General features: G+C 40.3%; 4 protein-coding genes, 2 long non-coding RNA genes and 1 pseudogene across 25 annotated transcripts in view; 4 read left to right on the top strand and 3 right to left on the bottom strand.

Moving 5' to 3' along the window:
* Window positions 1-17747: 17747 nt before the first annotated feature.
* LOC106877325 (uncharacterized) lies at window positions 17748-20941 on the bottom strand. The gene has a single exon (XM_014926200.3). The coding sequence runs from the start codon at window positions 19670-19672 to the stop codon at window positions 18431-18433; it is 1242 nt and encodes a 413-aa protein (XP_014781686.1). The 5' UTR covers window positions 19673-20941; the 3' UTR covers window positions 17748-18430.
* Window positions 20942-28064: 7123 nt separating this feature from the next.
* LOC106877323 (uncharacterized) lies at window positions 28065-36024 on the bottom strand. 3 transcript variants are annotated; one of them, XM_089365541.1, is made up of 3 exons: window positions 35436-36024; window positions 33830-33959; window positions 28065-31299 (listed from the first exon to the last, which is right to left on the bottom strand). In XM_089365541.1, exon 3 carries the CDS (start codon window positions 30995-30997, stop codon window positions 29405-29407), a length of 1593 nt encoding a protein of 530 aa, XP_089221667.1. In that variant the 5' UTR covers window positions 30998-31299; window positions 33830-33959; window positions 35436-36024; the 3' UTR covers window positions 28065-29404. The 3 variants fall into 3 exon arrangements, with proteins under 3 accessions (XP_089221667.1, XP_052829990.2, XP_052829993.2); XM_052974030.2 differs by lacking the exon at window positions 35436-36024 and having other exon boundaries at window positions 33830-35404; XM_052974033.2 differs by lacking the exons at window positions 33830-33959; window positions 35436-36024 and adding an exon at window positions 32587-33788.
* A 2288-nt stretch (window positions 36025-38312) lies between these two features.
* LOC106877327 (uncharacterized) lies at window positions 38313-54950 on the top strand. Its single transcript, XM_052974042.2, has 2 exons — window positions 38313-39551; window positions 54815-54950. Exons 1-2 carry the CDS (start codon window positions 38446-38448, stop codon window positions 54843-54845), a joined length of 1137 nt encoding a protein of 378 aa, XP_052830002.2. The 5' UTR covers window positions 38313-38445; the 3' UTR covers window positions 54846-54950.
* A 1695-nt stretch (window positions 54951-56645) lies between these two features.
* On the top strand, window positions 56646-58186 carry LOC149137943 (uncharacterized). The gene has a single exon (XM_052974062.2). It carries the CDS (start codon window positions 56646-56648, stop codon window positions 57843-57845), a length of 1200 nt encoding a protein of 399 aa, XP_052830022.1. The 3' UTR covers window positions 57846-58186.
* A 10340-nt stretch (window positions 58187-68526) lies between these two features.
* Window positions 68527-96302, top strand: LOC106877326 (beta-1,3-galactosyltransferase 1-like; annotated as a pseudogene). Its single transcript, XR_016244866.1, has 4 exons — window positions 68527-69522; window positions 90916-90978; window positions 94161-94271; window positions 95010-96302. The product of XR_016244866.1 is annotated as a beta-1,3-galactosyltransferase 1-like (transcript).
* An 18483-nt stretch (window positions 96303-114785) lies between these two features.
* LOC149137942 (uncharacterized) overlaps window positions 114786-144179 on the top strand; it is a 45346-nt gene continuing 15952 nt past the window's right edge. Inside the window, exons 1-3 of one of the 15 annotated variants that reach the window (XR_016244830.1) lie at window positions 114788-115133; window positions 118359-118464; window positions 124190-130393. This is a non-coding gene — a long non-coding RNA (uncharacterized LOC149137942). Of the gene's footprint in view, window positions 115134-115540; window positions 115684-115823; window positions 115923-116054; window positions 116305-116345; window positions 117057-117129; window positions 117224-118358; window positions 118465-124189; window positions 130394-144179 lie in introns of those variants that run through there. The other 14 variants (XR_016244855.1, XR_016244854.1, XR_016244852.1 and 11 more) reach the window with 14 other exon arrangements.
* LOC149137941 (uncharacterized) overlaps window positions 143121-144179 on the bottom strand; it is a 23052-nt gene continuing 21993 nt past the window's right edge. For all 3 annotated transcript variants that reach the window (XR_016244857.1, XR_016244856.1, XR_016244858.1), the window contains exon 3: window positions 143121-143468. This is a non-coding gene — a long non-coding RNA (uncharacterized LOC149137941). The remainder of the gene's footprint in view (window positions 143469-144179) is intronic.

Genomic DNA, 144179 nt, shown 5'->3' with positions numbered 1-144179 from the left:
TCATCATCATCATCGTCATTGTTTAATGTCCTCCACCCATGCTGGCCTGCCTCCTGCAATGGAAATCATCATCATCATCATCGTCATTGTTTAATGTCCTCCACCCATGCTGGCCTGCCTCCTGCAATGGAAATCATCATCATCATCATCGTCATTGTTTAATGTCCTCCACCCATGCTGGCCTGCCTCCTGCAATGGAAATCATCATCATCATCATCGTCATTGTTTAATGTCCTCCACCCATGCTGGCCTGCCTCCTGCAATGGAAATCATCATCATCATCATCGTCATTTTTTAATGTCCTCCACCCATGCTGGCCTGCCTCCTGCAATGGAAATCATCATCATCATCATCGTCATTGTTTAATGTCATCCACCCATGCTGGCCTGCCTCTTGCAATGGAAATCATCATCATCATCATCGTCATTGTTTAATGTCCTCCACCCATGCTGGCCTGCCTCCTGCAATGGAAATCATCATCATCATCATCGTCATTGTTTAATGTCCTCACCCATGCTGGCCTGCCTCCTGCAATGGAAATCATCATCATCATCATCGTCATTGTTTAATGTCCTCCACCCATGCTGGCCTGCCTCCTGCAATGGAAATCATCATCATCATCATCGTCATTGTTTAATGTCCTCCACCCATGCTGGCCTGCCTCCTGCAATGGAAATCATCATCATCATCATCGTCATTGTTTAATGTCCTCCACCCATGCTGGCCTGCCTCCTGCAATGGAAATCATCATCATCATCATCGTCATTGTTTAATGTCCTCCACCCATGCTGGCCTGCCTCCTGCAATGGAAATCATCATCATCATCATCGTCATTTTTTAATGTCCTCCACCCATGCTGGCCTGCCTCCTGCAATGGAAATCATCATCATCATCATCGTCATTGTTTAATGTCATCCACCCATGCTGGCCTGCCTCTTGCAATGGAAATCATCATCATCATCATCGTCATTGTTTAATGTCCTCCACCCATGCTGGCCTGCCTCCTGCAATGGAAATCATCATCATCATCATCGTCATTGTTTAATGTCCTCCACCCATGCTGGCCTGCCTCCTGACAATGGAAATCATCATCATCATCATCGTCATTGTTTAATGTCCTCCACCCATGCTGGCCTGCCTCCTGCAATGGAAATCATCATCATCAGTCATCGTCATTGTTTAATGTCCTCCACCCATGCTGGCCTGCCTCCTGCAATGGAAATCATCATCATCGTCATTGTTTAATGTCCTCCACCCATGCTGGCCTGCCTCCTGCAATGGAAATCATCATCATCATCATCGTCATTGTTTAATGTCCTCCACCCATGCTGGCCTGCCTCCTGCAATGGAAATCATCATCATCGTCATCGTCATTGTTTAATGTCCTCCACCCATGCTGGCCTGCCTCCTGCAATGGAAATCATCATCATCGTCATCGTCATTGTTTAATGTCCTCCACCCATGCTGGCCTGCCTCTTGCAATGGAAATCATCATCATCATCATCGTCATTGTTTAATGTCCTCCACCCATGCTGGCCTGCCTCCTGCAATGGAAATCATCATCATCGTCATCGTCATTGTTTAATGTCCTCCACCCATGCTGGCCTGCCTCCTGCAATGGAAATCATCATCATCGTCATCGTCATTGTTTAATGTCCTCCACCCATGCTGGCCTGCCTCCTGCAATGGAAATCATCATCATCGTCATCGTCATTGTTTAATGTCCTCCACCCATGCTGGCCTGCCTCCTGCAATGGAAATCATCATCATCGTCATCGTCATTGTTTAATGTCCTCCACCCATGCTGGCCTGCCTCCTGCAATGGAAATCATCATCATCGTCATCGTCATTGTTTAATGTCCTCCACCCATGCTGGCCTGCCTCTTGCAATGGAAATCATCATCATCATCATCGTCATTGTTTAATGTCCTCCACCCATGCTGGCCTGCCTCCTGCAATGGAAATCATCATCATCATCATCCGTCATCTGTTTAATGTCCTCCACCCATGCTGGCCTGCCTCCTGCAATGGAAATCATCATCATCGTCATCGTCATTGTTTAATGTCCTCCACCCATGCTGGCCTGCCTCCTGCAATGGAAATCATCATCATCGTCATCGTCATTGTTTAATGTCCTCCACCCATGCTGGCCTGCCTCCTGCAATGGAAATCATCATCATCATCATTTTTTAATGTCCTCCACCCATGCTGGCCTGCCTCCTGCAATGGAAATCATCATCATCGTCATCGTCATTGTTTAATGTCCTCCACCCATGCTGGCCTGCCTCCTGCAATGGAAATCATCATCATCATCATCGTCATCGTTTAATGTCCTCCACCCATGCTGGCCTGCCTCCTGCAATGGAAATCATCATCATCGTCATCGTCATTGTTTAATGTCCTCCACCCATGCTGGCCTGCCTCCTGCAATGGAAATCATCATCATCGTCATCGTCATTGTTTAATGTCCTCCACCCATGCTGGCCTGCCTCCTGCAATGGAAATCATCATCATCATCATCGTCATTGTTTAATGTCCTCCACCCATGCTGGCCTGCCTCCTGCAATGGAAATCATCATCATCGTCATCGTCATTGTTTAATGTCCTCCACCCATGCTGGCCTGCCTCCTGCAATGGAAATCATCATCATCGTCATCGTCATTGTTTAATGTCCTCCACCCATGCTGGCCTGCCTCCTGCAATGGAAATCATCATCATCATCATCGTCATTTTTTAATGTCCTCCACCCATGCTGGCCTGCCTCCTGCAATGGAAATCATCATCATCGTCATCGTCATTGTTTAATGTCCTCCACCCATGCTGGCCTGCCTCCTGCAATGGAAATCATCATCATCGTCATCGTCATTGTTTAATGTCCTCCACCCATGCTGGCCTGCCTCCTGCAATGGAAATCATCATCATCATCATCGTCATTTTTTTAATGTCCTCCACCCATGCTGGCCTGCCTCCTGCAATGGAAATCATCATCATCGTCATCGTCATTGTTTAATGTCCTCCACCCATGCTGGCCTGCCTCCTGCAATGGAAATCATCATCATCGTCATCGTCATTGTTTAATGTCCTCCACCCATGCTGGCCTGCCTCCTGCAATGGAAATCATCATCATCATCATCGTCATTTTTTAATGTCCTCCACCCATGCTGGCCTGCCTCCTGCAATGGAAATCATCATCATCGTCATCGTCATTGTTTAATGTCCTCCACCCATGCTGGCCTGCCTCCTGCAATGGAAATCATCATCATCGTCATCGTCATTGTTTAATGTCCTCCACCCATGCTGGCCTGCCTCCTGCAATGGAAATCATCATCATCGTCATCGTCATTGTTTAATGTCCTCCACCCATGCTGGCCTGCCTCCTGCAATGGAAATCATCATCATCGTCATCGTCATTGTTTAATGTCCTCCACCCATGCTGGCCTGCCTCCTGCAATGGAAATCATCATCATCATCATCGTCATTTTTTAATGTCCTCCACCCATGCTGGCCTGCCTCCTGCAATGGAAATCATCATCATCGTCATCGTCATTGTTTAATGTCCTCCACCCATGCTGGCCTGCCTCCTGCAATGGAAATCATCATCATCGTCATCGTCATTTTTTAATGTCCTCCACCCATGCTGGCCTGCCTCCTGCAATGGAAATCATCATCATCGTCATCGTCATTGTTTAATGTCCTCCACCCATGCTGGCCTGCCTCCTGCAATGGAAATCATCATCATCATCATCGTCATTGTTTAATGTCCTCCACCCATGCTGGCCTGCCTCCTGCAATGGAAATCATCATCATCGTCATCGTCATTGTTTAATGTCCTCCACCCATGCTGGCCTGCCTCCTGCAATGGAAATCATCATCATCGTCATCGTCATTGTTTAATGTCCTCCACCCATGCTGGCCTGCCTCCTGCAATGGAAATCATCATCATCGTCATCGTCATTGTTTAATGTCCTCCACCCATGCTGGCCTGCCTCCTGCAATGGAAATCATCATCATCGTCATCGTCATTGTTTAATGTCCTCCACCCATGCTGGCCTGCCTCCTGCAATGGAAATCATCATCATCGTCATCGTCATTTTTTAATGTCCTCCACCCATGCTGGCCTGCCTCCTGCAATGGAAATCATCATCATCGTCATCGTCATTGTTTAATGTCCTCCACCCATGCTGGCCTGCCTCCTGCAATGGAAATCATCATCATCATCATCGTCATTTTTTAATGTCCTCCACCCATGCTGGCCTGCCTCCTGCAATGGAAATCATCATCATCGTCATCGTCATTGTTTAATGTCCTCCACCCATGCTGGCCTGCCTCCTGCAATGGAAATCATCATCATCGTCATCGTCATTTTTTAATGTCCTCCACCCATGCTGGCCTGCCTCCTGCAATGGAAATCATCATCATCGTCATCGTCATTGTTTAATGTCCTCCACCCATGCTGGCCTGCCTCCTGCAATGGAAATCATCATCATCGTCATCGTCATTGTTTAATGTCCTCCACCCATGCTGGCCTGCCTCCTGCAATGGAAATCATCATCATCAGTCATCGTCATTGTTTAATGTCCTCCACCCATGCTGGCCTGCCTCCTGCAATGGAAATCATCATCATCGTCATCGTCATTGTTTAATGTCCTCCACCCATGCTGGCCTGCCTCCTGCAATGGAAATCATCATCATCGTCATCGTCATTGTTTAATGTCCTCCACCCATGCTGGCCTGCCTCCTGCAATGGAAATCATCATCATCATCATCGTCATTTTTTAATGTCCTCCACCCATGCTGGCCTGCCTCCTGCAATGGAAATCATCATCATCGTCATCGTCATTGTTTAATGTCCTCCACCCATGCTGGCCTGCCTCCTGCAATGGAAATCATCATCATCGTCATCGTCATTGTTTAATGTCCTCCACCCATGCTGGCCTGCCTCCTGCAATGGAAATCATCATCATCATCATCGTCATCGTTTAATGTCCTCCACCCATGCTGGCCTGCCTCCTGCAATGGAAATCATCATCATCGTCATCGTCATTGTTTAATGTCCTCCACCCATGCTGGCCTGCCTCCTGCAATGGAAATCATCATCATCGTCATCGTCATTGTTTAATGTCCTCCACCCATGCTGGCCTGCCTCCTGCAATGGAAATCATCATCATCATCATCGTCATTTTTTAATGTCCTCCACCCATGCTGGCCTGCCTCCTGCAATGGAAATCATCATCATCGTCATCGTCATTGTTTAATGTCCTCCACCCATGCTGGCCTGCCTCCTGCAATGGAAATCATCATCATCGTCATCGTCATTGTTTAATGTCCTCCACCCATGCTGGCCTGCCTCCTGCAATGGAAATCATCATCATCATCATCGTCATTGTTTAATGTCCTCCACCCATGCTGGCCTGCCTCCTGCAATGGAAATCATCATCATCGTCATCGTCATTGTTTAATGTCCTCCACCCATGCTGGCCTGCCTCCTGCAATGGAAATCATCATCATCGTCATCGTCATTGTTTAATGTCCTCCACCCATGCTGGCCTGCCTCCTGCAATGGAAATCATCATCATCGTCATCGTCATTGTTTAATGTCCTCCACCCATGCTGGCCTGCCTCCTGCAATGGAAATCATCATCATCGTCATCGTCATTGTTTAATGTCCTCCACCCATGCTGGCCTGCCTCCTGCAATGGAAATCATCATCATCATCATCGTCATTTTTTAATGTCCTCCACCCATGCTGGCCTGCCTCCTGCAATGGAAATCATCATCATCGTCATCGTCATTTTTTAATGTCCTCCACCCATGCTGGCCTGCCTCCTGCAATGGAAATCATCATCATCGTCATCGTCATTGTTTAATGTCCTCCACCCATGCTGGCCTGCCTCCTGCAATGGAAATCATCATCATCATCATCGTCATTGTTTAATGTCCTCCACCCATGCTGGCCTGCCTCCTGCAATGGAAATCATCATCATCGTCATCGTCATTGTTTAATGTCCTCCACCCATGCTGGCCTGCCTCCTGCAATGGAAATCATCATCATCGTCATCGTCATTGTTTAATGTCCTCCACCCATGCTGGCCTGCCTCCTGCAATGGAAATCATCATCATCATCATCGTCATTTTTTAATGTCCTCCACCCATGCTGGCCTGCCTCCTGCAATGGAAATCATCATCATCGTCATCGTCATTGTTTAATGTCCTCCACCCATGCTGGCCTGCCTCCTGCAATGGAAATCATCATCATCGTCATCGTCATTGTTTAATGTCCTCCACCCATGCTGGCCTGCCTCCTGCAATGGAAATCATCATCATCATCATCGTCATTTTTTAATGTCCTCCACCCATGCTGGCCTGCCTCCTGCAATGGAAATCATCATCATCATCATCGTCATTGTTTAATGTCCTCCACCCATGCTGGCCTGCCTCCTGCAATGGAAATCATCATCATCGTCATCGTCATTTTTTAATGTCCTCCACCCATGCTGGCCTGCCTCCTGCAATGGAAATCATCATCATCGTCATCGTCATTGTTTAATGTCCTCCACCCATGCTGGCCTGCCTCCTGCAATGGAAATCATCATCATCGTCATCGTCATTGTTTAATGTCCTCCACCCATGCTGGCCTGCCTCCTGCAATGGAAATCATCATCATCGTCATCGTCATTGTTTAATGTCCTCCACCCATGCTGGCCTGCCTCCTGCAATGGAAATCATCATCATCATCATCGTCATTTTTTAATGTCCTCCACCCATGCTGGCCTGCCTCCTGCAATGGAAATCATCATCATCATCATCGTCATTGTTTAATGTCCTCCACCCATGCTGGCCTGCCTCCTGCAATGGAAATCATCATCATCGTCATCGTCATTTTTTAATGTCCTCCACCCATGCTGGCCTGCCTCCTGCAATGGAAATCATCATCATCGTCATCGTCATTGTTTAATGTCCTCCACCCATGCTGGCCTGCCTCCTGCAATGGAAATCATCATCATCGTCATCGTCATTTTTTAATGTCCTCCACCCATGCTGGCCTGCCTCCTGCAATGGAAATCATCATCATCGTCATCGTCATTGTTTAATGTCCTCCACCATGCTGGCCTGCCTCCTGCAATGGAAATCATCATCATCGTCATCGTCATTGTTTAATGTCCTCCACCCATGCTGGCCTGCCTCCTGCAATGGAAATCATCATCATCATCATCGTCATTTTTTAATGTCCTCCACCCATGCTGGCCTGCCTCCTGCAATGGAAATCATCATCATCATCATCGTCATTGTTTAATGTCCTCCACCCATGCTGGCCTGCCTCCTGCAATGGAAATCATCATCATCGTCATCGTCATTGTTTAATGTCCTCCACCCATGCTGGCCTGCCTCCTGCAATGGAAATCATCATCATCGTCATCGTCATTGTTTAATGTCCTCCACCCATGCTGGCCTGCCTCCTGCAATGGAAATCATCATCATCGTCATCGTCATTGTTTAATGTCCTCCACCCATGCTGGCCTGCCTCCTGCAATGGAAATCATCATCATCGTCATCGTCATTGTTTAATGTCCTCCACCCATGCTGGCCTGCCTCCTGCAATGGAAATCATCATCATCGATCATCGTCATTGTTTAATGTCCTCCACCCATGCTGGCCTGCCTCCTGCAATGGAAATCATCATCATCGTCATCGTCATTGTTTAATGTCCTCCACCCATGCTGGCCTGCCTCCTGCAATGGAAATCATCATCATCGTCATCGTCATTGTTTAATGTCCTCCACCCATGCTGGCCTGCCTCCTGCAATGGAAATCATCATCATCAGTCATCGTCATTTTTTAATGTCCTCCACCCATGCTGGCCTGCCTCCTGCAATGGAAATCATCATCATCGTCATCGTCATTGTTTAATGTCCTCCACCCATGCTGGCCTGCCTCCTGCAATGGAAATCATCATCATCGTCATCGTCATTGTTTAATGTCCTCCACCCATGCTGGCCTGCCTCCTGACAATGGAAATCATCATCATCATCATCGTCATTGTTTAATGTCCTCCACCCATGCTGGCCTGCCTCCTGCAATGGAAATCATCATCATCGTCATCGTCATTGTTTAATGTCCTCCACCCATGCTGGCCTGCCTCCTGCAATGGAAATCATCATCATCGTCATCGTCATTGTTTAATGTCCTCCACCCATGCTGGCCTGCCTCCTGCAATGGAAATCATCATCATCGTCATCGTCATTGTTTAATGTCCTCCACCCATGCTGGCCTGCCTCCTGCAATGGAAATCATCATCATCATCATCGTCATTGTTTAATGTCCTCCACCCATGCTGGCCTGCCTCCTGCAATGGAAATCATCATCATCGTCATCGTCATTGTTTAATGTCCTCCACCCATGCTGGCCTGCCTCCTGCAATGGAAATCATCATCATCGTCATCGTCATTGTTTAATGTCCTCCACCCATGCTGGCCTGCCTCCTGCAATGGAAATCATCATCATCATCATCGTCATTGTTTAATGTCCTCCACCCATGCTGGCCTGCCTCCTGCAATGGAAATCATCATCATCGTCATCGTCATTGTTTAATGTCCTCCACCCATGCTGGCCTGCCTCCTGCAATGGAAATCATCATCATCGTCATCGTCATTTTTTAATGTCCTCCACCCATGCTGGCCTGCCTCCTGCAATGGAAATCATCATCATCGTCATCGTCATTGTTTAATGTCCTCCACCCATGCTGGCCTGCCTCCTGCAATGGAAATCATCATCATCATCATCGTCATTTTTTAATGTCCTCCACCCATGCTGGCCTGCCTCCTGCAATGGAAATCATCATCGTCATCGTCATTGTTTAATGTCCTCCACCCATGCTGGCCTGCCTCCTGCAATGGAAATCATCATCATCGTCATCGTCATTGTTTAATGTCCTCCACCCATGCTGGCCTGCCTCCTACAATGGAAATCATCATCATCATCATCGTCATTGTTTAATGTCCTCCACCCATGCTGGCCTGCCTCCTGCAATGGAAATCATCATCATCGTCATCGTCATTGTTTAATGTCCTCCACCCATGCTGGCCTGCCTCCTGCAATGGAAATCATCATCATCGTCATCGTCATTGTTTAATGTCCTCCACCCATGCTGGCCTGCCTCCTGCAATGGAAATCATCATCATCGTCATCGTCATTGTTTAATGTCCTCCACTCCATGCTGGCCTGCCTCCTGCAATGGAAATCATCATCATCGTCATCGTCATTGTTTAATGTCCTCCACCCATGCTGGCCTGCCTCCTGCAATGGAAATCATCATCATCATCATCGTCATTTTTTAATGTCCTCCACCCATGCTGGCCTGCCTCCTGCAATGGAAATCATCATCATCGTCATCGTCATTGTTTAATGTCCTCCACCCATGCTGGCCTGCCTCCTGCAATGGAAATCATCATCATCGTCATCGTCATTGTTTAATGTCCTCCACCCATGCTGGCCTGCCTCCTGCAATGGAAATCATCATCATCGTCATCGTCATTGTTTAATGTCCTCCACCCATGCTGGCCTGCCTCCTGCAATGGAAATCATCATCATCGTCATCGTCATTGTTTAATGTCCTCCACCCATGCTGGCCTGCCTCCTGCAATGGAAATCACCATCATCATCATCGTCATTGTTTAATGTCCTCCACCCATGCTGGCCTGCCTGCTGCAATGGAAATCATCATCATCGTCATCGTCATTGTTTAACGTCCTCCACCCATGCTGGCCTGCCTCCTGCAATGGAAATCATCATCATCATCATCGTCATTGTTTAATGTCCTCCACCCATGCTGGCCTGCCTCCTGCAATGGAAATCACCATCATCATCATCGTCATTGTTTAATGTCCTCCACCCATGCTGGCCTGCCTCCTGCAATGGAAATCATCATCATCGTCATCGTCATTGTTTAATGTCCTCCACCCATGCTGGCCTGCCTCCTGCAATGGAAATCATCATCATCGTCATCGTCATCGTTTAATGTCCTCCACCCATGCTGGCCTGCCTCCTGCAATGGAAATCATCATCATCATCATCGTCATTGTTTAATGTCCTCCACCCATGCTGGCCTGCCTCCTGCAATGGAAATCATCATCATCGTCATCGTCATCATTTAATGTCCTCCACCCATGCTGGCCTGCCTCCTGCAATGGAAATCATCGTCATCATCATCGTCATTTTTTAACGTCCTCCACCCATGCTGGCCTGCCTCCTGCAATGGAAATCATCATCATCGTCATCGTCATTGTTTAACGTCCTCCACCCATGCTGGCCTGCCTCCTGCAATGGAAATCATCATCATCGTCATCGTCATTGTTTAATGTCCTCCACCCATGCTGGCCTGCCTCCTGCAATGGAAATCATCATCATCGTCATCGTCATTGTTTAATGTCCTCCACCCATGCTGGCCTGCCTCCTGCAATGGAAATCATCATCATCGTCATCGTCATTGTTTAATGTCCTCCACCCATGCTGGCCTGCCTCCTGCAATGGAAATCATCGTCATCGTCATCGTCATTTTTTAACGTCCTCCACCCATGCTGGCCTGCCTCCTGCAATGGAAATCATCATCATCGTCATCGTCATTGTTTAATGTCCTCCACCCATGCTGGCCTGCCTCCTGCAATGGAAATCATCATCATCGTCATCGTCATCGTTTAATGTCCTCCACCCATGCTGGCCTGCCTCCTGCAATGGAAATCATCATCATCATCATCGTCATTGTTTAATGTCCTCCACCCATGCTGGCCTGCCTCCTGCAATGGAAATCATCATCATCGTCATCGTCATTGTTTAATGTCCTCCACCCATGCTGGCCTGCCTCCTGCAATGGAAATCATCATCATCGTCATCGTCATCGTTTAATGTCCTCCACCCATGCTGGCCTGCCTCCTGCAATGGAAATCATCATCATCATCATCGTCATTGTTTAATGTCCTCCACCCATGCTGGCCTGCCTCCTGCAATGGAAATCATCATCATCGTCATCGTCATCATTTAATGTCCTCCACCCATGCTGGCCTGCCTCCTGCAATGGAAATCATCGTCATCATCATCGTCATTTTTTAACGTCCTCCACCCATGCTGGCCTGCCTCCTGCAATGGAAATCATCATCATCGTCATCGTCATTGTTTAACGTCCTCCACCCATGCTGGCCTGCCTCCTGCAATGGAAATCATCATCATCGTCATCGTCATTGTTTAATGTCCTCCACCCATGCTGGCCTGCCTCCTGCAATGGAAATCATCATCATCGTCATCGTCATTGTTTAATGTCCTCCACCCATGCTGGCCTGCCTCCTGCAATGGAAATCATCATCATCGTCATCGTCATTGTTTAATGTCCTCCACCCATGCTGGCCTGCCTCCTGCAATGGAAATCATCGTCATCGTCATCGTCATTTTTTAACGTCCTCCACCCATGCTGGCCTGCCTCCTGCAATGGAAATCATCATCATCGTCATCGTCATTGTTTAATGTCCTCCACCCATGCTGGCCTGCCTCCTGCAATGGAAATCATCATCATCGTCATCGTCATCGTTTAATGTCCTCCACCCATGCTGGCCTGCCTCCTGCAATGGAAATCATCATCATCATCATCGTCATTGTTTAATGTCCTCCACCCATGCTGGCCTGCCTCCTGCAATGGAAATCATCATCATCGTCATCGTCATCATTTAATGTCCTCCACCCATGCTGGCCTGCCTCCTGCAATGGAAATCATCGTCATCATCATCGTCATTTTTTAACATCCTCCACCCATGCTGGCCTGCCTCCTGCAATGGAAATCATCATCATCGTCATCGTCATTGTTTAACGTCCTCCACCCATGCTGGCCTGCCTCCTGCAATGGAAATCATCATCATCGTCATCGTCATTGTTTAATGTCCTCCACCCATGCTGGCCTGCCTCCTGCAATGGAAATCATCATCATCGTCATCGTCATTGTTTAATGTCCTCCACCCATGCTGGCCTGCCTCCTGCAATGGAAATCATCATCATCGTCATCGTCATTGTTTAATGTCCTCCACCCATGCTGGCCTGCCTCCTGCAATGGAAATCATCGTCATCGTCATCGTCATTTTTTAACGTCCTCCACCCATGCTGGCCTGCCTCCTGCAATGGAAATCATCATCATCGTCATCGTCATTGTTTAATGTCCTCCACCCATGCTGGCCTGCCTCCTGCAATGGAAATCATCATCATCGTCATCGTCATTGTTTAATGTCCTCCACCCATGCTGGCCTGCCTCCTGCAATGGAAATCATCGTCATCGTCATCGTCATTTTTTAACGTCCTCCACCCATGCTGGCCTGCCTCCTGCAATGGAAATCATCATCATCATCATCGTCATTTTTTAACGTCCTCCACCCATGCTGGCCTGCCTCCTGCAATGGAAATCATCATCATCGTCATCGTCATTGTTTAACGTCCTCCACCCATGCTGGCCTGCCTCCTGCAATGGAAATCATCATCATCGTCATCGTCATTGTTTAATGTCCTCCACCCATGCTGGCCTGCCTCCTGCAATGGAAATCATCATCATCGTCATCGTCATTGTTTAATGTCCTCCACCCATGCTGGCCTGCCTCCTGCAATGGAAATCATCATCATCATCATCGTCATCGTTTAATGTCCTCCACCCATGCTGGCCTGCCTCCTGCAATGGAAATCATCGTCATCGTCATCGTCATTTTTTAACGTCCTCCACCCATGCTGGCCTGCCTCCTGCAATGGAAATCATCATCATCGTCATTGTTTAACGTCCTCCACCCATGCTGGCCTGCCTCCTGCAATGGAAATCATCATCATCGTCATCGTCATTGTTTAATGTCCTCCACCCATGCTGGCCTGCCTCCTGCAATGGAAATCATCGTCTTCGTCATCGTCATTTTTTAACGTCCTCCACCCATGCTGGCCTGCCTCCTGCAATGGAAATCATCATCATCGTCATCGTCATTGTTTAACGTCCTCCACCCATGCTGGCCTGCCTCCTGCAATGGAAATCATCATCATCGTCATCGTCATTGTTTAATGTCCTCCACCCATGCTGGCCTGCCTCCTGCAATGGAAATCATCGTCATCGTCATCGTCATTTTTTAACGTCCTCCACCCATGCTGGCCTGCCTCCTGCAATGGAAATCATCATCATCGTCATCGTCATTTTTTAACGTCCTCCACCCATGCTGGCCTGCCTCCTGCAATGGAAATCATCATCATCGTCATCGTCATTTTTTAACGTCCTCCACCCATGCTGGCCTGCCTCCTGCAATGGAAATCATCATCATCGTCATCGTCATTTTTTAACGTCCTCCACCCATGCTGGCCTGCCTCCTGCAATGGAAATCATCATCATCATCATCGTCATTTTTTAACGTCCTCCACCCATGCTGGCCTGCCTCCTGCAATGGAAATCATCATCATCGTCATCGTCATTGTTTAACGTCCTCCACCCATGCTGGCCTGCCTCCTGCAATGGAAATCATCATCATCGTCATCGTCATTGTTTAATGTCCTCCACCCATGCTGGCCTGCCTCCTGCAATGGAAATCATCATCATCGTCATCGTCATTGTTTAATGTCCTCCACCCATGCTGGCCTGCCTCCTGCAATGGAAATCATCATCATCATCATCGTCATCGTTTAATGTCCTCCACCCATGCTGGCCTGCCTCCTGCAATGGAAATCATCGTCATCGTCATCGTCATTTTTTAACGTCCTCCACCCATGCTGGCCTGCCTCCTGCAATGGAAATCATCATCATCGTCATTGTTTAACGTCCTCCACCCATGCTGGCCTGCCTCCTGCAATGGAAATCATCATCATCGTCATCGTCATTGTTTAATGTCCTCCACCCATGCTGGCCTGCCTCCTGCAATGGAAATCATCGTCTTCGTCATCGTCATTTTTTAACGTCCTCCACCCATGCTGGCCTGCCTCCTGCAATGGAAATCATCATCATCGTCATCGTCATTGTTTAACGTCCTCCACCCATGCTGGCCTGCCTCCTGCAATGGAAATCATCATCATCGTCATCGTCATTGTTTAATGTCCTCCACCCATGCTGGCCTGCCTCCTGCAATGGAAATCATCGTCATCGTCATCGTCATTTTTTAACGTCCTCCACCCATGCTGGCCTGCCTCCTGCAATGGAAATCATCATCATCGTCATTTTTTAACGTCCTCCACCCATGCTGGCCTGCCTCCTGCAATGGAAATCATCATCATCGTCATCGTCATTTTTTAACGTCCTCCACCCATGCTGGCCTGCCTCCTGCAATGGAAATCATCATCATCGTCATCGTCATTTTTTAACGTCCTCCACCCATGCTGGCCTGCCTCCTGCAATGGAAATCATCATCATCGTCATCGTCATTTTTTAACGTCCTCCACCCATGCTGGCATGGGTTTGATGGTTTGACAGGAGCTGGCCAGGCAGAAGACTGCACCAGGCTTCTGTGTCTATTTTGGCAGGGTTTTTACGGGTGGATTCCCTCCCAAACACCAACTACCCTGCAAAGTGAACCGAGTGCTTTTTTGCATGATGTTGGTTGGGCCACAAATACAGGATGGAAACAACAAACTCCCCAGCCAAATCTTTAACTCCTAACTATGTAAGGGGAAAAGAAACCATGGAAGACCTAGGCTGAGCTTCAAAGGTACTGCAAAAAGAAACAAGAAGCCATGAACAGTCACAGATATTAGCTGAATAAATATCATGAGATGGTAGTCTACAATTTAACAACATTTAAATAGTTAGATTCAGTAGAAGTTAAATTTCTTGATAAATATAGCACTGGGTAGTTAGATATTTTGTTTTGCACAAATCTGCACCCAGTTCGGAAATTTCTGAGTATCTCAGGAAATAACTGTAAAAATTTAATCAATCCTAAAAAGGACTATATGTCTTATTAGATGGTGGACAAACATGAGATATTTTCTGAATCTTTAAGTTCACTACATCCTGGGTTGTTGCCCTGCCAGTACCTCCTGACTGGCCTTCGTACCCGTGGCACGTAAAAGCATCCACTACACTCTCTGAGTGGTTGGTGTTAGGAAGGGCATCCAGCTGTAGAAACTCTGCCAAATCAGATTGGTGTAGCCATCTGGTTTCACCAGTCCTCAGTCAAATCGTCCAACCCATGCTAGCATGGAAAGTGGATGTTAAACGACGATGATGATGATGATAGTGGAACACTGAGATCATGAACCAGACAATCAAAGAAGCCATGTGTCTCTGTCTGTTAAAAGCAGAGGTTACTGGAATGTTATAACAATCTAACCACCATCCGCATTTAATGTCCATTTTCCATGCTGGCATGGGGTGGACAGTTTGACAGGAGATGACAAGCTGAAGGGCTGTTCAGGCTCCATGTCTGTATTGGCATGATTTTTACGGCTGGATGCCCTTCCAAACTCCAACCCCTTTACAGAGTGCATTGGGTACTTCTATGCAATACCAGCATAGGATTTTTTTTACATGGCACCAGCACTTACAAGTTCATAAGATTAGGAATACTCAGCTGGAGAGGGTTGCAGGCAATGGGGCCAGTATGCCAAGGACAACCACGCTTTTACTTAGCTTGATGTGTCCTTTCAAGCACAGCAAACCGCCCAGAGTTTCAGTCCTGTTATCCACTCTGAGTCTCAACATCTGTAGATCCTTTCTCACTTCGTCCCATATCTTCCTGGGTCTACATCTTCCATATGTTCCCTCTACATATTAGAGATTGGCATCTCTTGATGCAACTCTCTTCATTCATATGCATTACATGGCCATACCAGTGCTTTTTTCTCTTGCACACAACATTTGATGCTACATCTACTAAGTTCTTCTTTAAAATCACACTATCGTATAATTCACACTGACATTTCCCATCCAACAGAGCATACTGGCTTCATTTTTTTTCAAGTTCCCGCATATTCTCAGTCATGGCCCATATCTCACTGCCATTTAGCATAGCTGTTCTTACACAAGCATCATACAATCAGCCTTTTATTCTGAGGGAGAGGCCCTTTTTTACCAACAGAGGTAGTAGTTCTCTGAGCTATGCCCAGCCTATTCTTATTCTAGCAACTATGCTTTTGGAACGACTTCCATCACTGCTAACTTGGTCACCTAATTTACAGAAACTGTCTACTATTTCTGGGGATACCTCCTGACATATGAGGGAGTCTATTTTTTGTATATTCCTGGTGTTTAATCTAACTACCCACCTGCTACACACTCAAAGACCACTTTCTCCATTAGTCATCCAGTGATACCACTGCACCTCTTACGTGTCCATAGCTTGCACTGGGTACATTTTATGGCGTTTCTCCCAACACTTTTTCTACATATCAAGCAGGGCCATCTCCCTGAAAGGTTCTGTGTCCTACATCAATATTTTGGTCTTTGCGAAATTAACTCTAAAGCCCTTTGATTCCAGACCTTGCTTCCATACCTGAAATTTCTTATTGTAGTTCTGATAGTGATTCAGTAATGAGAACAGGGTCTTTGGCATAGAGGGGCTTTCAAGGGCAGCCAGTCTTAAGTTCCTCTGTTATAGCTTGGAGGATGATGATAAACAAGAGGGGGGGACTAAGAACCGATCCCTGACGGACTCCTACTTGTACACTAACCTCCTTGCTATACTCATTGGCAACTCTCATCTGTACATGGCTTGTACAGCTCTCACCAACCACTCATCTATCCCTAGCTTCCACATTGCCCACCAGATAAGGGAGCAGGGACCTCTGTCTCCATGTCAACAAAAGCCAGAAACAGGTTTTTTTTGGGGGGGTGGGGAAGTATTTCTCCTGCAGTTGTTTCACCAGGAAGATAGCATCCATATTGAGAGAACCATGTGTCACACAATATGGAAGCTATTTAAAGTAAGTTTGTAAAGTGTTTTTTTTTTCAAGTAGTGTATAATAAATATAAAAACTAGGGTAGAGGCTAAAACCAGAAAATATCAACACACATAGGAATAAAATTTCTGTTTTGTGTGTGAGAGTGATTTAGCTGCTACTTCTAGCAGGTTGTATGAGTAAATAAAGACTTCAACTTTTGGTACAAATGAAGAGATGTAGGTGTAGCAGGTGAGGGTTGTAGACAGTGTGTCTTGTTGAGAGAAACAGGAACCATTATAGTAAAGTATTGCAGCATGTTTGTAATTAGAAGGTTTCTATTAATCATCATCATCATCATCATCGTTTAACGTCCCGATATATTTTGTATTGACATGAAAATGATCAGGACTGTATTTTCTCAAACCCTGTCCCCAGATCCCTATGACAAACCAGTGTTAATAACCAACTGAAGTTGTTTCCTAAAAGCTTATCTCTCTTGTTACATCCTGAAACATAAGTTTCTGACTTTTAACCTCTCCAAAAGTCACTTAGATATTAGGATGCTTCAACGCAAAGAATCTTCCATTATGCAAACATCCTATCACAAACATTTCAAAGTGGACAATCTATTTTTTTGCTATCTATTTAACACAAGGTTTCTCTCTCTCTCGTTACTCACACAAAATCTTCAATAGGTAACAGGACAAGAAGCATTTTCCATTCACAAAAATACTTCTATGCTATATGTGCTGCAATTAATATATAAAATTACATACAGAAACACTTTTATCAAATGGTATTTTGTTACAAATAGTATGTTTAATGGTGAACCATCTTTGAGAAAGATAATTTCAAGTCTAGAAAATACCATCCAAGAAATCTTGTAGTTAAAAGATTTTAATGTGAAATTTAAGAGATCCTTAAAATAGAAATTTAAGAGATCCTTAAAATAGAAATTTAATTTACATATGAGGGGGAAAATTTTATCATAAATTTAAGTGATAAGATTTTTACATAAATTTTTAATTCGTTTGTTCTTATTTTCAACAAATCATCTCAATAAAAATTTTCTCATGTAAATATTTACTTCTTTAAAAACATGGCTTTTAAATAATTTTGTACAACTTTCACATCTGTAAAGTTTTACCCTTTAGTTTTTCCATAATGAGACTGAGTCTCTGGTAGGAACATTAACAGCAAATAACAGTAAATGGATCTTTTTCCATGATGAATTTATGGATTGTAGGACAAGAACACAAATTTCCAACATATTTCACGTTAATAATTTTTTACTCTTGCCTTTTCACAAGTGCAACACAAATATACACTTCACATTCAATGATTCCCCTAAATATAATCATAGTGTCAAGGTATGTATTTGTTTTCAATTACGAGTTTATTATCCACAAAGAAAATTTCCTCGTGTTTCGGTGAAAAGGTTTCTTTCAAACGAGAGCACACGTACAGACACGATGAGAAAATTCAAAAAGAATGATATCCGAAGTATTTCAACATAAACTCCAAATGTGTACTAGAAGGTGGACTGTAAGTTTAGACTGACAAATTAAGACTTTACTCTTGTGTGTATTCGTTCGTGTCTTTTTAAGAGACTGTTAGTGATGAAAGATTTCTCACATATTTTACAATGGTAAGGTTTTTTACCAGTGTGGATTCTTCTGTGAACTACAAGATTAGAATCATCAGAGAATGATTTACCACATATTTCACAATGGAAAGGTTTTTCTCCAGTGTGGCAACGCATGTGGATAACAAGACTACAATTAACAGAGAATGATTTACCACATATTTCACAATGGTATGGTTTTTCCCCAGTATGACTACGTATATGGATTTCAAGATTAGAATTATCAGAGAACGATTTCCCACATATTTCACAATGGAAAGGTTTTTCTCCAGTATGTATTCTTTGGTGACTTGTCAAATCACTACTATTCACAAAAGATTTCTTGCATACTTCGCACTGGTAAGGTTTTTCCCCACTGTGTATCCTTTTGTGACTGGTTATATAGCTATTATCAACAAACGATTTTCCACATATATCACAGTGATATGGTTTCTCTCCAGTGTGTATTCTTTTGTGTCTTGTTAAACTACTATTATTGATAAAGGATTTGCCACATATGTCACAGTGGAAGGGTTTTTCTCCGGTGTGACTACGTATGTGTACCACAAGACTCGAATTATCAGAGAAGCATTTCTCGCATATTTCACAGTGGAAAGGTTTTTCTCCAGTGTGACAACGTATGTGGCTAACGAGACTTGAATTCTGAGTGAATGATTTACCACAGATTTCGCAATGATAAGGTTTTTCGCCAGTGTGAATTCTTTTGTGAACTACAAGATAGGAATTATCAGTGAATGATTTACCACATACATCACAATAACAGGGTTTTTCTCCAGTGTGAATGATTCTGTGTTTTTTAAGTTTAGAATTAACAGAGAATGTTTTCCCACATATTTCACAGTTGTAAGGTTTTTCTCCACTGTGGATTCTTTTGTGCGTTGTTAAGACACTGTAATAATCAAAAGATTTCCAACATATTTCACAACGATACAGTTTTCGCTTTTCGTGTATTTCTTTGTGTGTGAAAAATTCCTGTTCTGAAGAAAATGTTTTCTCACAAATCTCACAGCAATATTCAGGAACATTTCTGTTTGGCGATGTTTGTTTAGTAAATGTTTCACAAGATAAAGATTTCTCACCACTCTGTATTTCTGTTACTGAATCGATATTGTTAAAAACAGGTGCGTTATTAAAAGTGTCCAAGGGATTAACGTCTTCCATATTAAATAATTTGAGAAGTCTTTCAAACTGAGAAATTCCTGTCAATGTAGACTGCTACGATTCTGTTTACATGATAAAATGACGTTAATTAAGGCAGATGACGTAATTAAACTAATTGCAAAATAGCGGTGTCATTGATAATTTTTCCCTTACCTCAAGGATACCGGTGACACATATTAAAAGTCCCCTAATGTAATTTAATACATTCAGATTCGGTCAATTATCGTAATTTATTCCGCCACTTGTATCCATCCATTGTAAATGAAATATTGACCAGCTAAATAACTATGACATATCAACTGGAGAGTCAATACGACGTTGTTCGAACTGCTAGAAAGTGTGGCTAAACTCTCTTAAAAAATAAGCAGGAATGTCATTTATTTTGAACAGCAAAGATAGACATAAACATATAAATATAGGCATAACTGCCTAATCGGCATACTCAACTATACTTATACCTAATCTGGAAGTTATGAGGCAACAAAGTCGGTGGATGGGTACACATCTGTAGTTATGTCTAAATATGTTCATACACACTTGTATGTATGTATGTCTCTTCTATTTTTTAATTATCATAAATCTTCCACGAAGGAGGGAGCCGGTTTCCAACAAAGATACAAGGTTCCATCTTTGGGGTGTAGTTTAACACAGACAAATTCATATTTGGAACTTGAGAAAAGTCTTGCATATTTTTACTGTTCCACTCATAGATTGCGCTTGTAATGTACGAATTAACCGGTCGATTTCTCTTTCTGAAAATCCCAGTTTACCCAGATTCTCCTTTAAGTATTTACAAACAAAACCTAGTCCTCCAATTATTATTGGTATGAATATGAATTCATAGTCTGGATATAGAAGCTGGAGGTTTCAAAGCAGTTCTCCATAGATATCCTCTTTTTCTTTGATCTTCAGTGATATTTGTATCGCATATAATACATTTTCATCTGTGCCTCGGTACTTGTAACGTTGTTTGTGTAGAATGGAGGAGACAGAGAGACCGTTGATGCACAGGTTTGGGGTTTGAGGGACTGACTTCCCTCGTTCTATGACCAAATATGAACATTTCTTTTGGCCAAATTCCATGCCTGTATCAGCTGAAAATCTTACTAATTCCAGTCGCAGTATATCATCGTTTTAATGTCCAGCTTAAAAACTGAAAAATTCCTGTTAAGAATTATTATGTTCAAACAGAACGCACTCCGTACTACTCCAATGTAGTTATGATATTAAACTAATGCAGTAACTAACATGGACGATCAACGCTGTCACTGACAGTTCATTATTTATTCAAATATGTTTAGTCCACTTTCAGTCATGTGGGGGTGTACAAGATTCTCCCATAACAGTATCCCAGCTCCAACTTCCCACTGAAGTCTTGCAGTGACAGGTGAATGGCGAAAATGTCAGGTGGAGGTAGCCACTGGAAGTCAATGTCACGAACCTGAATGTAGGTGGCCGGGGACTTTGGTCGTTCTTCGAAATCGGGGCAGCGGAAGACTTCAGCAACTCAGGCGACTGAGTAGCCTTTTTAGGAATGCACTGCTCACCCTAGAAAAGGTGACTTAAAGACAGCCTGCCCTACGCCGTCTGGCCAGTTTACAGCAGTTGGCAGATTACTCACTTGCAGTTGGGTCCACCTGAAAAAGAGAAACTCATCATTGGGACTTGGAACGTGTGTACCCTTCTAGATAATGACAATGTCTCAAGACCCCAGAGAAGGATAGCTTTTGTAGCCAATGAACATCGAGGTACAACATCGATACCATTGCGTTGAGTAAAACCAAACTGGCTGAAGAGTGTTTGGTGACTGGATCCAATGGATACACCATTTTCTGGGAAGGAAAGGCTCAGAACGAAGACTGCGTCCACGGGGTTGATCTTGCCACCAGGACCAAACTCCTCAAACTGGCATCAATGAAAAGCTGAGGAAGATCTGCTTCCCATCAGCAACAGCCCGTTCATCACTATCATGATCATCTACGCCCCCCCCCCCCCCAATGACACACACGGAGGAAGCCAAAACGTAGTTATGCACCGCCTGGACACTCTAATACGCACCATGATGCCTGCCACAGACAAGCTCATCTTGCCGGGTGATGGCAATGAATGGAGGAGAGGGATCAGGAGGCACACAGTGGAGGCAAGATAAACAGTAACAGACGAAGTGTGCAGAACTGATCATCACAAACACAGTCTTTAGGCAGAGGCTGATAAATACAAGAATACATGGATGCACCACCGATCCAAACAGTGGTATCCCATAGACTACATCATCATCCGTCAGCGAGACAGTAGTGATGTCTTCACCACCAGGGCAATGTGCGACTTTTACTTCCTCTAAGCGATCGAGTTCGGTCGTCTTCTCCGGGCCATCAGAGAACGCGCCGACGACGGCGCGGAACGCCGCCGCGCGTAAGCGAAATCGTCGGACCTCACCGGATCGGTAGTAGCGACGGGCGGTGTGTACAAAGGGCAGGGACGTGATCGACGCGGGCTGATGACCCGCGCCTACCGGGAATTCCTCGTTCACGGGGTTGGTTCCAGGCCCCGATCCCTATCACGGGAGGTGGTTCAGAGGTTTCCCGACCCTCTCGGGCCGGGGGAGACGCGCCCGCTGATACCTCCAGTGTAGCGCGCGTGCGGCCCCGGACATCTAAGGGCATCACAGACCTGTTATCGCTCCGCCTCGTGCGGCTTTCTGCCGCCCGTCCCTCTAAGAAGCGCTGCGTTCGCCAACCGACTGGCCCGGGCGCGACGGCGTGCCGCCGCCGGGCTCGCGCGGGCCGAGCCGACCGGGTCACCGCCGCCGCTCCGCAACCGACGCCGCGTGCGAACCGCCCCCCAACCCGCACACCCCGCGAGCGGAGCGCGAAAGGCTACGAAGGCAGTTGCCGGACGCGAAGGAGAGCGGCGGCAACGGCAAGCCCGGGCCGGGCGCGGAGCTACCGACGACGGCTTCGGCGCCGCCTCGCTACCGGAAAAGCACTAATCGACGCGCTGGTTAGCAGGCCGGAGTCTCGTTCGTTATCGGAATCAACCAGACGGATCGCTCCACCAACTAAGAACGGCCATGCACCACCACCCACCGAATCGAGAAAGAGCTATCGATCTGTCAATCCTACCGGTTTCTGAGCCAAGCTCAACATTCGCATAGTCCCCCATCACCCCAAGATCATCAAGCTGGCTTTCAACACAGCAAGACTCCAGTTTATCAAATACCAGTGGGACTATATGAACAGCCTTGATGAAAGACTCAATGCGGCAAGTCCACTTAGTGGGGTTCCAGTTCAAAGAAGCAGTCACTGAGACAGCCAAAGCAGTCCTTGGCCCCCCCCCCCCCAAGAAGAGGCATTATAAAGACCGATTTGACGCAAACAATGAAGCTATCCAAGCCCTGCTGAAAGAGAAGAGAGCCACTTACATCAACTGGCAGAACCATCCTAGCTGTGTCTCACGACATGACAGGTTCAAGGAATTCAAGGTCAAAGCTTAGTGTGAACTCCGCACTATGCAAGAATCTTGGTGGGAGAAGAAAGCTAATGAGTTGCAGCTCTATGCTGATATGAACAACTCCAAGCAGCTGTTTAACGTCACCTGGCACCAGGAAGACATGCCAACAGACCTGCGAGATGCCGTCACAGTCGCTCTATATAAGAACAAACGAACCAGGAAAGACTGCGACAACTCTCTACTCTCCATAGCAGGTAAGATCCTCCTCAGCAGACTCACTGCCAACATCTCCAAAAGCAACCTGCCCGAGGCCCAATGCGGTTTCTGCTCTGGCCGCAGCACGATAGACATGGTGTTTGCTGTGCGACAAGTGCAGAAGTGAATTGAACAACAGATGGATCTGTATGCCCTGTTCATTGATCTGACCAAGATGTTTCACACAGTCAACTGGGAAGCCTTGTGGATCATCTTCAGCAAGCTGGGTTGCCTACAAAAATTCACAACCCTGGTCATGCTCTTCCACAACATGAAGGGACAGGTCCTTTCAAACGGAGATAACACAAACTCCTCCAACATTTCTAATGGAGTCAAATAGGGCTGTGTCCTCTTCAAGCAGGTCCTCCTCTGTGAAGAAACTTGACCTGAGTGTGTACATCAAATAACAAAGGGATTTGCATTATCATATATCCACGTTCCTTCCTTTTTGCATGAGTGAAAGGAATAAAACACCTTTATGCATTTTTTGAATGAATTTTCTTTTAATCACAGAGTCCTTAGCATTGAAACTTTAGGTCAATTAGATATAACATTACACTATTTATAAACCTACAGGAGGTTGGAGGATAAAAGAATATATAATGAAAGTATCTCTTTAAGAGAATGTCATTACTAGTGTTAAAGAGAGATGGAGAGATTAAAGATTTCACATATAGGTGAAAATATTCAGAATTTATTTTTCGTGTTCCTTTGAAAAGAGGAAGTGCAGTCCGTTATCATCATTTAACATTCGTTTTCCATGCTGGCATGGGTTGGATGACTTGACAGGAAGTGGCATTTCTAGGGGCCGTACCAGGTTCCATAGTCCATTTTGGTTTCTACAGCTGGATGCTCTTCCTATCGCCAACTACTCCACAAAGTTTACTGGATGATTTTTGTGGCATCAGCACCCACACCAATGCTTTCCTACATGGCACCTTGGTTTCTGGATCTCAATTCAGTTGTGGCACGTGGGTTTTCTCGATACAACAATATGCCACATATCTTAGTCCTGTTATCTCCTTCGATCCAGGTCATCCTGGATCTCCCTATTCCACTTTATGAAACTCTTTTCATCCATCTACATCACATGACCAAACCAGTGCAGTCTCCTCTCTTGCACACTACATCTAATTCCTCTTATAACCAAATTCTCTCTCAATACACCATTTCTGTTGCATATGCACACTGACATCACAGATCCAGGGGAGCATATCAGTTTCCTTCCTTTCCAGTCCTCGCATATCCCCTGCATTAAGGGCCCCATTTCATTACCATGGAGCACTACTGTTTGTAGACATGAATCATAAATGTTCCCTTCACTCGGAGAGATAAAAGCTTTCTGAACTTTCTCCATCCTATTTTTAGTCTAGCAATTACACTTTCTGTATAACCTCCCCGCATTGCTAATTAGCTCACTTCGGTAGCAAAAATCACCTACAACTTCCAGAGAGCCACTTGTAACATTTAAGGCTCTTCTGGTCTTTCCAAGCCCATCTCTTCTTTTATAGCCCTATTTCCCTCACTGTTCCACCACTATGTCACCCTCAGTCTGGTCTGTTGCCTTCAGTAGATTGTTCCACAGCAATTCCAACTGTAGCTATACCCGAGGCATTTGTCAGATGATAGTAAACAATTATTCCCTTCCTTTTTCATTGATGTGTTTGAACAAGGCTCTAGAACTACAAATGAAGTGGAGAGATCTGTTGTGCACATACACATCCTTTTTGAGTTTGTTTTGCTATGAAGGGCAATTCTTCGTGAGTACTGCATCCCAGAAATCATCTTGATCTTTTATGATCTCCTTGACGAGGCTCAACATACTGAGATCAACCTTCAATACTTTATCTTCTTGGGTTTCCCAATTTTCACATTAAGCAATTCTTATACAGCTGCCCATATTCATATGCGTCACATGACCACACCAGTACACTATGTGTCTCACATCCAATGGAGCATGCTCACTTCATTTTTTTCTGTATTTTGCAAGTCCTCTGCATGCATGACTGTCACATTACCATGCAACCAATCTTTTACACCAAGAAACCTTTTATTGCCAACTAAAGTATTGGGTTGTCCGGAAAGTTTGTGCCAATTTTTAATCAACCAAATATGAACCATTTTGTTGCACAATGCGTCTCCATCTTTCCTTTAACTTGAAAATACCCTCTTCCCAGAATTGAGGTGGTTTCATGGCAAATAAGTTGAAAGGTAAGCTACTATAAATCGGCACAAACTTTCCAGACAACCCAATAATAACTTTCTCCAACCAGTTCTTATTTTTGTGACTATACACCCAGAGCATCCTCATTCACTGCTAATTCGGTCACCTAAGTAACTGAAACTATTTGTAAGGCATTTGAGAAAATTTATTTTCCCATGTGTTCTGAGTGTTTATTATTCCTGTGCATGTCACAAAACAGTCAACTTTCTGTTATTCTGCCTGTATGCTCATATTTTGCAGTGAGTACATCTTGTGTGTTCATATTTTGCACCAGGTAAATTGTGTAATTTCTAAATACTTTATTATATATCAAGCAAGGCTATTTTCCTGAAAGAAATAATCCTGTCAGTGTTCCTACTTATTGAAATTTTGGTTTTAGATGTGTTAACTTTGGTCTCTTTTGATTCTAGATTTTGCTTTCACACCTGAAGTTTCTTTATTAATTTTATTATAAATTCAACTATAAAAGCATTTGTCAGCATTTAGGAAACGATTTAGGTATCTAGTTTTAAACTACTGTGTCATGGCTTAGAAGACTTAAATGAAGAGGAAGGGACTGAGAACTAAACCATGTCTGCAAATTGTTTAATATTATTTTGTCTTTCTATTAAGGACCAGAAGACATGTCTCTGTGCTGTGCCATATGCCATCATTCTACATTTCATTTAACTAAGAGAAAATATTTGTGACAGGTATGGTAAAAGCTTCAGACCAGCAGCTAGCTAAAAAGTCATCTTTATTTTGCAGCTCAGAAATAGTCAGTCATCAGGACGCCAACTTCTGGCATGTGTGTATGCACACACACACACACGCATGCATGAAGGTGCGTTTGAAAAGTTGAACAACAAAAAGCAGTCACACAGAAGAGAAAAACTTCCTGGCATTGTTTGTATTGAAAAAATTTTAAAGACTCATTAACTTTTAAGAAAGTCTTTCTTTAGATACTGTCACTGCACCAAATACTGTAAATCCTCAAGTATAGTCCGCCCTAAGTATAATACGCACCCCTTCTCTAATTTGAGTCAAAGAGGTCTATATAACATCCTTGGTTTGTAAACGTATATACGGTAACGTCCTTTATTATTATTGTATATATATAACATAATGCAAACATGTAGCTTTTTTGTGCTCTTTGTTTGCAGAAAATAAAGAAATAACAGTAATAACGTCAGTGAAAAATAAATATTAAGTAAATTGCCTTTCACATAATTTATCACCATCAGTTAGAAAAGCAAAAACATTTATTCAAATCCTTCAAATTCAACGTCACTTTCAGCCTCAAATAACTGTTCCATTTGTTCCTCCGTAAACATGTCAGCATCATTGTAGTGTAAATCTCCGTCATCATCAGATTCACTTTCATTTATTCCATCTTTCCACACAACGTCATCCTGAGTACCATCCAGTGCAGACGATATACAACATTTGATAAAACTTTTCACAACAATCTGGGGGTCAAGTTCATTCCATGCATATCAAAGTCAGGTTGGGAGCGCGAACCCTTCCACCTTTAGTGAATGACTTTTCTCCAGTCGACATCCATTCAGTCCATAAATCACGCAATTTGTTTTTAATCGGCTTGTGTCAGCATATGATGTAACTCCAAGTTTAAACGTAGCTGAATAAGATCTCCGAGGCATTTTATGGGCCTGTAATGCATAAAATGTTTTATTGGAGATTAATGTTCAGGTTTAAGTCCCGCTTATAAAAAAAACCCTAGTAAAGACCCACAGTAGTTCAAATATTTAATACTGGTATTTAATTAAGTATCTACTGTTTGCCACGGTAATGATGCAAACTGCCAAACAGCAGGATGAACTATTTAGCGCTAAATTATTAAGCACAATTCGTGCGTAATTAAGCCAGCAACACCTAGTCGAACAAACACTTCCGCACATGCGTAATACAATAATGGTAATGTTGTTAACTGTTAAATGGGAATGTAAATTGTTTTTGTTACATGTTATTCCATGTTCTGAATACTTTTATTTCAATAAATGTTGCTTACTGCAAGTTATGGATGATTCTTTTATGACTTCATTGCTTTCAGGCTTAGCTTAAGGTATTTTCGCGCCCGACATCACAAAATGCGTCTGACTAAACATTGCCGGACAGCAAATATAGACTCAGACATTGCTTAGAAAATATTTTTCGTTTTTAACCTTGTATATAGTACGCACTAGGGATTTTGACCTTTAAATTTTGGGAAAAAAACTCGAGGATTTACGGTATCTTTTTCAAATACTTTTACATATGGACACATACAAAGGTAGTAACAGTCAATCAGTAGAATATAGATTGACAAAATAAATGGCAGGCTGAAAGAATTACTGGGGGTGGGGTTAACTCATCACTATTTTTAATTAAAGCCTTCATTCAGAATACATATATCCTAATATATTTCTAGTAGGTAGAAAAGATATCAATTTATCTGACACTGGGAGTAAAGAACTACAAAATGTATTTTGCATAACAATGCAATATTCTGACACTTGCATTTAATTAATTCTTAATACACAATACAATGTTCTTTGGTAATATTGGTTTCAAGTTTTTGCACAAGACCAGTGATTTTATGGGAGGAATAAGTTGATTACATTGACCCCAATGTTTAACTGGTACTTATTTTATTGATACCACAGCCTTAGTGGAATCTGAACTTAGTTCATAAAGAGATGGACAGAATGCCACTAAGCTTTGTGCCTGGTGTGCTGCTAGCTCACAGTTCTTTGTTAATATGAAAATTATTTGTTTACAAGCAGAGTTCTGGTGAAAGCAAATCATATAACCATCTGTGACTTCTTTGATATTTTTCTACAACTCCTTTGGATTATATGTTTACAATATTTAAGATTATGGTTCTGTATAAAAATAAAATAACATAATTTTAAAATAAACTTTCCTCTTCATTTTAGAACGTTTTCAACATTTGTTTGTTTATCTTGTTAGAAAAAGAAGACAAGTGTAATTTAACAAACGAAATTTTAAAATTGAAAATGGAAAAGTTATGCATTATTTTGCACATCCATACAGCTTCTTTCATTTAGTGTGTGTATATACAAATTATGAAAGCCTCTTTTTGTGTGCACATGTATAAATAAACGACAGCTTCTTTTGTTTTCTGTGTGTGTGTGTAGTATCAACATATTTACTACAGGAAAACTATGCAGAAATATGGTATAATATTCTCTCATGGATTGCAACAAGTGAAAAATTCTTTCAATAATTTGTAGGATAAAATGTCATACCATCAAGTAAGTAATCCACATACAAAGACAAAAGCTTCCTTGATTTATAGACTCACATAAAATGAAAGAAGCTCTCATTTGTCTTGCACTGTATAGATGCAGGAAAATGTTCCTAATTTTTTCATTTTGAATTTCAAAAATATATTTCACGTATAATGCTTTTATTAAACATACAGTAGTAAGTTCTCTCACCAATGGAGATATACTTGTTACATAAAATATATAGCTACGAGGTTGTTATTATACTGTTATATATTCATTGTAATCATCATGTCCTCTTTCCATGCCGGTATGGGTTAGACGAGTCATCATAGCCAAAGTCACTGCCCTCTGAAATGGGTCAGAGGACAATGTCTTGCTTGTATGTTCCATTTTTGCAATAGTTTCTATAACTAAATGGCCTTCAGAGAACCAATCTGCATGAAAACATTCATGGTTGTACAGGACACTTTTTAGAGAATGACTTCACATTGATATGGTTACTCTTACACTTGTAAATGAATGCCTACAAATGTGGTTGTGTGATTTTCATGAGATGATGATTTAGTACAGGTATCAGTCATGCAGCTTTTCTCCTCTATGAATATACTTGTGTTTAATTAAGTTACAATGTTCAGAAAATGGTTTCTTGCAGATCTCACGGGGATGTGGTTTCTTTCTTGTGTGAACGTATTTGTGTTTAGTTAAATTATTGGATACAGAGAATGACTTACCACAACGATGTGGCTTCTCTCCTGTATGAATGCGTTTGTGAGAGGATAAACTGCTTGATTCTGTAAATGTTTTACCACAAATATTGCAGCGATATGGTTTCTCTCCCGAATGAACACGTTTATGTTTAACTGCATCACCTTTTTCTCCTCTATGAATCCGTTTATGTCTAGATAAGACACTACTTCCAGAGAATGATTTACCACAAATATCACAATATGACTTCCCTCCTGTATGAATGCATTTATGAGTAGTTAAACGATTTAGCCGAGAAAAGGATTCACCACACGTACCACAGTGATATGGTTTTTCTCTTGTATGAATATATTTGTGACTACTTAAGTTGCCCCGTGAAGAGAATGATTTATCACAGATATCACAACGATATGGTTTTTCTCCTGTATGAATATATCTGTGATCGGTTAACTCACCACTTACAGAGAATGATTTACCACAAATATCACAATAATATGGTTTTTCTCCTGTATGAGTTCGTTCATGATTAGTTAAGATACTACGTTGTGAGAATGATTTACCACAGATATCACAATGATATGATTTATCAACTTCATGAACATGTTTGTGAGTAGACAAACTACTTCCTGTAGAGAATGATTTACCACAGATATCACAGTGATATGGTTTTTCTCCAGTATGAATATATCTGTGAGTTGTTAACACACCACTTCCAGAGAATGATTTACCACAAATATCACATTGATATGGTTTTTCTCCTGTATGAGTTCGTTTGTGAATAGTTAAGTTACTACGTTGTGAGAATGATTTACCACAGATATCACAATGATATGATTTATCTACATCATGAACATGTTTGTGAGTAGACAAACTACTTCCTGTAGAGAATGATTTACCACAGATATTACAGTGATATGGTTTCTCTCCAGTATGAATGCGTTTGTGTGCAAGTACGCTATTTCTACGAGAGAATGACTTACCACAGATATCACAATGGTATGGCTTCTCTCCTGTATGGGTGCGTTTGTGAGAAGCTAAATTAGTTGCTACAGTAAATGATTTACCACAGATATTGCAGACATATGGCTTTTCTCCTGTATGGGATCGTTTGTGAACAGTTAGGTAACTTGCTTGAGAAAATAACTTACCACAGATATCACAATCAAATGTCTTCTCTCCGTGAATTCGTTTGTGAGCAGTTAAGTTACTTTTTTGTGAGAAAGATTTAGAGCAGACATCACAGTGATAAGGCTTTTCTCCTCTATGAATGCATTTGTGAGCAGTTAAGTTGCTACTTTTAGAGATTGATTCACCACAGATATCACAGTAAAATAGTTTTTCTCCTGTGTGAATACGTTTAGTAGTTAGATTACCTTTTATAGCAAATGACTTTTTACAGATATCAGTATTTGTAGACTGTGCTTTACATTTAATCTTGTTTTTGCTTAAATAATTTTCCATAATTTTCCTTTTCTCACCAATGATATACTTTTATTTTTCAAGTTTTTCTTAGTGCTGTATTTCCACCAGTTCTGATCTTTGATTGTATCATAAGCTGTAACTTCATTGTAAATTTGTCCAAGTGTACTTAGTAAACGTTCCAGTCAGATAAGTACAGCAACATTGCTAATCTTAGTTCACAGGAAATATCTGACTGCAATTCTTCCAAAGATTTACATCAACACAACTGTATGTGTTTGGTCTAACATTTTTCTATAGATTTTTAAAAGATGATACTTTTGAAATTCTTCAATTCCAATATTCTGAAATAATAGAAACAATATAAAATATAATGGATATCAAAACATTAGAGATTCAACATTGGACATTTTACTAAGTTTCTCATATGAGAAATAGAATAAACCTTGGTTGTTTGATTGATTGAATCACTTGCTAATTAGAAAGTAAACGAGTATCTCAGACACAAGCACCCTCATCATGACAGTCTGTGATAAGGCTACAATCACACGTACAATTCACCTAACTTTCACACAGTTTCTGTCTCTCTAATTTCACCCACAAAGTTTGGATCAATCCAAGGCTTACAGTAAAAGACACTTGCCCAAGATGCTATACAGTGGGACAGGATCCAAGACTACAAGATTGTGATGTGAACTTGTTAACCATTTGGCCATACTGTGCTTAAAATACTGATAAACTGTAGAAACAAGCATTTACTTCAACTACTGAGTTTTACATTATAATTTATTATCAAAATTACATCATCCAACTTTGTGTGAAGTGTATCTATTTAGACTATACCTACACCTTCAGACTGCATGACATTAAATGTTAAACTACAAATGTGGGATAGCCCTGGACCGACCCTTACACAACCTGTTTCATCCCTCTTACTACACTGTCCAATCCTTTGTCATTAACCCATTGACACTAATCCCTTCTTTTTAACATGTCCCTTGCATACTCCTATTATTTTCTTCCAACCAAAAGTGACAACTCTGTTAATCTCTCCACTACCACCTTCTCACAACTATAAATCTGTACTTCTCATCACACTTTACCCTCTCTTATTGTGCACACACACACACATTCTCTCCCTCTCCTATTCTCTTTCAGTGATAGGGGTCTTTATAGGCTCCTTAGTCTTGCAAGATAATCTCATTTATGCTTTACCAATTGTTTTCATAATTGTGATGCTTGTATAATCTGACCCGTGACAAATAATAGGCTGTTCATTTGATGTCTTTTTATTAAAAATAAAAAATATTATTTATTTTGTTTAGAAAAAACTCTCATAGGATCCACTAGTCACGACTAGCTAAAGCGGATGCGCGAGTACGCGCACCGAGACCACTCTCAAAACGAAAGATCGCCCCCTGACCTCCTAATATGCTGCAAACTCCTTATTTTTGTTCGGAAAAGGTGGGGAAACCGGACCCCCGGTACTATCCAAGAAGAGTGGTCCCGGTGCGCATCCGCGCTAGCTAGTCGTGACTAGTCGATCCTACGACTACCTAGCGCGAGTGCGCGTCATGCGCAAAACATGTCTGAGGGTTTTTTCTAAACAAAGTAAAAAAATTATACACTACCTGTTTTTGGTAAAGAGTCCATTAAAAAGTCGGGCACTATCATGCTATTAGCTGTCAGAAGTGAAAGTGCTCACTGCTAGTGAAGTATCTGTCTGTCTGCCTGCATGCCTGTCGATTCTTTGGCTACTGACAGCTAATACCATGACTGGCCGGAGCGAGCTATCTGTCTGTCTGTCTCTCTATCTATCTATCTATTTATCTATTACTCGAAAGTTCGCGCGTCCGCGCTAGCTAGTCGTGAGCTGAAAACACAAATTTAATATAAAAACATATTTCCTGAAATTGCAAATTATTTAAAATATAAAAATATAATTTTCAACAGAGAGAATTTATCAAAATAGAAAACAAATGAAGTTTGAAGTTTAAAAATAATAGGATCGACCACTCACGACTAGCTAGCGCGGACGCGCGAACTTTCGAGTAATAGATAGAGAGAGATAGAGAGAGAGAGAGAGACAGACAGACATATAGCTCGCTCCGGCCAGTCATGGTATTAGCTGTCAGTAGCCAAAGAATCAACAGGCAGATACTTCACTAGCAGTGAGCACTTTCACTTCTGACAGCTAATAGCATGATAGTGCCAAAAGTCGGTCTTTTAAAATCGACTGTTGTTCAATGGTATCAGTACAAGTAATTATCTTTTGCGTAACCCCTACCAAATTGGTGGACTTGGGCACATCGTAGAAATAGATGAATCTATGATGTGCAAATACAATGGAGGATGGGATAGAGGGGATAAAAATAGGTTTTTTAGTCTTTGTACCTGACCGTTCTTCTGAAACTCTTCTATCACTTATTAAAAAATTTATCAAACCAGGGACGACTATGTTCTGATCGTTGGGGTGCGTACAATGGGACTCTTTACCAAAAACAGGTAGTGTATAATTTATTTACTTTGTTTAGAAAAAACCGTCATACATGTTTTATGCGAGTGCGTGCACCGGGACCACTCTTCTTGAAAAGTACCCTCAAAACGAAAGATCGTCGGTCAGGGTGCTTGATTCCACATTAAAAGTTGTTTCTTTTTTCTCTCTTAGTGAAAATCATGCGGGTGAAAGGTTCAATATTTACCGAAATCTATAGTTATGCCGACAGAATCATGTTAATGTTTATAATATTACCCGAAAACGAAATATAAAAAAAAGTGCAACGGGTTTTTTAAAAAATATCGAAGTTATGAGGGGTTTTAGCACGTGCTTCCATGATAATTCCGCCTGAATACCTTCAATTTTTTAATACTTACAGAAATGATTTATAAAGGATGATGCTGTAACTCCGTTTGGTTGTCAGTAGTCATGCTGGATAAATAGTTTTCTCTCCTGACATTCCGCGCTCCATTCATGGCACTTCACGTTGAATTCCCCTTGCAGATTCTTATAAGAAAACAAGCAAGTCACTTACAGGGACCCTAAAACTATACGAGTTTATTCCGGCTCGGAACATGATTAAAATATCTCAGTGGAATTTTACAAAGGTTACAAGAAAGGTAATAATAACAGATCTATCTGGAAATATACAATAGGGGTTTTCTTCGGGTAAAATAAAAAAGAGGAAGTTGAGGAAATAACCCTTAAAGATAATCATCCATTTGAGATAGGTTAATAGTTGTTATGGAGAACGTGTTGAATGTGGAGGTCTGGCATAAAATGCTGAGTCGCACAAATCCAAATCGGAATCAGCTGAAAGTCAACCGTCAACAGGAATCCTTTGTGGCGCGAAGCCAAAGAGCTGCCACCTATAGGGATCGCCTGTAAACACTTAGCTACCAAGGGAGGTTACCCAACCGCGCTGTATACGGATTGATGCGAGCACAACTCTCGCTAAACTATTTGTGCTACAGAAGCAATTTTGAAAACCACAACACAATCCAAACACAAGCGAAAATCAAGTCTATTGCACATGCGTATAATATAAGAAAACATAACTCTCGTTATATCCCCTTTTCGGTTTCTCCGTCAAAAACTACGTGTACTCCATCCCATGCAGCTGTGGTAGGTTATACAAAGGCGAAACATGCCGTCCCTTCAAAATAAGGGTAGATGAACATAGCAAAGCTTGACACGAGGAGATATTGATAAATCGGGTATAGCTGATCATGTATGGAAAAATGGAGACCACCTCCCCTTTGTGGGATGAAGTTAAAAAAAATAGACAGAGAACACCACTGGAAAATACGATATTAGATTTTCACTCCATAATTGCCCACGGGTATAAGGCGTAGTGTGGAGGCGCAATGGCCCAGTGGTTAGGGCAGCGGACTCGCGGTTTCGATTCCCAGACCGGGCGTTGTGAGTGTTTATTTAGTGAAAACACCTAAAGCTCCACGAGGCTCCGGCAGGGGATGGTGGCGAACCCTGCTGTACTCTTTCTTCCTGTTTCTGTTGTACCTGTATTTCAAAGGGTCGGCTTTGTCACGCTGAATATCCCTGAGAACCACGTTAAGGATACACGTGTCTGTGGAGTGCTCAGCCACTTGCACGTTAATTTCACGAGCAGGCTGTTCCGTTGATCGGATCAACTGGAACCCTCGACGTCGTAAGCAACGGAGTGCCAACAACAAGGCGTAGTGGTTAAGAGCGCGGGCGACTAACCCCAAGATTCCGAGTTCGATTCCAGACAGTGACCTGAATAATAATAATTTCAAAAAATACCTTAGGTTCAAAATAATATCACAAAATACATTAGGTTCGAAATTTCCCTGATGAAGGCTAGAGGGTATATCAGCCGAAACGTTGTGTTAACAAACGAGATGAGGACAAATATCTGTCAAATGGGCTTCATTGGCACGCAAACAACACTGGAAAATACGAAAACTAAAATAAGCAGCACATATGCTAGGACACAACAACCTCTTATTTTCTCTTATTCCTTTCTGTTGAAGAGCATATGTTCGAAACATAAATGCGTAAAACTAATACATTTGGTTGTTGTTCATACACCTGTCTTTGTCTTTTGTTTCTCTATAAATTTCAACTACATACAAAAATACTCTGCTAAAGTTGTCGTATTTGTGTAATTCTAACCAATCAATGACGTGTAATTACTGCTGCTGTTTGCGAACAACAACTTCCGGGTCCATTGAGAAAACGATGAATGTTCGACAACAAAAATTTGAATTGAAAATCTCCCCTAACAAAACCCTTCTTTAATAACCAAAGATGTTTTTATAGCAACATAGGTTTGCTGTATCAGGGTTGATTTGAGGCTAAATAACAACAGAATTATTTCTAAGACAGACCAACGACGGCGCCTTTATGTGGTTGCATGACCTGCGAGAAAAAGTAGCCAAACTCTTTTCATATACAGAATAGAAAAATCGGCACTATCATGCTATTAGTTGTCAGAAGTGAAAGTGCTCACTGCCTGCTAGTGAAGTATCTGCCTGTTGCTGGCCTGTCGATTCTTTGGCTACTGACAGCTAATACCATGACTGGCCGGAGCGAGCTATATGTCTGTCTGTCTGTCTCTCTATCTATCTATTTATCTATTACTCGAAAGTTCGCGCGTCCGCGCTAGCTAGTCGTGAGTAGAAAATACAAATTTAATATAAAAACATATTTCCTGAAATTGCAAATTATTTAAAATATAAAAATATAATTTTCAACAGAGAGAATTTATCAAAATAGAAAACAAATGAAGTTTGAAGTTTAAAAATAATAGGATCGACCACTCACGACTAGCTAGCGCGGACGCGCGAACTTTCGAGTAATAGATAGATAGATAGAGAGAGAGACAGACAGACAGACATATAGCTCGCTCCGGCCAGTCATGGTATTAGCTGTCAGTAGCCAAAGAATCGACAGGCCAGCAACAGGCATGCAGGCAGACAGACAGATACTTCACTAGCATTGAGCACTTTCACTTCTGACAGCTAATAGCATGATAGTGCCGAAAAATCTCTATCCTGTGATATACACGTAAGAGTCCATCATGTTTGGGAAGAAAGACGGAATGGTCACAATTGGGATGTCTTTGATCATATCTGTTTAATCAGATCCAACTCGGGATTAAACGACAAGTGACGAAGGGAACGAGACGAGGCAACGAGAGAGCCTTTACCTGGTCTCTCGAGTTGCTAGACGAAAAGACAAAAAGGAAAATGAAATTTCCGTCTTCAAAAAAAAAAAAAATGCAAGTTTATATTATTTTATAATGTTTGCTTAGGAATTCATTACTTCTAGAAAAGAATAAGACAAAATGGTCATGGCTGGAGCGCCTTTTCTCACAGATCCATTACAATCAGAGCTATCCTGTGGTTAAAACAATATTCTTCACTGAATGATGAAGCAGCTAAAGTTAAGAAAAGTTGAAAGAACAAAAGACAGCAAGTATCCATATTCCAAATATAAGGATTCCCTTGACTGGTGTAATTTATTCAGATTTTCGTATGAAATAAATAGAAAATGTTATGGGAACTCGGTACATATTATAGGTATAAAAACCTATGTAGCTATAGAAACATCTCTGGTTATCAAAGAAAGGTTTTTGTCAGGGTTTTCTCAATGGACCTGGAAGTTGTTCGCAAACAGCAGCAGTAATTTTCTTCAGCTGAATACACGTCATTGATTGGTTAAAATTACTCAAATACGACAACTTTAACACGAAATAACTTCTAAAATACAAAATTTTGTCAAAAGCGTTAAGAGTAAATCCTGTTCTATGTGATACATTCTACCGAAGTTTCAAAATGTTTAGTTAAAAAGAGTTAATTTAAAAATTTGGCCGTCAGATTGAAAAGATCCCAAGATTCTTCAGTGGTTGGCACGGCGTCAACTAATTTATACACGTGCAAAAATTGCAATTCGCAATGTTACCTTATTTGTTGTTTAACAGTAAGTTGACTTATGTTCTTTTACTTGTTATCTCCTTAATTCTTATTTACTTTTTTAATATCTCAACTTCCTGTCCATCACAAAATCGCAGACTACACCATACACGTGAACACAAAAACACAAAATTCACTTGTGAAGTTGTGAAAAACACTCGCCACCCTGCCTGACGAAGGTCACTTACTGCTAGTTCTCACTACGTACGCAATCATGTGCTGCCATTTGTTGGCGCGCTACAGAACTAGTTAGGGAAACTTTTTGATACTACCTCGTACATTCATTCACAAATGTTTATATATAGCCGTGTATATAAAGCCGATGACATAAATATGTTAATGATCTTTATTTTATTTTTAGATCAAATAAATAATCTTTTATTACATATATAACACATATGTATATGATACAGAGATAGTACAAAAGAAAGATAAAGAAAAAGGAACACAAAACAAAAAGGGGGAGAAAGAATTGTAAATTCTCGATCTTTCGTGTGTGTTAATTCTTTTTTTATGTGGATTATTTGGAATGAATAGTTAAGCCAAGTAAGTGATGTTGTTTGGTCTCAGTTTATCCCGATTGTGAAGTTTACGATGAAGAGAGTGGCAGCCGTTTTTTCTTTTTCTTTTGCATTTTTAAAACTATAATGTATCTTTCCTATTATACGTCAACAGTTTTCTTTGTGGGGAAATTAGCTGCCCTTTCTAGCAGGTCGCCCAATTATGTTGACACTCTCACTAATACGTGTTACTTAAATGATTCGATTGAAGGAAGAATCTCATATAACTTCTATTATTTTGAATGCGTTAACGAATGCCTAAAATTGTGTTAGGGACTTTTACCATATGTCACCGGTGTCATTGAGATGGAGAAAATTTTCAATGACACCACTGAGTAAGTATCTTCATTATTTAGTTAATTTACGTCATGTGTAGTAATTATTCGAATTATTTCATGTAAACACAGTTCCGTACTATCTGAGACGAGAAACAGAATCCTAATCGATAGCATTCAAAAGCATTTTCAGTTTTTGATGCTTCCTAAATTATTTAATATGGAAGACGTTAATCCCTTGGACACTTTTAATAACGCACCTGTTTTCAACAATATCGATTCAGTAACAGAAATACACAGTGGTGAGAAATCTTTATCTTGTGAAACATTTACTAAACAAATATCACCAGACAGAAATATTCCTGAATATTGTTGTGAGGTTTGTAAGAAAACATTTTCTTCAGAACAGGAATTCTTTACACACAAAGAAATACACGACAGAGGAAAACCCTTCCACTGTGAAATATGTGGGAAAGCTTTTGATTATAATAGTTATTTAACGAAGCACAAAAGAATCCACACTGGCGAAAAACCGTTTCACTGTGAAATATGCAGGAAATCTTTTGTTAGTAATTCGAATCTTCTTATACACAAACGTAGTCACAGTGGAGAAAAACCTTATCATTGTGATATATGTGGGAAATCATTTATGATAAACAGTTATTTAACAACACACAAAAGAATCCACACTGGAGAGAAACCTTGCCGTTGCGAAATCTGTGGGAAATCTTTCTCTGATTATTCTAGTCTTATAGTTCACAAACGCAGTCACACTGGAGAAAAACCCTATCACTGTGATGTATGTGGCAAATCGTTTGTCTCCAGCAGTAATTTAACTAAACATAAAATAATACACACTGGAGAAAAACCGTTTCACTGTGAAATATGTGGGAAATCTTTCACTCAGAATTCAAGTCTTGTAATTCACGTCCGTAGTCACACTGGAGAACAACCATATCACTGTGAAATTTGTGGGAAATCTTTTGGAAATAATCGTGATTTAAAAAGTCATGAACGAATACATACTGGTGAAAAGCCGTACAATTGTGAAATATGCGGGAAATCATTTTCCGTTAATTCTTGTCTTGTGGTTCACAAAAGAATCCACACTGGAGAAAAACCTTATCGTTGTGATATATGTGGAAAATCGTTCTCTGATTATTCCAGTCTTGTAGTTCACAAAAGAATCCATACTGGTGAAAAGCCATATCAATGTGGAGTATGTGGTAAATCATTTATCACGAATGGTCACTTAAAAACACACACACAAATACACAGTGGTGAAAAGTCTTTTAACTGTGAAATGTAAGAAAGTTTTGTAAATCTAAATCTACAAGTATATGTATATATATATATATATATATATATATATATATATATATATATATATATATATATATATATATATATATTGGAGAGCATTTTGCATGGTGAAATACTTTGAAAAATCATTCTCTTTCAATTCTTATCTTTAGTTTACAAATATAATGTCATTAATAAATCCTTATTTTTGGATAATAGAGTTATTGTTGAATAGCACAAAGTTTTATCAAAATGAGAAATCTTTCACACTGAAATCCATGTGAAGTAAATCTATATTTATATTGCACTGGTGAATTTTGACTACAGTAAAAAAAATTATCATTGTGAAATATGTTGGAAAACATTCTCTGAGTTCTAGTGCTGTAATCCATAAATTCACTCTGGAGAAAGATCTATTTATTGTTATTTGTCTTTAATGTACCTAACAGAGACCCAGTTTTATAGATTATGACTGGAAAAACACAAAGGTAAAACTTTATAGATATGAAATTGGTGCAAAATTATTGCCATTTAAAATGTTAAGAAAACAAGAAAATATTCAAAAGATTTGTTGAAAATATTCTCTATAAATAAAAAAACGAACAAATAATTGAGAAGTTCATGTAAATCTTGTCATTATAGTTTAGGACAAATTATTCACATTTATATATAAAGTGAACTCTTATTTTAGAAAATATTAATTTCAAAAGATAATCTTATAATTATAATAGATGCTTATGGGTATTTTCTGATATTATTAGTTTCCAAATTTGATTTTCCACTCTTTTACTTGTTTCAGTCATTTGACTGCAGCCATGCTGGAGCAGTGCTTTTAGTCGAGCACATCGACCCCAGGACTTATTCTATCAGTCTCTTTTTGTCGAACCACTAAGTTACGGGGACATAAACACACCATCATCGGTTGTCAAGCGATGTTAGGGGGACAAACACAGACACACAAACATACACACACACACACATACATATATATATATACTAGCAGAAACACCCGGCATTGCCCGGGTTAAAGAGAATAATGAAATTTAAAAACGCTGTCTAGACTACGCAACCCTCAACTGTTAGTAGCTACGATACCATATTTCTACATTAATAACTCTCCAATCCATGCCAGCATGGAACATAGACATTAAGCGGAATGCCAGTCTCTCATCTGGGAAGGCCTTGAAATCAATGTTACCAACTGGGGACTATGTGTGTCGCAGTGATAATAAAAAGACTCAAGGGTCTGCAACGAAATAATTTTACTCAACACTTTGCAAGTGAATCAGTGGAGGCAAAGATGCGTCTCATTTACTTGACAATTTATGCACCACATTGCAGAAATCACAATGTAAGTATATCTGAAAGGGTAGTGTTACACTGTTGTACCGTTGAGTTACAAATAATGCTCATCTGTTATGTTCGGGTTAAAATTTCATCAACATCAAAAATATATGAATTTTCATGGGAGTTATGGCCATTATACATAGAATATAATTTCCAAATTTCATAAAGATCCATTCAGTACTTTTGACGTAGTTTTGGATAAGAAAACAAATGACTAATGTGTGTGTTTGTGTGCATGTGTATGTGTGTGATGGGTGTATATATGCATAGATATCTGTATGCATGTGTATATATGTGTACATATTACATGTACATCTATATATATATACATCTACACATATGTATACATATACATGTATGCATATAGATCTATATCTATATATATATCTATACATATACGTGTACATATACATCTATATGTATACATATACACCTCTCTTTCACTCTCTCTGAAAGTATCTGTCATTACAGTATCGAACTGTGATTGTTTCAGTTAGTGGAATAGTTTCATTTTCAAAGTGAAAGTATTTGACATGAGTATTTTTGTTTCACTTTTGACACGTAATACTTAAATAGTGGAGGAGCTATTATGTTGCCGTGGGCTCGAACTCTGCAAGAAGTTAAAAAATTTTTTTGACTAAAACACAACTGGAACCCTAAGTAAGGCATCTGTAAAATTTGAATGAAATTGGTTGCGTAGTTCTCGAGTTTTAGGGATTCACACACACACACGGACAGACAGACAGACACACATTCTCATTTTTATATATATAGATATATATACGACAGGCTTCTTTCAGTTTCCGTCTACCAAATCCACTCACAAGGCTTTGGTTAGCCCGAGGCTATAGTAGAAGACACTTGCCCAAGGTGCCATGCAGTGGGAATGAACCCAGAGCCATGTGGTTGGCAAGCAAGCTACTTACCACACAGCCTAATATTTTACAACAAAATTTTCTTTAATAATATTGACTTTGTATGTAATTTACACAAAAATCAAGGTGGTGGGTCCCCATATCTTGTTACACATCAGGCAGTTAAAGCATTCCACAAACTTTGTTGTAATGACAGGGCTTTTATGAAGAGTTCGAAATCTGCACTTATTTGGGTATTTTTGGTCTTTTGCTCGTTTATGTTGACAGCCATGTTTGGTGGTTTCTTTTTGTTTATTTGTTGTTACTGTTAAGGTGAAGTCTACTAGGACCATTACCAAAAATGTTGAATAGATGTTACCAGAACTACAAAAATCAAGTCTGAGAGATTATCATCTTTAAACCATCTTGCAACACCAATCCTTAGTTAGCTCCAGCTAAAATAGTAAGTGAATTACAATAGATGAAGTTGGTCTCTGTTATACTTTGCTGAGGGTCTACAAACCAGCTGTTGTAGCCAATTGTACGATATTTGATGTGCTCTTAAATCTTGAATGGTGATAATAACCAACCAAATTGGTTTTCAGTATAAAAAGTAACTTGTACCAAGTGTGTCTGTGAAACTGGATATTTGTAATAATGTATACTCCTAACACTTCATTCATTAGAATGTACCATAAAGTGAAAGTTTGCTCTGTATATGGCCTGAAAAGATCAGATCATTTATATAACTCAGTTATATTTTTGAAACACCTTCCACAGTCTTCACAGCAGTGACACCCTTCTCCAATTCTCTCATTCAGGATTGTTTCAATAACTATCATATGACTACTTCTCTCTTAGCATTTAGAATTTCTTTGCTGAATCTGTTCATATTTGGTAATTAGTTTTCTTAACCTCTTTCTCTCTTTGAATATCTGCACTGAGAATCAGTGAGTGGTGGTCACCAGCTGACTTTGCAAAAGATCCACATCACTGGTTGATGTCAAAGAGATAACTGAGTGCGTAGTAGTGTATTGTCTGGGATGTGTTGTTGAAAATAAGAAGATTTTGGCAAATTTAAGTGAGATTCAAACAAGGAATGACAGAACTGAATAGATGTATTTCTATAGTGAGTCTTTATAATGATTAAGATGTGTATTTTTGTTGTTTATCATTCTTCCTAGTGATGTTAGTTGACGTAATCTAATGTTGTATTTGAGAGAAGGATTAGTGATATGACGGTGTTATTTATCAGCCAATGCATGCAAATAGAAGAAGTAAATAATTTGTTTTAAAATATATTTTGAAACATTCTTTTCTTCTCTAAATTATGATTAACATATTTCCTCTTTTTCACTCTGGTGTTCCTCCACAATCCTGGGGCTTACTTCTCAAATTAAGTTTCTTTGCTTTCAGTAATTTCTCCTTTTATTCATCTATATATGTTATACATGTGTATATTTCCTATTAAGATTATATACATTATGAAAACTTCAGAGAAGGAAACTTATATAATTTTCCTTCCCTCATTTAATAGTCACAATTTATTCATATTTATTCTGTTAGTAGTAGTAGTAGTAGTAGTAGCAGCCTGTTAAACTCCCCCTTTAAAAAATTTTCTTTCTTTCTTCTCAGCACTATGCTTAATGTATTTCCTCTCTCTCTCTCTCTCTCTCTGCTGTCCTCACAAAACTTGAAGTTTGCTTGTTTGGGATGTGACTGCCCTTACCTGCTCTGACCACAAATACTAATCCATAACAAACCTCCACCTCTTACTTTCTGTAAATATCTGCGTGTCCCCGCCTCCCAGCTGCTATCCCCCATTGCACCAGGTCCCTGCTAGCAACACTTGTAAAAGTCATAGCAAACACATGCTACAATGGTACTCTTAATGACATTAGGAGTCTTTATATATTTATTTATTGATTAATAATAGCTTGACCAGCATATGAGTAAGTATTGCAGATTGAATGAATGATGGTAAATTTAATGAAAGGGAAAAAGTTACCGTGTGTATAAATCTAGTGACTGTTGGGCAATGCATAGACCAACTTTTCTTACTTCCCACGGGTACCAAGGTAGTCAGACTAAAAGGTACCAACTATGAAGCAGATTTACCACCAAAGCCACACCTCCTCTTTCTGTAATTTCTAAAACTTTAGGCCAGCATCAGATGTGATGTGCAAGAGAGATGACTATGCAGGTATGGTCATATGTTGCGTATAGATGAGGGCAGCTGTGTGAAGAAGTTTCACACCCTAACTGGAGGGAACCTGTGGAAAAGGTAGACCCAGAAAGACCTAGGATGAGATGATGACTGGCTCCTGTGTTGGTGGCACATAAAAAGCACCCACTACACTCTTGGAGTGGTTGGCATTAGGAAGGGCATCCAGCTGTAGAAACATTGCCAAAATAGATTGGAGCCTGGTACAACCTCTTGGCTTGCTAGTCCTCAGTTAAACCATCGAACCCATGCCAGGATGGAATGCAGACGTTAAATGATGATGATGAAAGATAGGTCTGGTGAGATTGTGGAACTGTTGGAGCGAAGATGAATGGTTGTGTACTGGAGGTAAGGTGAAAGGGATCTTCAACCAAACTCTACATGGGTAAGAAACAACAGTACAAATTCTTCTGGGTGAATAATAGTGATAGCAGGGATATGTTACTGTTAGCTGAGAGTTGGATAGAAAAAGCAGTCGAGGTAGTTAGGGTGTGTGATAAAATAATTAGGTTGGGACTACAGGCAATTCAATTGTCTTGGAATGTGCTCCATAGATGGGACTGCTAGAAGAACAGAAGGACTGTTTCTATATGGAACTCTTCTGCAGACTACCTCAGGTAGCTTATTGTGGATGGTGACTTCAGCGGACATACTGGCCAGCATGTTGGCTACATACATGGAGGCTATGATTCAGGATTGGGAAATGAAGAGGGTGTAAGGCCCATGGACTGGTCAGTTATCTCATCACTTATCAATCTGCTGAATACTCAAGTGAGATTACATTACACTCACACAAAGAAATGCATCACAAGGTAAATACCAAAACTTCCCCAGCAACAAATGCACTATGCAACATAGGCAACTTCAGTATCAAAGCTAGGTGAATGCAGAAATAAAATACAACTTGGAGAAGGAAGATATGGAAATTAAAAGATCCAGTAAATGGGAATAGATTGAGGGGAAATTCTTACTGATACCTATCACTGTAAGAAAAACTTACCCTATTGTCATCTATGCTATAGGTATGTGTTTCTGAGAAATAATCTGGTTAGGGCTTCAGATAAACATGGTTAGAGTAAAGTCTCAACCAAACCAAAAGTGACTGGTGGTGGAATGATACGGCTGATATAATGGGTAAAGGGCAAGAGATTTGAAAAATCTAGAAGGGAAGTAGTTTACCAAATGGCTAGAAAGTGACAGACACACTTGGCTAAAGGTGAAGTAGAAAGGAAGAAATGTGCAAATGTTTTGTGATGCAAAGATCAGAGAACTATTGATTGCAAGACAATCAGAGAGAACTTAGATGTCAACAGGGCAAATTATCATTTAACATCTATGTTCCATACTGGCATGGGTTGGACAGTTTGGCAGGAATTGATGTGTCCATCTTGCTTCAATGCTTTGCTGGGATTTTTACAGCTGGATGCCCTTCCTAACACCAACTGCTTTACAATATGGAGTTGGTGCTTGTTTGGGCCACCTGCATGATTGAGGTTGCCATGCAGTTCATAAGAGGTCTATGACCGCTGGAGTAGGCGAGGCATCAGCTGTATGCTAGATGAGGGGATTACTTTCTGCAGAGGAGTATGCAGGGACGGGGGGGGGGTGTACAAAGAGAGAAAATGATCAGGAGGAGCTGCAAGACAGATAACAGTGAAAAGGTGCTTAGGTTGCCCCACAAGGCATATACTGATGGGAAATGGGTTGTTTGTGAATGAGGGAAGGGCAGACTGCCAAAATAGGTAGAGTTGAAAAAAAGATGAGGCAAGTTATGAACTGAGGATGATATGGGGAGCAGTGAGTAGTAAAGATGATACAGTTGCTTGTCTGAGGGAGGGGGAAGAGATAGACATAGTGTATCAGTGGAAGGAGTCAAAATCTAGCTCTTCCAGAACTCAGTTTTATTGAGGATGGGTTTTTTGAGAACCTCATATTGCCAGAGATCTTGGTCTGTTGTTATCTCATCTGTCATGTTCAAGGTCCATTTCATCCCATGTCTTCCTCTTCTGCAGGTTCCAGTTACATTAATCGAACGGAACATCTTTATGCAGCTCTCCTTAATCATACACATCACACAACCATACCATCTCAAGCTTTATTCTTGAACATAACATCTGATACTTCTTATAGCCTGTTTTATACTTAGCACTTTTCTCCTAATTCTTACATTGTTCAGCTAATGGAGCTTGCTCACTTCATTTCTTTCCAGTCTTGTCAAATCCTCTGCATTCAAGGCCCATGCCTCACTACCATGCAGCATTGCACTTCTAACACAGACGTTATACAATCTACCCTTTGTTGTCAGCAGTGGTAGTAGCTCTCTGAACTTCCTGCGGCCAGTTCTTATTCTAGCAACTGTACTTTCAGAGCAACTACCACCCATACTAATTGCATTTCCTAGGTAACAAAAGCTATCAACTATTACTAATGAGCCATTTGCACATTTAAGAGACTTAAGGCTCCTCAATTCCTCTTCCCTGCCTGGAATTTCTTTTCTAATTCCATTGCCATTGCTATTGATGACATGAAACTGACTTGGAGGTGCTATTAATGAGAGACTTCTCAACAAGAATGGTCTTTTCCTTTAGAGTGTAGGGCAAGTTGTATGATGCTTATGTAAAATCTGTAATATTGCATGGTAGTGAAACATGGGCCATGAATGCAGAGAACTTGAGCTACTAGAAAGAAATGAAGTGAGCATGTTCTGTTGGTTATGCATTATAAGTGTGCATGAATGATATAGTACAAATGTGCTGACAAAAACTGGGCATGAAAGAAATCAAATGTGGTGGGTAAAAAAGATTGTACTGGTACGGACATGTGCATGAATGAGGGCATCTGTATAAAGAAGTGTTGATCACTTAATGTAGAGGGAACTTGTGAAAGAGGGAGACCCAGAAGGACATGAGACAAGGTGGTGAAAGCTGATCTCAGGACCATGAAACTTGTTGAGGTGATTACAAGGGACTGGCATGACTTGTAATATATGATTCCCAAGAAAAGCTGCACCTTTGGTGGAACTGGGTTCTGTTAGCACTTTGTGTGTGTGTGTGTATATATATATATATATATATATGCACAACCATACCTTTCAACCGATTTCCTTTTTCCTCAAGCCTCCCCACCACCACCACCACCACCACCACCAATCTCTTTTTTAAATACCACTTGATCATCCCATCCCTGCTTCTAAAATGTGAGTATTCATACTGGTCCTTTACAAGAAACCTGTTCTGCTCTGGCCCATTCTCTCATGCTTTTACCCCTTGTTTCCTAGGATAAAGTTGCTCCCTTGGGGTTTGTAATGTTGCAAGCTGCATGTCAACCTTACTTGTGCTAGTAGCATGTAAAAACACCCAATATCTTCAAATAGTTGCATGTACTGAATCTCACAATGCAAAGATTCAAAGTAAACAAATTACAGTATCTTTGTGTGTACAAATAGGAAATATTGTTGAGTATGTTGGTAATCAAAACACTCTTAACCTCCACTACAAAATGAAAGCAATCCAATATATTAAACAAAATTGAGCTTGAAGAAAATAACACTCATAAAGTCTACAGAATTTTTATTCAGAAATTTCAATCCTGCTAGAACATCATTCAAAGTACAAAGAATGGCACTTTATATCACACTGTTTGCAAGTTTTCATGTATCCCAAAAGCACCTGAACTTTGACAAAAGGATATCTACCAATTTGCAGAATCCTTTACTATGATGGTTCTGTAAGCAGCACTTTTATAGTGAAAAACCTTCATATTTGCTACTTTCTTTCACCTCCACGATGACTCTCCCTCGGTAAATCTCCTAAGCCATCCTTTTCTACATCACCATGCACACTTACACACCATGTTCTAAAGCAATTCCAGTTGCTTCAACAAGATCTAGATAACATTCATTTTGTATATCACAGTGTGATATACAAACAAGGTGGCCCAGATCCTCACTAAATTTATCCTCATTAAATTCAATCTTTCTATTTTTACTGAAACGTATCTTAATGTTTGGAAACATATTACGGTATGTTCCATTCAGAAGAAGTGCAGCCACTCTAACCCAGCTATCATCCTGTTTCACTTCAAACATCTGAAACGGGATAAAGGCAGCCTTTATCCACTGACATCTCTATCATCATCATCATCATCATCATCGTTTAACGTCCGCTTTCCATGCTAGCATGGGTTGGACGATTTGACTGAGGACTGGTGAAACCGGATGGCAACACCAGGCTCCAGTCTGATTTGGCAGAGTTTCTACAGCTGGATGCCCTTCCTAACGCCAACCACTCAGAGAGTGTAGTGGGTGCTTTTACGTGTCACCCGCACGAAAACGGCCACGCTCGAAATGGTGTCTTTTATGTGCCACCCGCACAAGCCAGTCCAGGGGCACTGGCAACGATCTCGCTCGAAAATCCTACAGGAGCCAGTCAGGCGGTACTGGCAACGGCCACGCTCAAAATGGTGCATCTCATGTGCCACCCGCACAAGAACCAGTCCAGGGGCACTGGCAACGATCTTACTTGGCTTGCCGGGTCTTCTCACGCACAGCCCATTTCCAAAGGTCTCGGTCCGTAGTCATCGCCTCGGTGAGGCCCAATGTACGAAGGTCTTGCCTCACCACCTCAGCCCAGGTCTTCCTGGGCCTACCTCTTCCACGGGTTCCCTCAACTGTTAGGGTGTGGCACTTTTTCACGCAGCTATCCTCCTCCATTCTCACCACATGTCCATACCAGCGCAATCGTCTCTCTTGCACGCCACAACTGATGCTTCTAATGTTCAGCTTTTCTCTCAAGATACTTACACTCTGACGGGTATTCACATTGACATTACACATCCAACGGAGCATACTGGCTTCATTCCTTGCGAGCTTACGTATGTCCTCAGCAGTTACAGCCCATGTTTCACTGCCATGTAGCATGGTTGTTCGTACGCATGCGTCATACAGTCTGCCTTTTACTCTGAGTGAGAGTCCCTTTGTCGCCAGCAGGGGTAAGAGCTCTCTAAACTTTGCCCAGGCTATTCTTATTCTAGCAGCTACACTTTCAGCCCCCCCCCGCCCCACTACTAACTTGGTCGCCCAGATAGCGGAAGCTATCGACTACCTCTAGTTTTTCACCCTGGAATGAGATAGAAGTTGTTTCCTGTTTGTTTGCAGTCTTTATTGCACCTGAACATCTGCCACAAACAAAAACTAACTTGCTAGGGAATAACTCCTTCAAGCCTTCCTTGAGACAAAAAGAAAAAAACAAACAAAAAAAATATCTCAATACAAGTATGTCAATTGTTTGCAAACTTCTAAAGATATATAACCATCATTTAACATCTGCCTTCCATGCTGGCATGGGTAGGATGGTTTGACCGGAGCTGGTTAGGCAGAAGCCTGCACCAGACTTCTGTGTCTGTTTTGGCTGGATTTTTACAGCTGGATGCCCTTCCAAATGCCAACCACTTTACAATGTGGACTGGATGCTTTTTAAGTGGCACCTGCACTGACAGGGTCACCAAGTAACTTTGCAAGACAAAGGGGAGGGGGCATTGGAGGAGGTGATCTTGTGTCAGATGAGGGAAGGTTATAGTGAGACAGAGAGAGAGAGAGAGAGATCAGGAATGAGGACAGAAACAGGTGTGCTGCTGTAAAGGAGAGACATGGTTACCCAACCTGTTGGAAGAGTAGAAGGAGGAGAGAGAGTGGGAGACAGCAGGAGAGAGATGGTGGTCAGGTGCTGGGCATATTCACAAGGGAAGGGGATCAGAATATAAATGGGATTGTCGAATAAAGGAAGAGAGAGAGAGAGAGATATAGATGGTGTCAAGTGCCAGGGCTTACCCTTGAGGTTCGAAGGTCATAATACAAGTGGCAGGATATGAGCAAAGAAGTGTGATTAGAGAGTGGGGAGGGGCAGTGAGTGGTGAAAACCTGGGTATATAGAGTGCTAGGGTGCTACCACATAGCAATGATACAGAGAAACAGGATTGAGGAGTGAAAGGTAAACATAGTCCATGAAGGAGGAAGAGAAGAGATGTAGTTTGGTGTGTGCAAAGTTTTCTTGTTACATGTGGGTGGAACACAGCACTTCTAGAACTGTTTCACTGATGCAGGCGGATCTGCTGAAGAACCTCATATTGCCAGACATTTCAGTCCACTGTCATTTTGTCCATGAGGCTCAACATCCTGAGATTGGTCCTTATCACTTCATCTCATGTCTTCCTGGGTCTCCTTCTTCCACAGGTATCATCCTCTTTCAGTGATCAGCACTTCTTTATGGACCTATTCTCATTCATACACATCACATGTCCAAACCAATGTAGTCTTCTCTCTTGCATGCTATATTTGATTCCTCTGATGCCTAACTTTTTCCTCAATATGTTTGCACTTTGTCGTACATGCACACTAATGTTGCACATCCAACATAGCATACTGCTTTCATTTCTCTCCAGTCTACGCGTCTTTTGCATTCATGCCTCACTAAGATGGAGTATAGCCGTTCACACACAAGCATCATACAGTCTACCTTTCACTCTGAGAATGAGTCCTTTTGTTGCCAACAGAGGTAATGGCTCTCTGAACTTCCTCCACCCAATTCTTATTCTACAAACAATACTTTCAGAACATCTTCCATCATTGCTAATTTGGTCACCTAGGTAACAGAAACTATCGACAATGTCAAGAGGGCCTCCTGGGCATTTGAGAGAGCCTAAGTCTAAGTCCTGTGTACTCTTAGTGCTTATTGTTCTGGCACAGCAACCACATACAAAGACTTTATCTATCTGTGATTTCGCTGCACCTTTTATGTGTCCATAGCTTACAGTGGGTGCAGCGAATGCAATTTTTTCCAACTCCTATCCCAACAGACCAAGCTACATCTCTCCTCTTCCTCACTCTTCCCCTTTTCATGCACCATTCTTATACTTATCTCTTGCTCCCTAATCCAATCCTCACTGCTCTGCTCACTACATCATTGCTATCCCCCCCCACCTCTATATGCCCACATTTTACCAGTCTTTACATTCATGTGAAGTCTCAATTCCCTACTCCTGTACCTTGGCAGTACCCTACTATTTATATTCTGATCCTGTATCTTGAGAGCATGTCCTTCCACTTCACCACCACTTACCTCTCTCTGACTCTTCTCTACCATCCTATTTATATTGTTCCTTGTGAGCATGCCCTGGCACTTTGCCACCATCATTCTCCCGCTCTCATGCACTCTCTCTCTCTCTTCCTCTGACTGGTTGACCATGTATCTCCTATACAGCAACACACCTGTTACTGGCCTCAATCTTGAGCACTCCTCTCTCTGACTAGGGTTAGGGTTAAAGTATCCCCTCTACAGCAAGACATTTGTTTCTGTCTCTCTATCATCTGGCACAAGATCACCTCCTCCAATGCCACATCCCATTTGCAAGTTATTTGGTGACCCTGGCAGTGCTGGTGCCATATCAAAAGCATCTACTCTACATTGTAAAGTGGTTGGTGTTAGGAAGGTCATCCAGCCACAAAAACCATGCCAAAGCAGACAGTAGAGCTTAGTGCAGTCCTCTGGCCTTGCCAGCTCCTGTCAAACCATCCAACTCATGCCAGCATGGAAAGCGGATATTAAATGATGATGATGGTGTGTGTGTGCAGACTTGGTTGTGGTTAAGAAGCTTTTTCCCCAACTATGTGCTCTCTTGGGTTCAGTCACACTAGGTGACACCTTAGTTAGGTGTCTTCTACTATAGCCTCATGAGTGGACATGCATATAATTCACTATATGTATATATTACATGGAAAAATGCGAGCATGAAAAGTAATATTCTTAAGTTTCTAAACCTGGAAAAGTAGAGGACAAGTAATTACACCTGGAAAAGCAGAGGACAAGTTATTACACCTGGAAAAGTAGAGGACAAGTAATTACACCTGGAAAAGTAGAAGACAAGTAATTACACCTGGAAAAGTAGAGGACAGGTAATTACACCTGGAAAAGTAGAGGACAAGTAATTACACCTGGAAAAGTGGAGGACAAGTTATTACACCTGGAAAAGTAGAGGACAAGTAATTACACCTGGAAAAGTAGAGGACAAGTTATTACACCTGGAAAAGTAGAGGACAAGTAATTACACCTGGAAAAGTAGAGGACAAGTTATTACACCTGGAAAAGTAGAGGACAAGTAATTACACCTGGAAAAGTAGAGGACAAGTTATTACACCTGGAAAAGTAGAGGACAAGTAATTACACCTGGAAAAGTAGAGGACAAGTAATTACACCTGGAAAAGTAGAGGACAAGTTATTACACCTGGAAAAGTAGAGGACAAGTAATTACACCTGGAAAAGTAGAGGACAAGTTATTACACCTGGAAAAGTAGAGGACAAGTTATTACACCTGGAAAAGTAGAGGACAAGTAATTACACCTGGAAAAGTAGAGGACAAGTTATTACACCTGGAAAAGTAGAGGACAAGTAATTACACCTGGAAAAGTAGAGGACAAGTTATTACACCTGGAAGAGTAGAGGACAAGTAATTACACCTGGAAAAGTAGAGGACAAGTTATTACACCTGGAAAAGTAGAGGACAAGTTATTACACCTGGAAAAGTAGAGGACAAGTTATTACACCTGGAGTATGCCTTCATCATTTCGTCCGCAGTAGAAATCTTCATATTCGTTGGAGAATGTGAAACAAATTTGTAGGAATTGCTCTATATGTCAAGAAGTGAAGCCACAATATTATAAACCAAACTGAGTTAACTTAATTAGGGCTACGCAGCTATTCGAGCGAATTTCAATCGATTCCAAAGGCCTGATTCCTTCCACGAAGCATCCTTATCATGTAACAATCGTTGACGAATACTCTTGATTTCTGTTATCTGACACATCAGACTATGACTGGAAATTAGTTTCTTGGAACCAAGAATTATTGGTCATATATAACAGTGGGTGACTTGTTAATTGACAGCAAACAAACACAGTCTTCAGCTATCTGTGTAATATAAATAATGATAAATAAAATAATGAAATTATTGTATACAGTGCTCAGGTGCACTACAACAATATATTTCACAGTGGGTGAAACCAATCAGTGAATTAAAGATTAATATCAAAGTAATTATTAGAAAACTTTCTTTTTTCAATTAACTTCTCGCACAAATTCTAATTAAAGCCAGAGTTAGTTCCCTTTAACTATTTACAGCTCTTCAATAATACCTTCTCTCCCCACCTCTCTCTCTCAGTATATATACATGTATATATATATATACGTTTACATATTTAACAAAGATACACGTGTCTCACACACGTAGCTATTTCTCTACACATGGTAATTACTAACGCAGCATTTCGTTATGCAACCATAAATATACTATAAAGTATTATTCTTTTACTCGTTTCAGTCATTTGATTGTGGATCACCAACATTTTTATAAGTGAATACCGTAGTAGAACACGGTACATCACTTGTTAAGGTTCTCTCTACACATATTCCTATTGAAATTACAGCCAGCATTGATTTTTGTTACGACGTTTCGTATCCTAGACATCAAATGCAAACAAACAATGAAATCGAAGATGAAAAAAGAGTAATGGGCCTTTTATGCCATATTTCGCGGAGTTTTTTTTTTTTTTCTTTTTTTGATAGAACAAAAGCCCATTAAAATATGGCATATTTGTCCATTATTCTTTTTTTCAATTCTTCAGTCTTATTGTTCATTTGTTTGCATCTGACGTCTCGGATACGAAAGGTCGTAACAAAAATCAGTACTGGCTCTGATTTCTCTAGAGATAATCCCAAACATGCTAATTACTCGCCAGCTCCGCCCCGCCCTCTCGCCACTCCCCGAACGTCTCTTGGCCAATGAAATCGCAAATCCTTCTGCTGCTGTCTTCCTTCCATAAAACCGAACTTTCACCATTTTATTTCCAGTATTTTATCGGGAAATTATTTGAGAGAATAACTTAATCGGACGACTGACTTCTGCAAAGTTTCCATCTGCCAAATACCAATCGCAACGTCAAACATTTTATATTGTGTCTGTTTTACAATCCTTACATGTAAAGAACAATTGTTAGAGAACAAAGGAGAGAGAGAGCAGGTCGCTTTTTATAAATATTCACCGCGATTTACAGGAGGTATTTTGTCTTTCAATTATCGTTACTTCGTTCATTATATATATATATATATATATATATATATATATATATATATTAACATAGTAATTACTTTATAGCGCGTATTGATGCCATAAAGTTCGTAATACTCTTTAAAATAACTTCTCAGGACTGACGTGAGGTTAAACGGCGAAGGTAAATCATGGGCACCTCAGACGAAAGTGAAACATCCGGAGTTTTTAGCTTTTTGAAAGTGAGGTGGGGGAATGGGCCTTCAGTGTTTCTTTAAGACAAATTAAAATTCCCTGATTCGTAATTTCTGTACTCGTGGATCAAAAAAAAAAAAAATCGACAAAAAGTTAAGAATTAAGAAATTGGGGGAATCGAAATTTTGAAAACGTTTGGAACTCCCCACAAATACTGGAAATGGGTTGAGAGTTATATCGAAAGTTTGCCGGTGGGGTGCATGCGCTTTATCTTCGCCAGATTAACTGTAATAAACCACGAAGTAGAGAAGCCTCTATGTCACCCCTGCATCTGCTAGATATAGCAGCCAGCATATTCATGATTTCTCGGCTCTCCCTCTTTACTCTTGATATAATCTTCTTCATTCATTGCCTAAACAACGCAATCGTTTCTTTCGTACACTACACGTGATTCCTTTCACGTCCGGTGGGCGTTAAATGAGGTTTATGATGACACAGACGTTGTACATCGAGAGGAGCATGTTTACTCAATTTCTTGCTTATTTTTGTAGGTTCATTGCATCCAGGACCCACATCTCATAGCCATGTGGTACAGAAGCATCCCCACAGCCTGCCTTTCTTTTAAAGAAAGAAGCCTTTTGTTACCAACAGAGAGAAGTCTTTGAACTTTCTCCAACCTGTTCTTAGTCTGGCTGTTAGACTTTCGCAATAGATCAAACAAGGTAACAGAAACTATCTACTAGGAATTTTCCTGAGTAATTAACCTTTTGAACTCCAGATAACCATTGTCCACAGCACCCTCACCTCCAGGTTCCAAGAGCCAAAATAATGATTTCCCATCTAATATTGTTTCAATGTCTCAAAAATGTGTTTTGTGTCTCTCATATTGAAATAAATTCCAAATAGAGAGCAACATTGTCCTTAGCACTTGTTTTTTATTTATTTTATTACCAATACTGGTGTTTGTGGTGCCAGTAGAACCAGCAGTTACCGTCTGGTTTTCCAATGCAGAAAATACTGGCCAGTAAAGTAGCCACTGGGGTATTTATATCTGTGGCTGGCAGCTGGAATTTGTATTTGAATCTGCAGTTGGTAGCCGGATTAGCGGCCACTGGGGTTCTGAGGGTTAAGAGCATCTATTTCTTGTGCACATTTTATGTTTAGTGCTCCTCACCTGCCCATGATTCCATTCTGGCTCTTGTGTGTCCATAGTTTGCATTGAGTACGATATATGGAACTTCAACCAACTCTTTTTCTATCTTTTGAACAAAGACATTTCCCTAATGGTAGCAAGGCCTGTTTCCCAATACTTTAGCCTTTGTCAAATTAACTTGAAGGGCCTTTTGATTCCAGGTTTCCTTTAATGCATGGACTTTCTTCTCTATTTCTACTGTAAGTCTAGCTATAAGTATGAAGTCATCAGCATATCAGAGTTCCACAAGCAGCCAGTCTTGAGTTCGAATCATCATCATCATCATCATCGTTTAACGTCCGCTTTCCATGCTAGCATGGGTTGGACGATTTGACTGGGGACTGGTGAAACCGGATGGCAACACCAGGCTCCAGTCTGATTTGGCAGAGTTTCTACAGCTGGATGCCCTTCCTAACGCCAACCACTCAGAGAGTGTAGTGGGTGCTTTTACGTGTCACCCGCACGAAAACGGCCACGCTCGAAATGGTGTCTTTTATGTGCCACCCGCACAAGCCAGTCCAGGGGCACTGGCAACGATCTCGCTCGAAAATCCTACAGGAGCCAGTCAGGCGGTACTGGCAACGGCCACGCTCAAAATGGTGCATCTCATGTGCCACCCGCACAAGAACCAGTCCAGGGGCACTGGCAACGATCTTACTTGGCTTGCCGGGTCTTCTCACGCACAGCCCATTTCCAAATGTAATTGTAATAAATTAAAGTTTAGTTAATGATTTGTAGGTAAAGTTTATTGTAAAATTCCTGCTGTTCTGTTTCTTCCTTTTATGTCTTATATTGTTTCTCTATATTTCAGACTATCAGATGACATTGATATTAAATTATTTCTTGCCTCAGCTACATCATCAACATTTATTATCTTTTAAAGAGTAAATTATGGTGAAATGTATCTTCTGAATTGAAATTAATAGCAGCAGTTCTAATCTTGACTACCTGGAATATGTTCAGATGATTTTGAATTCTAATTAAACTTGAAAAATGTTACAGAGGAATTTGCAATCCCCTTCAGATATCGACAAACATCTCAAGTGATGAAAATATAACAGTAGAAACACTTTAACAAATAAATATATAAAAACAAGAAAAATATCCATATATTGTGGTGAGAGAAGAATAATTTTGGAAAGACAGATTATGTGTGAAACGTAAAAATTAACATTTTACATCCTGAAGAAATGCCAAAAGAGCTAGGAAAATCATCATACCATAATGACATCAGCAAAATATCATTCTCAGAAAGAGGAAACCTAACTATTCAGAAACATATTAACACAAGAGACAAACCATATCACTGTGATATATGTAACAAATCATTCTCTGAAGCAAGTGTCTTAACTAGACACAAACGTATTCATACAGGAGAAACCCCATATCACTGTGATACCTGTGGTAAGTCATTCTTTCAAACAAGTGACTTAACAAGACACAAACGTATTCACACAGGAGAAAAACCATATCGGTGTGACATTTGTGGTAAATCATTTTCTCAAAATGGTGAAGTCACTACTCACAAACGCATTCACACAGGAGAAAAACCATATCACTGTGACATCTGTGGTAAATTATTCTCTGCAACAAGTCACTTAACTACTCATAAACGTATTCATACAGGAGAGAAACCCTATTGCTGTGACATCTGTGGTAAATCATTCTCTGTAAATAGTGACCTGACTTCTCACAAACGTATTCACACAGGAGAAAAACCATTCCACTGTGACATCTGTGGTAAATCATTCTCTGAAAAAGGTAACCTGACTACTCACCACCGTATTCATACAGGAGAGAAACCCTATTGTTGTGATATCTGTGGTAAATCATTCTCTGGAAAAGGCAACTTAACAACTCATAGGCGTATTCATACAGGTGAAAAACCATATCACTGTGATATCTGTGGCAAATCATTCTCTGAAAATGGTATCTTATCTAGACATAAACGTATTCATACAGGTGAAAAACCATATCACTGTGGTATCTGTGGCAAATCATTCTCTGAAAATGGTGTTTTAACTATACACAAACGTATTCATACAGGAGAAAAACCATATCACTGTGATATGTGTGGTAAATCATTTTCTGAAAATGGTGTCTTAACCATACATAGACGTATTCATACAGGAGAAAAGCCTTATCACTGTGATATTTGTGGTAAACCATTCTCTGAAAAAGGTAATCTCATTACTCATAAACGTATTCATACGGGAGAAAAACCATATCACTGTGATATTTGTGGTAAATCATTCTCTGAGAATGGTGTCTTAACTATACACAAACGTATTCACACAGGAGAAAAACCATATCACTGCGATATCTGTGGTAAACCATTTTCTCAAAAAAGTCCCTTAACTACTCATCTAAGTATTCATATAGAAAAGTAATTTATCAATGACAACATTTGGATCTTATTAAACCCACTACAAGAAGTGTACTACTTAGTTTTTGTGGAACAATATGATTTTTATTCATTTTATTGTTGCTACATCTAATAAATTTTGTGAATATTGATGATTCTTGTGTGATGCTCCAGTAATTTTATCAACATGCAACAAGCCTATTCCACATAGGAAAATATCTGTAATCACGTGTGACATTACACAAGTGGTTTTTTTGTTCATAAATTGAGTCAGTCAAATTTTATTTTTCTATTTTTTATTACTATAAATTATTTTGTGAATGCATTACTTTACAGTATTCATAAAATTACTGCATATACCTTGTACCCAAACATTTTTACTGTTTTCATTTATACTCACCTACCTTGAATATGTTCTGACACCTCTTCATCGTTCTATCTACTCCTATCCAAACTCATAATGTGCAGCAGCCACAAATCTCCCTTTGCAAGTAGACACCTAAACTTCCTGTCATACTTTAGCCTCTCAACATCTGGCACAAACTCTACTCCCCCCCCCCCACTTGTTTGATGGGGACTCTTATTTTGTGAGTTACTTGTTGACTCCAGTAGAAAAAAGCATCTAGGACACCCTGTAAATTGATTGGTATCAGGACAGGCATCTAGCCATAAAAACCATGCAAAAATAAGCGTTTGAGTTCAAAACAGCTGGCTTGTAATATGCAGGATAGCTGTGGGAAGAGCCTAGAAAGTTGGATAATTATTATTAGAAGACAAGGAGAAGAAAAAAGTTACTGACAAGTACTCGAAACTTGCATCTTATTCAGTTTCCAAACTCTATACTACTAAGCCAATATATACACAAACAAGTTGCAAGAGTGACTTCAGCAGTGACACACACACACAAATACACACTCGTGCACACACATACACACAAAGTGTGTGTGCTCACTGACAAAACTTTGTGCTGCAACACATTCACTAAGTTTTGTCAGTGAACAAAACAGGTCACAGTTTCAAAGTGCCACAAATAAAATTTTAATTAAGTGAAACTCGTAATTCTTAAATGCAGAGGTCCCTTAACGGTACTACTTAAATACAGTATTACATACGAAACATTTTAAATGTATGCTGTGTGGTCATGTAATGACATCCTAACCCTAAAAACTAACCCTGCCCTTCATATCATTACATAGATGCATTGGGACCTCTGTATTAAAGTAGTGTCGTGGTTTTTGTGTGTCCTTGAATGGCTTACAAAATATCTATGCTGCAATTGTTTTTGTTTCAGCACACGATCTCAGATCAAGTCACATGCTATGCAAGTACCTCTTTGTAATTTTTTAAAATCACTATGGATAAATGCCAGCAATGACCTTCTCAGGCTCTCCAATATTTTAAGTTCTAAACAGAAACAATTGTGGACAGGGAGTGGGGTTGCCAAAAATTCATAATTTCTAAAATTATCTTTTTTATAGCATATAAATGTATTTCTGGGGAAAAAATATTGAAAAACATCAATACATATGAGAGTGATATAGAAAGGAGGAGAGTTGTCTTTGGATGTGCTAGAAACAACAGCCAAATCGTCCTTAAATCACTCACTTTTCCCTCTGCAAATATTAACAATTTAAAAAAAAATTTTTTTTTTACCAAAAATGCTCTTCCCGTGGTTTTGAAGTACAAAAAAAAAAAAAGAAAGGCCAAAATAGTGTGATGTAAAAAAAAAAATAAGTTTTCAAGACTTTTTGCATACAAAGATGCCCCCATCCCATCATTTCGAAGGCTGTGGCTTAAAAAAAAATGGCGAAAATTCCGAAAAATTTTTCCCCACAAATGTTTTCATAATGATAACCTATGACGTTTGAAAGAGATTTGTATAAATTTTCATTAAAAGATATCTATCTTCCTGACAGTTATGAGGGGAAAAAAGTCAGATCATGTGAATTTTCTAAAACTCCTCTCCACTCCCTCGGAAAAATTCTTTCCCATAAATCCCTATATACTCTGAAGCCACAACATCTACGTGGTATTTGGAGAAAATTTTGTTAAAAAGTATCCATTTTTCTGGATGTTATTAGGCAACAAAGTTGGGGGCATATACATCTGTAGTAATGCCCTTTTATTTATACAAAATCATTTCATGTTTATTTTATTCATTGTTTACAATGTTCTCTCCCCCACACATACACACTGCAAAGCTTATAGATGGGCTTTGATAAACTGCTTCTCCCTCTGTTGTTGGACTACCATGATGTTTGTTTAAAAAAGACTATGACTGATAAAATAATGAAAGTAATATTTACTAAGCAAGTGAGCCCTATTATGCAAAGAAATAATTGGGAATCAAATGTGAAAATATTATCAAGGGGCTAGCAGAAAACCGCCTGGAAGACGGTCTTTCTATTAGTATCTGCAATTTAAAAACCCAAAGGCACAAGTACAAATGTTACTAAAGTGAGTAAGGGTGTAAATCATCATTGCTAGAAATAAGAGTGAAAACCACTCTTAATCATGGGCCAGCACCTATCTATTCCTCTCTCGGATTCACACACTAATTGCAGCAGTCCTTCAGTTTTTCTAAGTAAAACTCGGAAGGTTGGGCCTGCAACTAGGCCTTTAGCAATACACTTAAAGCCAGGAACTTTTCAGCACTCTGTCATACATAGGTAAGATAGTATGGTGTGAATTGAGGGAGATTTTGGTTACTATTTCTACCAGTTTTAGCAATCATGTAGAAGTCTTCGTCATTGACTCATACAAGGAGGTATTGAAGATTTCATGGCTTTGGGTAAAAGAAAATACAGAAGATTCATTTAATTATGATTTTATTCAACATTGAACTTTATGGAGGAGATGAGAAAGGACTGGAATATCTAACAGATGAGTTATTTAGCATTACGAATTAAATTTTCTGATCAATCATAACCAGATTCCTTGTCATTGAGACACAGATTTCAAAAATCAAATCCGTTTTTCTTGAGGACATAGTTTCAGTGACATATTTAGAAACATAAACTCCCAGTAATATAGAGATCGTTCTGATGCCCGGTTGAGTTGGCGGGCACCACGGAACCAAGGAAGCTGTGGGTACAAACTTAGGTGAAGCCAACTGCAAGTGCAGACTTTGGTGGTAAAAGTAAATATCTGACATATAAATCAATTTAAATAACTTCCTTTTTGCAGGCATTAGTGTTGTTGCCTTCATGGTCTTGTGGATAATTACACATCCTGAGCAAGGTTCAATCCCTCTCAGGAGCACTAGTGATGGCCTGTATAAAAAATTTTTATTTTCTTCTTTAGCCTTTGGAGATAGTTAAAAATTAAAAAAATAACCCCCCCCCCCTCTTCACTACCACTCCACTGCTCTTGTAATTCTCTGATAGAGCTACAAATTGAAACCCTCTCCCTGTGCATTAAAACCCTACTTGCTAATCAATGCCATTACCCACAAGGGCTTCCAAACAGGTCCCTAATTTTGGAGTTCAAACAGAGATGTGTAAAACCTATTTGTGATTAATTATTGATCTTCAGTTGTGATGTGATAAATTTTTTTTTCTCTAATCTTTACGTGTGATAGGTTTGAAATACTCATTAAGTAACCATATTTCTGTTGGGTGTCTCAGTGGTCTTGTGGGGTATAGACATATGCAAACAACCTGGACAGGGTTTAACTTCATGCAGGGCCTGCATTAAGGGGGGGGGGTCTTACTAAAATTTTAAATTCTTTTTTGAGATAAAAAAAAAAGAAAAAATTTGTAATTTCTAGAAGAGATTTGAAACCTTCTCCTCTGTGTTATTACTTCTAAACACCCTTACCTACTGGGCCACCAAAGCAGCAACAACTCCAATGTGAAAATTAAGACATTTAAATATATTTCAATTACTAGTTTTACTATAAAGATTTTAAGAAGATTTGGTTACTATTTGAAGGATGCCTTGTGACCCCTTGTTCATACAAAATCTCTTTGAGTGAAATTTGTTTGCTTAAAAAAAAATGAAAATATTTTATTAGAATCCGTGTAATTTCTAGCAGAGATTTGAAACCTCCACTTCTAAACATCTTCACCTACTGGGACATCAAAGCAACAACAAATTTTATGAGAAAATTAAGATATTTAAATTTATTTCAATTATTGGGCTTACTACAAATATTTGAGGGAGATTTGGCTATCATGTCATGGCTGGCTTTTGACCCCTTGTTCACACACTCAATCTCTTTGCTGAGATAAATTTGATTGCTGTAAACTATTTAATAAGACCCCTTTTATTCCTTGGAAGGGATTTGAAACTGCCACATCTGTGTTATGTTACAACTTCTAAACCTCTTTACCTACTGGACCACTTAAACAGCCACAATTTTCAAGAGAAAATTAATATATTTAAATTGATTTCAATTATGGAGTTTACCATGAAAATTTTAGGGAGACTTGGTTACTATGTCAAGACTGCCTCTTGTGAACCCTTGTTCTCACACACAATGTTTTGTTGTTTATTCCAGGTCAGTTGTACTCTACCAGACCTATTATAATTAAAGACAGTCCAATTGTGACCGTCTCTAGCTAATTGTCCCCAATCATAATAAAACAACTTTAGTTAAAAAAAGAAATTGTTTAAAATTGGGGAGGTATTAAAACCCAAACCAACATTTAATAAAGAGATAAAAAAAAACCTTTTTACTGACCAAACCAACAAAGTAGCAGCAATTTTAATGTTAAAATTTAGATGTTTAAATATTTTCTTTATTGGTAAGTCTGTCAGTTTGTAGAATTGGTAGCACATGCGACAAAAATGTTTAGCTGCATTTCTTGTGGCATTTTATGTTATGATTTCAAATCCTGTCAAGGCTGAGTTTGATTTTCATCCTTTCATGGTCAATAAAATAAGTAGCAGTCAAATACTGGGATTGATGTAATAAATTGGCCTCTCCCTCCCCTCAAAATTGGAAACAAATGGTTTTTGGTGAATAATTTGAGGAAGAATTGGTTGTTATTTCAAGAATGCCTCAGGACCCCTTCTTCACAAAGGCACTCTGCTGTTTACAGCAATGTGTTCCAGTTGATCTGATCAACCAAACAACCTGCTCAGGGTATGAACTTGAAAGTGGCTGAGCATTCCACAGACATGCATACTTTTAACGTGGTTCTTAGGAAAATTAAGCATGATACAGAACGACAGAGCTGGCCCTTTGAATTACAGGTACAACTAATTTTTGAACTGGAACAACGTGAAGTAAACCATCTTGCTGAAGAACACAATGCACTGCCAGGAATTGAACTGAAGACCTTCTGATCGTAAACCATAATTGAGAAGCTAGAAACCTTCATTTTCTTGTTCATACATGCACAATCTCATAGTTGAGGGAGATTTGGTTGCTATTTGAAGACTACTTTTGGGTCCCTTGCAGGAACATAAACACACATTACATTTCGTTGTTCAGAACTAATACCTTGTACCTATTAAAATAAAAGGCACTCCAGTTGTGACCACCTCCAGCTGCTCATCCACAATCATAAAAGACAGGAACAACTTTAGTTAATCATAATTAAAACTGGGTAAGCACTGAAACCCCTCCAGTATATTCCCAAGGAAAGATAACACTTCTACCATCAAAGCAGTTACAACCCTTGTGTTAAAATTAAGATGTCATTTAAATCTATTTTAATTACTGGTTATTGACAAGGATATGGGGTAAGTGAATTGGTGCGTCAGACAAAATGCTTAGTTGCATTTCTTGTGGCTCTTTATGTTCTGAATAGAAATCCTGTAGAAGCAAACTTACTGGCATGTGAACAAAAAATTTGAGTGAGGTCGTTGCAGTGCCGCTGAACTGGTTCCTGTGCAGGTGGCATGTAAAAAACACCATTTTGAGCGTGGCCGTTGCCAGTACTGCCAGACTGGTACTTGTGTCGGTGACACATAAAAGCACCCACTGCACTCTCGGAGTGGTTGGCGTTAGGAAGGGCATCCAGCTGTAGAAACTCTGCCAGATCAGACTGGAGCCTGGTGCAGCCTTCTGGTTTGCCAGTCCTCAGTCAAATCGTCAAACCCATGCTAGCATGGAAAACGGACGTTAAACGATGATGATGATGATGATATACATATACAGGGTGTCCACAAAGTGTGGGTACATGGGATTAACACATACTTTAAGAAATTATTATTTCTTATATATAATTGTTTATGTTATGATTTTATTTACTCCATGTACCCAGACCTTGTGGACACCCTGTAGATATAGATATATATACATACATATTCTTATTCTAAAAGTCCTAAGAATCCATCCGGTCAGTCGCCTGCATTTCATTGACAATTTAGCAACATGAACATGAAAGGATGCATTATTACTCATGTAGATGCCCAGGTCCTGCACTGTCTCTGCCTCTGGGATTGCAGTCCCTCCAGATCCAGTGTATTTAATGGGTTCTGCATTTAGTCTTGCATGCTGATAGCACAAGGCTTGAAACTTTTCAGCATTAAACTGCATGTTATTCTTTTCAGCCCACTTGTATATTTCATCCAGCTCACATTGCAGGTGCATAATGTCTTCAGGGTTCTGTATTACCTGTGAGACTTTTGTGTCAGCTGCATAACTTGTGATCGTGGCTCTCTGTGTGACTGAGGGCATGTCTGAGAGGGCCATTATGAACAGTAGTGGTCCCAAAACAATATACATATATATATATATATATATATATATTTGGCGTTAGGAAGGGCATCCAGCTGTAGAAACTCTGCCAAATTAGATTGGAGCCTGGTGTTGCCATCCGGTTTCACCAGTCCTCAGTCAAATCGTCCAACCCATGCTAGCATGGAAAGCGGACGTTAAACGACGATGATGATGATGATGATATATATATATATATATATACATACACATAGAAATACACATGTATATATACACATATATATATATATACATATATATATATATATATATATATATATATATATATATATATATATATATGTAGTGAAACTACCTATCGTCACTAGATACAAAACTACTATCGCCATTACATACAATCTTCTCATTTAAATATAAATAAATGCGAGCGTAGTAGAGAACCCATTCCTTGTCCATCACGTGACTGATCATTATTCGAATCGGCAACTTCTTCGAACCTTACCCGCCAGAACGCAAACTGACCAATCACGGCCCCTAATAAGGTCACGTGATAGAGTAAAATTCTAAAGGCATTTGGAGCCCTCTTAACGCTATATATAGATCAACTCATACCCAATAATTTGTCTCGGTCCAGTTTCTCTTTGAGAACTGTTCCGTGTACCACACTACAGCAGCAGCAGTTCCAGCGACCACTTCAGCAGCTTCGTCCAGCCACGATGACCTCCGCCGTCGCCACATCAGCAACAAGAGTCTACTACTACTATCCAGCATCATCATCATGACCAACACGATTAATACCAAACAGCCTCTACACTACCAGCGTCAACACGATTTACTATGTACACCACACCAAACTCCGCGGCACATCTCTCTCTTCGATTCTGTTAGGTGACTCAGCTTCACCACGGTAAATAAACAGACAAGAGTTCTTAAACAGACAAGAAATTCTCAGCCAGCGATGAACATCTGTATAACAAGAATCACGGCCCGGCATCGATGCCACGACATCACAACTAGTGATCAGCACTGCCACACTCAGCCTCTACTCACTTTCACATACAGAACTTTTCCTATAGTGTACTAACGATCTGGTATAATTGCTCACGTGTCATTTACTGACTCTTTCTATCTGCTGTAATAACTCACACACATGTATCACTCACATACACACTTTTCTTTGTACGACGGCCTGTCTTTGATTATGTTCTTATATGTCGCATTCACACTCTCACACAGACATACATCTTTAACGCTACAATAAATATCTCTGTTATTCATCTTATACGGTTGTGGTCTTTCATTACTGGTCATCTATGTTATCGTCGCATAACATATCATGTATATCATCTTCGATATATTATTGTGTGTTCGACCGTGTGACACGTTTAAAGAAAAGGAGTCTTCGGTTTTTCCATTCGTCACCATATCTCCTTTTATGAGTTCGCACGGTCGTACCTTACATATATATATATATATATATATATATATATAAACATATATATATATACATATATAAACATAATTAAGGGATCAGCAAGCACTTGCTTCACCATATACTGAAGTTCAGAAATTAGGACGACCGTGCGAACTCAAAAAAGGAGAAATGGTGACGAATGGAAATAAGAGGTCTCCTTTTATTTAAACGGTGTCACACGGTCGAACACAAAATAGTATATCAAATGATGATATACAAAATATGTTATACTACGATAACATAGATGACCAGTAATGAAAGACCACAACCGTATAAGATGAATAATAGAGGTATTTATTATGGCGTTAATGATGTATGTGTATGTGAGAGTGTGAATGCGACATATAAGAACATAATCAAAGACAGGCCGTCGTACAAAGAAAAGTATGTATGTGAGTGATACATGTATGTGTATGTGAGTTATTACAGCAGATGGAAAGAGAGTCAATAACACGTGAGCATTTATCCCAGTTCTTGAGTACACAATAGTATGAGTCTGTATGTGAAGTGAGTTGGCTGTGTGTGGCAGAGCTGATCACTAGTTGTGTTGTCGTGGCATCCATGCCGGGCCGTGATTCTTGTTATACAGATGTTCGTCGTTCGTCGCTGGCTGAAATCTCGTCTGTTTATTTACCGTGGTGAAGCTGAGTCACCTAACAGAGTCGAAGAGAGAGATGTGCCGCGGAGGTTTGGTTTGGTGTACATAGTAAGTCGTGTTGACGCTGGTGGTGATTGAGGCTGCTTGGTAGTAATCGTGTTGGTCATGACGATGATGCTGGTTAGTAGTAATCGTAGAATCGTGTTGGTCATGACGATGATGCTGGTTAGTAGTAATCGTAGAATCGCGTTGGTCATGACGATGATGCTGGTTAGTAGTCGTAGACTCGTGTTGCTGATGTGGCGGCAGCGGTGGTCATCGTTGGACGAAGCTGTTGATGTGTCGCTGGCTGCCGCTGCTGCTGCTGTCGTGTGGTACACAGAACAGATCTCAAAGAGAACTGAACCGAGACAAATTTGCTGGGTATGAGTTGATCTATTTATAGCGAATTATCGGCTCCAAGACGGTAGCAGAAAAACACTATCACGTGACCTTATTAAGGGCTGTGATTGGTCAGTTTGCGTTCTGGCGGGAACGGTTCGAAGAAGTTGCCGCTTCAAATAATAATCAGTCACGTGATGACAAGGTTGGTGGGTTCTCCGCTACGCTTGCGCTTATTTATATTTAAATGAGAAGAATGGCGATAGCAGTTTTGTATCTAATGGCGATAGGTAGTTTTGTATGTAATGGCAATCGAGGTGTTAGTTTCACTACATATACATATATAAACATAATTAAGGGATCAGCAAGCATTTGCTTCACCATATACCGAAGTTCAGAAATAGCAGCTAAAAAAGCTGAGACTCCAACAGATAGCATTACTTGTAACTCACAAAGGCAAAAACAAGAAGAAAAAACAATGAAAACTAGCCATTTAAAGTTAATCATAGACGCGTTCCTGGATTATGAACGATAATATTCAATTTCCGTCATCGGTATGATATTCCAGTAGTACATTCGACTATGCTAGCAAACCGCGCAAGTATGAACGAGTGAACATCACGCCTCGACACAACCTGAAAGCATAACCGAACCTACCTCGGCCAGTCGTTCCACTACTCCCTCCTCAAGAAATTACCATGTGCGTTACAAACAATACCGCAGAAGCTTTGCGTTAACTATATAGGTACATATATATATATATATATATATATATATATACTATATACATACACATAGAAATACACATGTATATATACACATATATATATACATATATATATATAAGTTTTCAGTTTGAATTACGGAAAAATTTGGATAAGTACTGTTTTCACTTTGCTAAAGATTTTCTACTATTTGAAAATAATATGTATTCTTGTTTTTATACTATTCATTTGGTTCTTTATAGATTATTTTAATAGATAACTTATTTAACACTATATTATTTAGAAGTTATAGTTTCATTTCAACATAATAGAACTTCGATTGGAATAGTGTTGATATATTTTCGATTATTTTTGATTAATATTATTTGATTAATTATTAATCTTTATAGTTTATAATATCGTTAAAGTTTTTTTTTTAAATCAAAACTTTGTATATATATATAAAGTTTAACCTTTTATTCTTAATAATTTTTTCTTTCCTAATTTTTTCATTCATAATTTTTTCCATTCATAATTTTTTCATTCATATTTTTTATTATTACGTTTGTAGAAATAAATAATCTTGTATTTTTCTATTATTCAATTGATCTTTAATCATAATTAAATAAACGTCTTTAGCTTTAAATAGTATAGCTTTAACTATTACACCGGTTAAATATGTACTAATTTTATCTTCATTATTATTTTAAACTTAAACTTCGTTCAACTTGTATTTAAAACAATGATAATTTAAAACAATGATAATTTAGGTAAGATGTTTTTTGTATATAATATACATGTTATTATTATGGATGAAGGGATGATTATTGAATGATTATTATTTTGATATTATGATATTTTTTTAATAATTTTTCTATCTTTATATAATAAAAGTATTTCATATTAATTCATTTGGTACTTATTGTTGGTTGAGATATATATCTAATTATTGTTCTACTTACGATCTGACGAGTAGCTATATTTTTGAATAGAACTTATTTTCGATAATTTCAAGGGTTAGGGTTAATTGTTTCAGAATCGTTTGTTTATGTAGTCGGCGCTTAATGTATATCGGCTGAATGGACGTCAGTGATTGGTTGAAATTACAGAAATACGACAACTTTAACATGGAATAATTTATGGATTTCTTTTTTTTTAAAGAAGACTAAGAGAAAAAGATGTTTTATATGACACATTCTACCAGTGTTCCAAGTTTCAAAGTGTTTCGTTAATGAAAAATGTGGCCCCCGTTTTAAAAAAGATCCTTATTCCGTGACAGGTATTCATTAGTACAAGTCAGGGTCAGGAAGAGGCCTAGTTCATACACATCCACATTGTTAAATATCATATAATTTGTGAGAGTGATATGACACACACATCCGGACAATTATAACACTACAAACATACACAGAGACATACACACATACTCACGTGCACGCACACACCACCCTGATCAACACAACACACACAAACATACATATACACACACGGGAACAAGCACATGCACACACGCAGCACTCTGACAAATACGAATCACGCACACACACCTGCACACATATATACACACATATATACACACCACCTTGCTAAATATAAAACACACACATACACAGACCCATACAAATGCAGACACCATACTGAACTCTAAGACCAATCAAAATTCACCACACACATACACCAAGTACATATACACACACACAGAACCATGCACGCACACACACAATCTTGAACTCCAGTCGAAAAACCACCAAACCATGACAGACAAGCCCAGAAACGAAAAATCCCTTTGCTCTCACAAACTATTCGAAGTTAGATAATGTGAATGCGCCCTCCCAACAAACTTCTCACACTATTGCTAAAAATAGCAACGATCATTGCGAAACACACATACAAGACTAAAGATGAAGGTGACAGGTTGGTCATTCCCCTAAAATTCTTATAAAAAATTGTTACACGCTTTCTCCTATCAAATACTGTCTACAAATTCTTTCTGTATATATACGCTTAGAAACAATTATGATTTCCGATAAGCTTATAAATGATTATGAACTTATTTTACTTGCCTAAGTTGAACACTTTTGTGTAAACTGTTTAAATACAAAGCCTCTCTTAACATTTTCTTATCATTGTCAAATATTCTATCACTGTATTTTAATACATCGATGTTAACTAATTTTTAACACCGCAGAGACTACACAAAGTCTTACACTTTACTTTTGAAAAATTTTATTTAAAAAAAGTGAAACCAGTCAAGTCTATAAACATCTTTAAAAGACTTCTGCATTTTCAAATCCTCTTCCCTGTATATTTTCACTCGTGTGGTACCTTCCAAATTTACTTTGTTATGTATGTATATATATATATATATGTGTGTGTGTGTGTGTGTGTGTGTGTGTACTACATATCAATACTTTCATACTGATTGAAAACTTATATGATTCTCCCCCTCTTACATATTTTCCAAATGTAACTGAATAATTGTGTATGTGTATATGATTGTGGGGCATATGCATATATACATGTGTGTGTGTGTTAATGTGAGTATGTATGTATGTGTATGTATATGTATACATACATATATCTGTGTGTTGTGTGCTTGTGTGTGCCTATCTATATTATACACAAATTTGCATTCTTATATTTCATTTCCACAAAAATTATCCTCTCAACCGCTTCAAACAATTTTTGCACACAATAAATAATATACTTTCTTCTTCCTTACACTTATAGACATATATACGCACAGGATGAATTCATGCTATTCATGCTATTAGCTGTCAGAAGTGAAAGTGCTCACTGCTAGTGAAGTATCTGTCTGTCTGCCTGCATGCCTGTGGCCGGAGCGAGCTATATGTCTGTCTGTCTGTCTGTCTGTCTGTCTCTCTATCTATCTATCTATTACTCGAAAGTTCGCGCGTGATAGCATGATAGTGCCTATATACATTCTTTTATTATTATTGTTGTTGTATTTTGACCTGAAGATTAGCTATATTTTTGAATAGAATTGATTTTCGATCGTTTTAATCAATTAAAATTTTCTTTCTATTTGAAAATTTGGATATGAAACACGTGTTGTCATTTTATTATCATTATCTTATGATATTTACTTTGTATTCTATTATACTTATTTATTGTGCATTTACTTATTAATTTTTCTATATGTGACAGTGGATTTTCATCGATGAGTTCATGAACCTTGGTTCTTTTCCCTAAAACTATATATTTATATATATCTTATACTGTGAAACTTAATTTAATTTTTATTTTTATAAATTGAATTTATTTGAGTTTTTAGCTGTAAATTTGGATTTTTATCCCTATTATTATTATTATTATTATTATTATTATTATTATTATTATTATTATTATTATTGTTATCATTGTTATATATATATATATATATATATATATATATATATATATATATACCGGAGTAAGCACATAAATGTGCAACAAGATGGAAAAAAGAGTACTCAAATACCAGAGGTAGAGTAATATGCTTTATTTAAAAGCAGCAGAAATATAGCAAAAAACTGTTACTCAGAGTTTCACGTTCCCGTTCATCGGACAGTTTTGTTAGAAATGGGAGAGAAATGACGATGTTAGGTATGCAATGAACAAAATAAACGAAAGAAATGAATTCAATATAGATTCATCCTAATTTTTAAAAAATCAAAGAAAACCTGAAATTGAAAAGTGGGTTCAAAATACATATTGTAAATAATTATATTAGAATTATCGCTCAATTAACACATTAAAATCAAAATAAAATTTACGCTGCATTAAAATAAAAAATAAAAATTCTACAACAGTATATACGCATACTAAACTATCTACAACATACATATATACATCAAAATACACAGATGCATACGAACAGACAATATACGTATATAGGCATATATTTGTAAGACATAAATACATGCACGAATATGCATGTATACACATACACATATGCACGCGATTATGCTCGCATACGAAAATTATTCAGCGTTGGAACAGGCAAGTGTACCTTAAACTTCTGGATGGGGGGGGAGTAAGGGGTGGAGAAGAGTAACGTATAGATAAAGGACGTTACGAATGTAGAAAGGGAGAAAGTGTGGTTTTCGTGAGGAAGGAAAGAAAGAAGGAAGTGTAGCGAATATAACAAACGTATACAAAATTGGATTACGTATATATGTGTATACCAAAATGTATATTAGCATCACGTATACAGATATATAGGGATATGTACGCGAATACACACAAATATAATTGTATACGTGCGTACGCACACATTGAAGTATGTATGTGTATAAGCCTGAGCACACATTCTCATATGTAACCTAGATGTACACACGCGAATATATGTATGTATGTGTAAATGTAAGCATACACACTTACCCATGCATATGCAAAGACGCACACACTCGAAACCATGTATGTATGTGCACAAGTGTAAACATAGGCTCTATACATAAGCATAAACGCACACATACGAATACATATGCATTGTTACAATACAGACATCCACATAAAAAACTTTTAGGTCTTAACGTATATATGCAGACAACTTTTTAAAGAAATTGCTGAGTGTATAATAGCAAAAATTGGGCAAAAATACATACATAATAGAATCCCATATATCAAACCATCCATAAAAACGGTTAAATTTGTTTACAAAATATTTTTTAATAAATACAAATAAAATAAAATAATATAAAGTAAGATAAAAACAAGAAAAACTATGCATATAACAGTCTAAGGCTTTCTTAAAAAGACGTTGGGATCTATACAATATTCTTGCAATGCGAAGTAAAATGCGGTACAAATCCAATAATGAGATTGCAAACTGGTTTCAAGGAGTCAAAAATTATCAAAAATATACTACCCATATGGTATGTTATTAGCCGGCATTTTAAATTTAGACTCATGTCTACATGAATTTAAAAGTTTGAGTCTTTGGTTCAAAGCTTTCTTGTCTTGGAATAAGATATGGAATTTCTCTAATAAACACAGCTCACATTTAATTGGTCTTTTATGGGCACCGTACCTGTAAGGTGATGTTCTACCTAAAATCCTCCATGTCACGTTGAAAGGTCTGGTTTCGCTTTCTTTTAATTAACAGACGTATTTTGCCAGGCAAGTCTTTGTCCTATTTTCGGGGTATCTGAAAGAATTTTTATGCGAATAAAGCCTGGTTTTGAATGAATTTTCCGAAGTCCCTGTGTAAGTTCTATAATCGTGTGAGCCTTCTATCTGGACTTTGGCTCTATACACGATAACTTTTTCTAGACATCTCCCTTCCAACGGACAGGAGGTTCCATCTTTGAAATTGCAGCTTTTGGAAAAGAATCGGCATTATGATTTTTGGAAATTATCTTGTTGTGCTGGCTAATCAAAACAGCGAAGTTTTTGCAGCAAGAATAGCTGTTCTTGAGCGTTCTTCTATTGAATATTCTACAAAACTTATGGTCAGGTTGAAAGTGTCTAGAGACTAATTTTAAAAATTCCTTACCTATATTAGTTCTTATGGCCATATTGAAAGCTGGGTTGAACTACAAAACTTTCCTAGTCCTAGTTCTATGTGTTATGTTGTTGTTAGCATTACACTGGGTATACTGGATCTTCTCAGAGAATCTACTTTTCCTTAAAGCACTATTATGATAAGGTGCTGTGTTTTGGAATGTTGCCTCATCCGTAGAAATTGACGATATTCGCCTACCTACGTTACTAAGTTTCTAAGAATAACTGGCGGATGGTTGGATTCTTTGCTAATATAAGATAGTTTATCATTAGGCTTACGGTAAGGTTTGAATATATCTGAATTCAAGTCTAAATTTACATCTAAGAAATCTACTTTTTTGAGGTTAGTATCTATTGTAATCCGCAAGCCTATCCTTTGGAAGAAAGCAATTAGATCCTTCCTAACTTTATCTAATTCGTGGCCGTTTAAATTATGGGTGACTATAAGGCCGTCATCCCTATATATTCATGCGTCTATAAACGGGAATTCTAGCGCATACCTAAGACCGTTATTTGAAACGACCAATGAAACAGATCCACGTGTTTTAATCTTATATTAGTTTTGATTGCATCGTCATTTCTCTCCCATTTCTAACAAAACTGTCCGATGAACGGGAACGTGAAACTCCGAGTAACAATTTTTTGTTATATTTCTGCTGCTTTTAAATAAAGTATATATATATATATATATATATATATATGGTGGTTGTCTACTCCTTAAACAGAGTTTGACCACCTCCTGCACCTACACCTTAGCCCTTTCATGGCGTCTGATGTGGCTTTTTAAACCAGACAGTGTTTTGAAAAAAACACCCACACAGATTGCACCTCTGATTTGCACTACCAATACCTGCAAGTAAGTTCTGGAGAACTGGAGACTTGTTGTTATTCAGCTTATTCATAGCTAAATAAATGTCATTGAGAGTTGGTTCAGATGCCATCTCTTCTATAACTGGAAGTTGTTCAATTTTTTCTATCGTCCTCATATTAATGGATGATGGTCTATTCAAAAGTGCAGAGAAATGTTCTACCCAACGCTTATGAATAGAAGCGGTGTCAGTCAGAAGAAAACATCCATCTTCTGTTCTCACTGGAGCTACTGAAGAAGATTTTGGACCATATACCTCCCTAACATAAGAATACAAACAACTGGCATCATTTCTATCAGCTGCTTCTTGTGCCCCTTTTGCCCTATCATTCCACCATTCCTGTTTAATTTTCCTTAGAGCAGTTTGCACCCTCCTTTTCAGCTTTCTGTAAGTTTCATTTGAGTTGGGATTCAATGACTGAGAGAGCAGTGTATTGCCTAAGCTTTGTTTTTCTAAAAGTAGATCATGAATTTCTGCTGATCTATCTGAGAACCAATCTCTGGATTTATGAGATTTAAATCCCACTGACGAACTTGCAGCCTGAAATACTTTTGTTTTGAAATCTTCCCATAAATTGTTTGGGTCAAGATTAATACTTTCTATAGCGTCGTGGAATCTTTGCAAGTTGCTTGATAATTTAAAGTTTGCAACGTTTAACTTTTTGGGTATCTTAGGACCAGACTGTCGGTTTTTAGGTTTTATCGAAAAATCTATTTTGCCACGCAGTAGATGATGGTCAGTCCAGCTCTCTGCCCCTCTCATGACCCGAACGCTAGAAACGTCTTTCATATCACATTTCCTAATCAAAATATAATCTATGAGATGCCAGTGCTTAGATCTTGGGTGCATCCAGGTGGCTTTATATTTATTTTTCTGCTTAAACAGAGTGTTGGTGACAACCAGATCATTCTCAGTACAAAACGTCAAAAGAGCTACTCCATTTCTATTGCATTTTCCAATCCCATGTCGACCTAAAACAGGCCATGAAACATAGTCCCTTCCAACTCTTGCATTGAAATCTCCCAAAATGACCAGCTTGTCAGAAATTGGTACTTTCCTCAATAATCTTGCTAGATTGTCATAAAACTGTCCCACAGTTTCCTCAGAATGGGACATTGTTGGTGCATAAATACTGACAACGGTAAGAAACCTACCTTTTGTCAGTTTGATACGGCATGACATGATCCGGTCAGATATACCACTTGGAAGCTCTGCAATGGAGGACACTAATGTATTCTTGAGAGCAAACCCAACACCAGATTCTCTACGCTGACCCTTAGGTAGGCCTTTCCAGAAGATAGTATATCCATAAGCAGATTCCATTACTTGACCCTCACCAGAGAGACGAGTTTCAGAGAGAGCAACTATATCAAGGGAATATTTCTTTAGCTCACATGCAATAAGTGCAGTACGCCTTTCTGGCCTCTTCGTGAAATCATCATCAAGAAGTGTGCGCACATTCCAACAGCCAAAATTCAAACGATGTTTATTTTTACTTTTTCTTGAGGACTGTTTGACCACAGTGGCAGGGTGACGACCGGGTCCAGCCTGTGATACACTGGGACACCTGCCGGGCCAGACCTGTTCCCCTGATGTTCCCAAGCCTTTTTTACCATTTACTGAATTTGTTTCAGACATTTTAAAATAAGTTACAGGTGCATTTTTAGGTTTCTGCCAACCAACCAATTGAATGATTTTACTAAGATTTGGAGTACAGGAAGTACCTGTGCAGATGAATAATTTTTAGTGGGTATAGCTTGCACTGCACTACCCCCACTTATTAGCCCAAGAAGACTTTCACCGGTGTGACAAGAGAATTGACAAAACCAGGAATTTCCAAGGCCTCAGGTTTTATTTCGGAGATTTCCTTCTCCTAGGTAGATTACCAACCAAGGTTAAAGAGCTTCTACCTGCCCATGAGGTAAGCCGTCCCATTCCAGACACCTAACCGACACTCAGACACTCTGTAAAGTGATCAAATATCACTCTGGTGACCGATGTGGAGCAGCTCATCAAAAAAAATTAAATAAATAAAAAAATAATAATATATATATATATAAATAAAACATAAAAGATAAAAAATAGTATATATATAAAATTAAAATTATTCATATATACATATTTACAGACATTCACACACATATACACACCCATACATATATATATATATATATATACATATTTACAGACATTTTGTTGGATGGTCGTTGACTGCTCAGGAGTTCATCCGCCCTTTGACAGGTCTTATTTTTCGTCCTGCAGGGTGTCCAACAACACCCTCCTCACCAAGCAAGCCTGGTGGGGTTGCCAGTTTAGTCGCCGACGACCCGACCATGCAACAGGTTGTACTGGATTACATGTTACCAGTAGCACTGAAGAGCGACCTGACATATATATATATATATATATATATATATATATATAATACAGAATGGGACAAGAACACAAAACATCCAGACGGTTAGGTGATACAAGAAAGGGACAAAACATCCAGATAGACGATAGAAGGAAACATGGACAGATCAATCGGAGTTTTCTTTCCTCAGTCGAGATCCAGATTATCCTTGCAGTTTCGGCTGGTTATTCTCGATATTGGTCCAATATATATATATATATATGTGTGTGTGTGTAGGTAATATGTATGTATATGTTTGTGTGTGTGTGTGTGTGTTTGTCCCCCCAGCATCGCTTGACAACCGATGCCTGTGTGTTTACGTCCCCGTAACTTAGCAGTTTGGCAAAAGAGCCAATGGAATACGTCCTGGGGTTGATTTGCCTGACTAAAGGCGGTGTTCCAGCATGGCAGCAATCAAATGACTGAAACAGATAGAAAAATAAAAGAACACACACACACACACACACACACTGTTTAAATAGTTCGTTGCCTCCGAGCACAATACTACCTCTAAGGATATAGGTGGGTCCTTGTACTTATTTTAAGTCTGGTATTTATTTAATTGGACACTTTTTGGCAAGCCACGGTGACACAAACAATTTTTAGAAAGTGGTGAAGACAAATGCAAAGGAACACACACACACACACACACACTCATTTTACTTGTTTAGGAATAGGGACTGCATTTCTATCGGCGCAGCCCTGCGGTTTCCCCGGGCCCTGTGAAACTGTTTAATTCATAACGGCATGGAGAACGGGCGTGAAATGATGATGATGATGACGACGACGACGTTGATGATGATGATAAACGTATCCTTCAATAGGTAACGTGGGAGGAAAAAATTGAGGAAGATTTGATTGCTTTTTCTAGCAGTTTGAATGTCTTAAAAGAGCATATACTTTTCTAGGCCAAACACTTTTACTTAGATTTTGGTCATCATCATCATCATCATCATCGTCATTTCAAACCCATTCTCCATGCTGTTATGAGTTATGCGGTTTAACAGGACCCGGGGAACTGCGCGCCTGCGACGATAGGAATGCAATCCCTAAGTGTTTCGGAATGTCTATACAACCACTCGATTTTATTAACTAATATCTCATTTTCTCAGTGTTGTCTCTCAAATGCATGCGTGTGTGTGTGTGTGCGTGTGTGTGCGTGCGGGTGCGTAGTGAATCCGAGAGTGAGTAGGGAGAATTGGAGCAGAACAAAAGATACTATCAAAGAGGAAACACCTGCTTTTGTTTACTGAACTGCACGATACAGTAAACGTGTCATTTATTTATTAAAGAACTTATTTGACCTTATTTTTTTATTACAATTATCAGTTTATGGTGTGTGGTAACTGTGTTAGTTTCTTTTGCTGGTTATTGTTTAATTCTATATCCTATGGTATTTAGGTTATAGATCGTTGGTTTACGAACATCTTATAGAAGTTGGCGGCCATGTTGGTGCTCCGTTTAAAAGGGCATAGTGTAACAAATAGAACCGAGTACTTATGTTTTAATTCCGGTACTTATTCTATTGGCCACTTCTGCCGAATCACTATCTTACGGGGTTGCAAACAAACCAACACAGATTGTTAAACTGGTGGGGGAACAAACAAATTAAGTACACAAATTACATACGTATATGCATACATACATACATACACACATACATACATACATACATACATACATACATACATACATATGTAGTGGCGCGAAATTATGGCCGCCATTAAGGAAGTACAATCTACGCATGCGCAAAGGACTTGCCTTCCCGGAAGCCCCTCGAGTGCGCATGCGTAGTAAAACCAGTACTTAAAGCGCTTCTTTCGTTTTCTAAACCTCTTTAGCGTGATGTGTTCGACGTGACAGCTACTTGCTCCTTTGGCATGCATCAACAAAGCTCTCAACCTTCCAATGCCGATTACAAGTTAACCAGCGGCTGCCAGCCTGAATAACACAGGATTTGTAAAACCAAGCACCACCAAAAATAAAACTTACTTTTATTATGTTGTTAATTGTTCTACTGTTTCTTAATATATAATTTTGTTGAAAGGTGATAGAGAGAGACTAATGTCTCTATTGCAACTATCAACCTTTTACACATACATACATACATACATACATACATACATACATACAGTATATCTACTATAGACTATATTCCTAATCTTACTTGAGGGTTCATCCTACACGTTATACTGTTGCTATCCGTACAGGGGGTTCTTTGGAAGATGTTGATAAGCCACAAAAATGGCGAAATATGGTATTCATCATTCCTGAATTCGATCTGAGGCGAGTTGTCTTGCCTGTCTATGACTTTTCGGCGTTTTAAAACCCAACGTTATGAGGAAATCTTGCGTGTTATACTGCAGCGAATCTGGCGAAGAAACAAAACATACATCGAGTATTTTATTATAAATGCAAAACAACGCCACGGAGGAATCTATGTAGGATCTATTTTAAAACGAAACACTAACGAAACACTTTGAAACTTGGGACACTGGTAGAATGTGTCATATAAAACATCTTTTACTCTTAGTCTTCTTAACAAAAAAAAAAGGAATTCGCAAGTTATTCCATGTAAAAGTTGTCGTATTTCTGTAATTTCAACCAATCACTGACGTCTATTCAGCTGAATAGAGTTTACTGCTGGGCAGTCATAAAAATGTTATTCCCTGTGACATATTTCATCCAGTTTAATCGTAATTTATACGCATATATTGTTTATATAATAAATTACGCTGTGCGTATCTATGTGTGTAACAATTTTAGAGTTCGGATTCTCGAGTTAGGGTTAGGGTTACGGTTAGGGTTAGGGTTAACAGTCTAGTTAGGGTTAGGGTTAGGGGATTAATACGATATACACCGTTACAGCGCTAACTGTTTTCAACTGAATAGACGTCAGTGATTAGTAGAAATTATCGAAATAAGACAATTTTTTACATGAAATAAATTCGAATACAAAAATATTTTTCTGTTCTATAACACAAAATAGATAAGTATACGAAGTTTGAAAGTCTTTCCGTACCAAAAACACTACATAAAACATAAATGAAAACTGGCGCCCCCGTTTTAAAATAGATCCTCTATGTAAGCTTTAATAATAAACTGTGATAGGTGAACCGTGATATGGCGAGGGATTACTGTATATGGTAAATGAAAGATGGAAGATGGAAGATTCGAGAATTTTTATTAATTACTACAATTGTTTCGACACATCTATCATCGATCCCGCATGGGTGGATACTTAACAACTGGTTCAGGAGCATCCGACAGTGCATATGTGACTCTTCAGGTGACGAATAGATATAACTCGTTAAAATAACAGTTCTACAATGTATCTTCTCATTTCGTGAAAAGAAAAGCAGCAAATTAAAGGATATAGCTCTATTTATATAGAAAATCAATAATATAATATGCAAAAAAAAAAAAAGAAACGAACACAATGCAGCGAGAAAAGTATTAAACATAACCATTAACAGATATGGATGTAGATGTATAAACGCCCTCGCGTAGGTTGTATGGTGCATGTACACTCGCTCATACAAGCATCCACAAAGATGTAAGAATACGCACACGTGTGATTTGGTGCACGTACGTTCACATAGCAAGTTAAATATCTACTTGGTGTTTATAAAAATAAGGTGGTTAAAGCTTAACTTAATTCATCCATACCTTAAAGTAAATAATGTTAACAGTTGCTCAAATTCACCCCACTGCATTGTGCGAAAGTACATTTATATGCATGTAGGTATCTTGAGAGTCTTTCAGAAATTCTATTAATGATCTCATTGGTCCACAGAATGTAACGTTCACACAGAGGGAGGATTCTATGCTACGCCTACCGTGTGCCCTCACAAAACTGGACTAGAGTCAAGCTCAACAGGGTCTTCTTTCCCCTCCGATCCGTCCAAGCCCGTTCCCTTGGCTGTTGTTTCGCTAGACAGTAGATAGGGACAGTGGGAATCTCGTTGATCCGTTCATGCGCATCACTAACTTGATGACGAGGCATTTGGCTATTTCTTCTTGTAGACATCTTCATCTATCTGGTTTCCCTTTATTTTCTGTGGGTGGTCCCACTGGTGTCATTGCCTTGGTGTCGTACACTTTGACGAAAGGCCCATCTCATAGCCGGGGCGACACCACTTTCTGTAAAACAATAAAAACAACTAAAATAACATGTATATTACTGTCACTTGCAAACGGGTCGCTTATTGTCTTAGCCGGTGTTCTCTTTTTTTTTTTCTTTTGTCACTATTTTAAGTTTTAGGTCTCTAACAGGTTATTTTCCTAGGTCGTTGACTGGGTCCTATTTTAAGGAATCCCATGCTGAGAGTTAGTCTCTCAGCATATTGTACGTAGATAACATAGCTGTCCGGCTGAGTAGTCGCCGAAATGATCTGTCACGGATGCCCAAGGCGTCCAGTGCCACACTTGCAGGTCAGCACCAGGCACCGATTGTGAGTCCATGCACTTCTACCGGCCGATCAAACTTCTGCAAAAGCAATTGAATGAGTGGTCGGTATTTATGCACTTTCTCAAGAGATGCCTACCTCAAGGCATCTCCCTGCTCCAATCGGACAGTCACGTCGATGACTACTACCTTCTCCGGACAGCTAAATACAAGGTCGGGTATCAGCCTGGAACCTCCTACAATGTAAGAAGCCTCTACACTGACACTCCAACCATGACCTACAGCCTCTTTCGCCACCAGGCTACATATTTTGTTATGTCTGGCGAGCCGTGGTCCTTTAAGAGCACCACAAACTCCACTGATATGGGAAATAGTCTCTGCCCCTACTCTACATCTTGGACACGTGGAGTCCCCTCGGGGCCCACGCGTCAGAGTTTCACGGGTAGGATATACGTTGGAGTGCATCTTGAGTAATCCCGAGTAGCACCCCTCAGCGATCCTACCCGGCCTACTGATCCAACTATTGCCGATTGCATCTCCCCGGTACGCCGCCGCACACACACCATGCACCGGCTGAGCCGCCCATCTATGGGTGTGAGTCAGCCGGATATCAGGGTCGTATTCGGTCGCGCCCTCAGGTAACAACGGCAAATTGAAGGAAACTATCAGTTGCTGGTTCTGTTCGGCTAATCCTGCAGAATCAGCAACTTTCCTAACTGAGACATACCTCGAGGTCAGCAGGCGAAGATTTCGGCGGATGACGCAGTTTGGTATCAGTCTTACCATTTGGTGAAGACTTGACCCGCCATCACGCCGGCTGCAGTAAAAGAAGGAAGAGGAAGTAGTTTCGGGGAGATGTGATATTTTTCTAGCCCCCACGCGGAAGGCCGTGTCTAGCCTCTTGAGAATTCCTCTTGACGGCAGTACCTGTACGAGACTATAAAAATGTCTCGGCAGATAAAGTTGCAGCAGCAAGAGGAATTTCTGTCGGGGTTTCAGCGGAACCCTGCATATCCTATTGATATCCAGTGACACTTGCTCCACTAATATTTGCGCTGCGACCAATGCGGAATGCCGACTGTATCGTCGCGACCTGGGGGGCTAACGCGGGTGCGCAGCCCTGGACCGGCCGAGCGGGCGCCGGCGACGAGCGGCGGCTGCCGAACGCCGTTTTTCAGCCCGACACCCGGGTGCGACTTGCGATCGCGGCTTCGGTTGCATGTATTAGCTCTAGAATTGCCACAGTTATCCACTCTCCTCGCGGTGAGGAATACGGTCCCGAGGATTAGGTCCGGTTCCTGAGCCATTCGCGGTTTCACCATTCGTTTACGGCATGAACTTATACTTTAAGCTTTGAGACAAGCATATGACTACTGGCAGGATCAACCAGGTATCGCCCATTCGATCATCGTTCAGCGATGCCGGGCAGCGAGCGGGGGACGCGGTCGTGAGCGAGTAACGCCGTCGCCATGCAAGAGAGCGGGAAACTGAATCGGCGGCCTTTCGGTCGCAACGCCGCTCAGCCAGCGTCGGCCGGCTCTTTGCTCGCTCCGAACGAAGCTGCTAATCGCTTGCTTGCTTCCTTCCTTCCTTCCTTCCGACTTTGCTTACTACTCACTACTACGACTGACTCGACGAACTTAGCCGTCGATCGCCGCGTGCGTAACACACGAAATAACAACTCCCGAAGACCGGTCGTGCGCATCGCGTCTCGTTTGGCGCGCACTCACCTCCTCTTCAAGGAAATGCTGCAGCCCTCCGACGACTCGCCGCGGCTTCCCTCGTCGTCGCTCGAATCTTTTTCCCTTCCGTTCGTCTTCCTTTTCGCCGCCGCGCGTCCAGTACCGATCTCGATTTTTTTTTCTTTTTGCCGACCGCTTCCACACGTCGCGCCTTGTCGTCTCTCGACTCCCGAAGACCGGCTGTGCGCATCGTGTCTTGTTTGGCCACGCACTCGCCTCCTCTGCAAGGAAATGCTGCTGCTGCTGCTGCCCTCCGACGCCTCGCCGCTGCTTCACCGTCGTCGCTCGAATCTTTCTCTTCCGATAGTCTTTCTTTCCGCCGCCGCCGCCGCCGCACGACCGGCACCGATCTTAGTTTTTCTTTTTTGCCGACCACTACTTCCACCCGTCACGCTTTGTCATCGGCGTCGTCTCGTTCAGTTCGCGGTTTCTCTGTGGTCGGGGATTCTTTTGTCCCCCGTCGGCCGCCTCGAAAGGGCGGATCATGTCGTTCGGGAGAAGAGACTCAATAGATCGCAGTGTGGTAGCTGCTCTACTAAGCACATCACTCCGAACGGCAAGTCGAGTCGTATGCAAGCGATCCTTTTCATCTCGATCTCTTCGAACAAGTCGGGGGATGGGACGTCGACGATGACGACGGCGGCGGGACCGCCGCCGATGTCCCAAAATGGCAATTCCACCAGTGACACTGCCGCTCACCGCGCGAACGTGACAGGCGGACGGCGAACGCCGAGCTAAGGCATGCGCCTTGAGGTTGAGACGTTTTGGAAAACAACTCGGGTCTCTTGTGTGAATGTTACATTTATATACAAGATTTCTACTCATACAGAGGTTCATCACTGGGCATTTTGAGTTTTCTCTGCATGAGCATTTATTATACTTATTTGTATATATGGCAGTTCTGACTTCATTTTCCGACGTTACTATGTTAATTATATTAAAATCATTTCTCCTATCACAATTTGGTGCTTGTCATCGAGGCTTACATTTTTGTTGGTATTTAGATGCGTATGTTTGCTAGATCCAGTAGGTGGATTATCGAACTGTTAGTAGAGTTAGTGTAGGATACCTTCATGGTGTGCTGATTTAAAAATAGCATGGTATCTATTAGATTTAGGGAAACATTTACCTAAAACGGCAGAAATATTTTCCAGCGATCTTGGTTAAAACATTCGAACCAAAAATTGGGTTGTACCAGAGTACATTGTGATGCCTATATCTGTTATTTGGCTTACGTGATCTAATGTGTTATTCAGGATTGGAACAATTTATTGCTTTGAGCAGTAGGATTATTGTGTCATGCGTATCTATGAACTTTCTTTGGTAGTTCATTGCTTTGGCCAATTCTTCCTCACCTGTATTCTCGATCTGAGTCAGTTCTCATACTGTAACGCTGTGATGGTGTGCAATGTGTATTATTATTGGAGGAATTGACAGTGTTGTGAATGCCTGCTTCTTGTATATATTGAATTTTCTCACGGTATTCAGTCCTAGCTAAAGTAGCATTATAATAAGCTGTATGTGATTCGAAATTTTTTTATTAACAGATAATCTAGAAATTCTTGTAGAAATAGTATTAACTAATCCCTGAGGATTAAGGTGGATGGTTGGATGCTACATTTATGTACTTAATATGATCATTTGGCTTATGAAATGGTTCGGATAATCCAGTATCAAGACAATGTAGCATCAAGAAATTACTATCCCATTTTAATGCTTAGTCCTAAATTCTTAAAACTTCTAAAGAAATGTTTCCTATGCCTTTCTAATTGTACTTTACTACTTCTGTCCAGAAAGAATAGGGCGTCATCTCTATATAGACCCCTGTTACTTCCGGAAAGGAAGACTGGGTTAATGAAAAGATATATATACCAACTTAGTTTGTGACCTGTGCAGAGTTAGATGACCACATCGCTATATCAAAAGTTGGTAATGGTAGTAGAAATAGGAAATGAGATTGTGTTACAGGGGAAAATGGTTATGTATGTATTTTTATGGATTTTATTCGTAATTGGGAGTTATTTTGAGAGAGAAACTGAGTGTATGACTTAAGGGATGGTATTAACGAAATAAAATCCAAATATTTCATCAAGTAAAGTTGGACACAGTTTGTATTGAATGGAATGTTTGACTGTCAATATGAAAGTGACTTGTACAGAGAAATTGTGTTGGAAAGTACGCATGTGTATGTATATGTGTGTATTTACGTAGGATTTGTATTGTGTCTGTTTCTTTTGCTGTCAGTGTTTCTCCTTCCTTTCTTTTTGTATTTGTTGTTGGATCGTTCGTAAAAGTTCATAAGAGAAAGTAGGAGTTGAAAGGATTTGTAAAAGTATTAGAAAGAGGAAATTAGATTTTATTAGAGGAGAAAATGTTAATTTGTGTAGTTTTATGGATTTTATTCGTAATTGGGAGTTTTTTTGACGGAAAAAATGACGCTGTGACCTAAATTATGGTATTTAGAATATTAATTGCGATTCTTTCATCCAAGAAATTTGGAATTGTGTAAATGTATGAATTTTAAACATATACACACACTCAGAAAATCTGGGCATGAAGAACAAAATATGTATATATGTATACATGCAAAACAAGAAAAGGTAAAAGGTGGAAAGTGGGAGGTTTTCAGACGATGAATATTTAAGCATAAATATGTAGATATTTATATTAATAGATTCAAACTTACACAGAGTACAAACGACAGAGAAAATTGAAGGAAGAGAAGTATTATAAGTCAAACGGCTGTTTGTGGGGGCTCGGAGATCCATGATAATGTTAGTAGATGTAGTTCATCACAATATGTGGCCGTAAAAGATGAAATCAACATGGAATAAGATGAGTCTCTGTCATTCATGGTAGAGGTCTTACATTTCAGATGTTAATGCAGAGAAGTTTGAAGATGGAATGATTAAATGCAGAGAGCTTACTGCATTAGAGGGGGGAGTAGGAGGGTCGGTGGGGTCATGGGGTGTTAAGACGGGAATGGTGAGAGGAGATAAGAGAGCCAGTTCAGGAAGAGGGAGAGGTTAATAATGAGGGTATTAAGGAAGTGGTAGTAGAGGTGGGGAGTTGGGAGATGAATGGGAGGGGTAGGATAGATAGTAATTGAAGGGTAGTCAGTTGTGTTGGGTTTGTGAACAGGTATGAAAGTTTAGGATTAATAGCAATAGAATTATTGGGAGTTGAGAGAATGAGAAAAGAATGGCAATTATTTGAGGGAGGGAAGGTGTCTGATTCAGAGGGAGATGACTAAGGTGTAGAAAAGTATGGAGAGAAGACAGATGGAGGAGGACAGAGTGGGGGTGTGGGTGAATCGGTGATCAAGATAGCAGTAGTCAGTAGAATAATGAATGTAGGTTGGTATTGGAGGAGGGGGGGGTACTGAGGTATGCAGATGTGTATGAATTGAATAGAGGGAGATGAATAGAGAAGAAGGAGGGAGAGGTTGATAGGTCAATATCTAATTGAGTGGGGTAGTTTTAAGTGCTGTGGTTGAAGAGGAAAGAATACCACTTGTGAGGGAGGCGGGATGTGGTGGCTAAGAGGAATTTGCAAAGGTAATCATGGGAAGGAAAGGTGGTATTAGTGGAGGGGTAAGTTACTAGGCTGACCTTGTCGTACCTAGAGGTTAATTATAATTAAAAATAATTATACTTATGGGGTTACATAGATTTAATAAAATGGACAAATGCTGAATAGAACCAGTATTTACAAGAGAGTATTACGGCCACTAACAAGGACAGTGCTGTGCTTGAAAAACATCGAAAAAGGCAATACGGTAGACAATTCCAGGCTAATATCCTGCTTGCCACTTATGTGGGAATTATTGACTGGAATAGGTACCAAGGATCAACTCCTGGTAGACAAAAACTGTGCTAAGAGACTGCAAGAGGAGGAAAACTAATTTAGCCATGACATGGATCGATTATCGCAAGGCGTATGATATGATCCTACATTCTTAGATTATGGAATGTATGAACCTATTTGCATCGAATGTTGAACAATTGCTTGGAAAAAGTATGGCGAAGTGGAGGACGGAACTGACAGCATATGGAAGAAGTTTAGCGACAATAGAAAACAGGAGAGGCATCTTCCAAGGGGACTACCCCGCTTGTCTTTGTACTGTGCATGATACTAGTTACACTGATTCTGAGGACAGCAAAAGCTGGGTATGTATTCAAAAGCTGCCAACAAAAAGTCAACCATTTGTTATTCATAGATGACCTCAAACTTTATGGTAAAGATGAATCCCAAGTCAGTTCCCTCGTTGATGCAGTGTATACCTTCAGTGCTGATATCGGAATGGAGTTCGGACTGAGAAAGTGTGGTGTGTTAGTCTTGAAGAGAGGCAAAATCAAATGCATAGGCAGGCTAACGATACCATCAGGGGAGGTTATGAAACAGATAGAAGAGACGGGCTATAAGTACTTGGGGATTTGGGAAATGGGTAAATTGATGGAGAAAGAAATGACAGAAAAATTTAAGGTGGATTACTTGCGCAGACTGAGACTGATCCATAAGTCAAAATTAAAGGGACGGAATAAGATTGAAGCTATCAACACCTGGGCAGTTTCACTCCTTAGATATGGAGCAGGAGTAATTGCATGGATACTAGACAAACTAAGCAGCTTAGACAGAAAGACAAGGAAATTGCTGACTAGATATGGGATACTCCACCCAAAAAGTGACACAGACAGATTGTATGTAGCAAGAAAAAGAGGGAGAAGAGGATTGATTGGATGTGAACACAGCATTAGAGTAGAAGAAAACAACATAGCATAGTATGTAAGAAATTCCACAGGACTGCTGTTATTGGAAGTAAGAAGGTCAAGCTTGTGTAGGATGAAAGATTGCAAAGATAAAGCACTATACAAGAAATTGAAAACGAATGAACCTGAAAATAGGTGGATAAAGAAAAGAATGTTAATACAATTTCATAGAGATGTTGAAGATAAGACAGACAGAGAAAAAAGATGGTCATGGAGGACTAAAAGGGATTTAAAACCAGAAACAGAGGCTCTAATCTGTGTTGCCCAAGAGCAAGTGCTAAGAACGAATTATATCAAATACAGAATAGACAACACATCAAAAAGTGATAAGATCAGAATTTGTTGACAAAATGGTGAGAGTGTATGGCATATCACCAGGCAATGTACAGCAGTAGCCCAGAAAGAATATAAGAGACATCATGACAATATAGCAAGGGTTGTCCATTGGACACTTTGCAACAAGTATAGACTTGACAGAGCTAAAAAAATGGTAGGAACATAAACCCAAAGGCATCATCGAAAATAATACAAAGATCATATGGGATTTTACGATTCAGTACGACCATGAGATAGAGAATAGGAAACCAGACATAGTGTTAATTGAGAAAGAAAGCAAATGATGCTGGATCATTGAACGCAGCGTCTTCCAAAATGTAAGTAGTTTTCGTAAACTCATATCCTCCGACGCTACTCTATCTCTTTCTCTTTCCTCCCCCCCTCGTTCTTCCTCTGTACTACTACGTATCTCGCTTTACCCCTCTCGTTCTTCCTCTGTTACTACTACGTATCTCTTTTTCCCCCTCGTATTTCCTCTCTTTTTCTCGTTGCTCACCTATTCTTCTACTTCCTCCCTCTACCACTCTCTCTCTTCCCTTTACACCGGCATGGTCACATGCTTCCGGTCAATAATCCTTTCCTTCCTTGGCTTTCGCCAAGCAACGCACGCACCACTTTGTCCCTCTCGGGTCCGTGCCTCATCGCGTTCATACACACATAATTTTTCTCGTCTGGCCGTAAAGCCTTTTCTGTTTGTTTTCCTGTCTTGTTTTTTGTCCGCCACTACATTCCTCCATGGCTAGATTTAATTTGCGTATACAAATTTAATCTGCGATCCATGGGACGAGCCGTTTTAGCGATGCGTCCTGCCCAAGCTCGTCGAAACGCCGGTGTTAAAACGTGGGTGGCTGATGAAGGAGAATGTTCTCTATGTGGCTCGTGTGTTCTCGTCTACGTTTGTTTGCAATGTCCTGTACCCAGATATGCACCTATACATACAGGTGGATGTCGGTATGCACATACCTGTACGTATATATGCATATACTCATTTACTATTTGTTTTTATATATATATATATATATATATATATATATATATATATATATATATATATATATATATATATATATATATATATATATATATATATGTGTGTGTGTGTGTGTGTAGTGTTAGGTGTGATGTACAGAAGTAAATATTGAAAAAAAAGTCATCAGAATTTTGGAATAACTTCTTTCAAGGGACGGAATAAGATTGAAGCTATCAACACCTGGGCAGTTTCACTCCTTAGATATGGAGCAGGGGTAATCGCATGGATACTAGACAAACTAAGCAGCTTAGACAGAAAGACAAGGAAATTGTTGACTAGATATCATCCAACTACGGACACCAAAGGAAAAAATTAATGAAAACATGATTCCGTTCATTAACACATACAGTCCTGGAATAACTAACATATTCCACGTCATAAAATCGAACCTGCCTATACTCCTTCAAAGCCCTAAGATGAAAACTCTGATTGAAAAAAACACCTTACGGAATAGCAGACGCCAACCGAAAAACCTTAAAAAACACCTGACAAGGGCAGAATTCAGATCAGAGACTAAACCAGAATTCATAGTAAAAGAATGTGGTGATAGGAGATGTGGAACGTGTAACAATACCAACAACTACAAATACATAGAAAGTGGTTCCCACATAAAATTCAAGAACGGATCTATTTTTAAAATAAATGCAGATATGAACTGCAAAACACAAAATCTCATATACTGCATCACCTGTCCAAACTGTAAAGAAAATTACATTGGCGAAACGAATAACTCACTTTGTCAACGTGCAAGAATTCACAGACAACATATCCGACAAGGAGAACTAAGAATGATTCCATTGAGTAAACATCTGGAAAGTTCAAAATCTTTCCCTTTTATAAATGTACACGGAACGGTCCACAATACCGAAAGGCAATGGAACTACTCTTCATAAAAAAATTTTCCCCAAAGTTAAATGGTTGAAAGAGAAAAAAGAAAAACAAGGAATACGTTTTGTGTGTATATATATGTATATATGTGTGATATGAGATATATATAGTTATTTTTACTAAATTGATTTTACTAATTCGATTTTGCAAATTTACAAAGATTGTACTAATATACTCTCATGCAGAACTACACCTTACAAAAAATAAATAAATAAATGAATGTATGACAGGAATATATTCTAAAAGGGACCTAAAGTCTATAAAAAGAAAGGACAAAGAATATAAAATGGAAGAACTAAAAGCAAAAGAAAAAACAGGAAGACATTTTTTGTTTTCTTTATATTTTCTAGTCATTATTCTCTATTTTTTCTTTTCTTCCTCCTTTTTCTACCATCCCTAAAATCTGTCTCAAAACAATACAGTAAGTAGTAAACAAGCTTTTAAATTAAAAAAAATTTTTTTTTTTACACTCCTTAAAAAGACCAATTCAATACAATGGCCCTTCTCTCTCTCTTTTACCACATCCATCTCTCTATCTGTCTGACTATCAGTCTATCTAGCTATCCCTCTATCCATCTATCTCTCTATCTGCCTATCTATCTATCTATTTGCTTATACATCTTCCATTGTCTCCAAAGCCTCACCCAAAAAAAAACAAAAACAAAACAATGTTCTGTTATAATCAAAACCCCCCAAAACACCTGTTTTTATATAAATAAGCTAGATTTCTGTATCTTCAGTTATATTTGAAAAGTTCGAAAGACAAACGAAAGCGCTAATATATGCATACAATAAATGAAAGAAGTTATTCCAAAATTCTGACGACTTTTTTTTCAATATATATATATATATATATATATATATATATATATATATATATATATATATATATATATATATATATATGCCCAGCTGACAACAAGGTATGCAATAAGGAAGAAAGAAAAGTCAATAGATATGACAGGTTAGCTTGCGAAGTTAAGCAGTTGTGGTTGATGAAAAAAGGTAGCAGTAGTACCAATAATTGTCAACAGTGAGTAAAAATCTTGAGAAGTACATGAAATAAATAGAGGTTTCAATAAGGGTGGAGCACTTGCAGAAAACAGCACTGCTTGAAACCACTCGAATACTCCGGATGGTGCTTGAAAAATAAGGGTTGTTACCTTAGTTCACTGGTAATGAACAGCTGACACCGTAGTACATCTCCAGCGTTAGAAGCTGTGCAAAGACAATAATAATAATAATAACTCCGATACTTCATATAATAATTATAAAGGCGATGATGACAAAATAACAGTTTAATAATTATCCCTGAAATCGTTTTCGATTTTTTCAACTTACTTTCTTCATTTTATCATTTTGCAGGAATGATACTTAAGCAAGTATTCCTTATTGGATGGACCATTTCCATTTGCTGGATGTTTTATAGTAAGTTGTTTTGTTTTGTTTGTGTTTGTGTAGCTAAAGATAGTTATGGCCGGTCTATGGGTTACCCCAGCTTTCGCGTCCGTAAAGCGCTTACAGCGTCTCATCAGACCCTAATGGCCGGGGGCCTCTGACCTCTCTTCAAAGTGGTGGAAGAAAAGACCTCATGGCTAGTTGTTGAACACACAGACAAAGGAGAGCCCAACTGTTTGGCCTGCTGATCCCAGGACTTCAGTAGGAATCTCGAAGTGTAAGCAGAGTAAGACTTCCGTTCTTGAATTTAAGATGTTCTCCGAGTCAAGGGAGTTCTTTAATATCCTCGCCGGTTTGGCTATGCGCAACTGTAGAGGCCCAATTTTTCTAGGATCGTCCATTAGGCTATGTGTGGCATCCCTTTCTCCTTCAGGCGCCACATGTAGCTGCCCAATGACGTGGCATATTGTCTCTCCAGGATCCTGAATGAGGAACTGTAGTTGGAGAGGCCTTCGTTTAAAGGTGTTCCCGGAATATCCGATCTATCATCGAATATTGTTGCTGACAACGCTGCTACTGTTGATGTTGATATTACTACTCCCGCTGTTGTTGGTGTTGATGTCGTTAATGCTGGTGTAGGGGACATCATCGTTGGCAGAGCTAGTGTTGGTGCTGTTGTTGCCTTTTTAGGTGTCTCTGTACCAATATCCAACTATTAGGTCCCTTCCAGGTGCCTTCACATTCTGCCTACTACTATAGCAAAGGTTTCTGCATCATTGTTAGTGTTGGTAAAGTATTCTCTCTCAGTTGTATTTAACCACGAGGCATTCAGGTTGAAATCCCTCTTTTCGTTCCAAATGTTTGACCAGAATGATTGTAGATCTTCTTGGGAGGGAGCTTTCTTAATGGTAATATTTTCCTTCCTCATCTCTCTCTGTATAATGCTTGTGGGTTGGAAGCAAACATGCGATTGATATGGGCTTGCTCAAAAATTCGCTTGCAATAGGAGAGTTTCTCACTCATCGTCTTGAGTTCGTGTTTAAAAGTGATTAACTTTCCCTCAACAGCTCGGTGTAAAGAGTTGCCATAAAGTTTAATTAATTTTTGTGTAAGGTAGAGTTGGTGAGGTGTAAGCTTATTTTTCTCCTTACATTTTATTGTTGTAGTTAACTATCCAAGAAGCTGGCGCGCATTGTTGATGTTTTCTTCAAGTTTTGTTTTCCATCTAGGTTGTTTAGTAATTTCATTACTTTGTTCACTGTAGATTTCTCCTAGGTGTTCTTCAGGAGTAATAGCAGCTATGTATATAAGAATATTAATATTCCTGTAATTAACATCACATGATTCCATGTGCTCTCCAGCGACATCGTTGATAACCTTAAACATTCGATCGGTTGGATTTTTTTCTCACTCGTGTTGGGAATAGTCTGTTGCTCAACGAAAGCTTCAAGAAAGTAGCAAATTTTGGATCTTTGGATCCCAATTTTTTTTTGCAAATTGTAATTTTAGAATGTTTTCGAGTTGGATGTATTCCGCAGTCTTTGCTACTGAATCAGCTAAATTTGAAGACACACTTGAATATAGCGGTGATGGAAGCGCTGGTTTGTTTTCATTATTTTTTACACCGCTTCTGGCAGATTCTGACTCATTTTCAGTGTTTTGCAAGGATCGAGGACAAGTTGATTTTTCTTTTTTTTTTTTTTTTTACAAAAGATGCTTGTTGTCAGAGTTGTTTCGCCATGAAGTTATATAGTGATGTCGATTAAGTGACATCCTATAATTTGATAAGCATGAGAAAAAGAGGGGTCACCATCTTGTACGTAACGACAAGAAATTAAGAATTTATGAGATGTTTGTAATAAGTCATAACATATTTATTACTGGAGGTAATGTGTTAACATGTAAGGTTAATTGAAGGAAAAGCTTGTAACATCACATGAACATACTCTCTTTGTAACCACATGTCTCCAAGTAAAATGAGGCGAACCTACGCGCGTGCGGATATCTATGCAAGTGGTCTGACTAAATGCATGTCGAAGAATCAAAAGACAAGAGTGGCGTGAAATTAGAAATGCTTTGCTTTATATAAGGAATGAACTTGAAGTCCCTGACTCCCACATCATCCGGTAGTTAATTGGAAACTTCTAGAATGTTTGAGAAGGTCGAGGGAGGTTACTCTCATTAAATCCCGTTTTCGTTTTGCTTCCCTGCTTGACCGCCAGGGTTCACTACAGGTATTTAAGTTGGGAAGAGCTTCATCCCAGTATTGTTTTTACTGCTTCATGTATCTGATTGAAAGGTCATCTCAGGCTTTTTCATAGCACCAAAGTAAATCTTGCTTTAGCTGTTTAGTCCAAATAAAATAAGAAGAGTACTTACGTCTTCTTCAATAACTTACTGGTGAAGTAGTTCTGTTTTCATCGGTGATAACGTTGTTAGTTTCATCTGTGGTGGTGTTAGTTTCAGCCATAATTGTGCTAGTGAGATTCCATGTGGTGTAGATGTATATTTTAAAATCTGTTTAGGATAGCGCTACAATGGCGAGTAAAAGGTGTTTCTCATATTAACTGTTGGAGAAATAAACCAGTTACCGATTTAGTCTGGAGAAGGCGGCATATTTCTAGAGTTCAGTTCAATGAGAGTTTATTGAACATGCTCATCCATGAAGATCCATGCCAAACCACAGATCAGCTAGAAAGCTCATCACATGGAATGCTTTCATGATACAATCAGTTGTCTTCCCTCAATGAGTAAGATCTAAGCAACTCAACCAGCAACACAGCAGTCCCCAAGCTTTCTTGTCACCTTCTCACCTAGTATAGTGTGGTTGAAAAAGTTTTCAATTTGCTTAAATCTCAAAAACTTTGGTTTGTCTTTGGTTTCCACTCTTCAGTTTCATTCAAAAATAGAAAATGCCATTCCATCTTCTGTAGTTTTGTCCTTACTTGACTGAGAAACTGCTTTACTTTTACATAACTCATTTAGTATCCTTTCTTTCCCTCTTTTGCTACATCTCTCTTCATTTGTTGATGAGAAAATACAGTTTTCCTTTCAGATTTGTCTCTAATGAAATGCTACATTGTTCCCTAATCTCCTCTTCTTCCTCTTACTGCTTTTTTCTCTTCTTTTCACTTCATTAACGTCTTAAAACAAAATCTTGTTTCCCAATATTACATTACAACTTATATGTTAATGCCATCTCTCATCAACAGGTTTCCTCTACTTAAACAACACTGAAACTTTCAAAGTTCCATCAAAGGAATGCAATTTAGAAGCTTGGTATCTACAAAATAAAACGTTTGAGATCAACAGTTTTATGCCGAGTAAGACTTTAATGTTTATCATTTGTCATAATAAGCATCTCATAAAATTTATCACAATTTTTCTCCTTTTTTCTTTGTATGTTATACAGTTAATGTTCTGCCATCTTTAGCACAAGCATTTTGTTCTAGTTGTCTTTGGTAGAGAGGTTAGTGTCACAGTATCTGGATCAGTCTCCTAACTCTACATAACATAATTGTCATATGAAAATGTTTTCCCAGCAGAGACCCATTCTCTGATAATTCTGAAGCCCAAATCTGCTGGGAAATCTCTCAGAAGGGAAAATTTCTAGACCATTTCTGTTAGGAGATGCAATTCTATCTCTCACGTCTTAAGCAATGATTATTCTGGCACAGACAATAAACAATTTGCCATTTAAAATGAAGTAGCTGTTTTTGGTTGATATCAGTGACTAAAACTAATGAATGCTGTGCCCTACAGAGCACAACATTCAATGTACTGTACTCCAAAAATTGAGACCTGTAAAAGATTTTTACATGAAATATAGTTTTTATAGCTATCCATCTATATCTGTTAGTAACAACTCACTATCAAAATTATTTTTAAGACTTTCTCTCAAAATCTCTTGTGATGCATTATTATCATAAAAGTCAAAATAAAATTATAGAGTTTCATCTTAGAATACATTCAGTAAAATATAGAAATTTAATGAAACTGAAAATCATTATTTACAACTTTACCTTCCATTAATTGATAATGACATCTATTTTCTCTTGTAGGTATATTTTCATTTGGAAAATGGACATATTTTCATAAAAGAGCAAATGCATTTAAGAATACAAAAATTTTTTTTAGACCACAACCCCAAAAATCAAAGGTTGATCCATGGTATTATCAACACCATGTACCATATCAACATAATTTTTAAAAAGTTATTAACGAGCCTACTCTCTGCTCTCAACATGAAAAAGTATTTCTTCTTTATACTGTTCGCACTACATATGATCATTTTGACCGTCGAGAAGTATTAAGGAATATTTTCTCAAATATCCCAGAAGATTCTTGTGCAAAAGATGTCCCCATTAAACACCTTTTTCTTTTCGGTAAACCAAATAATTCTACAATTGAATCCTTCATTCAAAAGGAGAGTGAAAGGTATCATGATATCCTCCTGGAAGATTTCAAGGAATCGTATGTTAATATTTCTTTAAAAACGATTATGGCATGGAAATATAGTGTGGAGTTCTGTGCTAATGCTGAGTATGTTGCAGTAATGAATGATGAAGCTTTCATAGATCTGAACAGGCTCGTGTCATGGCTTGGCCATGATTTATCTAAAGGCAAATATGATGACCATTTTGCTCTTTGTTATCGTATTGGCAACACATCTGCTTTGCACAGACATATTACACAGTTTAGACAATTAGACAAGGAAATATTGTATAGAGGAGATTTCTATCCTCCATATTGTCATGGCTTTGGTTATATAGCACATATTAATATAATCAATAAACTCTATCTGGCAGCCTTGCAGAATGCTTATTACATGCCGACTGATGTTTGGATTGGTGTATTGGCAGAAATGCTAAATATTAATATAATTCACCATAAAAATCAATTTATTTTCCAGAGTGTTTTGAAACATTATGTATTTGAGAAATATCAGAAATCTCGTACCATTGTAGCAGTATGTGATTTTGAAAATGAAAAAAGTGAAACAGCAAAATTAATGAGGAGTCTTTATCAAATGATTTATACTTAGAATGGCGATAATATTAAATAGATTATATCAATGAAGCACATAACAATTCATATTGATGAGAACTAATTTAGAGAAGTGAATTTGAATTGTATATTTATATGATCCTTTTGTTTCTTACTTGCATGTTTTAAGCCATGCCTTCTAAGTGTCCTTAGTATTCAAATGCAAAACTGAAATGCATCACTAGCCCAGCAAATGTCATTTATGCCTGAGTCCATGTTTAAAATCTTTAAAATTTTATCTAATGATGATGTATTGTATATTATGATGTAATCTTTTATAACTGTATTAAATAAAACTACCAAAACAGCTGTTGCCATTTGCATTTACTTTATGCACACACACACACATTCACGCGCAATATAAATTTGGGCTCCTGTTAGTACCATACTATGAAAACACAATTGTTGAGTAACCTTATATAGCTTACCTTATGTTTGCAAGTAAGCTTTCAGACTCAGATATAGGATGGCTCAATTTTAAGTCCTGTGTATATTAATTGATATTTATCTTTTGCTGGATGGAATACTCTTCTTAATTAACCCACCAATAATGGAACAATACATTTTATATACATACATACACTCACACATACACACATACATTAAAACTGTAAACACGATGACATAAAACTCTATGCGCAAAGAATATACATGAGATGAAAAAGAGCCTTGATCTAGTGATAGCATTCTCAGTCCTGCTGCAAGTGTCTTCTGCTTTAGCCTCGGGCTGACCAAAGCTTTGTGAGTGGATTTGGTAGAGGGAAACTGAAAGAAGCTTGTCATATATATATATATATATATATATATATATATATATATATATATATATATAGGGAGAATTCACAAAAAAAACAAAAGACGAAGACAGGTGGTGTAGAAAACAAATAGATGTATTAGTATAACGCTTGGGAATAGAGAAAGTCTTTAATATTATATATATATATGTGTGTGTGTATGCATGTATGTGTGTGTCTGTGTTTGTCCCCCCCTCCCATCGCTTGTTAACCAATTTTGGTATGTTTACATCTCTGTAACTTTTGCTCTCTCCTATTAGCTCAACTGTTTCATTGATGGAATGAAGTTTTGAAGAGGGCCTACAGTAGTCTTCCAACTGTCCCTTTGCATTTTGTTTTGTTTTTGAAGATTGCTGAGAATTTATCAGGTTCTGTGGCTGAGTTTAAGTTCATTTCATCAATGACTCATATTACATGAGTTTCCTTTATTTTGAATGTAATAAATAATTGCTATCCCTCCAAGCAGAGCTGTAGTATTGAAGAACTTATCAGTCATAATTATTTGCAAGTATCTTCTCACAAATGAGAAAACACTTTTGTATTTTATATTCATTATTTCACTTATCCTTTGGGAGTCCACAGTCAGTGAGCCATTTTCTTTGGCTTTACCTTGTATCATACTGAAGCAGACTTACAAATCTATAGAAGGCTTTGGGGTTGGATATTACACTTTTTTTTAGAAACCTAACTTCTTTTTCTACTCTCTCCTTTTCATTGGAGTGTTAGAGTTCACTTTCAATCTCAAGCATTACTTGTTTGATATAAGATTCTTCACTGTTCTTTTGTAGTCCATTTAGGCATTTTGCGATCTTTGCTTGTCGTCACATTAGAATTTTCCTATCCCTGGGTATTATGTTTCTTTGTTGGTTTGACATTCTCTCTGCAGCAAGTTTACTGCACGTCTTGCATGATTGTCATAAAGCTAAAACATGACACGGTTGTCATGTTGTAGTTTTATATCAATATTCTGTGTAGAGAGACTGGCAGACCAGTTTTGTCCCAAGACCTTTTTCTGATTACCTTTCCAATTAGCTTTATGGAAGTTCATGCTGGAAAAGTGCTGTGTTATTTGTGAAGAAGAGGTACAGGAAATGTTTACACTGTGTTGGGTGGAGCACTATTTGCTCCATGAATAAGATCAACACTCTATCCCTCCTCACACAGTGACATACATAAGAGGAGGCGACCCTCAGGCCATTTAACATTAGAAAGGTTGAAGTCTTCTAGAATTATGTGAAAGCTGTTACCTTGCTTGTCTAATACCTCTTCTTCCTTTTTGAAGATCATTTTGAATGAGTCTCCATGATTTGGAGCATCTGGTGGGTGATATGTAGTACATATTGCTATTTGATATGTTTAATGTGTACTATCAGTATGCCACAAATTAGGTTTGAGTGTGACACCTTCCTGGATCAAAACTTCACCATAAGTTCTTTCTGTCTTATCGGTATGAAATACACCATACTACAATATGCATATCTCAGCATCTGCCACGTCCTGATGTGTCTCTGTTAGTGCCATGCATATTGCTTGATTACACGCATCTCACTCTCTTATGTTTGGGGTTTGTGCTGGTGGGATGTTAGGGTTAGGGTTAGGGTTAGGGTTACAAGGCCCTGGAATCAGTGATAATCATTTAGCCAATTTCCATACAAGGAGCATTGTTTTCATCTACTCAAACTGCCAGTTTCATTTAAAGGCAATGTTGTCCTTTGCATAGTTGGTTTTGCTGAGATTTATGTTGTTCAGATGGGGAGGAAAGGAGGACAGGAAGATGTAGAGATAGATATACAGAGAGAGAGAGAGAGAGAGGGGAGGTAAAGAGGTAGTTGGGGAAAAGCTGAGAGAGGGAGAGGGAGATCAATGTAAATGGAGAGGAAGAGACAGAAAAGGAAAAACCAAGGGATAAGAGAAACACTGAGTGAGAGGAAGAGAGATAGATGGATGTAAATAGAGATGAATAGAGACACTTTAGATGGAGATAGCACAAAGACAGCGATAAAAATTCTTTTTGATATTAGACAATTTATATATATAAAAATTATTATTAGCATGTATCGAAGAAAGACAGAATAAAGGGAGAATAAACCTTTGTTTCTTATACCTTGAAACTCGTCGGAATAAAATGAAACAAAATTCTCCATGCTTTATCATGTTCTTCTCTCAATCTAAGGACCAATTTACGTGATCTGTTTTTGAAAAATGTGGATCTTTTCTGTTTGTCTTTCACTTTTCAATTTCTTCAATTTTGTTCCAATTCATTTCAAATTTAGCATTTTGATGTAGTTTTGTATGCTAATTATTTTTTCCATAAGTTAATAAATAAGAAGTTAAAAGCTTTTTAAATGGGGGAGCAGTCTACTTAACTGTTTGATACTGCTTCCTTTGCAGGATTATGGTGAATTAAGACACCTCACTTGAATTGTTACCTGGTTAGCATCTGACATGTGACACACTACTGTGCGCCAGTACAGGCGATATTCTGTAGGTGAGGGGAGTGGTTTTCATGAGGTCCTCTATAATCAAATTCATAGTGCTGGTCATTCAGTAACAGAATGACAGAAATCAAAAGGAACAACAAAGAGGGGAGGAGAAGAGAGAGAGGGGGAGGGAGGGAGAGAGGGGGAGGGAGGGAGAGATAGAAGAAAAAAGACAAAGCTTGTGGCAATGCGGTGGTAGTGATGGAGACATGTGGAAAATACCATTAGCAGTCTCTAGATGGAGATTTGTACAAATGGTGGTAAGAAGTTGATGGCTGTTCTGTGAAACACATGTGAGCAATTTCATAGTTCTATAACGGGAAGAGTTCATAGGTCGCCATTTATAATGATGTGGTGTGGAAAGAAGAACGATAAGATTTAAATAAGTTGAAAATACGACGATTTATTCCTCTCATTATAATTGTAGGACCTCGTTTGGCCCCATCTGCCTGAGATTCGAAACTGAATCTGGAAATTCTCCCTAGCCATACGACCCATTATCCTGTCAAAAAGGAAGGATGATCAACTTAACTCATGGCTTTTCTGTGCTATGTAAACTTCAGATAGATAGCAAATGACCTACATTAGTTTCGTCATGGTTATAACGGTATATCCATTTTCCTAGCTAGTCTGCACAATTATAAATACCAGTATTTTGTAAGGAAAAAGCAGTGGGTGAGAGAGACCGACAGAGATCAGGCCAATTGGCTTGAAAGACCATCTTGAGACAAAACGTCATTGAAGGACAGTTATGGAATCCACCTGTGATACAGTTGTCTTGTCCACCCCTCTCTTACTTTCTCACTCACTTTCGTTTCAACAACATCACTTGAACTATTTAGTTACTGCTGCTAGAACAGCAGAGAATATGGGAATATGTAAGTCCAACACTATATACTCTTTTACAAGAAAATATAACTCATTACCTTGTATGCTTTCCAACTATTTTTATACATGCCTGCCCGTCGTGGTTTGGCTTTAATTATATGTAATGGAGAAATAAATATGTTATCTACAACTTTGGCCACTGTCTTTCTTTCTTTGCCTTTAAGATAACACTACTATTACATTCTGGTGACTCCAACCTCTCCACTACATAATAATAGAATATTTCCAAAAGGAATGATGTTAATACTACAATCTGGAACAAACATTCAAATGACTTCAGTTCTGCTGGGTCGGAATCTGTAGTCTGTTGAATGTTGTCTGTTGTCTGTTGCTGCAACGATGAAGATGGGCGACAGCTGGTTGTAGAAAGCTGTGAGACAGGCTGGTATCTGGTCAATGGCAGCTGGTCTAAAGACTTGGAGCCAAAGAAACTCCTTTTTTTTATAACCATGGGTTGACTCCACAAGCAAAAAGGATTTTTCCTGCATTGGGAACAAACTCTGCTGCAAACTCACGATTGGACAGTTAAAATCAACCAATACCTGCAACTAATTTGGTCAACAACTGGGTCATGTGACTTGATGCTGAGAAAAGCTCTGGTCAGCTGATTTACTAGTATTTATGGTTAAAACAACTAAATTGACAAGATGTCTAATATTATAATAAAATGAATATTTTAAAACAGTTCTGCTACAGTTCGTATCCTTGTCTTTATTACCAAGCAGCCTTTTTAAAGACAAGTTTCTCATGTGTGGGAGGGACTAGAAAAGTATCCTAAAATTGTTTGCTCACTCATTCTTGTCATCTTACTGCAGATGACTGGATGTCCAGCCATGCAGTTGAAAAATTAAGAAACCAGAAATTTTTTTAAAAAATCAAATATTTTTGTACATTTACTTCAAGACCAGAAGAAATATTCAGAATAAAGATCAGCACTTGTTGCTCATGTCCTGAAAGAAAAGCATATCAGTATTGCTGCACTTTCAGAGATAAGAATCTCAGCATGTGGGCAGCTGAAGGAATAGACCAAAAGGCAACAAATGTCAATGTGACAACCATCGTGTTGTCTCATGCCTTCCAATTACTGGAAAAATCCTTTCAAGAGTGACTTTAATAAGAATAGATACTGACTTGGTGAATGCTGTACCCTAAAAGCCAGTGCAGTTTCAAGGCTGACTGTGGAGATATGATATTTAGCATGTGGCAGATGAGGAAAAGGCCCTCAAGCAGGCCTTTGACATGGTATATCATGTGTTTGTGGTACCTGAACAAGTGTTGAATGTGATTATAGCATTGCACAGGGACATGAAAGCCTCTGTCATCTCAAACAGAGATCAATCATAGCCATTTGGAGTGATGAATGATACGGTTTAGACGGTGGTTGTGGTAGTTGCTGCTGTTGCTGTGATGGTAACTGAAAATGTATTTCTTTGGCTGCGTGAAGAAGTAGCTAGCAACACTCGTGAGAAAATGACAGACTATTATTGCACATACTATTTTTACAAATACTAACAGCAATAATTACATACCGGAAGAGACATCCTATTTGGGATTTACGATAAACTAACTGATATAGCAACCTGTGGCTAACCCATGACAACAAGGAATCATAGATGTACACAAGGATGGATATTTTCGAGGAAGGATATGTTGTTGCAAAGATGAACGGATGGGTGCATGTGGGCAAGATTTCATTCATGGATGCGTATATGGAAAGATGGTTAGATGGAGACTTGGATAACTGAATGCATAGGTGCATCGAAGGATGCAAGGATAAGTCGACAGATGCATGTTTGTATGTATGTACATATATATATATATATATATATATATATTTATATAAAGGGCATTATTACAGAAAAATAACAACGCCACACGGTGGACTTCTCAAAATAACCACATTTAGTACCTAATGCGAGGAAAAACAACCAACAGAAGCCTACCTACTTTCTTTTAAATAAACTTAGGTAGGCTTCTGTTGGTTGTTTTTCCTTGCATTAGGTACTAAATGTGGTTATTTTGAGAAGTCCACCGTGTGGCGTTGTTATTTTTCTGTAATAATGCCCTTTATATAAATATAAACGAATAATTATATTCTTGGGAATAGAAATTTCCCTTACGAATTTTTTTACACACTGGCTTCATGATAAAATTCCTGTAAAAGAGTTTTATCCCTTTTTGAATTTATTTATCAAATATATATATATATATATATATATATATATATATATGTATGTATAAGGTAATCGAGGTAGTTAGAGTGTGCGATAGAATACTTAAGATTAGATTAGTCCTTCACCATGGGTTAGCAACCATTATCTCGGCCTATGCCACTCAGCCTGGGCTACCCGATGGACAGAAAGACCAATTTTATGACTCCCTCCTGCAGACTACTTCATCCACGAATGACAGGGACCTTCTCTTTGTGGCTGGTGACTTCAATGGTCATGTTGGACAACATTCTGTGGGCTTCTATGGCGTACATGGAGGCTATGGTTTTGGTTCCTGCAATGAGGAGGGAACCAGGCTGCTGGAGTTCTGTGATGCACTTGACCTTATGGTCTGCAATACTAACTTCAGGAAGCCTGCCAGCCACCTAGTCACCTACCGCTCCGGCAGACACTCTAGCCAAATTGACTACATCCTCGCCAGGAAAAGGGAAAGACGGCTGCTTATAAATGCCAAAACCTTCCCAGGCGAAGAATGTACCCCACAACATAGACTAGTAGTTAGTGACTTTAGGATCAGAGCTAAGTGGCTGCCCAGAAGACGACCAGCTTGGAGGAGAAGGGTATGGAAGCTCAAAGATCCTGCAAATGGACAGAGATTTAGAGACGGATTACTCGATGCCTTTGACGAAATAGAGGGGGATATAGCTTCACATGATGTAGAAGACAACTGGACGTTTCTACGGGACAACCTGCTGAGGGCCACTGACCAGATCTGTGGATGGTGCAAAGTCCTCTCTCGACCGAAAATAATGTGGTGGTGGAACAATATTGTCGACAGGGTAATTAGGGAAAAGAAACAGGCCTGGAAGGACTGGAAGAACGGTGGTAGCAGGGAATTGTATCAGACTGCCAGAAGGGAAGCTAGGCGACAGGTATATTTAGCCAGAGGGAGGCAGATAAGAAAAAGTTTGCCAATGTTCTGCGCCGTGTGAACCAAAGACTTGAGGTATTTCGTGTTGCAAGACAGTGTGTGAGAGAGAATCATGATGTCGTGGGAGAGAAATGTGTTCGCATGGATGATGGTACGCTTGCACTAAACGAGGCTGCAAAGAAAGAGGTTTGGAGACGCCACTACGAAAGATTGCTCAATAAAGAGAATGAATAGGAGAAAGAGAGTCTGTGCGAGCCATGTACAGAGATGCTGTCAGTAAGGTGAGGGTTGGCAATGAGTACAGTGAAGAAATCCGGGTGGAGGTAGGGGTCCACCAAGGATCTGTCCTCAGCCCCCTCCTATTTATCATAGTCCTCCAGGCTAGAAGAGAGGAATTCAAAACAGGATGCCCCTGGGAGCTCTTCTATGCTGATGACCTTGCACTAATTGCTGAGTCACTATCAGAACTAGAGTAGAAGTTTCAGGTATGGAAGCAAGGCCTAGAATCGAAGAGCCTTAGAGTCAACGAAGCTAAAACCCAAATCCTAATAAGTAGGAAGGTAGAAAAAACACAAACCCCTTCAGGTAGATGGCCCTGCTCAGTATGTAGAAAAGGAGTAGGTAGTAACTCTATAAGATGTACCCGGTGCAAGCTATGGACACATAAGAGGTGCAGCAATATCAAAGGCAGGTTAACTAGCAAGTTAGTTTTTGTATGTGGCAGATGTTCAGGTGCAATAATCACTGTAAATTTGCAGAAAACAACTTCTGTCACATTCCAGGGAAAAAAAAAAATAGAAATAGTTGATAGCTTCCGCTATCTAGGTGACCAAATTAGTAGTGGGGGAGGGTGTGCTGAAAGTGTAGCTGCTAGAATAAGAATAGCCTAGGCAAAGTTCCAAGAGCTTTTACCTCTGCTGGTGACAAAGGGCGTTGTTGCCAGTGCCGCTGGACTGGCTCCTTTTTAGGTGGCACGTAAAATACACCATTTTGAGCGTGGCCGTCGACAGTACCGCCTAACTGGCCTTCGTGCCGGTGGCACGTAAAAGCACCCACTACACTCTCGGAGTGGTTGGTGTTAGGAAGGGCATCCAGCTGTAGAAACTCTGCTAAATCAGATTGGAGACAGGTGTAGACATCTGGTTCACCAGTCCTCAGTCAAATCATCCAAGCCATGCTAGCATGGAAGGCGGACGTTAAACGATGATGATGATGATATGTATATATATACATATATGTACATATATATATATATATATATGTATATATATGTATATATATATATATACATACACACACACACACACACACATATATATATATATATATATAGCGTCCACAAATTGGAGTCCACACATCTACACATTGGTCAGAAAGTCGGGGTCCACACATATCAAGTGTCCACAAATCGGGGTCCACAAAATTACGCAGTGGCCAGATATTAAGGGTTCACATATGTATATAAGGTGGACAAAAAGTCGGTGTCCACACATTTACACAGTGGGCATAAAACTCGGAGACAACACATTTACAGAGTGGCCAGGAAGTCGGGGTCAAAACATTTACAGTGACCATAAAGTCGGGGTCAAAACATTTACACAGTGGCCATAGAGTCGGGGTCCAAACATTTGCACACTGACCATAAAGTCGGGGTCCAAACATTTACACAGTGGCCATAAATTTCGGGTCAGAGCATTTGCACACTGGCCATAAAGTCGAGATCCAAACATTTGCAGATGCCATAAAGTCGACAACCAAAAATTGAACACTGGCCATACAGTCGAGGGTCCAAACATTTGCACAGTTGCCATGAAGTCGGGGTCCAAACATTTGCAAACAGTGGCCATGGAGTCGGGGATCAATAACATTTGCAAACTGGCCACAAAGTCGGAGACCAAAAATTTGCGCACTGGCCATAAGGTCGGGGAACAAACATTTGCGCACTGGCCATAAAGTTGGGGACCAAACATTTGCACATTGGCCACAAAGTTACGGACCAAACATTTGCACACTGGCCATAAAGTCGGGGTCCAAACACTTGCACACTGGCCATAGAGTCGGGGTCAAAACATTTACATAGTGACCATAGAGTTGGGGTTCAAACATTTACACGGTGGCCATTATGGCGTTGTCGAAACGTTTGCACACTGGCCATAAAGTCGGGGTCCAAGCATTTGCACACTGGCCATAAAGTCGGGATCCAAATATTTGCACACTGGCCATAAAGTCGGGGAGCAAACATTTTCACAGTGGCCATGAAGTCGATGTCCAAACATTTACACAGTGGCCATAAATTCGGGGTCTAAAAATTGAACACTGGCTATAGAGTCGGGGTGCAAACATTTGCACACTGGTCATAACGACAGGGTCCAAACATTTGCACAGTGGCCATAAAGTCGGGGGTCCAATGATTGACACACTGGACATAAAGTCGGGTTCCAAATATTTGCACACTGGCCATAAAGTTGGGAGTCAAAACATGTGCACACTAGCCATAAAATCGGGGACCAAAAATTGAATACTGGCCAGATAGTCGGGTACCAAAAACTGAACACTGGCCATAAAGTCGAGGACCTGAAATCGCACACTGGCCATAAAGACAGGGACTAAAAACTGATCACTGGTCATAAAGTCGGGGACCAAAAACTGCACACAGGCCATAAAGTCGGGGACCAAAAATTGAACACTGGCCATGAAGTCGGGGACGAATAACTGCACACTGGCCATAAAGACGGGGACCAAAAATTGCACACTGGTCATAAAGTCGGGGACCAAAAATTGCACACTGGCCAAGAAGTCCGGGACCAAAAATTGAACACTATCCATTAATTCGGGGAACAAAAATCGCACACTGGCCATAAAGTAGGGACCAAAAATGAACACTGGCCATAAAGTCGGGGACGAAAAATCGCACACTTGCCATAAAGCCGAGGACGAATAATTGTACACTTGCCATAAAGACGGGGACCAAATATTGTACACTGGCCATAAAGTTGGGGACTAAATACCGCACAGAGGCCATAAAGACGGGGGACCAAAAATTGATCACTGGCCATAAAGTCGGGGACCAAAAGTTGCACACTGGCCATAAAGTCGGGGACCAACAATTGCACACTGGCCATAAAGTCAGGAACCAAAAATTGTAAACTGGCCACAAAGTTGGGGACCAAAACTGAACACTGGCCATAAAGTCGGGGACGAAACATCGCACACTTGCCATAAAGTGGGGGACCAAAAATTAAACACTGGCCTTAAAGTCGGGGACCAAAAATGAAACACTGGTCTTAAAGTCTGGGACCAAATATTGAACCATGGCCATAAAGTCGGGGACCAAAAATTAAACACTGGACATAAAGTCGCGGACGAATAATTGCACACTGGCCATAAAGACAGGGACCAAAAATTGAACACTAGCCATAAAGTCGGGGACCAAAAAATTAAACACTGGCCATAAAGTCGGGGACCAAAATTTGAACACTGAAAGAATGTAAGTACGTATGTAAGAACGAACGAACGAAAGAATTAACGAAGGAACGAACGAATGAACGAAAGAATTAAGGAACGACCGAACAAACGAATTAACGAACAAATGTAGGTACATACGTACGAACGAACGAACAAGCGTACATACGACTGAACAAACGAACGAACGAGCGTATGTACGTACGTAGAAACAAACGAACGAACAAACACACGAAAGAACGAACGAAAGTACGTACGCACGAACGAACGAGCGAGCGAAAGATTGAAAGAACGAACGAACGAACGAACGAACGTACAAAAAAACGAACGAACAAAGGAACGAAAGAACGAACGAAAGTACGAACGACTGAATGAACGAATGAACGAACGTAGGTAGGTATGTACGTGCGAACGACCGAACGAACATACGTAAGTAGGTACATATGTACGTACGAACGAACGAACAAACGAACAAACTAACGAACGTACGCTCGTACGTACAAACGAACGAACGTACGTACGAACGAACGTACGATTAAACGAAAGAACGCACGTACGTACGAACGAACGAACGAACGAATGAAAGAACGAACGTAGGTACGTACGAACGAACGAACGAAAGTGCGTAAATAAAAACGAACAAACGAACGACAGTTCGTACGCACCTGCGAACGAAAGAAACGTCGAACGAACAAACAAACAAAAGTACGTACCAACGAAAGAACGTACGAACGTACGTATATATATCCGTACATAGGAACGATCCAACAAGCGTACGTACGAACAAACGAACGAAAGAACGAACGAACGTACGTATGTACGTACGTACATAAGTATGAATGAACGAACGAACGAAAGAACGAACGAACGTACGTATATATATCCGTACGTAGGAACGATCGAACGAACGTACGTACGAACAAACGAACAAAAGAACGAACGAACGTACGTATGTAAGTATTTACATAAGTATGTACATAGTATCAATGAACGAACGAAAGAACGAACAAACAATCGAACGAACGAACGTACGTACGTACGAACGAACATACGTACGAACGAAGGAACGAACGAACTAATGAACGAACGTACGCACGTCCAGACGTAGGAACGAACGAACGAACGAACGAACGCACGAACGTACATTCGAACGAACGAACGAACGAATGCACGAAAGAAGGAACGAGCGATCGAAAAAACGAATTAACGAACGAACTTAGGTATGTACGTACAAACGAACGAACAAACGTACGTACGAATGAAGAAACGAACGAACGAACGTACGTACAAATGAACGAACGAACGAACGAACAAACGAAAGAAGGATCGAACGATGGAACGAACGAACGAAGGAGCAAATGTACGAACGAACGAAAGTACGTACGTACGTACGTACGACCGAACGAACGCAAGATTGAACGAACGAAGGCACGAACGGGGACAAAAATCGCACACTGGCCATAAAGTCGGGGACCAAAACTCGCACATTGGCTATAAAGACGGGGACCAAAAATTGAACACTGGCCATAAAATCGGGGACCAAAAATCGCACACTGGCCATAAAGAAGGGGACCAAAAATTGAATAATGGCCATAAAGAAGGGGACCAAAAATTGAGTACTGGCCATAAAGTCAGGGACCAAAAATTGAATACTGGCCATAAAGTCGGGGACCTAAAATTGTATGTACACTGGCCATAAAGTCGGGGACCAAAAATCGCACACTGGCCATAAAGTCGGGGACGAATAATTGCACACTGGCCATAAAGAAAGGGACCAAAAATCGCACATTGGCTATAAAGACGGGGACCAAAAATTGAACACTGGCCATAAAATCAGGGACCAAAAATTGAACAATGGCCATAAAGTAGGGGACTAAAAATCGCACACTGGCCATAAAGTCGGGAACCAAAATTGTACACTGACCATAAATCGGGGACCAAAAATCGCACACTGGCCATAAAGAAGGGGACCAAAAATTGAGCACTGGCCATAAAGTCAGGGGCCAAAAATTGAACACTGGCCATAAAGTCGGGGACCAAAAATCGCACACTGGCCTTAAAGTCGGGGACGAATAATTTGCACACTATCCATAAAGACGGGGACCAAAAATTGAACACTGGCCATAAAATCAGGGACCAAAAATTGAACAATGGCCATAAAGTAGGGGACCAAAAATCGCACACTGGCCATAAAGTCGGGAACCAAAATTGTACACTGACCATAAATCGGGGACCAAAAATCGCACACTGGCCATAAAGAAGGGGACCAAAAATTGAGCACTGGCCATAAAGTCAGGGGCCAAAAATTGAACACTGGCCATAAAGTCGGGGACCAAAAATCGCACACTGGCCTTAAAGTCGGGGACGAATAATTTGCACACTATCCATAAAGACGGGGACTAAAAATTGTACACTGGCCATAAAATCGGGGACCAAAAATTGAACACTGGCCATAAAGTCGGGGACGAAAAATTGCACACTGGCCATAAAGACGGGAACTAAAATTGTACACTGGCCTTAAAGTCAGGGACCAAAAATTGCACATTGGCGATAAAGTCGGGGACCTAGAATCTCACACTGGCCATAAAGACGGCGACCAAAAATTGTACACTGGCCATAAAGTCGGGGATTGTACACTGGCCATAAAATCGGGGACCAAAAATTGAACACTGGCCATAAAGTCGGGGACGAATAATTGCACACTGGCCATAAAGACGGGAACTAAAATTGTACACTGGCCTTAAAGTCAGGGATCAAAAATTGCACATTGGCGATAAAGTCGGAGACCTAGAATCTCACACTGGCCATAAAGACGGCGACCAAAAATTGTACACTGGCCATAAAGTCGGGGACCAAAAATCGCACACTGGCCATAAAGTCGGGGACTAAAAATTAAACACTGGCCATAAAGTCGGGGACCAAAATTAAACACTGGCCATAAAATCTTGGACCAATAATTGAAAACTGGCCATTAAGTCGGGGAACAAATATTAAACACTGGCCATAAAGTCGGGGACCAAAAATTATAGACTGTCCATAAGTCGAAGTCCTAACAGTGGCCATAAAGTCGGGGACAAGAAATTGAAAACGAGCCATAAAGTCGGGGACCAAAAATTGAACACTGGCCATAAAATCGAGGATCAGGTATTGAACACTGGCCATAAAGTCAGGGACCAACATAAAACACTGGCCATAAAGTCGGGGACTAAAAATTAAACAGTGGCCATAATGTCGGGGACCAAATGTTGAACCATGGCCATAAAGTTGAGGACGAAAAATTAAACCCTGGACATAAAGTCGGGGACAAAAAATTAAACATTGGCCATAAAGTCGGGGACCAAAAATAAACACTGGCCATAAAATCGGGCACCAATAATTGAACACTGGCCATAAAGTCGGGGAACAAATATTATAGACTGTCCATAATCGGAGTCCTAACAGTGGCCATAAAGTCGAGGACAAGAAATTGAAAACGAGCCATAAAGTCGGGGACCAAAAATTGAACGCTGGCCATAAATTCGGAGATCAAATATTGAACACTGGCCATAAAATCAGGGACCAAAATTTGAACACTAGCCATAAAGTCGGGGACCAAAAATTAAACACTGGCCATAAAATCAGGGACCAATAATTGAACACTGGCCATAAAGTCGGGAACCAAAAATTGAACACTTGCCATAAAGTCGGGGAACAAAAATTGAACACTGGCCATAAAGTTGGGGTCCAAAAATTGAACACTGGCCATAAAGTCGGGGACAAAAAATTGAACACTGGCCATAAAATCGGGGACCAATAATTGAACACTGGCCATAAAAGTCGGGGACCAAAAATTGAACACTGGCCATAAAAGTCGGAGACCGAAACTAAACACTGGCCATGAAGTCAGAGACTAACAATCGCACGAACGAACGAAAGTACGTAAGTAAAAACGAACAAACATACGTACGTACGTAGGAACGAACGAACGAACGAAAACACGAACGAACGAACGAAAGTACGTACATACGAACGAACGAGCGAGCGAAAGATTGAAAGAAAGAACGAACGTACGTACGTATGTACGAACGAACGAACGAATGTACGTACGAAAAAAAAAACGAACGAACAAAGGAACGAAAGAACGAACGACAGTACGAACGATCGAACGAACAAATGAACGAACGTAGGTAGGTATGTATGTACGAACGACGGAACGAACGTTCATAAGTAGGTACATATGTACGTACGAACGGTCCCCGTCTTTATGGCCAGTGTGCAATTATTCGTCCCCGACTTTATGGCCATTTTTGAATTTCTGGTTCCCGACTTTATGGTCTGTGTGCGAATTTTGTTCCCCGACTTTATGACCAGTGTACAATGTTCGGTCCCCGTCTTTATGGCTGGTGTGCAATTTTTGGTCCCCGACTTCATGGCCAGTGTACAATTTTTGGTCCCCGACTTCATGGCCAGTGTGCAATATTTGGTTCCCGACTTTATGGCCCGTCTGCGATTTTTGGTCCCCCATTTTATGGCCAGTGTTCAATTATAGGTCCCCGACTTTATGGCCAGTGTTCAATATTTCGTCCCCGTCTTTATGGCCAGTGTACAATTCTTCATCCCCGACTTTATGGCCAGTGTGCGATTTGTGGCCCCGTCTATATGGCCAGTGTACAATGTTCGGTCCCGTCTTTATGGCCACTGTGCAAATTTTGTTCCCCGACTTTATAGCCAGTGTTCAATTTTAGGTCCCCGTCTTTATGGCCAGTGTGCGATTTTTGGTCCCCGCCTTCACGGCCAGTGTTCAATTTTTGGTCCCCGAATTTATAGCCAGTGTTCAATTTTAGGTCTCCGTCTTTATGGCCACTGTGCGATTTTTGGTCCCCGAATTTATGGCCAGTGTTCAATTTTTAGTCCCCGACTTTATGGCCAGAGTTCAATTTTTGGTCCCCGTCTTTATGGCCAGTGTGCGATTTTTGGTCCCCGACTTTATGTTCACTGTTCAATTTTTAGTCCCCGACTTCATGGCCAGTGTGCAATTATGGGTCCCCGACTTTATGGCCAGTGTGCGATTTTTGGTGGACATGCTCGGTCCCCGTCTTTATGGCCAGTGTTCAATTTTTGGTCCCCGTTTTTATGGCCAGTGTGGATTATCGGTCCCCGACTTTATGGCCAGTGTGCGATTTTTGGTCCCCGTCTGTATGGCCAGTGTTCAATTTTTGTTCCCCGACTTTATGGCCAGTATTCAATTTTTGGTCCCCGACTTTATGGCCAGTGTTCAATTTTTGGTCCCGTCTTTATGGACAGTGTGCAATTATTCGTCCCCGACTTTATGGCCAGTGTTGAATTTCTGGTCCTGGACTTTATGGCCAGTGTGCGAATTTTGTTGCCCGACTTTATGGCCAGTGTACAATGTTCGGTCCCCGTGTTTATGGCCGGTGTGCAATTTTTGGTCCCCGTCTTTATGGCCAGTGTGCAATTTTTGGTCCCCATCTTTATGGCCAGTGTGAAATTTTTGGTGCCCGTCTTTATGGCCAGTGTGAAATTATTGGTCCTCGACTTTACGGCCAGTGTTCAATTATAGGTCACCGACTTTATGGCCAGTGTTCAATTTTTGGTCCCCGTCTTTATGGCCAGTGTGCAATTTTTGGTCCCCATCTTTATGGCCAGTGTGAAATTTTTGGTGCCCGTCTTTATGGCCAGTGTGAAATTATTGGTCCTCGACTTTACGGCCAGTGTTCAATTATAGGTCACCGACTTTATGGCCAGTGTTCAATTTTTGGTCCCCGTCTTTATGACCGCTGTGCAACTTTTGGTCCCCGACTTTATGGCCAATGTTCTATTTTTGATCCCCGACTTCATGGCCAGTGTACAATTTTTCGTCCCCGACTTTATAACCACTATTCAATTTTTGGTCCCCGTCTTTATTGCCAGTGTGCAATTTTTTGTCCCCGACTATATTGCCGTTGTTCAATTGTTGGTCCCCGTCTTTATGGCCAGTGTGCAATTATTCGTCCCCGACTTTATGGCCAGTGTTGAATTTCTGGTCCTGGACTTTATGGCCAGTGTGCGAATTTTGTTGCCCGACTTTATGGCTAGTGTACAATGTTCGGTCCCCGTGTTTATGGCCGCTGTGCAATTTTTGGTTACCCAATTTATGGCCAGTGTGCGATTTTTGGTCCCCGACTTTATGGCCAGTGTACAATTTTTGGTCCCGACTTTATGGCCAGTGTGCGATTTTTGTTCCTCGAATTAATGGATAGTGTTCAATTTTTGGTCCCGGACTTCTTGGCCAGTGTGCAATTTTTGGTCCCCGACTTTATGGCCAGTGTTCAATTTTTGGTCCCCGTCTTTATGGCTAGTTTGCGATTTTTGGTCCCTGACTTTATGGCCAGTGTTCAATTTTAGGTCCCCGTCTTTATGGCCACTGTGCGATTTTTGGTCCCCGAATTTATGGCCAGTGTTCAATTTTGGGTCCCTGACTACATGGCCAGTGTACAATTTTTGGTCCTCGACTACATGGCCAGTGTACAAATTTTGTTCGCCGACTTTATGGCCAGTGTACAATGTTCGCTCCCCGTCTTTATGGCCGCTGTGCAATTTTTGGTTCCCGACTTTATGTCCAGTGTTCAATTTTTGGACCCCGACTACATGGCCAGTGTTCAATTTTTGGTCCCGTCTTTATGGCCAGTGTTCAATATTTGGTCCCCGTCTTTATGGCCAGTGTGCAATTATTCGTCCCCGACTTTATGGCCATTGTTGAATTTCTGGTCCCTGACTTTATGGCCAGTTTGCGATTTTTGGTCCCCGACTTTATGGCCAGTGTTCAATTTTAGGTCCCCGTCTTTATGGCCACTGTGCGATTTTTGGTCCCCGAGTTTATGGCCAGTGTGCGATTTTTGGTCCCCGACTTTATGGCCAGTGTGCAATTATTCGTCCCCGACTTTATGGCCATTGTTGAAATTCTGGTCCCCGACTTTATGGCCAGTGTTCGGGGCAGTAACTAAGGGCCGCTAGGGCCGCTAGTAATTGCCTGGGGCCATATGCACGTTCTTTGGGCCGTAATTACGAGCCCGGGACTGTAAGTATGTGCTAAGTGCCGTGAGTACGTGCCTGGCGCCGCAAGAACGTGCCTAGGGGAACAAGAACGTGTCTAGGGCTGCTGCCAGAAGCTGCTTAGAGACGCAAGAACGTGATCGGGGCAGTCACTACCTGGGGCCGCAAGTAAGTTACTGTCGCCGTCTGTACGTGCCTGGGGCCGTAAGTACGAATCCGGGGCAGTAAGTACGTGTCCGGCACGGCAAGAACGTGCCCGGAGCCGCAAGACCGTGCACGGCGACGCAAGCACGTGCCCGGCGTAGCAGGAACGTTCTTGCGGCTCTACGCACGCTCTTGTGGTGCCAGGCACGTTCTTGCGACACCAGATACGTTCTTGCGGCGCCAGGCCCGTTCTTTCGGAACCAGGCACGTTCTTTTGGCGCAGGACAGACGCATGTACATACGGCCCCAGTCACTTACTTGCAGCCCCAGGTAGTTACTGCTGCGATCACGTTCTTGCGGCACCAGGCACGTTCTTGCGGCACCAGGCGTCTTCTTGCATCTTCAGGCACGTTCTTGTTACCCTGTGCACGTTCTTGCAACACTGGCACGGCCTTGCGGCCCTAGATACGTTCTTGCAGCCCAAGGCTCGTGCTTTCGGCGCCAGGCACTTCGTGTCCGGCGTCGCAAGAACGTACCTTTTGCCGCAAGAATGTGCACCCTACTGGCTATGCAAGCAGGCTAATGTCTGTTCCCCCTGATCAGAAAGATAGTCCATTGTAGGGAAATTTATTTACAATTGAGTGGACTGCAGCAATATGAAATGAGGTGTTTTGCTCAAGAATACAATGTACTGCTCAGTATGGGAATTGAACCCACAATCTAGCCACTGTGAATGCAACACCCTAACCACTAGGCTCCATACCTTCACACACACACACACACACACACATGTATACATATCCATAGACGTACATATGTATGGCAATCATTTTTATATCTGTTTTCCATGCTAGCATGGGTGCGATGTATATATATTTGATGATTTTTTTATTTACTTCTAGATCCTATTCATGTCTTTAACCCTTACCTATTGCTCAAGTAAGGGATCTCTTATTCCAATGGTTTATTCATTAACAGGGGAAATGATAACAATCTAATCGCTCATAGCTAAAAAATTGTCAGAGACAGCAAATGTAAACACGAAATATTTGAGCAGAAGTTGTAATTAAGGCGTAAGTGAGAGAATGTTTTGGTTCTGTCAGGTGTCCGTTACAGAAGTGAGGATCAGAGCATGCGTAATGGTGAGCGGAAGAGGTCAGAGGGCAACTGGGTGTCTTGGAAACCGAACGTGTTTGCAACGAAGAGAAGAAAACCTTCCCCTCCAGATTGTCGACAGGTAAGAAGAAAAGCTCATTTCTCCTTGTTTTTTTAATGTCAACCCTCCTGTTTCTTAATTTCCCCTTCATACCACAACACACACGCTTTTGTGAGAAGCAGAGGAGTGTTTATAATCCGTAAATAACTTATACTGAAAAACAAAAACAAAACAAGAATACATTCTGGCATTTTAAATGAAGATTTCCAAGAGTCTCTTCTTCACAGTTCATTTAATCTACCAAAACCTCGCCCTTGCCTCAGCTTCCTATCATCTTTTCATTTGTTTTATTTCTTTCATCATTTTTCAACGACGACTCCGGTCTGTGTCTGTTTTCATGTATCTATGCGTTATAGATATAACGAAATCATGCCAGCAATGTCTCATTTTAAACTAGAAGAAAAAAAAAGCCTTACAGATTTATTCTCACCTGCTTCAGGTGTGTATGTAAAATGCAGAAAACAATCGAAGTTTTATGCATCAAATGCATCTATTTTCAGTGCATCTGTTCGAGTTTAGTTGATACAACAGAGACAATGCTTTTATGAATTTCATAAAATGCGTTAAGGCAGTAATTATTATATTGTCTAATTTAAACTCGAAGAATGTTTTGCGGATTTTACACAATCCATAAATACACAAAAACAAAACAGGACGAGACACCCAACCCTTTAATTTATTCTTACCCCTCCTACCATTTCGTTAAATCTCACTTGACACAGAAATACCCGAAGTCGTCCAGTTATATTGTTTTGTTTGCAACGTCCTGTACCCAGATATGCATATATATATATATACAGGTAGATGAGGGTATGTACATGTATATATGCATATATATATGCATATACTTGCCTATTCCCCTTCTATAGTTGATTAATTTTTTCCTTCCCAGTATTTACAGCTAATGCTACCTCGCATCACCAACTGCTTAGCCATAGATCTGACCTTCTTCTCATGAGCATGTATTTTGTTATTATTATTATTATTATTTCTCAGCTAACACCCTATACTTCGGTTTTACACTGATTAACGCTAACATAAGGATACTAATATATAACAGTGTTATATGGACTGTTGGATATGTTCGTCTGAGTTCCTTGTTTCATTGTTGTCTTGTGAGACTGTCGAAGTAGAATGTCATTGATAGATATGGCGGACTTGTTTATTTACAACGAACTTCGGTGAGTACTTTGTAAGTAATTGAATAATTAATTGAATAATTAAATTGTACAACTCGTCTTTTCTCTGTGTGTGTGTATACTTATGCATACATACAAGTGTGTGCAAATATATACAAGTGTGAGTATTGGCGCGTCTGTATATATATACAGGAATGTATGTATATAGACAGGCAAGCAAGTTAAGGCGCGCGTGTGTGAGCACATGTATTGGCGAAGGTCTCGATATGTGGTGTGTGGGGGGAGGGTGCTTGTGTGTATGTGCGAGAACGGGTGTGTACACGTAAGCAAATGTATGTATGGGTATATATGGGCGCACACATACGAGCACCGATGTATAAATGTAGGTGTACATGCATATATACAGGCATGTGTGTGTGCGTGTATACGTGTGAATAGGTGAGCGTGTGTGTGCATATATGTGCATGTGGAGGTTTCTGTGTGTGTGTGTGTGTGTGTGTGTGTGTGTATGTGTATGTGGGTATGTACACATGGGTATGCGCATATGTATGTGTGTACGTACACGCACGTGTTTGTAAACAGGTGTCTGCACGCTAGCAGACGCTTATGTAAACACTCACTTGAATTACCTCCCCTCACCCACCCGAATAACTCCTTGACCACATCAAAGACACCCTCCCTTTATATTTCTATGTAAACTACCGTTCTAATGCCTCTAAAGTCCGTGGAATAATATCGGTGACCCCGTCGTAACTCTATGTAAACAAACCTTCTGACGGTCACTGACCATGTAACACCTCAGCTGGTAAGTTACCCCATCATTTCGCTTTTGTCTTGCTACTAAATGTTTTATTATGTTCTCCCTGGTGAGAAACAAGTTATAATTCCAGCTACCCTTTCTTTTTTTTGTGAAATGGCCCTCACTTGCTTCGAAACGTATATGTAAGGACTGACCATGTAACATCTTAGCTCGTAAGTTACCGCACAATTTCGTTTTTGTCTTGCTACTTAATGTTTTATTATGTTCTCCCTTATGAGAAACAAGTGATAATTCCAGCTACCCTTTCTTTTTTTTTGCTCCATTTGTTGTTATTATGCATATACTTATATATTATTTGTATTTTATTGAAGGAATCCCCGTTCTTCCTATCAAGTTCACAGGTGCCCTTAACTCAGTCAGACCCATTAAACTTCACTTTTTCCCACCCCTTTTTCCGGGATAACACTTAACCCCTCTCCTTTTCATCTCCTAATTATGTGGTTACCCTGTTGCCCCTTTCTACCTGAAAACGACACGACAACAGCTGATAAAAGAAGAGAGATAATTTGACTTCACTAACTATTTCAGAAGAGGTACGCATACGCATTGCCTAAGTACTAAATAATGAAATGGTTCAGTGTTTTTAATTCTGGTGACTTTCGCTTATTGGCGCCTCAAGAGATGTTCTTGATCTGCGCGGGATTTGGCTGCTATTTCTCGCTGTAGAAGACAGGTGTCTATGGTCTGTGTGGGATTGGGCTGCTATTTCTCGCTGTGAAAGACAGGTGTCTATGATCTGTGCAGGATTTGGCTGCTATTTCTCGCTGTGGAAGACAGATGCCTAGAATCTGCGCTGGATTTGGCTGCTATTTCTCGCTGTGGAAGACAGATGCCTACAATCTGCGCGGGATTTGGCTGCTATTTCTCGCTATGGAAGACAGATGCCTAGAATCTGCGCGGGATTTGGCTGCTATTTCTCGCTGTGGAAGACAGATGCCTAGAATCTGCGTGGGATTTGGCTGCTATTTCTCGCTATGGAGACAGGTGTCTATGATATGTGCATGATTTGGTAGCTGTTTCTAGCTATGTAGATGTCTCCAACGACTAGAACTCTAGAGCCTCAAGAGATTACTTTACTTGCTGTTAGTTTCAACAACAACCACTGGCTTCCAGTCCGGCTATTTGCAGAGACTGAATTAGTGGTTAACAGTAATCCATGTGTCCTGTTTCTATTACTCCTTCCTTTACCATTTGTAGTCACCATGTTTCTTATAGAAAACCTTTGAAAGACCACCCATACTACCTTTACACAGAAACTTAAGTAAGATCAATATTTCTAATACACAGTTTGTCAACATCAGTTGCTGAGATGTCCAGAAGAAAATGAAACAAAGTGTTTCGGCCAGAAGCAACTCAAGTGGAGGTCTCCGATGAAATTTCCCAGCTCGTTCAGGTATGGTAGTATGTTATTGCAATTTGCAATTCGTTTTCTTTCTGAATCATCATCATCATCATCATCATCGTTTAACGTCCGCTTTCCATGCTAGCATGGGTTGGACGATTTGACTGAGGACTGGTGAAACCGGATGGCAACACCAGGCTCCAGTCTGATTTGGCAGAGTTTCTACAGCTGGATGCCCTTCCTAACGCCAACCACTCAGAGAGTGTAGTGGGTGCTTTTACGTGTCACCCGCACGAAAACGGCCACGCTCGAAATGGTGTCTTTTATGTGCCACCCGCACAAGCCAGTCCAGGGGCACTGGCAACGATCTCGCTCGAAAATCCTACAGGAGCCAGTCAGGCGGTACTGGCAACGGCCACGCTCAAAATGGTGCATCTCATGTGCCACCCGCACAAGAACCAGTCCAGGGGCACTGGCAACGATCTTACTTGGCTTGCCGGGTCTTCTCACGCACAGCCCATTTCCAAAGGTCTCGGTCCGTAGTCATCGCCTCGGTGAGGCCCAATGTACGAAGGTCTTGCCTCACCACCTCAGCCCAGGTCTTCCTGGGCCTACCTCTTCCACGGGTTCCCTCAACTGTTAGGGTGTGGCACTTTTTCACGCAGCTATCCTCCTCCATTCTCACCACATGTCCATACCAGCGCAATCGTCTCTCTTGCACGCCACAACTGATGCTTCTAATGTTCAGCTTTTCTCTCAAGATACTTACACTCTGACGGGTATTCACATTGACATTACACATCCAACGGAGCATACTGGCTTCATTCCTTGCGAGCTTACGTATGTCCTCAGCAGTTACAGCCCATGTTTCACTGCCATGTAGCATGGTTGTTCGTACGCATGCGTCATACAGTCTGCCTTTTACTCTGAGTGAGAGTCCCTTTGTCGCCAGCAGGGGTAAGAGCTCTCTAAACTTTGCCCAGGCTATTCTTATTCTAGCAGCTACACTTTCAGCGCACCCACCCCCACTACTAACTTGGTCGCCCAGATAGCGGAAGCTATCGACTACCTCTAGTTTTTCACCCTGGAATGAGATAGAAGTTGTTTCCTGTTTGTTTGCAGTCTTTATTGCACCTGAACATCTGCCACAAACAAAAACTAACTTGCTAGTTAACCTGCCTTTGATGTTGCTGCACCTCTTATGTGTCCATAGCTTGCACCGGGTACATCTTATAGAGTTACTACCTACTCCTTTTCTACATACTGAGCAGGGCCATCTACCTGAAGGGGTTTGTGTTTTATCTACCTTCCTACTTATTAGGATTTTGGTTTTAGCTAGGTTGACTCTAAGGCCCTTCAATTCTAGACCTTGCTTCCACACCTGAAACTTCTCCTCTAGTTCTGATAGTGACTCCGCAATTAGGGCAAGGTCATCAGCATAGAGGAGCTCCCAGGGGCAACCTGTCTTGAACTCCTCTGTGATTGCCTGGAGGACTATGGTAAATAATAGGGGGCTGAGGACGGAACCTTGGTGGACCCCTACCTCTACCCGGAATTCATTGCTGTACTCATTTCCAACCCTCACCTTACTGGCCGCATCTCTGTACATGGCTCGCACAGCTCTCACTAGCCATTCTTCTATCCCAAGTTTCCTCATTGACCACCAGATAAGGGATCGGGGGACCCTGTCAAAGGCTTTCTCCATGTCAACGAAAGCCAGGTACAGAGGTTTATCCTTGGCTAGGTATTTCTCTTGCAACTGTCTCACTAGAAATAAGGCATCAGTAGTGCTTTTACCTGGCACGAACCCAAACTGCATCTCATCTAAATTGATTCGCTCCCTAATTAGTTGGGCTATGACCCTCTCTGTAACTTTCATAACCTGATCTAACAGCTTGATGCCTCTGTAATTATTTGTATCTAAAGCGTCCCCTTTACCTTTGTAGCAGTTGACTATGATGCTGCTACACCAGTCATAGGGTATGACTCCTTCGTGTATCACCTGGTTCGTAATACGGGTGACTAGGCTATAGCCAACACTGCCAGATATTTTGAGCATCTCTGCAGTGATTCCTGATGGGCCGGGGGCTTTCCCGGTCTTCATACTCTTAATTGCTTTATCTACCCTGGTACTATCAACTCGGATAGCTGGTCCCTCTATTGGGTCGACATAAGGCAGGCTCTCTTTCTCCCATTCATTCTCTTTATTAAGCAATCTATCGTAGTGGCATCTCCAGACCTCTTTCTTTGCATCCTCATTTAATGCAAGCGTACCATCATCCATGCGAACACATTTCTCTCCTACAACATCACTATTCTCTCTCCTACACTGTCTTGCAACCCGAAATACCTCGAGTCTTTGGTCCTCACGGCGCAGAACATTGGCAAATCTTTCCTTATCTGCTTCCCCTCTGGCTAAATAAACCTGTCGCCTAGCCTCCCTTCTGGCACATTGGTACAATTCCCTGCTACCACCGTTCTTCCAGTCCTTCCAAGCTTGTTTCTTTTGTCTAATAGCCCTGTCTACCTCCTTGTTCCACCACCACGTTACTCTGGGTTGGGAGGGGACCTTACACCACCCACAAATCTGGTCGGTGGCTTTCAACAGGTTGTCCCGCAGAAATCTCCAATTGTCTTCCACGTTGTATGATGCTATATCCCCTTCTATTTCGTTAAATGCTTCAAGTAACTTGTCTCTAAGTCTCTGTCCGTTTGCAGGGTCTTTAAGCTTCCACACCCTTCTTCTCCAAGCCTGTCTAATTCTGGGCACCCATTTTGCCTTGATCCCAAAGTCGCTAACTACTAATCTATGTTGTGGGGTACATTCTTCGCCAGGGTAGGTTTTGGCATTTATAAGCCGCCCTCTTTCCCTATTTCTGGCGAGGATGTAGTCGATTTGGCTAGAGTGTCTGCCGGAGCGGTAGGTGACTAGGTGACTGGCAGGTTTCCTGAAGTTGGTATTGCAGACTATAAGATTGGTTGCATCACAGAACTCCAGCAGTCTGGTTCCCTCCTCGTTGCGGGAACCGAAGCCATAGCCTCCATGTATGCCATGGAAGCCCCCAGCACGACGTCCGACATGACCGTTGAAGTCTCCAGCCACAAAGAGAAGGTCCCTGTCACTCGTCGACGAGGTAGTTTGCAAGAGGGTGTCATAGAATTGGTCTTTCAGACCATCTGGTAGCCCAGGTTGAGGTGCATAGGCTGAGATGACAGTAGCTAATCTATGATGAAGCACTAGTCTGATCTTAAGTACTCTGTCACTTACTCTAACGACCTCGATTACCTTATCCACCCATTTCTCCGCTAGAAGTATTCCTACGCCCCCGACCCCGTCAGTGTTCCCTGCCCAGAAAATCTTGTACCTGTGTTCTTTGCCTGTGAGGAACCTTGCAGAACCTCCTCTCCATCTTACTTCCTGGATGCAGCACATATCTACGCATCTCCGTTCAAGCATCTCAACAATTTCACCAGATCTACCTTTCAGCGTGCCGACGTTGAGAGTGCCAATCCTAACAGTATGGGTGTTGGGGGTGTGGGCCTGTAGCCTGGGAAGAGGAAAAGCAGTGTCGTGTACCTGAAAAGAAAACTTGCAATTGGAAGAATTCATAAGCAAAACATTACCTACAACCTGCAAACATTTCTCAACCTTAATGCGCTACCCAAAGGTAGGGGAGAGGATGGCCAAGGCCACTAGATGGGTTCCGGGAGACAGCCGAGGTTGACAGGATGACAAAGGGATGAACTTCCGGTGGAGGGGGCGGGATGACAGAGGAATGAACTTCCGGTGGAGGGGGTGGGATGACAGAGGAATGAACTTCCGGTGGAGGGGGTGGGATGACAGAGGAATGAACTTCCGGTGGAGGGGTGGGATGACAGAGGAATGAACTTCCGGTGGAGGGGTGGGATGACAGAGGAATGAACTTCCGGTGGAGGGGGTGGGATGACAGAGGAATGAACTTCCGGTGGAGGGGGCGGGATGACAGAGAAATGAACTTCCGGTGGAGGGGTGGGATGGCAGAGGAATGAACTTCCGGTGGAGGGGGTGCGATGACAGAGGAATGAACTTCCGGTGGAGGGGGTGGGATGACAGAGGAATGAACTTCCGGTGGAGGGGTGGGATGACAGGGGAATGAACTTCCGGTGGAGGGGGGGGGTGGCAGAGGAATGAACTTCCGGTGGAGGGGGTGGGATGACAGAGGAATGAACTTCCGGTGGAGGGGGTGGGATGGCAGAGGAATGAACTTCCGGTGGAGGGGGTGGGATGACAGAGGAATGAAACTTCCGGTGGAGGGGGTGGGATGACAGAGGAATGACAGACGAATGAACTTCCGGTGGAGGGGGTGGGAGGGCGGGTTACCGCCAGCGAGTAGAGAGGGCTCTTAATTGTAGATTTTAAATATTTGAGAGACAACAATGCATAAATCGTAATTTTTTTAAAAGAGCAATGAATTCTGGGTGATTAGAATATAACGTAGCATGAATTTAGGAAGCTTAGAAAATGAATAAGCATGAATTTAAGACAACAACTGAATTCAATTGAATTTCATGGAGAGAAACAAGAAAGCGCAAGGTATTGAGATGTTTGAGGCCGTAAATAAATAAAAATCTCTATCTTATCTGCATCTTGGGTATTTCGTCGTAGTACGTCAGCTAGATAATTTAGAATGGGTTTCTCATTTATATATAGCCAGAACCTGAAGACCTTAAAGGAAAAACTACGAAGGGGGAGAGAGAGGATGGAGGGGTAGACAGAGGCATGGCGGGAGAAAAGATCATCATCATCATCATCATATATATATATAAAGAGAGAGAGAGAGAGAGAGAGGGAGAGGGGGGACCAGTCAAGCAGCACATCACGCTGTAATTCTTGGGCTGAGAAATCAACACTTAAAAGCCATAATTTTAAGGAGCGATAAGAATTTTTGAATAAAGGAAAATGGGTAGTGGTGGTGGGTAGGTACCGCCAGCGAGTAGAGAGGGCTCTTAATTGTAGATTTTAAATATTTGAGAGACAACAATGCATAAATCGTAATTTTTTTAAAAGAGCAATGAATTCTGGGTGATTAGAATATAACGTAGCATGAATTTAGGAAGCTTAGAAAATGAATAAGCATGAATTTAAGACAACAACTGAATTCAATTGAATTTCATGGAGAGAAACAAGAAAGCGCAAGGTATTGAGATGTTTGAGGCCGTAAATAAATAAAAATCTCTATCTTATCTGCATCTTGGGTATTTCGTCGTAGTACGTCAGCTAGATAATTTAGAATGGGTTTCTCATTTATATATAGCCAGAACCTGAAGACCTTAAAGGAAAAACTACGAAGGGGGAGAGAGGTCAAGTTTTATTGACTTCTCTTTCTTTACTAACATTGAAAATGCTTTGATATGGTATTTTACTCACTTATTTAAAAAAAAAACAAAAAACATCCAAAGCTTTATTATTTTTTGTTGTTGTTGTTTCATTTCCACACAGAAGAAATGTTAGAAGGTAAGTTTCTATTTAAAAACCTGATATATATATATATAAAAAAAAAAAAAAGTCTCACATTTTATGAATCTTTATAACTGATTGTGAATATTGGTGTGGTTGTACCCCCGCCCCCTCTGTTAAACTTTAAATCACTGTGAAATAGGAAGTTAGTATTGTAGAACAAAGATCAGTTTGATCAGATATGTTGGTATCAAAATGGTGTAGAGTTTCTTTTTCTTTTCTTTTTTTCTTTTGTTGGTTTGTAATATTTTAAGCCACTTCACTGAATTTCCTTTGCAGATTCATAGCTTGTTGAGAGCCTCCGAGAAATGTGCTGTTGGTCAGACCAAACTCAAACGAGTGCTCATCTCCATAGCCGGTGTGTCCACACTTGTTCTCAAAGGAAATTCCGAGTTGACTGCAGAGACCTGCAATGGCTGCTAATATTTTTAGAGATTTAGGACGATTTTGTCTCTTGATATTTGTGTTATTTTTTGAGTCCTGTATCTATTTTGTCCTTGTCTGCATGAGTGGCTCTGTGGTTAAGAAGTTTGCTTCGCAACCACATGGGCTGACCAAAACTTTCAGAGTGGATTTGCTAGATGGAAACTGAAAAAAAAACTCATATATATGTGTGTGTGTGTGTATATATATATATATGTATATAGATATAGATATACACACACACACACACACACACACACACACACACACACACACACACACACACACACACACACACACACACACGCACACACACATGTGTGGTTATGTACAAGGAGTGAGAGTGAACGAGTAGACAGGCATGAAGAAGCATTGGAGATTGATTTGCAGTGCTGCTCATTGGGGTTAATTGATGATGGTGACTTTGCATGTGGTGTGTCCCCCCCCCCCTCCACTAGTACCAAGACTACCATCATTCACCCTAATTTCAAAATGTTTTTAAAACTTGCGTATATGCGCACGGCCTGTTAGTAATTATGGGTTGAATGACATCACGTAAAGTTTGATAATTAAAAAATTTTTTTTGGTGTTGAAAATTTTTATAAATTTGTGTTCTGCAAATATCTTGTACAATTATGCAAGTCCCACCCCCATAAACCCCTGTGGATCCTCAAATTAGACTTAAATGGTATCCATCCCAGTAAGAATGAAAAGGGCATTGCTGGAATTTTTGCATAGATTTCAGAGGTATGTAAATGATAAATTGTTTTGATAACAATTATCTGTTAGTAAATAACTTTTCCTTACACACACACACACACACACACACACACACACACACACACACACACACACACACACACACACACACACAAACAAACTACCTTTATCCTGTGAGGTGTTGAAATTAAAAATTTTTTATTTTATTTTATGTTTTAGTTATTTTAGAACTTCAGACTTTTTTTTTCTATAATTCTACTTATATAAATTACCATATTGTGTGATGTTTGGGCTTGTAGAGACTGCAGTATATTTTTGGTTACTGTTATAAAAAAAAGTGACAAGGAATAGTACTACAAAAATGAAAGTAAATTACATGTTACCAATACTTTTAATCCTGCCACCTCTGTTTACCATTCTTGTATACTTTGAAATGGACTTTGTCTCTGTAAAAATTTTTTGTTTACTCTGTACGTTTTCTTCCTTTGGCAACAATTTCTCAAAAATCAATTTAATTTTTCAATCGAACACTAGATCTGCAGGTGACTTGCCTGAACTGATATTCAGAATTTATTTAGCATTTCGTCATTGCCTAATTTTTTTTTTCTCTCTAGCACTTGCTTCAAAGTATCTACAAATCATTCTGCTTGCCCATTTGACCCTGGGTGGTAGGGCGGAGTAAACGTGTGCTTGGTTGCATGCATTTTATACAATTTCTTGAACTCATCCTGTAAATTATGTTCCATTGTCCGATGCTGTGGTGTCTGGAACATTATATTGAGCAAAAAAGTTCATGCAGGAACTTTGCTACTTTCGCAGTAGGTTGACTGCACTTACATACTTCCGGTCACATGGTAAGGCTATCAACAATGTAGTAGGCGCCATTCAGTGGTCCAGTGTAGTCTATATGGACAATGGACTCAGGCCATGATTGGTATTTGTGGTGCCTTGGTTGCTGGCACACAACCTCTACAAGATTTTACCAAATTTTCAATGTCCTTGTCCAGTGTCGGCCAAGACGCGTAACTCCTTGTCAAAGCTTTCATTCTCGACATTCCCAGGTGTCCACTATGAAATTCATGTAATATCTGTTTCTGTAGGGCAGTTGGTACCACCACAGCCTTTCCTCAGCTTCAATGTCCCAGGCTTTGGGATTGATGTCGGTCAGTTTTAGGCTTTGCCTCAGCTGATCCTTGTATCAGTGGCATGGATGGCCACACAGTGGTCACCAGATAAAATTAGACGCAATAGCTTGGTTTCTTTCATTCTTGCGTTTGTGGCCTGTCCATTTGATAGCCTCGATGCTATTGTTTTAATTTAATATTGAGATCACATGTTTTTGGTTTCTTTTTACAATTATATTTTCATGTTCTTGAATTCCGGATGGATTTGACGAAAGCCTTCTTGACTCTATCCACATTTTCTGTTTCTGGTTTTCCTTCAGCATCTAATATGATTGTCTTTTCTGTTCTTGAAGATATTTTATAAGGTCCTATATAACAAGGACTTAACGAATGAGGAGTGATTTCTTTATTACCCACAAGGGGGCTAGTAGGGACATATAACAATTAGAAAAAAAAACAAACTTATGATAAAAATGAATGATAATGAAAATGAGCTACTTTATTTCATTATATTGGCTATGAAAGCCGTACATAGATGGAGTAGCTGCGGGCTGGACAAAGACATTGATGAGATGAATGATGAACACGATGATATTAATGGGAGAAGGCTTCTCTAAAACATTGTTCTTTTATAATTTACATATTTGAGGCAATAAACCTCTTAGCACAGTTTCTTATTGGACTCAAGCTCCTTACAATGAGGTACTAAGCCTCTTACTGCAGATGACACCATGTCCTTAAAATGAAGCACCTGCCTCTTACAACTCTTCTCATGGGCCACATGCCCCTTCAGTATGAGGCACTCATCTTCTTACAATCTTCCGACCCAAAACGCCACTTAGCACTCCAACAGTGCCACGATCGGAAGCACAATATATCCTCAGGAAAGGAGTCCATTCAGGCTATGTATCCTCCCTTGACAAGCCCTGTAAAAAAGCTCTCCCAACGCCTCTTCTCACCTTCTGGAGAAAACCAAATATTGTTCCTCCATTTGTTCGAGGTTACAACTTCCTCCGTTGGTGGCACAATTCCCAGCGACGGGGCTTTGGAACATGCCAGCAGTGTGTATTAGCAATCATTTTGTTTGGCCAGGACATACATTCATGGGTTACTCTGTTTCTCTGGCACTAAAAGAGTCTGGTAAAACCAGTGGGTATGTCACGGCAAATGTATTGGAATCAACTGAAATTGCAATGCAGAAGAATGTGATTTACCTGTTTCCAAAGCAGACCCTGAGCAGTTTAAGTGGGCCTTTCGTCAAACAATGCTGTTGGGAGGCATTGACCTGCCCCTGCAGGTGCCAAGTGGCAAGCCGACTGATTTAGGCTGGTTAACTTTTGACCCTGCCACTGCTTCATATTTCTTTTAATGGGGTCTTCTTCACGAGGTCGCTGCCCTTCATCAGACACGAGAATGGTGACATCATCCACATATGCTGTTGCTCCCTTACCATAAGCGCCCCCCCCCCCCCCCCGCAGTCCCCAACCTCCGCAGCAGTGGCTCAAGGGCCAATACATACAGAAGCAGCAACAGGGGCAGCCCTGGCGAATTTAATGCTTGATTGCGAATGGCTTTGAGAAGAGACCGTTCACCTGGACGACTGATTCGATGTCGCTATACATAGCATTGATCCAGCTATGGAAAGTTGAGCCCAGTCTGACCCCCACCAGATACCGATGGTCAACCCTATCGAATGCTGTAGACTGGTCTAAATTCACCAGTGCCCCACCCTTGCCAGGAATTTTTCCTACTTGCTCTATGGTGAAGCAAATGAGGTGAAGGTTGTCGTAGCAAGTGGAAAAAAGGGATCTGCTTGCATCATGATGAGAAGATGGTGTAAGGAAAGTATTTCCCAGCAGCGAAAGACAAGACCTGAGTCAATCAGAAACAGCCAGAATCATCTTCCTTAAACATTGCTGGATAAAATTTGCTAAGTTGAGGCAGAAATTTAGGGCAGTGAAAGATGAAACATTGGTAAAAAATGAAGCCAATAAAGGGATGTAGTTGTTGGTGGGGGGGTCAATGAAGGCAGGTCCTTAGGAGTCACAGTTTTGGTAGGGTGCCATCTTCTTCCTTTGTTTTACTATCGACTCTCAGTCTGCTGAGGGGTAATGTTGTAAAACGTGATAAATGTTTTTTGAATACTTCAAAGGTTAATCCCAAATAAGGGAGCCAAACTATTAAAGGAGTCTCAATATGGTAGAGATCTGATGGATTTAATTGGTGAATCCTCTTCAATTCACCATTTGCTATCTTAAAGAAGAACGTATTGGGCCATGTGGCTCTGGGTTCTTTACATTTAAGATTTCCTTCTGGCTGAAGGAATTTAATCCTGGGTCTCTGTTTAGTGAAGTTGCGCCTGAGAATAAAGAGTAGCAACATTTACACAGACCCCACTTCTTTGTCTAATGATAAACATTCAAATGCAGTGAAACACTCAGTTTCTTTTAGTGATTTGTGTGTTTGTTTTTTTGGATTACAACTTAGAAACCATTTGCACAGAATTTGGTAGCTCTGTCTTACAATGCTGAAGGGATTGTTGTGCTTGATAATTTCCAGGTCAATAGTTTTAATTCCTAAGAAAATACCAGCTTGTTACCAATTACTTCCTAATTGCCATGACACCTTCAGGAGATGCTTCTCTTCCAGGTTTTGAGAACCAACTTACTGGGATAGAACCTCTAATGGCTGTGAATCAGTCTGTACTTCCTTGTTCTCATACTTTGCAGACTTGGTAGGATGTAGCCTCCAATGGCTGTGAATCAGTCTGTACTTTCTTGTCCTCAACCTTTGCAGATTCAACTGTCTGATGTCGTCAGGACCTCCTCCACACACGTTGGAGTCTCAACTGCTTCTGCCAGTTTGAACTTGCTTCTCTTCAATGTTTGGAGTCTCAACTTGCTATGGTTTCCTTTCTGATGTAGGTGCCAATGTGGGACTCTTATAAGTAGTTGGCACCCTAGACATCATTTCAGAGGAATTTTGGAAAAGCATTCCCCACAAATCACAACATGACCACAGGGATAGAATTTCATGTTGTATTTCTTTACTTCACACAACCTACATGGTGCCTGTGCTGGGAATAATAGCTTTAATTTTTCTTTCAACTTTGCATTTTTAAGTGGAGTTAATTCTCTTGCTTTTAAAGTAAAAATTTCCACTCTCGTGGACTAGATAACTAGCAACCACCACACCAGAGAGCCTTTCTCTATTTCGCATGTTGAACTTCATGCAGTACTTAACTAAAATGGTCAAGTGTTCCTCCTCAGAATGAAACACTTTCTTTACAGCAAGGTGCAGACAATTGTTGCCTTCTTTGTTCACAGCGTTTACGTCTGCACAAAATAACTTCTTCTAAAAAAAATGAAATTTTTAAATCCACACCATACCTAATATCACTTTTAAATGTCAAGTCATACCCTAATTCAAACACAACTATGCTTTCCCATTGGACACCTCTTAAACTTCCTATGAGAAATAATGACTTTGTGCTGATAGAAGTAAATGAGAAAGAGTTATTATATATTATTATTCATAATTTACATTTGTTTTCTTATGGTAATCATAAATATAATAGAAAATAGCACAAATAAATAAATAGTTGATATACTGGAAATTCTTTCTTTCGAATATGTAGAGGCATATTTATATAGATCGTTGCCAGTGCCCCTGGACTGGCTTGTGTGGGTGGCACATAAAAGACACCATTTCGAGCGTGGCCGTTTTCGTGCGGGTGACACGTAAAAGCACCCACTACACTCTCTGAGTGGTTGGCGTTAGGAAGGGCATCCAGCTGTAGAAACTCTGCCAAATTAGACTGGAGCCTGGTGTTGCCATCCGGTTTCACCAGTCCTCAGTCAAATCGTCCAACCCATGCTAGCATGGAAAGCGGACGTTAAACGATGATGATGATGATGATCTACGTCATAATTGTTTTTTTATCTGTTTTAATTTTGTTGTTCTTTTATGTATTTGAATTCTCAATGCAAATACTCTTAAACATACGGATTTCGAACCAATATTTTGTGATTTAGCATTCCTTGAACATAGAATTTCATGTGTCTTTTTGAAATATTGTACTCAAGTGGCTTATGTACAGAGATATGTATTGTTTATCAATCAAATATTGTATATAAGTCAAAACAAATTGTTGGCTTTGTCTTTTTCAAAAATTTTTATATTATAATGTAAATAAATTGTTAGATTGTCAATTGTATTTTTCTATTTAATTTATTATTTGTAATTTATACTCCTATGTCTGTGGTATTCAACTGCTGTACCTGTGAACTGGATGTTTTACACTCCATTTAAGGAATCATTTTTTTTTTCTTTTGTTACATTATATATATATATATATATATATATATATATATATATATATATATATACACACACACACACACACACACATACACACACAGGTAAAAAGAACCCTTCGTTTGTGGTTGATGCCAGTGTTGCCTGACTGGTTCCATGCCAGTGGCAAGGAAAAAGCATTCTAGCGTGGTCGTTGCCAGTGCCGCCTGACTGGCTCCTGTGCCAGTGGAATATAAAAAGCACCCACTACACTCTCATAGTGGTTTGTGTTAGAAAGGGCATCCAGCCATAGAAACCTTGCCAGATCAGATTGGAGCCTGGTGCAGCCTCCTGGCTGACCAGCTAGAACCTTGGACAGAGAGAGAAATGAAGTTTACTGTCAATAACTGTGAGATAACGTCCCACAACCTTACAACTCACACTAAGCTCTAATTCTCTTCTCTTACAACATCATTCTCTCTCTCTCTCTGTGGATTACTACTAAACAACATATATATATATATATATATATACACACACACAGACACACACATACACCTTACATACTGATTGGCAGCAAGAAGGACATCCAACTGTAGAATCAAACCACAAATGAACCCATTAGCTTGCTTACCAACCACGTGGTTCCGGGTTCATTCCCACTGCGTGGCACCTTGGGCAAGTGTCTTCTACTATAGCCTCGGGCCGACCAAAGCCTTGTGAGTGGATTTGGTAGACGGAAACTGAAAGAAGCCCATCGTATATATATATAATCATCATCATCATCATCATCATCGTTTAAAGTTCGCTTTCCATGCTAGCATGGGTTGGACGATTTGATTGAGGACTGGTGAAACCGGATGGCAACACCAGGCTCCAATCTAATTTGGCAGAGTTTCTACAGCTGCATGCCCTTCCTAACGTCAACCACTCAGAGAGTGTAGTGGGTGCTTTTACGTGTCACCCGCACGAGGGCCAGTCAGGCGGTAGTGGCAACAGCCATGCTCAAAATAGTGTCTTTTATGTGCCACCCGCACAAGAGCCAGTTCAGGGGCACTGGCAACGATCTCGCTCGAAAATCCTATGAAGGCCAGTCAGGCGGTACTGGCAACGGTCACGCTCAAAATGGTGCATCTTATGTGCCACCCGCACAAGAGCCAGTCCAGGGGCACTGGCAACGATCTTACTTGGCTTGCCGGGTCTTCTCATGCACAGCACATTTCCAAAGGTCTCGGTCAGTAGTCATCGCCTCGGTGAGGCCCAATGTTCGAAGGTCTTGCCTTACCACCTCAGCCCAGGTCTTCCTGGGCCTACCTCTTCCACGGGTTCCCTCAACTGTTAGGGTGTGGCACTTTTTCACGCAGCTATCCTCATCCATTCTCACCACATGTCCATATCAGCGCAATCGTCTCTCTTGCACACCACAACTGATGCTTCTAATGTTCAGCTTTTCTCTCAAGATACTTACACTCTGATGGGTATGCACATTGACATTACACATCCAATGGAGCATACTGGCTTCATTCCTTGTGAGCTTACGCATGTCCTCAACAGTTACAGCCCATGTTTCACTGCCATGTAGCATGGCTGTTCGTACACATGCGTCATACAGTCTGCCTTTTACTCTGAGTGAGAGTCCCTTTGTCGCCAGCAGAGGTAAGAGCTCTCTAAACTTTGCCCAGGCTATTCTTATTCTAGCAGCTACACTTTCAGCGCACCCACCCCCACTACTAACTTGGTCACCAAGATAGCGGAAGCTATCGACTACCTCTAGTTTTTCTCCCTGGAATGAGATAGAAGTTGTTTCCTGTTTGTTTACAGTGTTTATTGCACCTGAACATCTGCCACATACAAAAACTAACTTCCTAGTTAACCTGCCTTTGATATTGATGCACCTCTTATGTGTCCATAGCTTGCACCGGGTACATCTTATAGAGTTACTACCTACTACTTTTCTACATACTGAGCAGGGCCATCTACCTGAAGGGGTTTGTGTTTTATCTACCTTCCTACTTATTAGGATTTTGGTTTCAGCTAGGTTGACTCTAAAGCCCTTCGATTCTAGTCCTTGCTTCCACACCTGAAACTTCTCCTCTAGTTCTGATAGTGACTGCGCAATTAGTGCAAGGTCATCAGCATAGAGGAGCTCCCAGGGGCAACCTGTCTTGAATTCCTCTGTGATTGCCTGGAGGACTATGATAAATAGGAGGGGGCTGAGGACGGAACCTTGGTGGTCCTCTACCTCTACCCGGAATTCATTACTGTACTCATTTCCAACCCTCACCTTACTGGCAGCATCTCACTAAATATTCTTCTATCCCAAGTTTCCTCATTGACCACCAGATAAGGGATCGGGGGACCCTGTCAAAGGCTTTCTCCATGTCAACGAAAGCCAGGTACAGAGGTTTATCCTTGGTTAGGTATTTCTCCTGCAGCTGTCTTACTAGAAATATGGCATCAGTAGTGCTTTTACCTGGCACGAACCCAAACTGCATCTCATCTAAATTGATTCGCTCCCTAATTAGTTGGGCTATGACCCTCTCCGTAACTTTCATAACCTGATCTAACAGCTTGATGCCTCTGTAATTATTTGTATCTAAAGCGTCACCTTTACCTTTGTAGCAGTTGACTATGATGCTGCTACACCAGTCATTGGGAATGACTCCTTCGTGTATTACCTGGTTCGTAATACGGGTGATTAGGCTGTAGCCAACACTGCCAGATATTTTGAGCATCTCTGCAGTGATTCCTGATGGGCCGGGGGGCTTTCCCTGTCTTCATACTCTTAATTGCTTTATCTACCCTGGTACTATCAACTCGGATAGCTGGTCCCTCTGTTGGGTCAACATACGGCAGGCTCTCTTTCTCCCATTCATTCTCTTTATTAAGCAATCTATCGTAGTGGCATCTCCAGACCTCTTTCTTTGCAGCCTCATTTAGTGCAAGCATACCATCATCCATGCGAACACATTTCTCTCGTACGACATCACTATTCTCTCTCCTACACTGTCTTGCAACACAAAATACCTTGAGTCTTTGGTCCTCACGGTGCAGAACATTGGAAAATTTTTTCTTATTTGCTTCCCCTCTGATATATATATATATGGTAATCTTCCAGTTTCGAGGGGTTAAATAAATTAGAAGGGAAATAACTGAACGACTTACCAGTATTATCCGTACTACTTTTTCTCTAAAACAGCATGCGACGGAATTTTTTTTTATAAAAGTTTTGGGTTAGGGTTAGGGTTCAGGTTAGATGTTGTGCAGCCGGTCTTCCACGAGGCATTTTCGATTTCTCATAAGAAACTATGATATTCAATCACATGTGTGATTTATATATAAACAGTTAACGTCAATCAAATCACGTGATTTATTTATAAACAAAGTAGTATGGATAATACTGGTAAGACGTTCAGTTATTTCCCTTGTAATTTATTTAACTCCTCGAAACTGGAAGATTACCACACACACATATATATATATATATATATAATCTTTTACCTGTTTCAGTCATTTGACTGCGGCCATGCTGGAGCACCGCCTTTAGTCGAGCAAATCGACCTCAGGACTTATTCTTTGGAAGCCCAGTACTTATTCTATCAGTCTCTTTTTGCCGAACCGCTAAGTTACGGGGATGTAGTAAACCCACCAGCATCGGTTGTCAAGCGATGTTGGGGGGACAAACACAGACACACGAACATATACACACACATACATACATACATATATATATATATATATATATATATATATATATATATATATATATATATATATATATATATTTATAAACATAATTAAGGGATCAGCAAGTATTTGCTTCACCATATACCGAAGTTCAGAAATAGCAGTTAAAAAAGCTGAGACTCCAACAGATAGCATTACTTGTAACTCACAAAGGCAAAAACAAGAAGAAAAAACAATGAAAACTAACCATTTAAAGTTAATCATAGACGCGTTCCTGGATTATGAATGATAAAATTCAATTTCCGTCATCGGTATGATATTCCAGTAGTACATTCTGAAAGAAGCCCATCATATATATATATATATAGGTGTAGGAGTAGCTGTGTGTTAAGTAGCTTGCTTACGAACAACATAGTTCCGTGGTTCAGTTCCACTGCGTGGCACCTTGGGCAAGTGTCCTCTACTACAGCCTCGGGGCCGACCAAAGCCTTGTGAGTGGATTTGGTAGACGGAAACTGAAAGAAGCCCATCAGTGGCACCTTGGGCAAGTGTCTTCTATAGCCTCGGGGCCTATTTGTAGGGCAAGTGTCTTCTACTACAGCCTCGGGGCCGACCAAAGCCTTGTGAGAGGATTTGGTAGACGGAAACTGAAAGAAGCCCATCATATACATATATAAGTGTAGGAGTGGCTGTGTGTTAAGTAGCTTGCTTACGAACCACATGGTTCCGAGTTCAGTCCCATTGTGTGGCACCTTGGGCTAGTGTCTTCTACTATAGTCTCGGGGCCAACCGAAGCCTTGTAAGTGGATTAGATAGACGGAAACTGAAAGAAGCCCATCTTATGTATATATATAGGTGTAGGAGTAGCTGTGTGTTAAGTAGCTTGCTTACGAACAACATAGTTCCGTGGTTTAGTTCCACTGCGTGGCACCTTCGGCAAGTGTCTTCTACTACAGTCTTGGTGCCGACCAAAGCCTTGTGAGTGGATTTGGTAGACAGAAACTGAAAGAAGCCCATTTTATATATATATATATATATTTGTGTAGGAGTGGCTGTGTGTTAAGTAGCTTGCTTACGAACCACATGGTTCCGGGAGTTCAGTCCCACTGTGTGGTACCTTGGGCAAGTGTTTTCTACTATTGCCTCGGGGCCAACCAAAGCCTTGTAAGTGGATTTGATAGATGGAAACTGAAAGAAGCCCTTCATATATATATATATATATAAGTGTAGCAGTGTATGTGTGTTAAGTCGCTTGCTTACAAACCATATGGTTCCGTGTTTAGTCCCACTGCGTGGCACATTGTGCAAGTGTCTTCTACTATAGCCGTCTATACTATGCCCCCACCACTATTCCAAAGCACTTTCAACGAAATTGGAAAATACGTCTTGGAACATTCATAAATGTAAATCATTATAGTTATCTCTCTTAGAATGTGAATTATAGTTTTGAATTCAAAAACATAATTTTTTATTCTAAGGGAGGTAACTATAACAATTTACTTTCCGAAAGTTCCAAGACGTCTTTTCCAATTACCTCCCTTAGAGGACAAGAAGGACAACTCTTGATATGACTTTAAAATAGCAAGCGTTTAAGTATTATCTCCCTTTAAAACCATGGAGATAATGGCATAATTGTACCCTAAGGACTTTGGAAGGTCATAACTTTGAGAAAAATTAATATTTTTTAATGAAATTTTCTATGCAAATATTATTTATTATGGAGATTCTGAATATACAAAAATTTTCGGTGAAAGTGTTGTGGAATGGGGGTGGGGGGGACAGAATAAACGGCTATATTAAAAGACACCTGCCCAAGGTGCCACACAGCGAGACTGAACCCCCGGAACCATGTGGTTCGTAAGCAAGCTACTTAACACACAGCCACTCCTGTGACAATAGGAAGCAGAAGTGTGTCTATTGTCTGTTAGTGCTTTCTCTACCGTAATGTTCGCGAATTTGAGAATCCTCCTTCCACTAGCAATTACAATTTTATTCGTTGATCATTTTTTGCCTGTAACCCTTGCTTTGCTTTATAGACATCACGACCCATTGGAATACCTGGCAAGAGGCAACTCCTATAAAAGTCTCATCCGGTTGTCAAGCGATGGTGAGGGAACAAACACAGACACACAAACACACATACATATATATATATATATATATATATATATATATATATATATATATATATATATATGTATACGACAGGCTTCTTTCAGTTTCCGTCTACCAAATCCACTCACAAGACTTTGGTCAGCCCTAGGCTATAGTAGAAGACACTTGCCCAAGGTGCCATGCAGTGGGACTGAACACGGAACCATGCAGTTGGTAGGTAAGCTACTTACCACACAGCCACTCCTGCGCCTATATATATATATATATATATATATATATATATATATATATATATATATATATATATATATATATATATATATATATATATATATATATATATATATATATATATATATATATATATATATATATATATATATATATATATATATATATATATATATATATATATATATATATATATATATATATATATATCTTTATATATTATACTTTTACAACAAGAAAGGTGACCTGGACTTTGAAGTATCAGCCTAATGCCCTCCATCAGACTATCTAATGGGCTAGGACTTCGAAGTCCCTGTCAGCCTACTCTACATACGATATTGAGTCATTCTTCATTTTCTTGTTGAATTGTTCTTACTCTAACTTGACAGGAAAGCAAACATTTATTACACGCTTCTCTTTCTCTTTCTCTTTCTCTTACCCATTTGGCTGCGGCCATGCTGGAGCACCACCTCGAAGGGTTTAGTCCAACGAGTTGACTCCAAGAGCTTGCATTTTTTGAGCTGCTAAGTTATGGGGACACAAACAAACCAACTCTGGTTGCCAAGCATTTTTGGAGGAGAATCACAATCACAAGTTTGCATGCACACACACACACACACACACACGCACACACACATGCACACACTCAAACATATATATGTGAGTGTGTGTGTATATACACACACATATATATATATATATATATATATATAAACAGGACCATTGCTTTTTATAGTCGCTCTCTCAGATATGCCTTCAAGTGCCCAGATAGCCACTCTTGCAAGCTACGCAGACGATACGAAAGTCTCGCAGAAAATACAGAACTCCAGCGATGTTGCACATCTGCAGCAGGAGTTGGACTCAGTTTACAGATGGGCTGAGGATAATAATATGCTGTTTAATGCTGAAAAATTCCAAGCCCTGCGCTACCAACGTCCAAAACTGAATATGAAACTTACAGAGTACACTGGTCCCCAGGGAATTTCAATCCCAGAGCCTAAATCAGTGAGAGACCTGGGTATCGACATGAGCGATGATACCTCTTTCCACGTGCACATTACCAGGATGGCAAAAAAGTGCAGACAATTGGCTGGATGGATCCTGAGAACATTCAGAACCAGAGATAAAGAAACCATGATGATCCTCTGGAGGACATTCGTCCTCAGCCGCCTGGACTACTGCTCACAGCTGTGGTCACACAGCAGTGTGAAATTAACAGCAGACCTTGAAGCCATCCAGAGAAGATTCACAAAGAAGATTTTCTCTTTGCAACTGCTCGGCTACTGGGAAAGGCTGAAACAGCTAAGACTCTACTCCCTGGAGAGAAGGTGGGAGAGGTATGCAGTAATATACATCTGGAAGATCCTGGAAGGAATTGTGCCAAATTTTGGCATTGAAAGCTACACCAATGCCAGAACGGGACGACACTGCATAGTGCCAAAGATCCCAGCAATGCTATCGCGCTTCAGGACCAGTTGCTGCAACAGCTTGGGATTCAGGGGCCCACAGCTTTTTAATATTCTTCCAAAGAGCCTGAGGAATCAGCACAAAGTAGATGTAGGGGTTTTTAAATCAAAGCTGGACCTCTTCCTATCGAGAATCCCAGATGAACCTACATCATGGCAAGAGGTGCAAATGAGGGTTGCTAAATCAAACTCCATTCTTCACCAAGTGCCACATATTGTAGGAGGCTCCCTGTAATAACAGTGTAGCAACACGGCGGTGCATCAGCATGGCCACAGCTCTAAGCTGAAACTATAAACAACAAACAACAATATTCTGTTGTGTCTTGCGACCTTTTCAATAGTCTTGACTCTCTTGAGAAATAAGAGGAAATTTTACCGGTGAGTGTGTTAAATTTTAAGGCACAATGAGAAAATGACTCTCCCCAGACACAAAAGAATATGCTTCAACACACGAAATCACATAAAGAAATCTTGCAAACCAAATCCAAAAACGAAATATATATACATATATACATATATATATATATATATACACACATATATATATATATATATATACATATATATATATATATATATATACATACATGATGGGCGTATTTCAGTTTTTGCCTACCAAATCCGCTTACAAAGATCTGGTTGGTCTAAGGCTACAGTAGAAGACATTTGACCAAAGTGCCATGTATTGGGATTGAACCTGGAACTATGTGGTTGGGAAGCAAACGTCTTACCACTCAGCCATGTGCATGTGTGTATATAAATACGATTGATTGTGTGTGGTGGGGGAAGAAATATTTGAAAACATTGTGGTGAGAGGAGAGAGAGAGAGAGGGAGGGAGAGAGAAGGTGGAAGAGATGGAGAAGAGGAGGGGCAATGACACAGGAAGCAGTTGCCCTGATGAGAAAGGAATCCTGGGGGCAGAAACATGGAAAACAATGGAATTTTCGTTACACCGGTTCTAACAATATTTGTGACAACAACAACAACAACAACGTTAATAATAATAACAATAATAGTCACTGTACCAAAACCTAATAGTTTCTGATTTCGTTCAAATATACATGCGAATGTATATGTACACATACAGGTAAGTGTGTGTGTATGTATATATATATATATATATATCTTCATATATATCTATATCTATCTATATATGAAGATATATATATATATATATATCTTCATATATATCTATATCTATCTATATATATATATACACTCACACACACATGTATATATATATATATATATATATATATATATATATATATATATATATACACACATAAAAATATATAAATTCAATTGGGGTATTGACTTTGTAGTTTGCTTTATAAAGCCTGTCTACAGGTATTGGCTATCAGATAACATTTTACAGGGAATATTGATCGTATCGCTCAACATGCATCTGTAATCCATAAAGTACCAATAAGGTTTATATAAATATAAATATTAACAAAGAGAATGGACAGAGAAGACTTGCCATTTGTCAATATTACTGGATTAATACTGATTCAATCTATTATTTCATATATTATATATAGTAATATTTCAGCAATGATTTTCTGGTAAAAAAATGAGACAATTGTAGTATTATGCCAAAAGATGTGTTGCTCAACCCATTCTCTTTGTTAAAACCTATATATATATATATATATATATATATATATATATATATATATATAAGTATTTATATATATATGTGTATGAATGTGTGTGTAGATGTATGTGTGTGTGTATATATATATATATATATATATATATATATACATATATTTTCAGTTACACGACACTGCTTTTCCCCTTCCCAGGCTACAGGCCCACACCCCCAACACCCATACTGTTAGGATTGGCACTCTCAACGTCGGCACGCTGAAAGGTAGATCTGGTGAAATTGTTGAGATGCTTGAACGGAGACGCGTAGATATGTGCTGCATCCAGGAAGTAAGATGGAGAGGAGGTTCTGCGAGGTTCCTCACAGGCAAAGAACACAGGTACAAGATTTTCTGGGCAGGGAACACTGACGGGGTCGGGGGTGTAGGAATACTTCTAGCGGAGAAATGGGTGGATAAGGTAATCGAGGTCGTTAGAGTAAGTGACAGAGTACTTAAGATCAGACTAGTGCTTCATCATAGATTAGCTACTGTCATCTCAGCCTATGCACCTCAACCGGGGCTACCAGATGGTCTGAAATTCTATGACACCCTCTTGCAAACTACCTCGTCGACGAGTGACAGGGACCTTCTCTTTGTGGCTGGAGACTTCAACGGTCATGTCGGACGTCGTGCTGGAGGCTTCCATGGCATACATGGAGGCTATGGCTTCGGTTCCCGCAATGAGGAGGGAACCAGACTGCTGGAGTTCTGTGATGCAACCGATCTTATGGTCTGCAATACCAACTTCAGGAAACCTGCCAGTCACCTAGTCACCTACCGCTCCGGCAGACACTCTAGCCAAATCGACTACATCCTCGCCAGAAATAGGGAAAGAGGGCGGCTTATAAATGCCAAAACCTACCCTGGCGAAGAATGTACCCCACAACATAGATTAGTAGTTAGCGACTTTGGGATCAAGGCAAAATGGGTGCCCAGAATTAGACAGGCTTGGAGGAGAAGGGTGTGGAAGCTTAAAGACCCTGCAAACGGACAGAGACTTAGAGACAAGTTACTTGAAGCATTTAACGAAGTAGAAGGGGATATAGCATCATACAACGTGGAAGACAATTGGAGATTTCTGCGGGACAACCTGTTGAAACCCACCAACCAGATTTGTGGGTGGTGTAAGGTCCCCTCTCGACCCAGAGTAACGTGGTGGTGGAACAAGGAGGTAGACAGGGCTATTAGACAAAAGAAACAGGCTTGGAAGGACTGGAAGAACGGTGGTAGCAGGGAATTGTACCAATGTGCCAGAAGGGAGGCTAGGCGACAGGTTTATTTAGCCAGAGGGGAAGCAGATAAGGAAAGATTTGCCAATGTTCTGCGCCGTGAGGACCAAAGACTCGAGGTATTTCGTGTTGCAAGACAGTGTAGGAGAGAGAATAGTGATGTTGTAGGAGAGAAATGTGTTCGCATGGATGATGGTACGCTTGCACTAAATGAGGATGCAAAGAAAGAGGTCTGGAGATGCCACTACGATAGATTGCTTAATAAAGAGAATGAATGGGAGAAAGAGAGCCTGTCGTATGTCGACCCAATAGAGGGACCAGCTATCCGAGTTGATAGTACCAGGGTAGATAAAGCAATTAAGAGTATGAAGACCGGGAAAGCCCCCGGCCCATCAGGAATCACTGCAGAGATGCTCAAAATATCTGGCAGTGTTGGCTATAGCCTAGTCACCCGTATTACGAACCAGGTGATACACGAAGGAGTCATACCCAATGACTGGTGTAGCAGCATCATAGTCAACTGCTACAAAGGTAAAGGTGACGCTTTAGATACAAATAATTACAGAGGCATCAAGCTGTTAGATCAGGTTATGAAAGTTACAGAGAGGGTCATAGCCCAACTAATTAGGGAGCGAATCAATTTAGATGAGATGCAGTTTGGGTTCGTGCCAGGTAAAAGCACTACTGATGCCTTATTTCTAGTGAGACAGTTGCAGGAGAAATACCTAGCTAAGGATAAACCTCTGTACCTGGCTTTCGTTGACATGGAGAAAGCCTTTGACAGGGTCCCCCGATCCCTTATCTGGTGGTCAATGAGCAAACTTGGGATAGAAGAATGGTTAGTGAGAGCTGTGCCAGCCATGTACAGAGATGCTGCCAGTAAGGTGAGGGTTGGAAATGAGTACAGCAATGAATTCCGGGTAGAGGTAGGGGTCCACCAAGGTTCCGTCCTCAGCCCCCTCTTATTTATCATAGTCCTCCAGGCAATCACAGAGGAGTTCAAGACAGGTTGCCCCTGGGAGCTCCTCTATGCTGATGACCTTGCCCTAATTGCGGAGTCACTATCAGAACTAGAGGAAAAGTTTCAGGTGTGGAAGCAAGGTCTAGAATTGAAGGGCCTTAGAGTCAACCTAGCTGAAACCAAAATCCTAATAAGTAGGAAGGTAGATAAAACACAAACCCCTTCAGGTAGATGGCCCTGCTCAGTATGTAGAAAAGGAGTAGTTAGTAACTCTATAAGATGTACCCGGTGCAAGCTATGGACACATAAGAGGTGCAGCAACATCAAAGGCAGGTTAACTAGCAAGTTAGTTTTTGTTTGTGGCAGATGTTCAGGTGCAATAAACACTGTAAACAAACAGGAAACAACTTCTATCTCACTCCAGGGAGAAAAACTAGAGGTAGTCGATAGCTTCCGCTATCTGGGCGACCAAGTTAGTAGTGGGGGTGGGTGCGCTGAAAGTGTAGCTGCTAGAATAAGAATAGCCTGGGCAAAGTTTAGAGAGCTCTTACCCCTGCTGGTGACAAAGGGACTCTCACTCAGAGTAAAAGGCAGACTGTATGACGCATGCGTACGAACAACCATGCTACATGGCAGTGAAACATGGGCTGTGACTGCTGAGGACATACGTAAGCTCGCAAGGAATGAAGCCAGTATGCTCCGTTGGATGTGTAATGTCAATGTGAATACCCGTCAGAGTGTAAGTATCTTGAGAGAAAAGCTGAACATTAGAAGCATCAGTTGTGGTGTGCAAGAGAGACGATTGCGCTGATATGGACATGTGGTGAGAATGGATGAGGATAGCTGCGTGAAAAAGTGCCACACCCTAACAGTTGAGGGAACCCGTGGAAGAGGTAGGCCCAGGAAGAGGTAGGCCTCACCGAGGCGATGACTACTGACCGAGACCTTTGGAAATGTGCTGTGCGTGAGAAGACCCGGCAAGCCAAGTAAGATCGTTGCCAGTGCCCCTGGACTGGCTTGTGCGGGTGGCACATAAAAGACACCATTTCGAGCATGGCCGTTTTCGTGCGGGTGACACGTAAAAGCACCCACTACACTCTCTGAGTGGTTGGCGTTAGGAAGGGCATCCAGCTGTAGAAACTCTGCCAAATCAGACTGGAGCCTGGTGTTGCCATCCGGTTTCACCAGTCCTCAGTCAAATCGTCCAACCCATGCTAGCATGGAAAGCGGACGTTAAACGATGATGATGATGATGATGATGATGATATGTATATATATATACATATATATGGACACACACACACACACACACACACACACACAAGTATAGGCACAAGAGGTTTGATTGTGAAGTTTGTGGTGAGCAATGAAAAGAGTGAGAGTGGCAAATTCTCTCTCCTCCGAACCCCCCTCCTCCACCATCACTGTCACCCCATTCCCACCACAACCCCCTCTCCTTATCACAATAACTATTTAGAGTCCTTCGATGGCTCATCTATCGCCTGCTGCATCAGTCGTAGTTGTTCCGAGATCTCAAGAAGCTGTTTGGCCATATTTTTATTCAACTTGCGAGGGGCTGGACCTGCCCCTTGCCTGTTTGAAGCTTGCTTCCCCACTTGTGGTTTTTCCTCAGTGTCTTGAATGATATGTCTGGAAAATGGAGAGGGAGAGAGAGAGAGAGAGAGAGAGAGAGAAAAGCAGAAAATTAATATAGAAAACAAAAAACAATGAATTACGTGCCAAAAACAAAAAAAGAAAGAACATAAACCTTTCTACACACACACACACACACACACACACACACACACACACACACACACACACACACACACACACAAAGTCATAAATGACAGAGAAACAGTTTGATGAAATTTTATTTAATAACAAAATTCCAATATCTTGACAAATTATTTTCTAACTTAAAAGCATGTAAATAATTTATATTATTCTATAGAATGAGAAATAAATATACACTCCTTGTTGTTTTCTCTTCTCCTATATATTCTATGTGTTTTGTAGAACGATACATTAAGGAGCTTTTCTAGGAGCTCCACAGGATTACTTGAATGCCATGAAGATTCCGTCCAGATTTTCTGATTGTTTAAGTTATTTGGGGAATGTAATGTCGGTGGAGTTGCCTCCCCTTGTCCGTCTCTGGTTTGTGTTCGATAAGCCTGGGTTCATTTCTGTGTATGTTTTTGGTTTATTTTCCTTCAGCAAGGGCTTATCCGATGCCTATTCTACGATGAACTGTGTTTCGTAGTTAATAAACAAATTGCTTTGTCTTTGCCAGCCTTGTAGCGAGTTTGTTTCTTCAGCTTCACAAGTTGTTTGCCACAGTTTAAAGACACTTTCCAAGCG

Source organism: Octopus bimaculoides, chromosome 1 (genome assembly GCF_046866305.1).
Source record: "Octopus bimaculoides isolate indiv1 chromosome 1, ASM4686630v1, whole genome shotgun sequence".
NCBI lineage: Eukaryota > Metazoa > Mollusca > Cephalopoda > Octopoda > Octopodidae > Octopus > Octopus bimaculoides.
Note: the sequence above shows the minus strand (reverse complement) of the source record. Positions and strands in the feature narration are given on the sequence as shown.

Bases quoted from the DNA above. Each gene is read 5' to 3' on its own strand.
- LOC149137943 (XM_052974062.2), top strand. From the start codon at position 56,646: ATGCCAAAAGAGCTAGGAAAATCATCATACCATAATGACATCAGCAAA.
- LOC106877327 (XM_052974042.2), top strand. From the start codon at position 38,446: ATGCTTCCTAAATTATTTAATATGGAAGACGTTAATCCCTTGGACACT. The intron at 39,552-54,814 runs GTAAGAAAGTTT...TTATTTTTGTAG, and splicing joins AAGTCTTTTAACTGTGAAAT to GTTCATTGCATCCAGGACCC.
- LOC106877323 (XM_089365541.1), bottom strand. From the start codon at position 30,997: ATGGAAAATTATTTAAGCAAAAACAAGATTAAATGTAAAGCACAGTCT.
- LOC106877325 (XM_014926200.3), bottom strand. From the start codon at position 19,672: ATGGAAGACGTTAATCCCTTGGACACTTTTAATAACGCACCTGTTTTT.